This window comes from Pan troglodytes, chromosome 17, assembly GCF_028858775.2.
Source record: "Pan troglodytes isolate AG18354 chromosome 17, NHGRI_mPanTro3-v2.0_pri, whole genome shotgun sequence".
NCBI classification, from domain to species: domain Eukaryota; kingdom Metazoa; phylum Chordata; class Mammalia; order Primates; family Hominidae; genus Pan; species Pan troglodytes.
The window spans coordinates 25,573,682-25,696,157 of NC_072415.2; the positions used below are offsets into that span (position 1 = coordinate 25,573,682).

The 122,476-nt window shown below is 38.9% G+C and overlaps 2 protein-coding genes across 23 annotated transcripts; one reads left to right on the plus strand and one right to left on the minus strand.

Moving 5' to 3' along the window:
• The first annotated feature begins 24,685 nt into the window (after positions 1-24,685).
• On the plus strand, positions 24,686-31,472 carry ZBTB14 (zinc finger and BTB domain containing 14). Of its 6 annotated transcripts, none has more exons than XM_016933371.4 (4): positions 24,686-25,054; positions 26,841-26,870; positions 27,517-27,600; positions 28,642-31,472. In XM_016933371.4, the coding sequence occupies exons 3-4, from the start codon at positions 27,598-27,600 to the stop codon at positions 29,986-29,988; spliced, it is 1,350 nt and encodes a 449-aa protein (XP_016788860.1). In that variant the 5' UTR covers positions 24,686-25,054; positions 26,841-26,870; positions 27,517-27,597; the 3' UTR covers positions 29,989-31,472. The 6 variants fall into 6 exon arrangements, with proteins under 6 accessions (XP_016788860.1, XP_016788858.1, XP_016788862.1 ...); XM_016933370.4 differs by lacking the exon at positions 24,686-25,054 and adding an exon at positions 25,191-25,208; XM_016933369.4 differs by lacking the exon at positions 26,841-26,870.
• Positions 30,512-84,455, minus strand: LOC134808654 (skin secretory protein xP2-like). 17 transcript variants are annotated; one of them, XM_063796006.1, is made up of 4 exons: positions 81,775-84,455; positions 80,121-80,182; positions 79,007-79,120; positions 30,512-30,763 (listed from the first exon to the last, which is right to left on the minus strand). In XM_063796006.1, exon 1 carries the CDS (start codon positions 82,994-82,996, stop codon positions 82,529-82,531), a length of 468 nt encoding a protein of 155 aa, XP_063652076.1. In that variant the 5' UTR covers positions 82,997-84,455; the 3' UTR covers positions 30,512-30,763; positions 79,007-79,120; positions 80,121-80,182; positions 81,775-82,528. The 17 variants fall into 17 exon arrangements, with proteins under 17 accessions (XP_063652076.1, XP_063652071.1, XP_063652084.1 ...); XM_063796001.1 differs by having other exon boundaries at positions 78,930-79,120; XM_063796012.1 differs by lacking the exon at positions 30,512-30,763 and adding an exon at positions 74,345-77,238 and having other exon boundaries at positions 81,931-84,455.
• Positions 84,456-122,476: the final 38,021 nt, after the last annotated feature.

Consider the following 122,476-nt stretch of genomic DNA (forward strand, 5'->3'; position numbering starts at 1 on the left):
TCTCACACTTACTTACACTTAATCTCACACCTGTAGCAATACTAATATAGTACCTCATTGAAAATGCCTTTGTTCAAGGCAGCTAGAAAGTTTATACAATATCTAAAATGTAAGGAATTATAACTGAAAATCTCTGGTAATATAATGCTTGAAGAAGTACCTGGAGGGCCAGATATTTCATAATAAACTATGTCTCACTTCCATCTATTTTTTATTTTTTAGCTGTCTGTTGACTTCATGCGTCCATTGCTTCTCTCTCATATTTTTCTTTGGAACCCTTGTGTTTTATAGGAACTGTTTATGACTGAATTAAAAGATGTTATGTACAGGCTATATTGTAGGTGCAATAAAAACTCAAAGGACAGAAAGTGAAGTACAAATAAAGTTAAACTAGAAAGAAGTTAGTTGTATCAAATTAGGGAAAATTTAATAGTTAAAGGAGAAAATCATATAAGCACATAATTGCATTTTCAAGAACATTTAAAATTTCTGCTATATGCTAGACATTGAATTAGACAGCAAAAATTCAAAGATGAGTATTACATGGATCCATCCTCAAAGACCTCACTGTCTGATGGAGGAAATGGAAAAATAGACTCCTTCATTACAGTATTACAAATGTCATGACATGTAGTGGGTTGAATATTGTGCTGCCATAAAATTCATGTCCAACTGGAACCTCAGAATGTAATACTGTCTGGGCACAGTAGCTCATGCCTATAATCCTAGTGCTGAGGGAGGCCAAGGTGGCAGAATCACTTGAGGCCAAGAGTTTGAGAGCAGCCTGGGCAACACAGTGAGACCTCAAGTCTCCCAAAAATTATCTGGGCATGGTGACACACATCTGCAGTCCTAGCTGCTTGGGAGGCTGATTGAGGAGGATCACATGAGCCCAAGAGTTCAAGGCTGCAGTGAGCTAGGATCATACCACTGCACTCTCACCTGGGCAACAGAGCAATATCCTGTCTCTAAAATTAAAAATTAAAAATTTTAAAAAAATTGTGATCTTATTTGGTAATGGGTCTGTGCAAATGTAATTACTTAAGATCAGGTCACACTTGATAGGCCCTAAATCTAATGACTGGTGTCCTTATAAGGAGAGGAGATGACACAGAGAGGATCAGGTGAAGACAGAGGCAGAGATTAGAGTGATGCATTTGCAAACCAAAGAACATCAAGGGTTGTCTGGGACACCAGGAGCTAGAAGAGGCAAGGAAAGAATGTTCCCTAGAGTCTTCAGAGAGACACTGTGATTCTGGACTTCGAGCATCTAGAACTATGAGAGAATAAATTTCTTCTGTTTTTTGAGACAGAGTCTCACACTGTCACCCAGGCTGGAGTGCGGTGGCATGATCTCAGCTCACTGCAAAGTTGTTCAAATGATTCTCATGCCTCAGGCTTCTGAGTAGCTTCAATTACAGGCATGTGCCACCACGCCTGGCTAATTTTTGTAGTTTTAGTAGACATGGGGTTTCATCATGTTGGCCAGGCTGGTCTCGAACTCCTGGCTTGAACCAGTCTACCTGCCTTGGCCTCCCAAAGTGCTGGAATTACAGGCATGAACCACCGCGCCTGGCCAACTTCTTCTATTTTAACCACCCAGACTTGTAGTAGTTTGTTGTGGCCATTCTGGAAAACTGATGCAAGGTAAAATGAAGCAGTGACCTTGGGGAGCACATAGGAGGAGCACCAACTTGGACTGGGCACCGAGAAAGATTTGTAGGTGGAGAGGACTGAGTCTTGAGACATGAGTACAAGTTGGGCAGCTGAAATGGGAAACCGAGGATTTGTGAGAGAATTCCAGCAGAAAGGATAAGCAGGTGCAAGGTCCCTGTCAGCATGAGAGCATGGCACATTTTTGAGACCTCAAGCATTTGTTTTAGCAAAACTCTAGGATGCAACAGAGGAGAGAGGTTGGAGATGAGATCAATGAGGTATGGAAAGAATGGCTTTAAAAAGGCCTTGAGGTCCATGGCAAAGAGGTAAGCTTTATCTTATAGGTGCTCTAGAACCTGTACAGGTTTTCAGTTGGGTGTCACGGGTTGGTGGCTGACCAGATTAGATCTGCCTGATAATGAAGATGACACTAAAGAGATGGAATTGATATGATTCAGTGACCAATTATAATTGAGGTGCGAGGAATGGTGAATTTAATTGTGGTGCTAAGATTTCTGTTATCAATGATTAGGTACCTGCTGATCCCCCCAGATGAGAAAGAAATAGAGGGTTTAAACAGCATAATGATGAGTTCAGTTTTGGAAAAGTTAAGCATATTGGAAACTTGGTATGTAAATCCAGCCAGGGAATAAGAGCCTGGAACACTACCCTTGGGGATATCAACATGTAAGGAATAGACTGGGTGGTAGGATGGAGGGGAGAGAGCAGAAGGGGAGACAGAGATCATAAAAGCCAAGAGAAAGGTCATTTCAGAGCACACATTTTAGTGCAAAGTGCTATTAGGCCTGTGGGCTAGAAAGTGCCGACTAGATTTAACAATAAGACAGGTGATGACCTTAGGAGGTGCTCGCTGGGGTGTTGGTAGCAGAAAACAGATAGAAGTGAGTGGAAGAGAGAATTAAAGTAAGAAAGTGGAAATGATAAATACAGACTACTCTTTCAGAGAGCTTAAGTCTTAAGAAAGGAAACAGCAGGAAAGGGCAGATAAGAGAGGGTTGTTTTTGTTTTTGTTTTTTTTTCTTAAAAATAGATGATATAAATATATCATGCTGAGGGAATCTTCCGATAAAATAGAAGAGAAGAAAGTTATATCATAGAGCAATGATAATGAAGCATCATCTAGGGTGAGATCCTTTTCTGCTGAGACAGGAAGAGGAAAACAATTAATGCATTGGGAGTGAGCCAGCAGAGCAAACCAGGAGGGACTTGAGGGAGTTCCCTGACTTCTCTAAACTGAGGACAGGGCCTTTGCTGAGTGAGGGTGGGCTGCTGGCTAGGGATCTGGTGAGGCACTGACCTCAGTGGTGCCACTTTCTCCTGTGGTTCTCAGTTGTCCAGGAGTTGGTAGTTCAGAGATTAGAAATAGTTGGCATGATTGAGGGTTGGGCCTTTGCCAGGTAGGCATGGGGGGGAAAGGGAGGCAAGGGAATTGAGGTTTTGGGGAAAAAATAATTGAATTAAGTTTCTTTGGAGTTTAGCCTGACAGAGAACGTACCTCTTTAGTCTTATTCAATGTCTTCATTCTACAGAGGGAGAACCTGAGAAATTTGCCCAGGCCAACATTAGTTGCTGGCAGAGTTGTGTCCAAAATTCTGACCTTTTAATCCTATGGCTTTTCTACTGCACTGACTGAGGCACTCTATTCCATCTGTTTCTTGCTGCATGCTTGGCCAAACTCCTTGGTGGAGTATTTGAACACAGCTGTTAACCATTTGGGATAAGGCAATTGCACGTTGTCTCTCATCTGGCTTTTGAGCATTATTGAGTGGTGCTCCATCTAGATGTGGGTTGCTTGAATTCACCTATTGGTGTTTGGAAACCTTGCTCTTTCTTCTGGTTCCCAGGAGATGTTGAAGAAGCACAGTTAGTATGACAGGAAAGGAAACTGTGTAAGGCATGAAGTTTGTGATTGTAGTGTGCCCTGTGATGGAGTGCTTTCAAAATCTTTTTCCATTTTTTCCCAATCACCATGAAGTCTTTTCTAATGTCAACCCCTTTCATCCCACTTTGAATATTTCTCCTTTGGTGTCACTGTCTTTCTTTGTTGCAAGAAGAAATTGCCATCACTAGGATTAAGGCCATTGTGAAATAGCAAGAGACTGACTCCTTGCCAATATTGCCACAGATATTTCAACACCACCTTCTTGATAGACACACTGAAAATATGTCATCATACCTCTGCACCAATCACTTTCTGAAATAAATGCAGTCTCAGTCTTTCAGTCTCTCTATGATTGAAAGGCTCATTCTGAAAAAGAAAAGAATTTGCTATCAATTAGAATTATTCTTAAATAGGGAAGATACATATTGTAAGTACTTAAAGCTTAATTACAGTGATATAAATTATGTAAATAATCACAGATTATTATTAAAATGATTTACATTCTAACAAGTAAAAGATGTTACTGAAGTTTACAGATCCCAAAATAATATAAGCTGAGAATACTGTGAAATACAGACATTTAAAATAAGAAAATTAACATTAGAACTGGACTGTCAGTAGAATTTATTTAAGTGTTTAAATTGGGTGAACGTTTTATTTTGTTGGATCTCATCACTTTACTCAGGATTTAGGATTAACAAATTTAGCAAGTAAAAATACAGGATGCTTAGCTAAATTTGTATTGCAGATAAACAACCAATAATTTTTAGTGTAAGTATGCATACTTGCATACAAATATATTCATTGTTTATCTGAAATTCAAATTGTACGGGAATGTCCTGGGTTTTATGTGGCAACCTACTCAGGGTTCAGTTAACTTCAGCATGGCAGAAAAACTACCTTTGTCACCAGGTGTGGTCCTGCGTGTTTGCTTCTCAGGAGCCGCCCCTCCCTGTCTCCATGTCTTTGGGCTCACGTGAAATTATCTTTGGGCTGGTGTCTGCTACCTAGGCTGGAAAGTGGATGAAGAATTCAGCCATTTCCACAGAATAAGGACACGTGGATGGTGGCTGGGAAGCAGGAGAGCAGGAGGCTGAGACAGTTCCGAAGGAAAAAGACCCAGGACCCTCAAATTGCTGGTTTGTCCTCCTATAAAACCTTGGATTGTCACGATTTCATCAAAGCATATCCTTTTAATACTCCTCTGCTGGAACTCTCTTTTTTGAAGTCAGCAAACAGGGTTCAACTTGTTTCTGACTTTTTTTCTTTTTTTAGATATGGCATCTCGCTGTGTTTCCCCGGGCTGGTCTTAAACTCCTGGGCTCAAGCAATCCTCCCATCTTGGCCTCCCAAAGCTCTGGGATTACAGCTGTGACTAATATTAATACACTTGTATTAATGAAAGTTTCCCAGCCCTCTCCCACCCCCGCCAGATGTTTATTTTACATTCCCGAAGTCTAAGCCAACTTAAACTATGAAGATTTTTCTTCCCCCACCCAACCATCCCCACTCACAAATGGTGAGGGGTAAGCGTTGGTCAGAGTATTAGAAAGAAAGTTATCTAGTAACAGGGTAGAAGAAGGTGGGGGTTTTCCTCAGACTTGAAAGTCTGTGGGTAGTAGGGTGAGGAAAAAGAGAGGGGAATGGGTGGTGCTATCTGCCTGGGGTCCAACTGTACTCCCTACCCCATCTTAAAGAATACCCCAGGGTCTGAGAAGAATGTATATTCTGTTGATTTGGGGTGGAGAGTTCTGTTGGTGTCTATTAGGTCGGCTTGGTGCAGAGCTGAGTTCCATTCCTGGATATCCTTTTTAACTTTCTGTCTCATTTGGTAACTATACTCTGGGTATGATATGGTTATGATAAATGACACTAAGTCAGATAATGGCTTTTTTAAAACATGAAGATAAGTGTGAGTGTGTAGACATATTCACACACACACACACACACACACGTACATATTATATATACATTTGGAAAAAACTTCCAGACTACAGTGCAGTGGTGCAATCATAGTTCACTGCAGCCTTGAACTCCTGGGTTCAAGTGATCCTCCCGCCTCAACCTCCCGAGTAGCTGGGACTACAGGAATGAACCACTGTGCCTGGCCCAATCTTTTAAAGAATAAATGTAATGTATATTTATTACTCAGCCTCCTGAGTAGCTGGGATTACAGGCACACATCACCACACCTAGCTAATTTTTGTATTTTTAGTAGAGATGGGGTTTCACCATGTTGGTCAGGCTGGTCTCAGAAAATTAGCAAGTGCCAAAAAATGTTAAAAAGGAAACAAATCAGCCACAGTTCAGAGATAACTGCTATTAATATTTTGGAATACTGTTTTTCAGTTTTTCCATGTGTAAGTGTTTTAAATATTTGAAATCACACTATCTCACTTAATGTTGAATCATGATCATTTCCCATTGTCAGGCCTTTTCTTTCTTATAAGGAGACCTGTATGTCATATGCAAGATATTTAGAAACATGATATGGGAATTTATCAGTCTCTACAACTCTCCCTGAACATCTTTCTGAAAGAGAACTTCCCTTAGCAGTGATGACCTTTGACTTCAAACTTGCAGCCTAAAATTCTCACCAATAAAGAATTTGTCATTTTTGGAGGGAAAAAATGTATGTAAACTTCATAATATGCCTTTTTTCTTAGGTTTTACAGCTCATACTCTTAAAATATTGCACAAAAAGCAGCATTCTCATGCAAGCATCTTGACCACTCTCCCATCATTTGCATTAGGTTAATTCACCATGTACACTTCTGAAGGCTTAAAGCCTAGCTTAAGGAGCCAAGCACTGATTTTATCATGACACTTTCTGCTCAAAAGGCAACACTCTCTGTCTGATGTCTCTGCCCCATAGTCAACCCAGTCCCTCTCTGCTTCTGACCAGATGTATGATTTAGATAAGTCTCTGCTGCTCTAGGCCTCAGTTTCCTTACCTATAAAATAGAGGCTTCGACTAGATGATCTAAGGGTTTTTTTACCTTGACATTCGTGATTAAAATTAGAGACCAAATTAAGAGAAACGTTCTTTTGTCATTTTCCAAAGGATGTCCAGGAATCTGGGCCCAGAGGCATGGAATGGATATGTAAAACCATGAAGTCTGTTAGAAATAGCACTGGGGACACTGAGCCCAAAGAGCCATTTCCACCTTCCAAACCTAATACCTGCCATCATGAAATAGCTCCACAGTGGCAAGGATTCCTTAGTTTCCCATCTATTTTGAAATCATGTGGATTCCAAATTTCCTTGAAGCCTATCTTTGGTTGCTCCACATCAACTGGGAATGCATTAGAATTCAATCAATAATGCCCATTGTAACTTTTGGGCGCTTTTCTCTGTGGAAACTAACCTAGGCTCCAGGAAGTCAGATATTAAACAGAAATTCAGTAAATGTTTATTTAATAACAAATGAATGATAGACTACCTAGGTATACTTAGGTTCATGCATTTTTTTATTTTTTTGAGATGGAGTCTCACTCTGTCACCCAGGCTGGAGTGCAGTGGCACTATCTCAGCCCACTGCAACCTCTGCCTCCCAGGTTCAAACAATTCTCCTGCCTCAGCCTCCTGAGTAGCTAGGATTACAGACGCATGTCACCATGCCAAGCTAATTTTTGTATTTTTAGTAGAGACGTGGTTTCACCATGCTGGTCAGGCTGGTCTCAAGCTCCTGACCTCGTGATCTGCCTGCCTTGGCCTCTCAAAGTGCTGGGATTACAGGCATGAGCCACCACGCCTGGCCAGGTTCATGCATCTTTTTGGAATAAGCCTTGTGGCACTGGATTGTGAAAAGAATATATTTTTCACAATTTTCTAAATGTAAGGCTTAAGCTATTTGCATGTATAAATTACTAAGAGATTTTCACTCTAGTAGGCAATTTTATATGCTTCTATCTAAATTCATCATGATAATACAGATGTTGGACCAGATAGCTATTATATTTAGAGGATGTGTATTGAATTCATCTTAGCCTTGTTTTTTTCATGATTAGCCTCTTGGCCATCATTGCAGTGCACTGTAAATACAAAATAAGTAAGTGCCCCAAATGCACACAGAGGATGGAATATGATCATATCAAGGGAATGGAATTTACCTTTTGGATTACCTTCCCTGTGCCAGGCACTGTGCATATAGCAATTTAATTATCATTAAAAAGCTCATAGCAACTGGATGAAGTGAGTTCTAATTTATCTGATTTTCTGCATGGGGGAAATATTGTACTTTCCTGAAGTCACATAGCAGGCAACTGAATTGAGGTTCCATCCTAGGTTGATAAAGTTTCAAAGCTCACACAATTTTCACTGTCTGAGAGAAAAAGCAATATTAGACAAAAGGGCATCTTTATCAAATGGAATTGGTTAAAGGAGTGGAAGAAACCTAAGGGACTAAAGACATCAAATAAAAGGGATCTAAAATAGGGGAAAGGCAGAAGACAAATAGGACACATGTTAAAGGAAATGTAGGGCCAGGAGCAGTGGCTCACGTCTGTGATCCCAGCACTTTGGGAAGCCGAAGCAGGTGGATCACCTGAGGTCAGGAGTTCAAGACCAGCCCGGCCAACATGGCAAAACCCCATCTCTACTAAAAATACAAAAATTAGCCAGACGTGGTGGTGCATGCCTGTAATCGCAGCTACTCAGGAGGCTGAGGCAGAAGAATCGCTTGAACCTGGGAGGTGGAGATTGCAGTGAGCCAAGATCGCAGGCCACTACACTCTAGCCTGGATGACACAGAGAGACTCCATCTCAAAATAAATAAATAAATACAAAATTTTAAAAGGAAATGTAGCTGAAGTCAAAGAGGGGAGAAAGGAGTAAGAGGAAACCAGTAACTGAGTTGCAGCCTGCTAGTGCTTGAAGATTGAGCCACCTCGTGTGGCTTAGTTCTTTACCCAAGATCATGGGGTTTTGGTTTTTGTTTATTTGTTTGTTTGTTTGTTTGTTTTTTTGAGACAAGTTCTCACTCTGTCACTCAGGCTGGAGTGCAGTGGTGCCATCAGGGCTCACTGCAGCCTCGGCCTTCCTGGGCTCAGATGAGCCTCCCATCTCAGCCTCCCAAGTAGCTGGGACTACAAGCATGTGCCACTATGCCCAGCTAATTTTCTGTATTTTTTGTAAAGACAAGGTTTCATCATGTTTCCCAGGCTGGTCTCAAACTCCTGAGCTCGAGCAATACTCCTGCCTTGGCCTCCCAAAGTGCTAGGATTACAGGCCACTGCGCCCAGCCAATCATGGGTTTTTTTTTTTAAGGTAACAGATTAATGGTCAAATATGTTTATGCATCCCAGCAATGAGATCTTTTTGTGAATTGTCCAACACATTACCTCTATTTTTAACCTTAGCTGTCTTTGGCTTGTTGGGGGACCATGGTATGAGAAGGGGCAGTGGTCAGGGAGTCAGGAGATTCTGACACTTGCAAAAGGCTGCTTGCTGCCTGTGTCACCCTGGACAAGCCTTCTAGCTTCTGAGTCTTAGCTTTTCCATTTCTAAAATACCTACTCTTCCAACCTGTTAATGTTTTGTACATGTACATAAAATGTAGAAAACCCGAGTGAAATACATGCATGCATGTTAATTACACAGCACTGTACAAAAATATCATGATGACTGTTTCAACTAAAAGCTCCTGAGAGTAATATTTGTTCTTCTAACACAAGTGTAGAGAGGAAGGATTCAGGTTACATAAAGGATTCTAGAGATAATTTGGATATAGAGTTCAATCTGGCCTCTCTGGTGACTACAATGATTTTGGAGATATTGGATTAATGTGCTTTGTACTCACTGAGGAAATAAATCACTTTATGAGTCAAGATTGTATTTAACACCCTCTACAATAAAAATGAGGAATTTCATATGAAGCAATGATTTACTTGTGACTAGAGCTGGCATCATTCTGACCAAGTTACTGAAGTTGACAGCGGAAGAAATATAAGCATCCAACAGTGAGTTGTTCCAAGTGGAAACGACCATGCTGTTTCCAGAAACATTTGGCAAGCAATCTGTGTGGGGAGAAAATAATAGCAAAGGCAAAAATGAACAAATGACAATCTAGCCATCAATGTGTGCCCCATAGAGTCACGGCAGCTAAGGGAGAGATCTCCTGATTTCAGAGTCATAATTCCTCCTTTTGACTGCATGCAAATAAAGACACGTTGGCTTAATGTGAGCAGATCAGGGAATTTATGAGGCAGCAGAAATGAATAAAAATGCCGGCTAGGTAATAAATAATTGTTTCTATTTACTGCCTAGCTGCTGGCTCTTTAACTTATGTCAGAGGCATAAATAATAAAATCTGAACAGTATAAACGCATGCATATTACCTGGGCTTGAAGTTTAAAGTACAATCAGCATTCCACAATAAAGATTTTTGTAGAATCTATTATTAGATCACCTTTTGTAGACTTTATACTATTAAAGAATATATTATAACCTCCCTCTTGCCAGCAGATAAAAACAAAATTGTTTCTGGCTTAAATCTCGGTTACTAAAATATTTTCAACTTCCAGAGATTACCAGGATATTCCAAGGTACTTTAGAAAATTTTTGTTTTGGGGAAATAGAGGCTTGTTTGGGGGCAGAAGAAAATGTATCTAGTCATTAATTTCAAACTGTGCAATTTGCTTTTCCTCAAATACAGATATGATCAAGTCCTTTCTCTTTGAAAAGTATGAAACAAACTTCGGCACACAGTTTTTAAAAAATGTTAAAAATTGTCCTTCTGTTGAAGATAAATGAACTGTTACAAACCATTGTGTCTTACATTAGCCATTACTGTATTTATTACTTTCAAAGTCATGATCACTGTCTCTCTTCTAAAATATTATTACAACTCTATCTGATATTTAATTGTGTACTTATTAACCTATTGGAGACTACAGCTATGATTTGCTATATCATTTTTTAAAAACAACTGATCCTTTGGCTCTTGTATTGTAAAAAAATTTTACCTCTACCATCCCAAATTCCTCACTTCACACCATGACTAAGTTATAGTCTCCTTGAGAGCAGGGATTATAATCCCTTCTGCATAACAGGTGTTCAATATACCTTTGTGGAGTAAATGGCTGGATTGAAGCAGGAGCCTCTTTTCAACGTGCTATGAAAGGGAACAGTGTAAAGAGAAGTTCAGCAACAGCACCAAGTGCCACAAGAGATAATATTATTTCAGCTTACCTTGGGAAAATCTCCAGGTTCATTGCATCTAGCCATGTGAAACTCCTATGCATGCTTAAGACAGTAACAACTATTTAAAGTTTTCTATTCGTCAGTGAGAAAATGAAACTAAGAAAGGAGGAAATCAGCATCTGAGTTCAGGTGTTTGGCATAGTGGTTAAGAGGCACTGGGGTCTTGCAATCTGAGTTCACATCCTAAGCCTGCCATTTGCTAGGTGTATGATGCTGGGCACACTTGTTTAATTTCTAAGTGCTCCCATTTCATCACCTGTAAATGGGAAGACCCACCTCACAGGGTGTTGTGGGAATAATGAGTTAATATGTGTGAAGTGCTTGAAACAATACTGATCTTGACCCATGACAAGTACTGTGTAGGCATTCACTGCTGGCTTTATTACTCTAAAGAAGCCAGCTAGCAGGCCTGGAGAACTAGAGGACCAGAGATTATGTCCATGCTCTGCTGCTAACTAGCTGTGAGTGCTAGTTTGACATCTCTAGGTTTCTGTCTTTGAATCTGTGAAATAAGGGTGTAGGCTACATGGAAGGGCTTCTGGATTTCAAATCCTATCATAATTTATCTGGCCCTTCATTTCCTCCCTTCTAAAATGGAATTGTACAAGGTTGCTGCAATGAATGTGTATGCAAATGCAAAGCAAGTATAGTGTCAGTTTTTAGTGTCAATATAGGGTATATTTGGTGCTATATTCACTACAAAAGCATTTCAATATTAATTTCCAAATCTACTAAGTCCCAATTGCACTGCAAGTATAAAATTAAGTGGTCATAAAAGAAAATAAAGCAACTACAAAATCATTTTGATAGGATGGTTTGCCCACTGAGCAGTGGCTTCCTCTTCCTTCTCATCTCAAACTTTTCCTCCTGTTTTCACTCAAGGAAGCATGAATTTCTGGAGTGAGAGACATCTTTCTCATTCTTGGTGTCTCTGTAATTTAATACACTCGTATCCTTTTAAAAATTGGATTCTTCATTTCTTTCCTTTTGTTCTAGAAATATGTTTGGCCTACTAATATATTTGCCTCAATTGGGTAAGTTTGGCCCAAGGGTGGGAATATTTAGTAGACTGGTAAAATCTTTCATAGATCTGTAAATGCTGGAGATCCATAGAGAGCACATGATTTTTGGGAAAAGGATAAAGTAAATACACTATAGTTGATGAACTGATGATTATGTGGGTTTCCTTTACCTGCTGATCACTTGAGTGTAACTAGATGTTACACACACAACAGGTGGGTTTGATCACCTGGTGGGTCACACGCTAATGACTGCAACCGAGGAGAATTTAACAAGGGGATTTTATTATTTGCAACAAGTAAGAAGGGCACCAGGGATAGTTCTCAAAGCAGTGCCTCCCAGAAAAATGGTGAAAACAGAGCTTGTATTGGGCTGGTTAGCTGAGTCATTGCATGTAGAGGCAGAGTAAAGGTAGACCAGGCATAGACCTGATCATGCTTCTACATATGTCACATGTATAGAACATGGCTAATAAGCTCCTCCCTGAGCAGGGATTTAGTATGGTAATGAGTGGAGTTCCCGAAAGTTCATCTCCAACTCAGGTACCTCTGGATCCAACCAGTTTCTGTTTTTCCTGAGTTGAGCTTCTCCCTGGAACTTTTTGAAACAATGAGAACTCAAGGCACAGCAGTTTTAAGTGGGTACTTTTTCATAGTGTGCACCCAAAAACCTGGGGACCCTGGGCTACAGACAGGCAAAAATTTACAAAACTGGAATATATATATATACACACACACATATATATGGTGTGTGTATATATATATGCTGTATGTATATATATGGTATATACATGGTGTGTATATATGGTATATATATGGTATATATATGGAATACATATATAAAAATAGCTACATGTTATATATCATATATATTCCATATATATGATATATACATGTTATATATTATATACATGTTGTACATGTATATATGTATGTATACATATATACATGTATATGTATATGTATACATACATATATACATGTATATGTATATGTATGTATACATATATGCATATACATATATGTATATATACATATATGTGTATATGTATGTATATGTATATATACATATATGTGTATATGTATGTATATGTATATATACATATATGTGTATATGTATGTATATGTATATATACATATATGTATATGTACATATATGTACGTATATGTATATATATGCATGTACAGGTATATGTATGTACATGTATATGCATGCACATATATGCATGTATATGTATATGCATGTACATGTGGATGTATGTATGCACACATGTCTGTACATCTGTATGTATGTCTGTACATATACATGTATATATACATGTATACACACATGTGTATATACATGTATACATACATGTATACACACATGTGTGTATATATACATGTATATGTATGTATACGTACATATATGTATGTATGCATACATGCATATATGTGTGTACGCATACATATGTATGCGTACATGCATGTATGTACGTACGCATACATATGTATGTACGCACGCATACATATGTATGTACGCACGCATACATATGTATGTACGCACGCATACATATGTATGTACGCACGCATACATATGTATGTACGCATACGTATGTATGTATGCATATATGTATGTATACATGCATATATGTATGTATGCATGCATGCATGTATGTATGCATGCATATATGTATGTATGCATGCATGCATGTATGTATGTATGCATACATACGTATGTATGCATACATATATATATGCATGCATACATATGTATGCATGTATGCATATATGTATGCATGTATGCATATATGTATGCATATGTATATATGTACATGTATGTATATGTATAAATGTACATATATGTATATGTATATACGTGCATATATGTATGTATATGTATATACGTGCATATATGTATGTATATGTATATACGTGCATATATGTATGTATATGTATATACGTGCATATATGTATGTATATGTATATGTATATACGTGCATATATGTATGTATATGCATATGTATATATGTACGTATATGTACGTATATGTATGTATGTGTATATGTACATATACATATATGTATACATATATACATATATGTATACATATATGTATATATGTTGAGCTTTAATTATATATGTATATATACATATATAAGATGTATATACATATGTAATATGTATATACATATTACATATGTATATATACATATGTAATATGTATATACATATTACATATGTATATATACATATGTAATATGTATATACATATTACATATGTATATATACATATGTAATATGTATATACATATTATATATACATATTATATACATGTTATATAATATATATATTCCATATACATATGGCTAATGTATATCCAGATATATATATATTCCATATATATATGGCTTATATATATATATTTGCTATATAAAATATAATGGGGCTAGGCATGGTGGGTGGCTCACACCTGTTATCCCAACACTTTGGGAGGCTGAGGCGGGTGGATCATGAGGTCAGGAGATCGAGACCATACTGGCCAACACAGTGAAACCCTGTCTCTACTACGAACACACAAAAAATAGCTGGGCATGGTGGCACGCACCTGTAGTCCCAGCTACTTGAGAGGCTGAGGCAGGAGGATTGCTTGAACCTGAGAGGCAGAAGTTATAGTGAGCTGACATCATGCCACTGCACTCCAGCCTGGTGGCAGAGCAAGACTCTGTCTATATCTATATCTATCTATCTATCTATCTATCTATCTATCTATATGTGTATATATATATGTATGTATATATATGTATGTATAATGGGCTGTATACAATATATGATCATAACATTTTAGAACTGGAAAGGATCTTAAAGCTTACCTAATCAAAATATGGTGATTTAAAACTAGTTCAATGATGTGACAAGAAGTTTACTTCACCTTGTGCTATTCTTTCTAAAATCTCATAACCCCAGTCTAATCGTGAGAAGAATATCAGGTGAACCTAGACTGGGGGAATATTCTATAGGATGCCCAGCTGGTACTTCTCAAGACTGCCAAGGTCATGAAAAACAAGAAAAGACTGAAGAACTGTCACAGACCATATGGGACTTGGGAGACATGACAAGTAAATGCAATGTGGGACTTTGGATTGTGTCCTGGACCAGAAAGAGAACATTAATGGAAAAACTGAGGAAATACAAGCATGTCTTAAGTTCAGTTAGTAGTAATGCACCAATATCAGCTTTTTAAATGTGGACAAGCATACCACTGTCTTGTAAAGTGTTAACAATGGGAAGAATGAGCTAGAGGGGCATATGGGAGCACTCTGTACTCTCTGTGTAACTTTCCTATAAATCTAAAATTAGTGCAAAGTAAAAAGTTTATTTAAAAATAGATAGACACTTCTTTTGGGAGGCCAAGGCAGGAGGATCAGTTGAGCCCAGGAGCTCAAGAACAGCCTGGGCAACACAGCAAGACCCTGTCTCAAAAAAAAAAGTAACTAGACACTTCTAATGAAAAATAATTACTTTTTTGGTGAAACATTGCTCTAGTGCTGGCCTAGAGTATATGGACTGTTTCAGAGGTCAAACAAATATATTAGTAAATATGTAACTCCCTTGGATGGGAAATTTAACGTAAGCATACTTAAATGTTCCACTATTATTAAGAATTTGTAGGCCTGGCGCAATGGCTCATGCCTGTAATCCCAGCACTTTGGGAGGCCAAGGCGGGTGGATCACCTGAGGTCAGGAGTTCAAGACCAGCTGGCCAACATGGTGAAACTCCGTCTGTACTAAAAATACAAAAATTAGCCAGATGTGGTGGCAGGTGCCTGTAATCCCAGCTACTCGGGAGGCTGAGGCAGAGAGAATTGCTTAAACCCCAGGATGTGGAGGTTGCAGTGAGCTGAGATTGTTGCACTGCACTCCAGCCTGGACAATAGAGCAAGACTCTGTCTTGAAAAAAAAAATTGTTTGCTTGCATCTTTCCCCATGAGTGTTCATTTTAATTATTCTAAATACAATTTTGCAAATGGTAGAATGAAATTTTGCAAATATCTTTTTCATATTAAATATAGTATAGACTTTTCCAAAAAGATCAGTTTAGAAAGATAAGCTGTTTCGTTCTGAAAGTGAAGGCAAAGAATGAGAAGCCAATGACATATTTTGTCTGATCATTTCCTTTTCCATTTACTTAAGTGGTTTAAATATTAGCTCTGAAAAGATCTATATGTCTTTATAAATTTCTTAGGACTCTCATTGAATTGTTTCTTTTTTTAACTGTGGAGATTAAAGCCATAACTTTTATTAATATCACATAAGAGATGTATGGGAAAATATATTAGCTTGTTCCCCAAGCGTAAAGATAGTCATGTAATATTTAGGGTCATCCATTACTTTTATTATGCTGCAGTTTGAATATAGTAGCAGCTAATAAATTAACTTGCTTAAATTCATGCTTGGCCTGTTCATCACAAAGAAAAACTGGAATTTAGATCCAATGTGAAGGTTAGTTATGCAGATAAATTTGATTGATTCTGAAACAAATTGTGAGAAGAAAACGAACCTTCGACTTATCCAAGTTGACCTCATCTCTGGTCATATTTGCAAGACAGGGAAGGTAAAGGATGCCAGCTAATCTCTAGACAGGACTTTGGACTGACCATGGAAAGTTGGAGGTTTGCATAAAGATACCTTGAATGGAATAAATAATTTAGTGGAGATGTCCTTATCCCTTTCACATCAGTCCATCCTGCAGAACAAAGTATCACCTTCTTAGGTGTTCCAGAATTTAATAATTTGAGTCTGAATTGTTCTCCCTGGAACCCTACTGGTGCTCCTCTTTGGAGTAGAGCAGGACACCCTCCTTCCTTTTCAAGCCTTTCCCCCTCCCTTCTCTGTCAAAGTACCTAGCTATGACTCTCAGATTATCAGACTACACAATTTACCACCCCTTCCCTGCCACTGTCACTCTACCTCATTCTTGGAAGATTTTAGTTCCTTGACCTCTCTCTCTTAAACCATGCTAGAATTTGCCAAGAAATATGTAAAATTATTGTTATATCAGCATGTGTTGTGTATTTTTCTGTTCAATAAACATAAACATAACATCTCAGTAGAAAACAGAAACAAAAACTCTCACACTGTCATCTGTCCTGCATAGATGGGTGCAGGGTGAGGGTGGGCACATGTGTTTCCATGGTACTCTTTTTTTCTAGCTCTGCTTTTGCTGTTTGTTCAAGACAAAAGGCATGCTTTCACCTCAGGACCTTTGCACTTGTTGTTTCTGTCTTCCTGGAAGGCTCTTCATCATTATCTGCACCTGACTGACCTCCTTCACCTCTTTCAGGTTTTTGCTTAACTATTTCCTTCTCAGTGAGGTTTTCCAAACAGCTTTATTTAAAATTGCTCGCCTGCATTTCCAGTCTTCCTATTTCCGTCCACCACATTAGTTTTCTATAGCATTTATCACCAGGTAATGTAATATATATTTCAACTAGGTACTTGTTTGTAGCCTGCCTCTGAGGCAGATACATTTGTGTATTTTGTTCACTGCTATATCCTCAGTGCCTAGAATGGCTGGCACAAAACAGATAGGAAGTGACATACAGCATGCCCTCCAATAAGATCATTCAGTTCAATGGTGTTTCATTATAGCATTGATGGGGAAAAAAAAGAATTGGTTTCTCTATGGGTCATTTTGCTTAAAGTTGCAGTTTCCAAGAATCTTCACAATCTTAAGTGAGGACTTATTGTACTCATAACTATGTATTGAATTAATCAATTAACCTCATGAAGTAGGTACTATCTTTATTATGATTGTACAGATAAGGAAACTAAATTTTGAACCATGAAGTAACCTCTCCAAGAAACATTGGCTTGTAAGTGGTATTGGTTGGACCCAAATCAGTACCCAGACGCTGGGCAATTTGTACTCAGGGGTCTGCACTGCTTTGCTTTTCCTCTGTGAATTAAGTGGAGGACTTGTCTCCTAACTTTGTAAAGGAAGGCTGAAATTTGAGGTAGTAGATAAGAAGCTAAAGAATATTACATTATGGGCTTGAGCTGTTTCAATAGCTATTTGTCCAGCTACTAGGATTTTTAGTTAGACAATGAGAATCTGAAATATATTTTAACATTGTAACCTGAATATTGCAGAGGTACACAAGGTCCTGAGGAGGAAACATGCCCACTCTGCTCAAGGGAGAGCAAAGACTAAGTATGGGTGGCGGGGTGGCAGCAGTGGTACAGAGAAGTAACATGTGCTTTGCACAAACCTATCAGAACAGAGGCCGATTGGAGAAATTTTCATTTTGGTTTTTCACTGACTAATGCTGAGAATGAAGTCTTTATGGTTGAGGAAACAATGTAGCTTTTTGATTGTCCAAAATGGGAAACTGTAATTTTAGCTCACCATAACTATGGCTAAATGCATTGCAGGTTTTTTTTTTTCGAGTTTTAATAATTCTTGGCAGTGTGATGATAATTTTGATGAAATAAAATGTTAAATTCTAAACCACACTGATGAGTTCATTCTATATGCAATAGGTGCATTACAGTAAACAGTTTACTAAACACCAGAAATAATGTAACACAGTTTGCCAATTACAGGCGGAAAATGTTATGATGATAGAAGACCAGTTTTGAAAAAAGTAGCAAAAAAACGATTATAAACAGTTTGGGTCACAGAGAAAATAATTTGATGTAAGTAGAATTTGGTAGATATTTCTATGAAGCATTAAGAACAGATTTAATTTGAATGCCAGCTGCAAGTTAGAAAAGCATCACTCCTATAGAGTGCAATGGTTCAGACATCCTGGAGTGTCATAGGTCTGGATACCTTCCCAGAGTAGAAGAGTAATTGACAGGTATCAGCCCATATGATGGATGAAGAGATGTTCTATACTTTGAAAGTGTTCACATTTTTTAAAAAAATGCCCAGAGGAAACTAATTTCAGCTTCAATAACATGCTGGTTCAAAGAGAATAAAATATCTTGAATATTAATGTAAGAATACATGTTTCACTCTAGCAGATGAAATATTCTTTGCTCAAGGACAAAAGTCAAACCTTAACGTTGGTCCTCCAGAAAAGAAGAAAACTCTCAAGTGTAGCTGAGTGCTCTACTCTGCTGTAAATGAAGTAGCTGAGCTTTGTAACTGAGAGAAGAAAGAAAGGTAATCAAAGTTATCCTGAGTTTTTAGGAATGAGGACTATAATAATATAATGGTATTCTTGGTAATGGAGAAAGCTACAGCAAGGAAGAGAGGAAGTCTTTCCCTTGATGTACTAAACTTAAAATGATGCAAACACTCTGATACAGGTGTTTTACCAGAAGACAAATCACAGAATATGAAAAAAGAGCAGTGTTGGTTTTGAAGAATATGAAACAGGTTTACAAATAAATAACAAAGGGCAGATCCATGATACCTAAATGCAATGAGTAATTTTGCAGCAGGAAAAAATTGATATACATTACAATACACATTATTGAAACAATTGGTAAAATTTAAATATAAACACATTAGATAATAGTATCGTATCGATGTTAAATACTTAATTTTGACTATTGTATTATAGTCATGTAAGAGTGTCCTATTTTAGGAAATACACACTGAGGTATTTAGGTGAAAGAAGGATATTTGTACCTTACTCTTAAACGATGGCTCAGTGTGTGAGAGTGTGTGTGCCTGTGTGTGTGTGTGTCTGGAGACAGTGTGCACGTGTGAGCACAAATGATTAAGCAAATGAAGGCAAAATGTTACAACTGGTAAATCTGGATAAAAGTAAAATGCACACAGGACTTCTTTTTTACTATATTCATGCAAATTTTCTGTAAGTTAGCATTATACCAAAATAAGAAGTTACCAAAAAAAGATAACTCAAAAATATTCCCATGTAATTGGAAACAATATCATAAAATCATACATTACATTGGAATATTTTGGGTTAGTAGCATTATTAAATAACATGAATTTAAAAAGTAATGAAGAAACCAAAGAAATACATAGAACTGAATATAAATAAAATAACATGAAAAAAATACGTTGAAAAGGAGAAAGCAGTCCTTAGAAGGAAATTTACAGCTCTTTAAAATCAACATGTCAGGAAACAAGAAAGCTTATCACCAAGCCAGCAGGGAATTTACCATTTTTTTTCTTCTCGTTCTTCTGCCACTTGGCTGTAGATTAGAGTGTAGCCATGGAAGTGCCCCAACTTTCTGCATGTAGGATCAGAAAAGGGAGTTCCAGGAAGGTAGAAAGTACCAGGGAAATCAGAAGAGGAATGAGCCCAGGAAAGTGAGCCCCTAAAGTTGTTTATGAACCTCTAAGCTCCCCCTTGAGCTGCACATGCTGGGTCTGAGCCTAGTCAGCACATAAAAGACTTTGAGAATTGAACTAACAGATCATCAGATCCTAGACTGGCCAATGCCTGGAGCATATGAAACAGATCCAAGTAGCAGTCCGAAACCATCAAACCACAGCACACAGAAAGTGTGTTAAAACTGGTCACCAGAACGTAACCCGATTGTCTATTAAAATTAAAATATCAACATTTGCCACAGGATTTAAACAAGACCCAGGGTATTATAACATAATATTTAAAATGTTCAAGATGCAATCCAAAATAATTCAGCATACAAAGACCCAGGAAATCTCAACTCACGTATGAAAAAACAATCAACAGATGGCAACATTGAGATGACAATGATGTTGGAATTAAGTAAAAAAGACTTAGAGGCAACTATTATAAATTCTCCAACAAGCAATTATGAACACTCTTAAATCGAAAAATAGGAAGTCTTAGCAAAGAAATAGAAGATATAAAGAAAAATACAATGAAAAAATTTAGAACTGAAAAATACAAGTGAAACAAAAAAACTCACTGGACAGGCTAAATGGCAGGGTGGAAACGACAAAAGAACAAGTCAGTGAATTGTAAAGAATCAATAGAGACTATTTCATCTGAACAACACAGAGAAAATATTTTAAAAAATGAAAAGACTTATGGTCCTATGACATAATTTTTAAAAAACTCAACGTTCCTGTCATTGGAATCTCAACAAAGGAGAAATAGTATGCTGTTGAAAAAAATGTGAAAAAAATAATAGCTGAAAGCTTCCCAAATTTAGAGAAAGATATAAATAAACCTATGTATTTACGAAGCTCGGCAATCCCCAAACAGTATAAGCAATGAAATCCCTACTCAGAAAACACCATAATCAAAATGCTGAAAACTAAAGACAAAGAAAAAAATCTTGAAAGTATCTAGGAAAAAATAATTACATGAACAGGAATAATTTTTGTTTTACAATAATATTGGATTTATGGAAGAGTTGTCAAGATAACACAGAGTGTTTCCAGAAACTCTTCACCCAGTTTCCTCTGATGTTAACCCAAAAGGCAATGAGGAAATCTAAATGACCAGGTTCCAGAGGAAGAAGAAACAAGTGTCTGGTGCCCAGAGACGACCAGATGCCCCACCAGTTCTGATCCATAGGAGAATGATCGTTCCACATGGCCAACTCCATCCTCATGCAGCAATTCCTCCACAAGCACAAGACAAGCTTGTCCTGATGTTCCTTGCCCTGGCAGATGTTCAGGACCTTCCTTTGATTCAACCTCTCCACCTAAATGGCCCAAGCTTTCGGGGCTGTCATTGTGCAGACCCCTTCCTGTAAACCACAAGGCCCTACAGGTGCTGGACACTGTTGTTCTCACAAACACATCTCATGTCCACTTTTGCAGAGACTGAGGTACTTCAAGCTCCTTGCACCCTTTCATTCACTTTGCTCCTGTCTCTGTCTTGAAATGCTATTTCTTCCCCCTCTTTGCGAATCTCTCCCTCATCTTTCAGGTCTTAAATGTATGCCTTTGAAGAAGCTTTCACTGATTTCCCAGGCAAAATTAATTCCTCCTGTTCCTCTTTTTCATCACATTCTGTGCTTTTTAACTTTCTATAAAAGCACTTATTGCAATGTGCAATTGTGTAACGATGTGATTATTTGTTGAATGTGCACATCAGTATCTCCATGATGACACGGATTGGATCGGGTTTTTGTTCATTTGCTGTATCAAGTGTTCTCAGAGTCACAGGGGGAAGGTGGTTATGGCATTGGGTGTGACACTTTTCCTTGCACAGATGTATTAGATTTTGTTCAGTAACAAAGCATAAAACCCAACCTCCCAGTGGCTTATAAAACAAACATTTACTTCTCAGTCATAGGTCTGTGGGTGAGTTGTCTTCTCTCTAGGCTTGGCTGTGCTCAGGTTTTGGGTTGGCTTCATTCTCAGGTCTGTTCGTCATTCAAGGGCCCAAGCTGAAGAGGAGGTTGTGGCCTAACCATGTTCATGTTGTGCTGGACGTCACAGCAGAGGAGGAGGCGCAGAACAAAGGCTGCTCTCAAAACCTCTACTCAGACCCGGCCCACTCTCATCTGCTGGTATCCTGCTGTTTCAAAACCAGCCAGAGGGCCCAAGGTCAACATGAGGGAGAAATCAACCTCCCCCGCCTGTGAGACATAATGTTTCCAAACGGTCCCTTACTGGGCTGCTCTGTAACCACATCAGACCCTGGCACCCGGGACTGCACACTGCGGGCCCCATGGCCTGGGCCTCACAATTCTTAGAAACAGGTTCCACTCAGGAGACCATGGGTGTCCCAAGTGAGGAACAACGTGCTCCAAATGTCACCCATCAGAGTTGTCGGAAAAGGAGGAAAACTTTGTCAAGGACCTTGGGTCAGTGCATTTCAGGAAAGCCCTGCCCCCGCGTTGACGCCACAGTGTACTTTTACAAAGTCCCTTAGTATCAAATTCAAGGTTGTCACTTACTGTCCGCTGATGTTTATTGAAAGCCTCTTGGGTGCTAGGAAGTGCACTTTTGGGTGGCGACACAGGCGAGAAGCCAGGCTTGGGTCAGGCCTTTCCTTTGTGGTTTCCCATCCCTCCACCTTCCCACAGAGTTGTCCCTTTAATTTAGACTCATCCCCACAACCCCTGTGAACCAGCAAGGGACAGCCAGGCAGAGCCCAGGTGACATGAACATAAAACAAATGAGACAAGAGGATTCATTGATACAAAACCAGGATGTCAGGAACCGTCACTTGAGAAATGCATTCTAGTGCTTTAGAACTCTTGTGAATTATGTTATCGGGTTAGTGGAAACGTGGGAAGTCTTTTCCTAGCCATATGCGAAAAGATTGTCTTTACACAGTAGGCAGACAAAAAATACACGCAGAATGAGTGGGAAACCCCATATGTGGTATGGGAGAAGGGGGAGCGCCAGCAGCAGATGCGCCATGACTTGAGTACTGGCCGTGTCCACACATTGTGCTAACTGCAGTGGCAGCTTTACTGCTTGGTGACGCAACCCTATGACAGAGTACTATTATTATCCCCCTATAAACACACAGCATCCACAGGATTGAAATGCAACTTCAAGAGCTACGCAAACAAGAATAAAGCGAGTACACGGTATCATGTCTGATGAGTGTGAACTTTCGTGGCAGAAGACTTGGTTCTGGTTCTGTCCAGGCCACTGGAACCCACTATCTGTGGGTGCAGGTGATTTTCCATCATGGAGCTAATACCTTAGCTGGGCATTATTTCACTTAATCCTTACAAGTGCCTTATTAGGTGCTTTCCATAGCTCTCCTTCAGCTGAGGTTTAGAGAAGTTAAACAATTTACCCAATATTTGAACTGGATATGTCTGACTCTACAACCGGTCTCTTCCATCCTATTTCGTCCATATAAGCCGTAACTTGGGTGCTTTTGTGAACATCAAAAAAGATGCGTATAAAGTCGCCTTGGGGAACGTTAAACCAAAGTCAATTAATATTACAAAATCAACTGAGGCCATATAGAACTTCCTTTAGAAAATTAATACATCCAATCATCATATTATTTCCCAAATGTTTACTTAGGTGCCTGTTGCAAGCATTATCTTATGTCATCTTCAATAAGCCCAAGAGGAAGCTTCTGCTCTAATTTTTAGATATTAAATTACGCGTTTCGGGGAAACGCTGTTCGCGTGTGAGGTAAAGCAACATGAGCGACTCTAAGGCGGCGCGGCATTGCTGTCCGGCCTCCTGCATCTCGGTGAGCAGAAAACGCGGGAGCGGGAGGGACTTCCCAGTCCCGACGCCAGACACAGGCACAGCCGCCGCGTCAGAGGGAAGGCGACGTGGTTCAACAGCAACGGAGCCATTACTACCGCTGAGCAGGGATGTAAGGACAGAGCCAAGTTATCAGAGCTCTCCGAATCGAGTCCAGGGTCTAGACTGCCACAGACGGGTCGCCGCCTCCAGCCCCTGGACTTTTCCTTGGAGTGTCCGGGCGCGGACCTACTAGCTCCAAAGCCCTATGGGTGATCCCTTTCTGCTGGGCAACTGGGGTTGCGCTTTACACTACAAATGGAAGACGTCGCTTTTTCCATTTGTTCTGCAAATGTTTATTGTGCACCGTCCACTCCCCCACAAACTCAATGTGCCGGCGGCAAGAGGCAAGACCGCAGACCCGCGGGCGCGCCTCCCGGTGTCGGCCGGTGTGCACGGAGGGCGAAGGTGGCCGGGGCGCCCGCTCCGAGACGCGGCAGAGCCCCGCAGCCTCAGCGCCCGGCCTGCGCGCGCCCGGGGGAGGCTCTGGCCCACGCACATGCACACGCACGGGAGCGCTGGCTCCCGCGTCCCCGGCGCTGCGCCGGCGCCGGGCGCGGGCGGAAGCCCACGAACCAGGGCGGGAGGGAGCTTGAGGCGGGGCGGGTGTCCGCGAGCAGCGCTCGTGCTTAAGTCCCTTGGCTCCTGAAGCCCCGCCCTTGCCCCGCCCACTCCTTCTCCCGCGCGCGGGCTCCGCGCGCCCCAAGCCGCGCGCGTGCGCGCGCGTGCGCAGGCCAGGGCCCTCCGGGGGCGGCCCCGTAGTCTCCAACGAAAGCGTCGGCAAGGGCCCGGATTAACCCTTTCTTTGCTGGCCCACTTAGAGACCCGGTCGGGTTCCGTGCCTGCGCAAGCCGGCGGCGCGCCTTCCCCCCAGCCCGCACCGCGCATGCACGGGAAGGGGGGGGCGGTGGGGGTGTTCACGGCCGGCTAGACATTCTGTGCTCGTGCAGGAGGAGGGCTGCTACCATCAGGGACGTGCACGATTTCCCCCACCCCGCCCCCTCCCCAAACTCCAAAAAAAAATCCAAAACACACTGCCACCCACCGTGCCCCCGCGCCCCGAGCCCCTCCCGTCCCGGCCTGCGTTTGCTAGCGAGCGCGGGGAACCCACGGCAGTGTCTGTGCCTGTGCCAGGCTGCAGGTAAGCGCGGGCCAGGGTGCGGAAGGGGCTGGGGCCGTCCGCAAGGCGGGCGCGGGGGCGGCCGGCGGGGCGGCCCAGAAGACGCGCGTTCTCGCCGAGCTCTGGGGCACCAGCCAGCTCCAGGATGTGCGGCGGCCGCCAGCGGCGCGGCGCGGTGCGAGCGGGGACGGGCGTGGGCCAGGGTTGGGCGTGGGGCCGGGGCGCCCCGGGGGCCGCGCGGGCTGGCGAGCGGGCTCGGGGAGCGGCCAGGCGGCGGCGGCCCCGCGCGCGCGTTCCAGAGCCTCGGCGGCCGAGTTCATGGCCGCCCCCGCTCGCACCGCCGCAGTGCACCGCGGTGGGGGTGGGGACGGCCCGAACCCAGCGCGGAGCGCGGCCCGCCGGGCGCCGCCCCGCCGCGCCGCCCCCAGCCGCCGGCGGAGGAGGGGGCCGGGACCCAGCGCACGCACTCCCGGGTGCGCCCGCGGAGCTTGGGTTAGCCGGCCGCGCGCCGCCCCCGCCCCCGGCCGCGGGAGGGCGGGGGAGGGCCCGGCGCGAGCTGGCCGGGGAGTGCGCGGGGCGCGAGCTCCGGGCTCGCGGGCGGAGCGGGGCGCGGCGCGGCGCGGGGCTGCGGAGCCGGCCGCACGCCCGCTCCCGCTCGTCGCGCCGCCGGGCCCGCCGCGGGCCGCAGTCCCTCCCTGCGCGCTCCGAGCCGCGGTCCCAAGCCTGCGCTCGACGTCTGATTATGAAAGGGAAAGTGGCCCTTTCACCACCTGGCTCCCAGGCTGGGAGCTTTTGTCTGGGAAGGAGTGCAAACGGCCTCCTCCACTCCCCACCTCCCAGGCCCAAAGAAATTGAGAGGGAGGACTCGATACGCCTTGAGGGCTTCTTGGGTCTGCACTTGGCTCCCTGCTTCCTCCCGACTCCGAAGTTGCAAGCTTGCAACAAGGAAGTCGTGCAGCCGCCATTGTCGGGCTGCCCAGGGCAGGGGAGGCGGCTGCAGCTGCTTATGTAAGTTTTTGGCTTTGCGGGAAGCCCGGCTCCCTGCACTGTAACGCGGCTTAGCGCGCCCGCAGTTTGGAGAGCAATTAGGAAGGGGCAGCCTTATTATGAAGGTGGTGTTGGGGCTACGTCTTTTCCTACACCTGCCTACACAGATGCTGGCAACAGCTGTCTTCCAGTTTTGACTCACCTGAACTTAGCAATTGGACATCTCAATGGCAAGGGGGGCGGGGCGGGGAGGAGGCGGCTTTGGACACACATGGTCTCTCTTCCAGGTCTCATACATCTTGAGAGAGAGAGGGGAGAGGGGCGAGTGGCCAAGTACACACTAGCCAAAACAACAACAACACATTGATATGTTGTCATAGCTAGTCTAAGGCCACTCCTCTCTCTGGTCCCATGCACTTTTATCCCACAAGCCCTAGGACGAGTTAGTGACAACAGTAGTAAGTGTCACAATGTAAGGTTTTTGCTGGGCTGCCTAGTCTCTGGATGATTACAGGCCTGGGTGCTTCTAGGGAATAGAGAGGCAGAAACACGTAGAATGATCAAGTCAGAATCATCTTTTGGAAATGTTACCTAACCTCAAACTTCAGATGAGACATCCCGCTTCTACGCTGGGTAGCTCGGTGTGTTCACTTTTCTTTAGAAGGAGCTTATTATGGGTTTCAAGGTGTTGGTCTCCAGGTTGGAGTCTTGTTCCATGGTTTTTGTGTAAGACTGTTACAACCCAGTCCTTTGCTCCTACCACACCAAACAACTTATCTGTGTGGTCACTGTTCAGTAGAGGAAACTTTTTGTTTTTCAGGATATGGGTCTGCAGGATGGAGTTCTTCCGGTAAGAGTTAAAACTCACAAAAAAGCTAAAATTCTTTCACCCTTCTTGTAGGGATAGAGGTAAAAACACCTGGATTTCTCAAATACAATCTTAAAGACAAACGTGTATGCTATTAATACATCACACAGGTGCAGAAAGAAAAAGCAATCATTGTTCCCTCTCCTCCCATGTTACCTGTTGGGTTTATGTACTTCTATAGCTTTATTTATAAAGGTATATACGTCTATAGGTTTGTATGAGCCGAGAGAAAAATGTAGAGGGGCTAACATACCCAGCGGGAAACGGGATGGGTGTAGGGGGCACGGTGCACTTGTTTTTTTCTGTATCTGTGTAGCCATCAATCTCTGTACAAATATGGACATGGGCTTAGTGTGTGAGGAGAAATCCCTTAATGGTTCTCCAACCCCTCCTTCCAGTTCCTAGGGCACAGCCCCTTTATGCCCGAGTGCTACAGCCCTTATCTGTTCTAGTCCATATCTGTTCAGAACTGCACTTGATGTACCAGCTACCTACCTGCCACTCTCCCCAAGCTGAAAATGCACAAAAGAGGGAACAAGAAAGTTTATTTTTAAAAAATCAATTCTTGGTTTAGGATTTGGGATATAGGAAGATCCTACCTCATTCTTGTTTATCCTTTCCTCTGTAGGTCTGGCGTGCTCCTGATCAGAGTTACTCTGATCTGAAGATTTTGGCGTTCAAGGCATTAAGATAATAGCCTGAGTTGTTCATGGTAACTATAACTTTGGATATTAAATCTTGATGAAAATGACTTGGCATTTGCTTTAAAATATATATACCAATTCTGATTGTGCATGAACACTTCTATTTGTCTGGGGGAAAATATTAGCCGAATAAAAGTAAAACAATGTTTTTAAAAAGGAAACATAGAGAATGCTTTAAGATGACCAGTTTTTTAACATGATGACAGAGATCTTTCATGCCAGTTCCAAATTTTTGCTTATAAAATACTCTCAGCACTTATCAAGTACGTACATCTGGTGTTGATGGCACTTTTATCTGGATGCAGGTAGATTGGCATCTAGAGAGAACAAAGCCACTTCCCAAATGTCATCTGATTCTCTTAAGGTCAGATTAAACCTTGACCTTCATTTAAAAGTGGCCCAAAAGTGCTGTGGAAAAACTAGAACACAACACTCAATGGGATATTTTGGCAGTAATGTTCCTCTCTAGTTCTGCAATAGTAATTTGTTCCTTCTGTCAAGGAGGTATAACATAATTCATTATTTTGCTGAATCCTCCATAGAGTAGATGGAATAAGAGTAGGTGCAACAGAGAGGACTAGAGGATTGTTCCCTTGAACCTGTTTCTTAAAACTTGAGTTTGAGTTATTTGATTATCTCTAGTCAGGAAGCACTGGTTTTGCAGCCAGATTGTCTGCATTTAAGTCCCAGCTCTTCACTAAATAGCTATAGAATATTGGGCAGATTTCTAACTTTGTCTCTAAAATAAGGATAGTGATACGTACTCATGAGGTTACCTGAATATTAAATTAATTAAAACATGTAAAGCACATAGAACAATGCCTGGGATATAACTAGGCAAATACTTAGTAAATTGAAGATGAACAGGAGTAACAATATGGAGATCCTTGAGTTGGGATCAGTCTTTTCTACCCATATTCAAAGACCACTCTTAACATTGACTTTCTGAAATTGTTAGGTTCCATAGATTGACCAGGAAATGAAAATGTGACTGTGTTCTCTATATGGAAAAGTACTATTTATAATTACTAAACCTTTTTTTTTTGTAGGAGTTTTTCATCAGTATGTCTGAAACCATTAAATATAATGACGATGATCATAAAACTCTGTTTCTGAAAACACTAAATGAACAACGCCTGGAAGGAGAATTTTGTGATATTGCTATTGTGGTTGAGGATGTGAAATTCAGAGCACACAGATGTGTTCTTGCTGCCTGCAGCACCTACTTTAAAAAGCTTTTCAAGAAGCTTGAGGTTGATAGTTCTTCAGTCATAGAAATAGATTTTCTTCGTTCTGATATATTTGAAGAGGTCCTGAACTACATGTACACAGCAAAGATTTCCGTGAAAAAAGAAGATGTTAACTTAATGATGTCATCGGGTCAGATTCTTGGTATCCGATTTTTGGATAAACTGTGTTCTCAGAAGCGTGATGTGTCCAGTCCCGATGAAAACAATGGTCAGTCCAAAAGTAAGTATTGCCTTAAAATAAATCGCCCCATTGGAGATGCTGCTGACACCCAGGATGATGATGTAGAGGAAATCGGGGATCAGGATGACAGTCCTTCTGATGACACAGTAGAAGGCACACCCCCGAGTCAGGAGGACGGCAAGTCGCCCACCACAACGCTCAGGGTTCAGGAAGCGATCTTGAAAGAGCTGGGGAGTGAGGAAGTTCGGAAGGTCAATTGCTATGGCCAGGAAGTAGAATCCATGGAGACCCCAGAATCAAAAGACTTGGGGTCCCAGACCCCTCAAGCCTTAACATTTAATGATGGGATGAGTGAAGTGAAAGATGAACAGACACCAGGCTGGACAACAGCCGCCAGTGACATGAAGTTTGAGTATTTGCTTTATGGTCACCATCGGGAGCAGATTGCCTGCCAGGCGTGTGGGAAGACGTTTTCTGATGAAGGCAGATTGAGGAAGCATGAGAAACTCCACACGGCGGACAGGCCATTTGTTTGTGAAATGTGCACAAAAGGTTTCACCACACAGGCCCACCTGAAAGAACACCTAAAAATCCACACGGGATATAAGCCCTATAGCTGTGAGGTGTGTGGAAAATCATTTATCCGTGCCCCAGACTTAAAGAAGCATGAGAGAGTTCACAGTAATGAAAGACCGTTTGCGTGCCACATGTGTGACAAAGCCTTCAAACACAAGTCTCACCTCAAGGATCATGAAAGAAGACACAGAGGGGAAAAGCCTTTTGTGTGTGGCTCCTGCACCAAGGCATTTGCCAAGGCATCTGATCTGAAAAGGCACGAGAACAATATGCACAGTGAAAGGAAGCAGGTTACCCCCAGTGCCATCCAGAGCGAGACAGAACAGTTGCAGGCGGCAGCGATGGCTGCGGAAGCAGAACAGCAGCTGGAGACGATAGCCTGTAGCTAGAGGCGGTGGGACAGAGACACTTTGCCTGGAAAGTGGAGACTGAGATGACGTGGATCATGATGAGTGAATGCCAGTTACAATATTTTTGTGGAAACGTATGGAACATTGTACTCACTGGACTTAAGGCAGTGCTTGGTTAGGTATTTTTAAGACTTTTCAAGGAAATGGTGTTCCTCAGTTCTGAACAAACCGTTTCACTGTCTTGTCTGGTGTCTAGTATTAATGTTGCCAGTAAGCACCTCTCTCCCTTTTTTTTTTTTTTTTTATTATTTTAATTTGAGAACTCCTGTGTCCAGTTTAGAAGTGAGAGACTTCCATTTTTAGTTCCTTTACACTCACCACCCTAGCAGGTGCCCTGCACAGAGTAATAAGTAAATTGATTTCCTAATCACAATTCTATGTGACTTATGGTCAAAAGAGCAGTTTTAATAACTTTAAAAGTACTTCAGATAGACGCAGAAAATTGGTGAGTGGTTGACCAAGAACACTGCACAAATATAAAAAAAGTTCTGGAAATGCAGAATGGCGTTAGATTTATATTTGGATTGTTAATTTTATATCACCGTTTTTCACTGTTTTTGTGGACAAATAGTGGTTGCTTTGCTGAAGTGTTCTTCCTCAATCTTGATTGCCCTGTACCTACCCAAAAGCTGTAGTCACACGTCCTAAAGGCCAAGCAAACCCACCGGGATGGTGGGGGGTCTTGGAGCCAAGCTCTTAGGTTCCTCTTATTTGGGGCGTGCCAGTCCATACCAGCTGCGATTTGTGAGTGGACCTGTGGTAAGAAGAATAGAAAAGGCTCTCAGAGATAAGGTTTTTTACATGTGTAACAATCCCAAGATTTCCTAGATTAAAATCTTAACTGATTTTGAAATTGGATTTTTATTTAGAATCAAAATTAGGACAAGAACAGATAACTTCTTCAGATACATTTGTGTAACTTTACAGAATGTCATCAAGCTTTGGGGCTCTCTGGGGCACATGATTTATCCATAAAGGAGATGCAGTATGCTTACTTAAATTAATAAATTTAAAATCTTTTAAGTGTGTAAATAGTAGTGTTGGTCTTACGTATTTCAAGTAAAAAGTAGACAGCTGCACTTTTTTTGCACATTGGATTAAAATAACTTCCATCAGCAACAAACATCAGACTGTTTTTAACAAATATTAAAGATTGTCAGACCAAATGTTTATGTTTTCGAAATATATTTCATCACTGGTTACAGTTTTAAATAGAAGTTGATTGCCTTTTCATAGCCGTAAATGAGAATTATAAACTCTGTTCCAGTTTTGGTATACTAAATGTTCTTTTAACCATCTTTAGGAATATATTGAAATGCCAACAATAGTTTGAATTGTGTTCTGTAAAAAAGTATTAGTCAATTATTTTTCAAAATGTAGAATTGTAGAAAATGTCAATTTTTCAAACTCATTTTTCATTGCTAGGATTTTTTTTAAAAAAATTAAAGTAATTTCACTTCATAGCTTGTTGCATTAACACCTGTAATTCTATTGTGAAAGAAATTTGATTTTTTAATTGGTGTGTGTTATGCCCAAGATGTTAGGATGAAGATGCTACCTTTTTAAAAATTTTAGTTATTGGTAAAATGTTTAATTTTACTTAAAATTAATTTCTTTTCTTGAAAGTTGTTTATTCTGTTCTAAAAGTAGTCCTGTCACTGTGTTTTTATGCTACTTATAGAAGGGGAACTGATTGCCGTTCCTAGGCTGTCTTAACCAAAGCAAAGGAAAAATAATTTTAACATCTTGTCGATAGCTACTTCAACAAACCGTATTTTGGGCCTTCATTTTTTGTATATAAAAGAAAATATACTTCTATCATTCCTCTTTTCATTTTTTCATAGCAACCTTCCACATACCTAGATTTCTACCAAAATGTATTTTGTATGCTAGCTTCATCCTGGCTTTACAGAGTTGAAGTTAAACATGTGATATTAACCTCCTTTGAAACCACATAGTCATGGAGGTAACCCCCAAAAAGAAAGGTTAATTTTCAGCAGTCTATGTGATGCAAATATTTATCATTTAGCCTATTTTGCATGAGAAATGTATTTGTGTTATTTCTGCCACTGGTACTGGGTTTGCACGTGTGTTAGGGCACCTGTTTCCTTTATATATTTTTGGTGGCAGCAGAATCCTATCACGGCAGCTCTCCTGTCTGCTGGGTCCTGGTCAGTAACACTGCCTCTCTACACCTGGCTGGATTTGGTAGTCCTCTGCATAGTGGAGCCATCGTGTTAGAGTCTTCAAGTTACCTCCAACACCCTAGGGAGTTAATTCTGAAATGTGGTTACTCTGAATCTGTAATGTAAGAGGAAGGTCAAGTCTAAGTGTCAACATTACTACCTTTTCATTACTTACAAATCATTGACTTTTTTCTGTTTTTACAGAGAATGCCACAAACTTGATGTTAGCTTTTGTGCTTAATTTGCATTGTATTGGCACTGATTGAGGAAGAGAAATTTAGGAAGTTTAAATGTAAAGTAATTTGCCGGCCATTAACTTGATCACTAATTTAGAATTGTTAGAAAATACAGAGGTCGCCATCAAGTGAGGTTGACACTAACAAATTCACCCTATTTTGTTAGGAAAAAAAAGACAAGATGAGGGAAAATGATGCAAATTTATGTAGTTTCCAACTTAATGGGTTATTTTGTGTAGTTATCTGTAAGTCATTTGGAAGGTGGGATTCATTGTCACATAGTAATGCTATTAGTGGTGTTTTGTTCTCAGGATTAGCAAGCCTTAGGGTGCAATTGTAGTAGAGCTGGCACATAGTAAGGATTGTGGTGCAGGGTTGAGTCCTAGGCAGAGGCAGAGAACTGTTACAGCAAAGAGAACGGAAAGCTCTCACTCCCTTTGAAGTCTGTCTCCATTTTTGCTTACCCTCTTGTAACTGGAGCTCTTTCCCCCTGGGAACTATTTATAATAGGGTTAATCCTGCATCTACTTAAGGTATGTAAAGATAGCATGTTGCCTACTTGTGTTGAGCATCATATGCGAGGCACTGGGCTGGACCCTGGAGATGCAAAGGCAGAAGCAGTTTGGTCCCTGGCTGTTAGAGTGAGTGTGCCCCTTCCCAGTCTGGTCTTACATGTTCTTTTTGAAAATGTTTTTCCATCACCTGTTATCCATGATTCCTTAAAGGTTGCCATACTGATCTCATCTTAGGGGCCCTGGGTGTAATTTATCTGGATTGTGACAGATTTTAGCAGTTGGGTGTTTTCATGATCTCTTCAAAAGATGTTCCCACTTACCAATACTCATGTAAATCTTTTCAGTATAACGAGGAGGTGAGGTTTAGTGGAAAGACTTTACAAGACAAACTTAGATTTGGATCCTGGTTTTGCCTCTCAGTAACTGTAAATTCAGACAAGTTCTTAACTGCCTTCAGCCTGAGTTTCACCATCTCTAAAATACTGATATTTCTGCCTCACAGCCTGCTGAGGATTAATGTGATGGCCAGGAAAAAACATTAACCCCAGCATCGACACTTTTTAGGTTCACTGTAAATGTTCCCCGCTTCCTAAAGAGCATTCCCAATGGAGTAGACAGAAGCTGAGAAGCATCTCTCAGTTCTACAATCATTGGCCCTGAGCTATAGACCTAGACCTCATTACGTGTTATTAACTGAAAATGTCTACACTGTGTTTGTGTTAGTATTTCTGTAAGCTTCGATCCATTTGTGGCTCTGGTCTTACAAACTTGTATATTTGTCTAGATGTTGTCTTTGGTTTTGTAATTTCCCATCATGTGTACATTTTAAAGTAAATCATTGGAATGTAGTCGGTGTAAACACTGGCCTCTCTGGATGGCTCCCTTCTCTTCTTTGGGAACATCTGTGATGGCAGAACCAGAATGGCAGAACCAGAATTGCAATTTTGAGAGCTGGCTTTTGAATCTCATACATGAAATCATACATTAAGATATTTTTGCAGTATGCTTTTCTAAAATTGGGTGCATTTCAGGCTGCACCCAACTGTTCCCTTTCTAGTTAATTCCAAGATGATCTGTTGCTTTCTCCCCAAAGGGGCCTAGACTACATCCATTAATTCCATTTTTTTTTCCCTTTAGTTCCAGAATAACAGTTTGCTGAGTCACTCTGCTCTTCTTTGGGGAATATTTCTACTAACCTTACACAGAAGTACTTTTTATAGCCTAAGATTAAAGTATGTCAGTCATTGAATGCCTTGTATGTGCCTGGCATTTGACTATGTGCTGGGAATGCAACAGTGAGCAAGACCAGCACCATTCCTGCCCTTCTGGAGTTATCCAGTGTGGGATGCTTATCTTTCCAAGTTTTACAACATTTTACAAGGATTTACAAATAATGTAATGATCACAAATAGGCAAACTGCTATTTAAAAAAAAAAATCTGCCATGTTATGTATTTTAATCCAGTTCATGGAACATACTTTGGAAAGTAGGAATTTTTAATAAGTTGTCATGGGTTAGTGGTTAGTGGTGCCAACATAAACATTCTTAAATGACTTGGGAATGTATACTGAGAAAATAATATCTATTAATTATTGCCATTTCCATAGAATGATTCTCATTTTCCCTGATACTGGATTTCAACAAGAGGAATAGTAATAAGAGGCTAAGATATATTTCTTTAAAATAATAGATGCTTGCATCAAGAAAGATACTGATGCAAATAAAATGAGAGGAGTAAAGAATGATAACCTGGGCTCCAGTGACTTTGGGCAAGGATGGTAATAAGGGTTTAAGGGAGGAAGCACCATGAGCAAATAGAGTATGCCCAGTAGTGTCTGAGACTGCAGATGTTCCCTTAGTGCCCACTGACCAGTTAAGATTGACAGTCTTGATAGGATAACAAGCAAGCTAATGGAAATCTGAAAAGAAAAAATATGTCTTCTGATGGTTTTAGATCAGCTGCTGCTTGTCATGTTGATGGAGTTTTGAGAAAGCGTTCTATGCTATTAAACTCACTTGGAATTGACTCATTTTCTGTGTTCAGCTGAAAGGCAGGAGCTTCGTATGGTCATTTTTTTTTTTTTTCTACTGACTTTGAACTTCAGTCACAGGAGAGATAGTCAAGGGGTTAGGATTTTAATGATAAAACCTAGTATACGTTGAATATTTGCCAGGTTTGGCACTATATACCCAATCACTATGTTTTATGACAAGTCTGAGGTAGGTACTCATTACCACTAGTGAAGACACCAAGATTCAAAGAAGTTAAAAATCCTGCCCAATATCAGTCTTATCAGAGCTGGGACAGGAAAGCAGGTCCATCTGCCTCCAGAGCCTGTGCCCTTAGTGACCGTGTTGTTGGCCTCAAGCCACAAAATGTGCAGCTGTGGCCCCACACACGTCCTTACTGAGTTCAGACCGCTGTTTGGCAGATGGCAAACACTCTTCTCACTGGAGAAGAGAGAGGCATTTATGCAGACAGCTGTCTCTATGTCTCTGTGCTAAATTGGTCCTTACATTTTTATTTCTCCAAAATGTCTCCCATGCAGGGTACTAATACTAAACCAATATTGTTTTACCTTGCTTCAGGTGTACAGGCTGCCCCCACGTGATATGAAAAACAAACTGCCGGTAGAATGTCACAGATAATTGCAATATAACACAAAGCTACCAGTTAGCCTTCTTCACATGTTCCATTATGTGGCGAGCCAAGCAAAACCCACAAGACCGAAGGCCATCTAGTCGGGGGCCTATGTAAAAATGGTCTTCTGTGTTAGGAGATCTCCCTATCTGTACTCTCCTCTCCTCGCCGCCTTTCTCTCTCTGAAAGGTGTTAGAAAACTTGGATTCAGATTCTGCCTCCACTATTTTCAGGCTATGTCACCACCTTAGGCTGGTTGCATAATCGTTCGTAATTTCTGCCAAAATGCAAATGATTCACTGCCCCATGTACACCATTCTTGCTTATTATTCCAAAAGATAAACTCACTTTAAGGGATAGATAAGAAGTTCAGCCTTAAAATCAGATATAATTGATTTAAAATATTACTGACTTCAAATAGGATGATGGAAATGTCTAGAAGTTTGACATTTGGGAAACAGTATTACGTTTCATTCTTAGGCTGTTTACATTTAATTTAATTTAAAGTATGTGTAATGTTTTGGCTATTCTGTTTCTGTAATCTTCCAGCCAATACAAAACAGGAAATATTAACCAGATTGGAAGGCTACTGGATCAATTGGCATTAGTGTAAACAAGATTACATTTAATAGTCTTGATACCCTGTAATAAAATGTGGGGTTGAGAAAAGAGAAATGAAAAACAGTAGGGGTAAATTAATTTTGGGTGGTATATAATCATTATTTTCCCAAACTTCTGGGAGTTACAAAATCATAGGACTTTAAAAAAAAATACATTATATACAGAAAACAATTTTAACTTTGGTGATACAGTAGAACTGAACTGTATACTAATTAAACTCTGACATCTACAGAGTGCTTTACAGTATACATTATTAAGGTAGCTTACAATATTATGAATAGGTATTACTATTCTCATTTTACAAACTGAAAAAAAAAGAGCTCAAACCTAGGTTCTGTGATTCTGGTGTCTGAATTACAAGCAGCCTGAAATAGAATCCTAAATTGTATATAGGATGTATTTATTTCATTTATATAAAGCTTTTGGCTCTTTCTAAAATTATAAAAGATTAAGATTTGAAAGACTGCATTTAAAACTCCTAAGTTCCTAAATTTGCTTTTTTTATTTTTTTACTATATATTACTGTTATTAGTTGTCTTCCAGTATCCATACTACCCTTGTTCTGCTGCATTTTTAATTTGGCATTGTACTTCTGACTCTAAAATCTCAGATTAGGTTTTGTTTTTTTTTTTTTCCTACTGCAAAACTTTGAAAATATTTGTATTGGTAAAAAGCCAGTGTAGTGATTTAGAATATGGGCTCTGGATTCAGACTGCGTAGGTGTGAGTTCTAGTTCTACCACTACCTGGTTGGCCTTGGGCAAGTTATTGAGCCTTTCTAAGTTTCATTTTCTCATCTGTAAAATGTGATAATAATGTTGCGAGAATTATGTGAGACAAGCTATAGAAAGTTCTTATATATGACCTTACAATTGTGTTATTTCTACCAATCAAGTAAAAGGTAATACACTTTGATTTCAGTCACCACTCACAATTTAGCTTGCTTATAAGAACTTTGAGTAACTGATTTCACCTTCATGAATCATTTCCTTGTTTTAAAGGAGGTGATTGCACTTGGTGGTCTTTAAGGTTATTTCAGGATTCAATTCTATTATTCTGTAATTAATTAGTTGGAGTAACACACCAAAAGCACTTTTAATGTAATTACTTGAAGTTTTTCTCCCATCTAACACCAAATGAGCACTAAAGGTGATCACAAGATGCAGGTTCCTCAGTACCTTGAGAGGTCACAGGAGAGGGATGTTCAGAGACTGGTCATCATCTCTCAAGCTTTGCCAGAGTTTAAAGTGGGAGGAATGTGGATGATTCCATGCAAATTGTCACAACTCCTAGCAAAATAATTCAAATCACACTTGATGTAATCCACATAAACCTGGGATTTCCTGCTCCTATTTTAAGGGCCTTCTCAGCTTTTGGAGATGCATCCAAAGGAAGTAGAAATCTTACTCTCAATAGTATTGAAAAATAATGTAGTTATTTACTGAAGTTTTTCTGAGTTAGTGTCAACAAGTACATCACACAGCAGCACTTCTTAACATTTCTTTTTATATTTCTCCATTTCTTTTAGCAGCTTCTTCTCATCTTTTCCTTTCTGTCTCAGCTGAATCTAAAAAAGTCATCTCACTCTGCCATGGTTTGGGAAAAACACTAACCACATTTCCTCTCCTCTCACACCACAACAATCATAAACACAAAAGACTCTCATAACCAATAGTTGGGTGGGAGGGAGCAGAAATCCCCCCACCAAGTGAGTAACCACTTCTGCAGCTCAGTGTCCTCCAATTTAATTCTGACACTACCTGGGGATAGCATCAGATTCCACAGATTGAGGTTTCAGTCCCCAAGACTGCCCTCCACCAGACGCCACTTACAAGTCCAGGCCTCTGGAACTTCTGACCAAGCAACTTCAAGCTGGGCTTCCCACAACCCCCACTTTAGATTTGGAGGTAAGATTAATTTGCTGGAGCAGCTCACAGAACTCAGGGTAACATGTTTACTGGTTTATTATAAAGGATATTTCCAAAGATACAGATGAAGAGATGTGTAGGCTGAGGTATGGAGAAAGGAGCATGGAGCTTCCATGCACTCCCTGGGTGCCATCCTCCAGGAACCCCCTTTTAGCTCTCCAGAGGCTCCCCAACGAAGTCTTCTTGGGTTTTTATGGACTACCATGTGGAAATGTGATTGGCCTCCAGGGTATGAGGTAAGACCCTCTCTGGAATTATGATCTCATGACCTGCAACTGGAAAGGCGGGGGAATATTAGAGTCCTGCCTTGGGACAGGTGAAAGAAGGACAGAAGGTCAGAGAGATTCTATTTCCTGAGGCCCGACATACCCAACATTATAACAAAAAACTATAACAAGGGCTATGGAAGTTGTGAGCTAAGAACTGTGGATAAAAACCTATATCTGTATCTCTCTTTTTTTTTTTATTATACTTTAAGTTTTAGGGTACATGTGCACAATGTGCAGGTTAGTTACATATGTATACATGTGACATGCTGGTGTGCTGCACCCACTAACTCGTCATCTAGCATTAGGTATATCTCCCAATGCTATCCCCAGAGTGTGATGTTCCCCTTCCTGTGTCCATGTGTTCTCATTGTTCAATTCCCACCTATGAGTGAGAATATGTGGTGTTTGGTTTTTTGTTCTTGCGATAGTTTACTGAGAATGATGATTTCCAATTTCATCCATGTCCCTACAAAGGACATGAACTCATCCTTTTTTATGGCTGCATAGTATTCCATGGTGTATATGTGCCACATTTTCTTAATCCAGTCTATCATTGTTGGACATTTGGGTTGGGTCCAAGTCTTTGCTATTGTGAATAGTGCCGCAATAAACATACGTGTGCATGTGTCTTTATAGCAGCGTGATTTATAGTCCTTTGGGTATATATCCAGTAATGGGATGGCTGGGTCAAATGGTGTTTCTAGTTCTAGATCCCTGAGGAATCGCCACACTGACTTCCACAATGGTTGAACTAGTTTACAGTCCCACCAACAGTGTAAAAGTGTTCCTGTCTCTCCACATCCTCTCCAGCACCTGTTGTTTCCTGACTTTTTACAACTATCTGATCTTTGACAAACCTGAGAAAAACAAGCAATGGGGAAAGGATCCCCTATTTAATAAATGGTGCTGGGAAAACTGGCTAGCCATGTGTAGAAAGCTGAAACTGGATCCCTTCCTTACACCTTATACAAAAATCAATTCAAGATGGATTAAAGACTTAAATGTTAGACCTAAAACCATAAAAACCCTAGAAGAAAACCTAGGCAATACCATTCAGGACATAGGCATGGGCAAGGACTTCATGTCTAAAACACCAAAAGCAATGGCAACAAAAGCCAAAATTGACAAATGGGATCTCATTAAACTAAAGAGCTTCTGCACAGCAAAAGAAACTACCATCAGAGTGAACAGGCAACCCACAAAATGGAAGAAAATTTTCACAACCTAGTCATCTGACAAAGGGCTAATATCCAGAATCTACAATGAACTCAAACAAATTTACAAGAAAAAAACAAACAACCCCATCAAAAAGTGGGCGAAGGACACGAACAGACACTTCTCAAAAGAAGACATTTATGCAGCCAAAAAACAGGAAAAAATGCTCACCATCACTGGCCATCAGAGAAATGCAAATCAAAACCACAATGAGATATCATCTGTATCTCTCTATAACACCACACCTACATAAATATTTTCCCAAGTATTTCCACTATTCCTTCAACCTTTTCCTCTACCATCCTTTTGCACATAAAGCAGTTGTATCTGTTGTCGGAATCTGACATTTGCTCTCTATCCCTTCTTGGAATTAATTAAGGCCTAGGTCTGCTTGCAGAGCAAGTAGGAGGGAGAAGGTATTACAGTTACACAGATTTATTTTCATAGCTGTCACATTATTAGTGTTCTGGTTTTACCATTCACCACTCTCCCCCTACCCTCCCCAAAAAAGAAAAGAAAAGTTATTGCATTATGTTTTACATTATTATCACAGGTCAAATCCCATTACGTCAAAATAGGTCACTTCTAAAGTTCAGTTTTATTTTGGCTTTTAAATAGGATAATCTGCCCTCCTATATTGCAGAAATGTAAAAAAACGCTTTGAGAAAAGCACTAAATGGAATAGATTTATAATATTTACCTGGAAGAAAATAATTATAGTTTCTAGGAATTAGAAACTACCTCCTTAAGTGGGAGAGATTAATGCTTGTTCAATTTCAACTATTTTTAGCTGCTAAATTTGGTATTTTTCTCTATTTCTTATGTTGCTTGTTTTATTTCTCAAATTTAGACTTAAATCTATTGACTTCCTATGAAGATCTTTACCTTCCTTACATCTTGTACATATATACATTTGTGTTCCTCCTGTACTGCTAGTACAGTTTCATCATCATTTTGTTAAATCAAAATTCATTGTTTATAGGATTGCGATATGTAAATGCTGTTGCAGCTGAGCCACCTAGCATACTATGATATATTTTCCTTGCTTGCAAGTTGTTTCCCTGCAGCTAAGAACTTTTGTTTCCTTAGGTTTTTATGTGTATACCAGTAATTCCACCCTAAACTCTGTGCTAGTTGTCTAAGTCTCCTGTCCGTATGTCAGTTGCGAGGTATTCTATCATTTGCATCTGTTTGAAGAACTTCATCTCAGAGAGTGCTGGGCACTGATGTTCTGGGCCTCCCTTGACCATTATCCTAGAACTCCATTCTTGAATTGGATTACCAATTCTAGATCTCACCTTGTCTTTTCCTGATTTATTTTCTTGTTTTGGTGAAAGAACAGTGGTATGGTTTGGCTCTGTGTCCCCACCAAAATCTCATGTTCAATTGTGATCCCTAGTATTGGATGTGGGGCCTAATAGGAGGTGATTAGATCATGGGGGCAATTTAGCTCCCATGATTGTTTAGCACCATGCCCATAGTGCTGTCTCGTGACAGCATTCTCCTGTGATCTGCTTGTTTAAAAGTGTGTAGCACTGGCTGAGCATGGTGGCTCATGCCTGTAATCCCAGCACTTTGGGAGGCCAAGGCGGGTGAATCATGAGGTCAGGAGATCGAGACCATCCTGGCTAACACGGTGAAACCCCGTCTCTACTAAAAAAAATACAAAAAAGATTAGCCAGGTGTGGTGGCAGGCACCTGCAGTCCCAGCTACTTGGGAGGCTGAGGCAGGAGAATGGCATGAATCCAGGAGGCAGAGCTTGCAGTGAGCCCAGATTGTGCCACTGCACTCCAGCTTGGGTGACAGAGCGAGATTCCGTCTCAAAAAAAAAAAAAAGTGTGTAGCACCATCTCCCTCCTACTGGCCATGTGAATATGTGCTTGCTCCCCCTTTGCCTTCTGCAATGATTGCAAGTTTCCTGAGGCCTCCACAGAGGGAGAAGCCTGTACAGTCTGCAGAATCGTGAGCCGACTAAAGCTCTTTAAAAATTACACGGTCTCAGGGATGTCTTTAGAGCAGTGCAAGAATGGAATAATTCAAACACATCCTCAATTGGAAGAGTGAATGAGAGGTGAACTTTTTGAGGTCCATTTTGCCTTCATGCTTTATTGATGGTTTGGCTGGGGGTAGAAAATAATTTGTAGGGAAGTGAATAATTTCATGTTTCTCCATAGTTAGGGCTTTCTGAGCACTTTTAATAACACCTAGGTTGAGAAACTAGCCTGGGAAGGGTAAAATTGAATAGCCAGAGACTTGCAGAAAGATTTAGAGCCTTACCTCCAAATGCATTCGAATTTCAAAGGGGGATGACCCCAAGAGCCAGTTATTCATGTTCCAAAGGATGAGTAATGACTAGGGAGCAAAGGTTTCTCTGCTTCTCTCAGATGATGATAGGGCAGCTGTATAAGCCCCCCAGATAATTTCAGGCAGATTCTCATATGTGCATGGTGACGTGGCTTTCATCATGTTTTGTGTAGATACTGGGGATGGGGAACTCTTGCAGTGATTGCTATAATAGCAACTATGAATTCTGCTTCCAAAATCTGACATTTACTTTCAGGATAGAAATTTGAGTACAGATATTAAAACCTTATAATAAACCTTTAAAATTTTGAAAATGTCTTGAAAAGTCTGATGCCATTCTCAGTTTTGATCCCTTATGTGCAACCTATGTATTTTTCTCTCTTCAAAGTTGGAAAAATCTTCCTGTCACCCCCTATATTCTAAAATATGGTGATGTTTCCTAGTGTGGATGTACTGGAAACTGGTAGGTCCTTTCAATCTGGAAAATATGTCCTTCAATTATTCTGGAAAGTTTTCTTGAATTATTTATGGTTTCCTCATTTTTTTTCTTTTTCTTCACTTTTCCTAGACAAGCCCTCTAAATTTATTCTTATTGTTTATTTTTCATCTCTTTGTCCTTGATCGAATTTTTGAGAAATTTTCTTAACTTTATGCTTCTAACATTTATATTTTTTAAAAAAATTCATTTTGAAATAATTTTAGATTTAGGAAATATTGATCAGAAAATAAGTAGAATTTCCCAGTGAACTTCTTCTAGTGTTAGCATCTTACATAACTATAGTACAATGATGAAAACCATGAAATAAAATTGATGCAATTCTGTTAAACTATAGACTTAATTTTGAATTTCACCCTTTTTTCACTAATGTCCTTTGTCTGTTATTAGATCCAGTCCACAATTTCACATTGCAATTATTCCTTACATTTTCTTAATTTTCTCCAATCTGAAAGTTCCTTATTCTCCCCATGTCTTTCATAGTCTTGATACTTTTTGGACAGTACTGTTAAGTTACATTTTAGACTGTCTCAATTTATTTTGTCAGATACCTTCCCCCATTGCATTGAAATTATGCATTTTTTGGCAAGAATACCACAGATGCAATGTGCCTTTCTCTTAATTTATATTAACATTTTTGTGTATGCTCTCCAGATTTCTATGTGTATATATATATATTTAAATATATAACATGATCCCATATTTATTTTTTATCATGCTTCTTTCATTAAATGGCATAAAACAAAACACCTTTCAATAACAATATCCTTGCATAGTATGATTTTTATTTCTGCATAATATACCATTGTTTGGAACTTACCATAATTTATTTAAGCCTTCATTTTAACTGTTTTTATATGCTTAATGCTTTGTGTATATAAAGCATACCACTATTACTAACTCTTTGTTCACATCTCTGTGCACAGTATATATCCTTGAGATAGATCTTAAGAAGTAGACTTAGGTCAATATAGATGAAAAATTATAAGGCTTTGTTATCCACAGTCAAGTTGCCTTTAAAAGGTAATATTATTTATACTTCTTTCAGCTGTGTCATACCTTTTTAAACATTTACATTCATGTGTATTCATATTAACATCTGTGAATACTATGGGAGACCAGAATATGCCTTGTTAAAATATAGAGGTTTCTTGAGCAGAAATCAAAAAGAGGCAGATAAGGAAAGCTCTCTGTCCTTCATTTGTTTAAAAGCAGGGCATAGATTTACGAAGACAAAAGGTATCCTGCTGCCCTTTCCTGCTGTTCTACCAGGGAGAACAAAGTTAAGTACCAACAACTTTGGACTCTTAGCCTGGTCATGGCACCAGAGGAATCTACATTAACAAGCTTTACTAACCAGCCTTTATCTGCCAGTTATTTGCCTTCCCCCACATTGCTACCTCTAAAGACGCAAGTTCCTTCCTTTTGACCTGTTACTTCGCTAAAAATATATGGCTCTTTGTTGAAGATGCTATATAAGTTGGAATTCACAGCCACCTCTTTGAAAACTACTCATTTTCTGGGTGTCTCACACGTGTATATGAAATATGTATGTTAACAAACTTATGTTTGTTTTTCTCTTGTTAATCTGTCTTTTGGTACAGGAGTCTTTTCCAACTAAGAACCTATGGAGGTTGAAGAAAAATTGTTCTTCCCCCACAATACATTTATTTTAAAAAATGTAGTTCTTTTAACATTTTACATTATAGGAGGTATTAAAAACATCAGTTTTTAATGATAAAACTGAAGAGTCTAGTAAGAGTTTAATCCTTTTCTTTAAAGATAGAAATCTTCCTACAAAGGACATGAACTCATCCAAAAGAAAAAAGTTAAATGGCAAAAAAAAGAAAGATTAAAAAAAAAAAGAAATCTTCCATTTTCACCCTATCACTTTATCTGTCCCTAACTGACTCTAAAACTTTGTGAAAGTTATGCAAACATGGTGGAATAGACCTTTCAGTGGTTTCCTGGAGATATATCCAGTATATATCCTAATATACTTTCTCATACAGATACATTCATTGGGGTGTATATGTTTTCTACAAGAAATTTTAAATTTTATTTTTATAACAATAATGAAAAGTAATACCAAATATGTTTGGGAAGACCATCTTATAAACAAGAAATAACTGCCAATCACTTGCAAATCCCACATTTTTTGCTTAGGATTCTATAATGTCTTAGTCCTTTTGTTCTGCTATAACAGAATACAACAGACTGGGTAATTTAAAAGGAGGAGAAAGTTATTTCTCTCTGTTTTGGTGGCTGGGAAGTGCAAGATCAAGTTATAGGCATTTGGTCTTGTGAGGGCCCTCTTGCTGCATCCTCTCATAGCAAAAGGCAGGAGGGCAAGTGAGCTAAATCCTGTGTGAAGCCTCTTTTATGAGGGCCTTAATCCCATTAATGAGGAATGAGCCTTCATGACCGAATCCTCTCTTAAAAGCCCCATGTCCTAATGCCATCACATTGGCAATATCTGAATTTAGGAGATTAAGTTTTAACATGAATTTTGGAGGAGACAGACATATTCAAACCATAACGCATACTACAACAAAGAAAGGTACTATCTGTGTTGTCATGGAATAATAAGAAAACCTGATGAAAGTAGATTCCATAAGTAGAGTTGCATTCTTGCAAATGGCATTGAACAAATGAAAGTTTGGTTGTGTTAATAAAAAACACGACAAAGTAGCATCTATCTTAAGCATTTAAATGTAAGTCATTTAAATGTACCTTTATTTACCTGCATTTTGATACAGGGCCAAGGTCTTTATGTGAGCCCAATGTCTAGATTCCATAATCTATTTTTTAAATAATTCATACTCATAATACTACTGCTTTTCTCAAATGGAGAGGGGACTTAAATCCATTGTGAAACAATTATTACATCTCAGATTTTTTAATTTTGGGAGTCAATATTTTATATTTGTCTCATCTATACATAATATAACAATTTAACCATTCAATTTTTTCCCAAAGAGCCAACAGATTTTTAAAATGGAAGCCACCCTTCTCTTTCTTCTCATAATTATTTATCAGTTTGTGAAATATTTAATTAAATTTCATATTTAAATTAAGTACAACTGGCATAACGTGTCTGGGGTGGAAATAGAGGAAGACAACAAACTCTTGGCAGGCATACAATTCAATTTATAGAGGCAGACATATGTGAATGTTCTAGACAGTAGCCCACTAGCCGTGAGTGTATAGTGGGCTATAGGTGTCAGACAAGGGAATATATAGTGTCATTTATATCAGAATCTTGTCATATTGTGAAGAAGTAATCTATTTTTAGCAAAACACATCATAATTCAGCTTTAATTCATGTTCATTTGAATTTCGTTGGTTTTGAAATTTGGTTTGTTTTTAACTGGAAATTTTAGTACTTGCGTGTTACAAGCATAAGTATTTATAGTTGGTTTAAGTTGAATATGTTTAAGTAATGTTCTTTTTTGGGGGGTTGACAAACAGGTATTTTATCTTTTAAATTTTTATTTTAATTTTTGTGGGTACTCAGGTGAATATATTTATGGGAGACATGAGATGTTTTGATACAGGTGTGCAATGCATAATAAGCACATCATGTAAAATGGGGTATCTATGCCCTCAAGCATTTATCCTTTGTGGTAAAAACAATCTCATTATACTCTTTTAGTTATTTTTAAATGTACAATTAAATTATTATTGACTATAGTCACCCTGTTGTGCTATCAAATGCAAGGTCTTAGTCATTCTTTCTAACTATTTTTGTACCCATTAACCATTACCACCTCTACACACGACCCCCGCTACCCTCTCCAGCCTCTGGTAACCATGCTTCTATTCTTTATATCCATGAGTTCAATTGTTTTGATTTTTAAATCTCACAAATACATGAGAACATATGATGTTTGTCTTTCTGTGCATGGCTAATTTCACTTAGCATGACTTCCAGTTCCAACTATGTTGTTGCAAATGACAGAATCTCATTCTTTTTTATGGCTGAATAGTATTAATACTTCATTGTGTATAGGTAACACATTTTTGTATCCATTCACATGTTGATGGACACTTAGGTTGCTTCCAAATTTTGGTAATTGTGAACAGTGCTACAACAAACATGGCAGTGCAGATATCTCTTTGATATACTAATTTTCTTCTTTTTTGGGTGTATACCCAGCAGTGGGATTGCTGTATTATATGGTAGCTCTATGTTTAGTTTTTTGAGGAATCTCCAAACTGCTCTCCATAGTCGTTGTACTAATTTACATTCTCACCAACAGTGTGCAAGGGTTTCCTTTTCTCTACATCCTTGCCAGCATTTTTTATTGCCTGTCTTTTGGATATAAGCCATTTTAACTGGGGTGAGATGATATCTTATTGTAGTTTTGATTTGCATTTCTCTGATGATCAATGATGTTAAACACCTTTTCATATGCCTGTTTGCCACTTGTATGACTTCTTTTGAGAAATCTTTGTTCAGATCTTTTGCCTATTTTTCAATCTTATGATTAGATTTTTTTTCCTATAGAGTTGTTTGAACTCCTTATATATTCTGTTTTTTAATCCCCTGTCAGGTGGGTAGTTTACAAATATTTTCTTCCATTCTATGAGTTATCTGTTCACTTTTTTTATTGTTTCCTTTGCCATGCAGAAGTTTTTAACTTGATGTGATCCCATTTGTCCATTTTTGCATTGGTTGCTGGTGCTTGCGGGGTATTAAGAAATTTTTGTCCATCTCAATGTCCTGAAGAGTTTCACCAAAGTTTCCTTGTGGTAGTTTCATAGTTTGAAGTCTTAGATTTAAACCTTTAATCCATTTTGATTTGATTTTTGCATATAGCATAAGATAGGGGTTTAGTTTCATTCTTCTGCATATGGATATTCAGTTTTCCCGGTACCATTCATTGAAGAGACTGTCTTTTCCCCAGTGTATGTTCTTGACACCTTTGTTGAAAATGAGTTCATTGTAGGTATGTGGATTTGTTTCTAGGCTTTTTGTTTTGTTCCATTTGTCTGTGTGTCTGTTTCTATGCCAGTACTATGCTGATTTGCTTACTATAACTGTGTAATATAATTTGAAGCCAGGTAATGTGATTCCTCCAGTTTTGTTCTTTTTGCTCGGGATAGCTTTTGTTATTCTGGAACCTCTGTGGTTCTATATAATTGTTAGGATTTTTTTTTCTATTTCTGTGAAGAATGTCATTGGTATTTTGATAGAGATTACATTCAATCTGTGGATTGCTTTGTGTAATATGGACATTTAAAAAATATTGATTCTTCCAATCCATGAATATGGGATATATTTTTATTTTGTGTGTGTCTTCTTCAATTTCTTGCATCAGTGTTTTATAGTTTTCATTATAGAGATCTTTCACTGCTTTGGTTAATTCCCAGGTATTCAATTTTAATTTGTGGCTGTTGTAAATGGGATTACTTTTTAAATTTCTTTTTCAGATTGTTCACTGTTGGCATATAGAAATGCTACTTATTTTTCTGTGTTGATTTTGCATCCTGCAACTTTACTGAATTCGTTTATCAGTTCTAATAATTTTTTGGTGGATCATTCAGGTTTTTACAAAAATAAAATCATATCATCTGCAAACAAGGATAATTTAACTTCTTCCTCCAATTTGGATACTCTTTATATCTTTCTCTTGTCTGATTGCTCTAGTTAGGCCTCCCAGTACTATGTTGAATGACAGCGGTGAAAGTGGGCATTCTTGTTATGTTCTAGATCTCATAGGAAAGCCTTTCAGTTTTTCCCAATTCAGCATGACACTAGCTGTGGATCTGTCATTTGTGGCTCTCATTATGTTGAGGTATGTTCCTTCTATACCCAGTTTTTGAGGGTTTTTATCATGAAGAGATGTTGAATTTTATCAAATGCTTTTTCAGCATCAGTTGAAGTGATAATGTTTTTTGTATTAATTCTGTTTTATCATATTGATTTATTTGTGAATGTTGAACCATCCTTGCATCCCAATATGGTTTGGCTCTGTGTCCCCACCCAAATCTCATTTTGTAGCTCCCATAATTCCCATGTGTTGTGGAAGGGACCTGGTGGAAAATGACTGAATCATGGGGGTGGGTCTTTCTCATGCAGTTCACATGATAGTGAATGGGTCTCATGAGATCTGATGGTTTTAAAAAGGGGAGTTTCCCTGCACAAGTTCTCTTTTTGCTTCCTGCCATCTACATAAGATGTGACTTGCTCCTCCTTGCCTTCTGCCATGATTGTGAGACCTCCCTAGCCATGTGGAACTGTAAGTCCAATAAACCTCTTTCTTTTGTAAATTGCCCAGTCTCAGGTATGTCTTTATCAGCAGTGTGAAGATGGTCTAATACAGTAAATTGGTACCAGTAGAGTGGGACACTGCTGAAGAGATACCCAAAAATGTGAAAGAGAATTTGGAACGGGTAACAGGCAGAGGTTGGAACAGTTTGGACGGCTCAGAAGAAGACAGGAAAATGTGGGAAAGTTTGGAACTTCCTGTAGACTTATGGAGTAGCTTTGCTTAAAATGCTAATCACGATACAAACAATAAGGTCCAGGCTGAGGTGGTCTCAGATGGGGATGAGGAACTTATTGGGAACTGGAGCAAAGGTGACTCTTGTTATGTTTTAGCAAAGAGACTGATGGCATTTTGCCCCTGCCCTAGAGATTTGTGGAATTCAGTTTCATAAGGGAAGCAGAGCATAAAAGTTTAAAGAATTTGCAGCTTGACAATGTGATAGAAAAGAAAATTCCATTTTCTGAGGAGAAATTCAAGCTGGCTGCAGAAATTTGCATAAGTAATGAGAAGCCAAATGTTAATCACCAAGACAATGGGGAAAATGTCTCCAGGGCAAAATGTCAGAGACATTTGCAGCAGCCCCTCCTACCACAGACCCAGAGACCTGGGAAAAATAATGTTTTTTTGGGCTGGGCCCAAGGTTCCTCTGCTGTGTGCAGTCTAGGGACTTGGTGCCCTCTGTCCTAGCTGTTCCAGCCATGACTAAAAGAGGCCAAGATACAGCTTGGGCTGTTGCTTCAGAGGGTGGAAGCCCCAAGCCTTGGCAGCTTCCATGTGGTGTTGAAGCTGCAGGTGCACAGAAGTCAATAATTGAGGTTTGGGAACCTCTGCCTAGATTTCAGAGGTATGGAAACACCTGGATGCCCAGACAGAAGTTTGCTGCAGGGGTGGGGCCTTTATGGTGAACCTCTGCTAGGACAGTGTGGAAGGGAAATGTGGAGTCTGATCCCCCACACAGAGTCTCCACTGGGGCACCACCTAGTAGAGCTATGAGAAGAGGGCCAGTGTCCTCCAGATCCCAGAATGGTAGATCCACTGACAGCTTGCACCGTGTGCCTGGAAAAGCTGCAGACACTCAATGCCAGCCCATGAAAGCAGCCAAGAGGGGAGCTATACCCTGCAAAGCCACAGGGATGGAGCAGCCCAAAACCATGGGAACCCACCTCTTGCATCAGTGTGACTTGGATGTGAGACATGGAGTCAAAGGGGATCGTTTTGGAGCTTTAAGATTTGACTGCCCTGCTGGATTTCAGACTCGCATGGGGTCTGCAGCCCTTTTGTTTTGGCCAATTTCTCCCATTTGGAACAGCTATATTTACCCAATGTCTGTGCCCCCATTGTATCTAAGAAGTAACTAACTTGCTTTTGAATTTGCAGGCTCATAGGCAGAAGGGACTTGCCTTGTCTTGGATGAGACTTTGGACTGTGGAATTTTGAGTTAATGCTGAAATGAGTTGAGACTCTGGGAGACTGTTGGGAAGGCATAACTTGTTTTGAAATGTGAAGATATGAAATTTGAGAGGGGCCAGGGGTGGAATGATATGGTTTGGCTCTGTGTTGCCACCCAAATCTCATCTTGTAGCTCCCATAGTTCCCGTGTTTTGTGGGAGGGACCTGGTGGAAAGTGATTGAATCATGGGGGTGGGTCTTTCCCATGCTGTTCTCGTGATAGTGAGAACACGAGTGAGATCTGATGGTTTTAAAAATGGGAGTTTCCCTGCACAAGCTCTCTTTTTGCTTGCTGCCATCCATGTAAGATGTGACTTGCTCCTCCTTGCCTTCTGCCATGATTGTGAGGCCTCCCCATCTGTGTGTAAGTGTAAGTCCAATAAAACTCTTTCTTTTGTAAATTGCCCTGTCTCTGGTATGTCTTTATCAGCAGCATGAAAACAGACTAATACACATCCCAAAGATAAATTGCACTTGGTCATGATGATTTTTTTCACATATTGTTGAATCTAGTTTGCTGGTATTTTGTTGAGGATTTTTATATCAATAATCGTCAGATATATTGGCCTATAATTTTTTTTTGATATGTTTTGTTTGGTTTTGGTATCATGGTAATACTGGCCTCACTCATACAATGTTTGGAGGTATTTCCTCCTCCTCTATTTGTCAGAGTAATTTCAAGAGTATTGGTATTAGTTCTTTAAATGTTTCATAGAATTCAGCAGTGAAGCCATTGGGTCCTGGGCTTTTTTTCACTGGGAGACTTTTTTTACAGCCTCAATCTTTTTACTTGTAATTGGTCTGTTCAGGTTTTGGATTTCTTCCTGGTTCAATCTTGCTAGGTTGTATATGTCTAGGAATTCTTCCATTTCTTCTAAATTTCCAATTTATTGGCATATGGTTACTCATGTACCCACCAGTGATCCTTTGAATTTCTGTGGTATCAGTTTTAGTCCTTTTCACCTCTGATTTTGTTAATTTGAATCTTCTTTCTTTTATTTTTTACTGTGGCTAAAACTTTATTAATGTTGTTTAACTTTTCAAAAATCAACTTTTTGTTTCATTGATCTTTTTTATTGTTTTCTTCATTTTACTTATTTCTGCTCAATCTTTATTATTTCTTTTCTTCTATTAATTTTGGGTTTAGTTTCCTCTTGTTTTTCTAGTTCTTTAAGATGCATCTTTAGCTTGTTTATTTGAAGTTTTTCTTATTTATTAATGTAGGCATTTATATCCCTCTTAGTACTGTTTTGCTCTATCCCATAGATTTTGGTATGTTTTGTTTCCGTTATCATTTGTTTACAAAAATATTCAATTTTCCTCTTAATTTCTTCATTGACCTACTAATCATTCAGAAACACATTGTTTAATTTTCATGTATTTGTAGTTTCAAAAATTCCCCTTGTTATTAGTGTCTTGCTTTATTCCATTGTGTTCAGAGAGGATCCTTGGTAGTATTTCAATTTAAAAAAATGTTTTCAGTCTTGTTTTGTGACCTAACACATGGTCTGTCCTTGAGAATGATCAATGTGCTGAGGAAAAGAATATGTATTCTGCAGCCTTTGGAAGAAATGTTCTGTAAATCTCTATTAGGTCCATTTTTTTCTACAGTGCAGATTAAGTCCAGTGTTGCTTTGTTGACTTTTCCATCTGGAAGATCTGTCCAGTGCTGAAATTTAAGTGTTGAAGTCTCTAGCTATTATTGTATTGGGGGTCTATCTCTCTGTTTAGCTCTAATAATATTTGCTTTATGTATCTGGGTGCTCCAGTATTGGGTGCATAAATGTTTACTATCATTATATCCTCTTGCTGTATTGACCCCCTTTTCATTATATAGTGACTTTCTTTGTCTCTTCTTATAGTTTGTCTTGAAATTTATTTTATCTAAGTATAGATATTCCTGCTCGTTTTTGGTTTCCATTAGCATGAACTATCTTTTTCCATTAGCATGAACTATCTTTGTTTTCAGCCTATATGTTTCCTCATAGGTGAAATGTCTTTCATGTAGGCAAAAGATCAATGGGTCTTGTTTTTTATTCATTCAGCCACTCTGTATCTTTTGATTGCAGAGTTTAGTCCATTTACATTCAATGTTACTATTGATAAGAAAGAACTTACTCCTGCCATTTTGTTATTTGTTTTCTGGTTGTTTTGTGGGCTTCTCTCCCTTCTTTTTTTCCTTTCTGTCTTGCTTTTAGTGTAGGTGGTTTTCTCTGGTGATATGATTTAGTTTCTTGCTTTTTATATTTTGTGTACCTGTTGTATGTTTTTTGTTTGAGGTTACCATGAGGCTTGCAAATTCGTTCTTATAACTCATTCTTTTAACTTGATAACAACTTAACACTATTTGTATAAACAAACAAGCAAAAAGAAAACTAGTAAAAACTCTACACTGTAACTTTGTCCCACAGCTTTTTAACATCTTTTTGTTTCTATTTATATCTTATTGTACTGACTATGTCTTGAAAAGTTGTTGTAGTTATTATTTTTGATTGGTTCATTGTTTAGTCTTTCTACTTAGGATAAGAGTAGTTTACACATCATAGTTACAGTGCTATAATACTCCATGTTTTCCTGTGTACTTACTAGTACCAGTAAATTTTGTGCCTTCAGGTGATTATTTATTGTTCATTAATTTCTTTCTTTCTGGTTGAAATACTCCTTTTAACACTTCTTGTAGGACAGATGTTGATAAAATCCCTCGACTTTTTCTTTTTCTTGAAAAGGTCTTTTTATTATTATTAAGTTCTGGGGTACATGTGCAGGATGTTCAGGTGTGTTACATAGGAAAACGTGTACCATTGTGGTTTGCTGTACCTATAAACCCATCACCTAGGTATTAAGCTTAGCATGCATCAGCTCTTTTCCTTAATACTCTCCCCCTCCTCACCTGGCAGGCCTTTAAGTTCAGGGATACATGTGCAGGTTTGTTACATAGGTAAACTTAATATATGGGGGCTTGTTGTACTGATTATTTCATCACTCAGGTATTAAGCCTAGTATCTATTAGTTATTTTTCCTGATTATCTCCCTCTTCCCAGCCTTTACCTTTGGATAGACCCCAATGTGTGTTGTTCCCCTCTAGGTGTCCACATGTTCTCATCATTTAGCTCCCAGTTATAAGTGAGAATATGCAGTATTTGGTTTTCTGTTTCTGTGTTAGTTTTCTAAGGATAATGGCCTCTAGTTCCATCCATATCACTGTGAGGAACATGCTCTCATTCTTTTTTATGGCTGCATAGTATTCCATGATGTATATCTTCCATATTTTCTTTATCCAGTCTATCATTGATGGGCATTTAGGTTGATTCCTTGTCTTTGTTATTGTGAATAGCACTGTGATCAACATACACATGCATGTGTCTTTATAATAGAATAATTTACATTTCTCTTGGCATATTCCCAGTAACGGGATTGCTAGGTTGAGTGGTATTTCTGTCTTTATATCTTTACAGACTTGCCATACTGTTTTTCACAATGGTTGAACTAACTTACACTCTCACCAACAGTGTATAACCATTCCCTTTTCTCCACAACCTTGCAAGCATCCTTTTTTTTTTTTTAACTTTTTAATAATAGCCATTCTGGCTGGTGTGAAGTCATATCTCACTGTGGTTTTGATGTGCATTTCTCTAGTGATCAGCGATGCTGAGCTTTTAAAAATACGTTTGTTGGCTGCAAAGTTCTTCTTCATGTCCTTTGCCTACTTTTTAATGGGGTTGTTTCTTTTTTTCTTGTAAATTTAAGTTCCTTGTAGACGTTGGATATTAGACCTTTGTCAGATGCATAGTCAGCAAAAATTTTTTCCATTCTGTAGGTTTTCTGTTTGCTTTGTTGCTGGTTTCTTTTGCTGTGCAGAAACTCTTTAATTATATCCCATTTGTCAATTTTTGCTTCTGTTGCAATTGCTTCATCATGAAATGTTTGCCCATGCCTATGTCCTGAATGGTATTGCCTAGGTAGTCTTCCAGGGTTTTTATAGGTTTGGGTTTTACATTTAAGTCATTGATCTATCTTGACTTAATTTTCGTATATGGTGTAAGCAAGGGGTACAGTTTCAATCTTCTGCATATGGCTAGCCAGTTATCCCAGCACCATTTGTTGAATAAGGAGTCCTTTCCCCATTGCTTGTTTTTGTCAGCTGCATCAAAGATCAGATAGTTGTAGGTGTATGGCCTTATTTCTGGGTTCTCTATTCTGTTCTATTGGTCTATGTGTCTGTTTTTGTACCAGTACCATGCTGTTTTGGTTATCGTAGCCCTGTAGTATAGTTTGAAGTCATGTAGCATGATGCCTCCAGCTTTGCTTTTTTATTATTATTATTATTAGGGCTCTTGGTCATTTGGGCTCTTTTTATGGTTCTATATGAATTTTAAAATAGTTTTTTCCCCTAGTTTTGTGAAGAATCTCAGTGGTAGTTTAATAGGAATAGCATTGAATTTGTAAATTACTTTGGGCAGTATGACCATTTTAGTGAAATTGATTCTTCCTAACCATGAGCATGTAATGTTTTTCCAATTGTTTGTGTCATCTTCGATTTATTTGAGCAGTGTTTTGTAGTTCTCCTTGTAGAGATCTTTCACCTCCCTACTTTGCTGTATTTGTAGGTATTTTTTTCTTTTTGTGGTAATTGTGAATGGGACTATGTTCCTGATTTGGATCTCAGCTTGACTGTTGTTGGTGTATAGGAATGCTAGTGAGTTTTGCACACTGATTTTGTATCCTGAGACTTTGCTGAAGTTCTTTAGTAGCTTAATAAGCTTTTGGGCTGAGATTAGGGGATTTTCTAGATATAGGATCATATCATCTGCAAACATGGTTACTTTGACTTTCTCTCTTCCTATTTTGATGTCCTTTATTTCTTTCTTGTGTCTGATTTCCCTGTCCAGGATTCCAATTATATGTTGAATAGGAGTGGTGAGATACAGCATCCTTGTCTTGTGCCAGTTTTCAAAGGGAATGCTTGAAAACTTTTGCCAGCTGTTGCCCATTCACAATGATGTTGGCTGTGGGTTTGTCATATATGGCTCTTATTAATATGAGGTATGTGCCTTCAATACGCAGTTTATTGAGAGTTTTTAACATGAAAAATGTTGAATTTTATCAAAAGCTTTCCTGCATCTATTGAGATAATCATGTGTTTTTTTGTCTTTAGTTCTGTATATATGATGAAATACCTTTATTGATTTGTGTATGTTGAACCAACCTTGCGTCCCAGGGATGAGGCCTACTTGGTTGTGGTGGATAAGCTTTTTGATGTGCTGCTTGATTTGGTTTGCCAGCATTTTGTTGAGGTTTTTTTTTTCCAAGAATGTTCATCAAGGATATTGCCCTGAAGTTTTCTTTTTTTGTTGTTGTTGTATCCCTGCCTGGTTTTGGTATCAGGATAATGCTGGTCTCATAGAATAAGTTAGAGAGGAGTCCATCCTTCTTAATTTTTTGGGCTAGTTCCAGTAAGAATGATACCAGATCACCTCTGTACATCTGTTAGAATTCAGCTGTAAATTCATCTGGTCCTGGGTTTTGTTCTAGTTTGTAGGCTATTTTATTACTGCCTCAATTTCAGAGCTTGTTATTGATCTGTTCAGGGATTTAATTTCTTCCTGGTTCAGTCTTGGGAAGTGTATGTGTCCAGGAGTTTCTTCATTTTGTCGAGATTTTCTAGTTTATGTGCATAGAGGTATTCGTAATATTCTCTGATGGTTGTTTGTATTTCTATGGGATCAGTGGTCACATCCCCCTATTGTTTCTGATTGTGTTTATTTGAATTTTCTCTTTTCTTCTTTATTAATGTAGCTAGTGTTCTATTTTATTAATTTTTTCAAAAAACCAGCCTCTGGATTCACTGATTTTTTGATTTTTTTGTGTGTCTTTTTCTTTCATGCAGCTCTAATTTTGGTCATTTCTTGTCTTCTGCTGGCTTTGGGTTTATATTCTCTTGGTTCTCTAGTTCTTTTAGTTGTAATGTTAGGTTAATATGACATATTTCTAACTTTTTGATGTGGGCATTTAGTGCTATAAATTTCCCTCTTAACACTGCCTTAGCTGTGTTCCAGAGATTCTGGTATGTTGTATCTTGTTCTCATTAGTTTCAAAGAACTTCTCAATTTCTGCCTTAATATTGTTATTTACCCAAAAGTCATTCAGGAGCAGGTTTTTCAATTTCCATGTAGTTGTGTGATTTTGAGTGAATTTCTTAATATTGAATTCTATTTTGATTGTGCTGTGGTCTGAGAGCTTTTCATGATTTCAGATCCTTTTCATTTGCTCAGGGTGTTCTACCACTGATTACGTGATTGATTTTAGACTATGTGCCATATGATGAGAAGAATGTATATTCTGTTGTTTTTGGGTAGAGAGTTCTGTAGATATCTATCAGGTCCCTTTGATCCAGTTCTGAGTTCAGGTCCTGAATATCTTTGTTAATTTTCTGTCTTGATGATCTGTCTAATAGTGTCAGTGGGGTGTTAAAGTCTCCCACTATTATTGTGTGGAAGTCTAAGTCTCTTTCGAGGTCTCTAAGAACTTGCTTTATGAATCTGGGTGCTCCTGTATTGGGGTGGATATATATTTAGGATAGTTAGATTTTCTTTTTGAATTGAACACTTTACCATTATTTAATACCTTTCTTTGTCTTTTTTGATCATTGTTGGTTTAAAGTCTGTTTTGTCAAGAACTAGGACTGTAACCCTTGCTCTTCTATTTTCCATTTGCTTGGTAAATTTTTTCTTCATCTCTTTATTTTGAGCCTATGTGTCATTGCATGTGAGATGGGTCTCTTGAAGACAGCATACCAATGGGTCTTGGTTCTTTATCCAACTGGCCACTCTGTGTCTTTTAATTGGGGCATTTAACCCATTTACATTTAAGGTTAATACTGATATGTGTGGATTTGATCCCATAATTATGATGTTAGCTGGTTATTTTGAAGGCTTATTTATATGGTTGCTTTATAGTGTCACTGGTCTGTGTACTTTAGTGTTTTTGTAGTGGCTGGTAATGGTCTTTCCTTTCCATATTTAGTGCTTCCTTCAGGAGCTCTTGTAAGGCACATCTGATAGTAACAAATTCCCTCAGCATGTGCTTGTGTGGAAAGGATCTTCTTCCTCCTTCACTTACGAATCTTAGTTTGGCTGTATATAAAATTTTGGTTTGGAATTTCTTTTTTAAAAAAGAATTTTGAATACTGGCTCCCAATCTCTTCTGGCTTAAAGGGTTTCAGCTGAGAGTTCCACTGTTAGTCTAATAGGATTCTATTTGTAGGTGACCTGACCTTTCTCTCTAGAGCTGCCTTTAAGAGTTTTCCTTTCATTTTGACCTTGGAGAATCTGATGATTATGTCTTTGGGATGATCTTCTTGTGAAGTATCTCACTGGGGTTCTCTACATTTCCTGAATTTGCATGTTGGCCTTTCTAGCTAGGTTGGGGAAGTTCTCCTGGATGATATCCTGAAATACGTTTTCCACTTGGTTCCATTCTTCCCATCTCTTTCAGGGAAACCAACTAGTTGTAGATTTGGTCTCTTTATATAATCCCATGTTTCTCAGAGGTTTGTTCATTCATTTTCATTCTTTTCTCTCTATTTTTGCCTGCCTGCCTGTCTTATCTCAGGAAGATGGTCTTTAAGCTCTGAGATTCTTTCCCCAATTTGGTCTATTCTGTTATTAATACTTGTGCTTGCATTATAAAATTCTTGTAGTGTGTTTTCTTAGGTCTATCAGGTCAGTTACATTATTTTCTATACTGGCTATTTTGTCTGTCAGCTCCTGCATTGTTTTATCCTAATTGTTAGCTTCCTTGTACTGGGTTTCAGTGTACTCCTGTAGCTCAATGATGTTCATTCCCATCCATATTCTGCATTCTATTTCTGTCATTTTGGCCATCTCAGCCTAGTTCCGAACTCTTGCTGAAGAGGTGATATGGTCATTTGGAGAAAAGAAGGCACTGTGGTTTTTTGAGTTTTCAGTATTCTTGTGCCAATTCTTTCTCATCTTGTGGGCTTATCTACCTTCAAACTTTGAGGTTGCTGACCTTTGGATGTCTTTTTCTCTTTTACCCTCTTTGATGACCTTGAAGGTTTGATTGTGGTATAAAGTGGATTCAGCTGACTGGTTTCATTTTGGGGAGATTTTAGGGGGTCAACACTCAGCTCCCAACCCTAAGACTGCATGCTCTAACTCTGGGGAACTTGTATTAGGCCTTGACTTGGTACTCTGGCTCCTCAAGGTTTGGAGTCCACTGTGCTGGGAGGGCCAAGGTGTGGCAGCTTCAACAGAGTGCTGGCAGATACAGGGGTTCCATCCTCACTATGGGCATTCACCATAGTGGTGGAGGCAATGCAGCTGGTGGGGGGTCCTGTTGGAGACAGTGTGCATACTTGTACTGGAGGTAGTGTTGGCTTGGGGGTCAAGGGCTGGCCAGTGCAGGTCTGGGTGTCTTCTCTGTGCCCTGCAAGCAGGAATGATCACTTAGGATGTGGGAAGATCTGCTGTTCTTTGTGTTGTGTTAGTGCAAAGGCAGGGTGCTGGTGGTAGTGGGGCTTGCTGGCCCTGTGCCCACGAGGGTCCATCTGCAATGGTGGTTGGCAGGGAGAGGGAGGCAGACTGAATTCCCATATGCTGGTGGGGCAAGTAAAGCAAAACCCACCTGTGTAGACATGCACCAGAAAACTGATGTGGGGAGTTGCTGTGGGTCTAAAGGAAGCTGCAGTATGAGGGGGGAGCATGTGGGCTGTTGCAGGGATGTAGTAGCTGCCTAGCTGGAACTCTCCACTGGTCAGGCATGGTCCTGTGGTGCAGAAGCTATGGTCTGGGCCCCAGGGACCCAAAACTGCCCTGTAAGCAGGTGTGGCCAGGCTGGGGACCCAGGAGAGTCCAGTAGACCACTGAATGCTCAGGTTGGGCCAGCCTCATCTGATGTGCAAGACCACCATGCAGAGATTAGGTCTGACAGTTCACCTAAGGCTAAAGTCTTTTGTGGGGACAAGTCAAACCTAAGAGGATGGCCATCCCTGGCCATGCTCCACTACAGATAATCCCATACCAAACTCTCTGGGCTCCACATCAGCTGACTTGCTGCTCCAACCACTTCTCTAAGCAGCTCTCTCTGATACCTCAAGTGTCCATGGTGGCAGAAGGGGTCCCCTTCTGCCAGGATCCCACAGGCATGTGGCAAGAGCAGGTTGCTCCTTGCCAGTTCCTCTCACCGGTTCCACCTGAGCTGTTGTGTTTCAAAAATGAGTCCCAGTGTGCAGTAGCCCGTGCTGGGTTCCCAGCTTTCTCTCCCCTCACCCCAGCTTCTCTGTCTTTCCTCCTTCCACCCTCAGCGACTTCCCTCTGAAGATCTGTTAAAAGCATTCCAGTTGTCTCAGCCCCTCCATGGAAGCTGTTCCACTTGTCTGTGTCTAGTCAGCCATCTTGTCCTCTGTATTCTGGGAAGGTCTTTATTTCTCCTTCATGTTTAAAGGATATTTTCACTAGATATACTATTTTAGGGTAATTTTTTGTACCCTAGAATAGTATATATTTAAACTATGGCATATTTAAAGTCGTGTCACTCCCACCTGGCCTATAAGGTTTCAACTGAAAATCTTCTACCAGACATATTGGAGCTCCATTGTATGTTATTTATTTCTTTACTCTTGCTACTCTTAACATCCTTTCTTTATCTTTCACCTTCGGGAGTTTGATTATTAAATGCCTTAAGGTAGTCTTCCTTGGGTTAAATTTGCTTGGTGTTCTATAACCTTTTGGTACTTCAATATTGATATCTTCCTCTAGGTTTGGGGAGCTCTTTGTTATTATCCCTTTGAATAAACTTCCTACTCCTATCTCTTTCTCTACTTCCTCTTTAAGGTGAATAACCCTTAGATTTGCCTCTTTGAGGCTATTTCCTAGATCTTGTTGGCATGCTTTATTGTTTTTTATTCTTTATTCTTTTTTCTTTTGTCTCCTCTGACTGTATTTTCAAATTGCCTATCTCCAAACTCACTAATTCTTTCTTCTGCTTGATTAATTCTGCTATTTAAAGACTCTGATGCAATCTTCGGTATGCCAGTTACACTTTTCAGCTTCAGAATTTCTGCTTGATTCTTTTCAGTAATTTCAATCTCTCTGTTTAGTTTGTATGATTGAATTCTGAATTCCTTCTCTATATTATCTGAATTTCTTTGAGTTTCCTCAAAACAGCTATTTTGAATTCTCTGTCTGAAAGACGACATATCTATATTTCTCCAGGACTTGTCCCTGGTGTCTTATTTTACTTCATTTGGGGAGGCCATGTTTTCCTGGATGGTCTTGATACTTGCAGATGTTCATTTGTATCTGGGCAATGAAGAGTTGGGTATTTATTGCAGTATTCTCAGCCTGAACTTTTTTGTACCTGTCCTTCTTGAGAAGGCTTTCCAGGTATTCAAAAGGACTTGGGTGCTGTGATCTAAGTTGTATCTCTTTTAGGAGGCATCCCAAGCCCAGCAATGCTGTGGTTCTTGCAGACTCGTAGAGATCCCACCTTGATGGTCTTGGACAAGATATAGAAGGATTCCCTGGAGTACCAGGTAGAGACTCTTGTTCTCTTCCCTTACCTTCTCCCAAATGGAGTCTCTCTGTTCTGAGCCACTTGGGGCTGGAGGTGGAGTGACACAAGCACTCCTGTGGCCACCGCTAGTAGGACTGTGCTAGGTCAGTCTTGAAGCCGGCACACACTGGATCTCGCCCAAGGCCTGCTGTAACAACTCCCTGGCTATGGCCTATGTTCACTCCAGGCCACTGGGCTCTATAATCAGCAGGTGGCAAAGCCAGCCAGGCCTGTGTTCTTCTCTTCAGAGTAGAAGTCCCCAGGCCCAGAGTGGGTCCAGAGGTGCTGTCCAGAAACCAGAGACTAGAGTCGAAAACCTTAGAAGTCTACCTGGTGTTCTACTCTACTATGGCTGAGCTGGTACTCAAACCACAAGACAAAGTACTTCCCATTGTTCTTTTCCCAAAGGCAGAGGAGCCTTACCCTGTGGCCATTGCTACCACAGGCCCATGGGGAGTATTGCCACACTACTATCAATGTTCCCTTAAGGCCCAAGAGCTCTTCAGCCAGCTTGTAGTGAATGCTGTCTGGCCTGGGACTCACCTTTCAGGGTAGTGGGCTCCCATCTGCCCAGGGCAGGTCTAGAAATGCCATCCAAGAACCAAGTCCTGGAATTTGGAACTTCAAGAGCTCTCTTCAGTTAGCAAGTGATGAATCCTGCCAGGACTGGATCCTTCCCTTCAAAGCAAGGAGTTCCCTTCTGTCCCAGGGTATATCTAGAAATGCCATCCAGAGCTAGAGCCTGGAACTGAACTCTGATCAGTTCCCTTTTCTGCTCTATTGAGCTGGTATCCAAGATGCAAGACAAAGTCCTTCCTTCTCTCCTCAAGTGGAGGGTATGGGTCTCTTTTGGAACTGTGAGCTATGTCGTCTGGGGTTAGAGGAGTGGTGATATCAGCACTCCCTTAGCCACCCAGGCTGGTGTCTCAGTAGTTCGTGTGCCCTCCTAGCACACTGTTTCTGGGCCCAGTTCAACACTAGGATTTGCATAAGTGTTGCAGTTCTTGTGGCCTAGACTGCCTTTCAAGTATATTTAGGGCCCCAGAGAGCCTTAGCCTGTGGTGGGGAGGCTTGCAGGAACTCAAGTTTGGAGACCATTGGGATCAGCAATTCCCCTCTGGCTAGGCCTGGTTTAAATGCTCCCTCTGTGGGTGGGCATCGGCTCAGTTTTGTTCAGTTTTGTTTTCTGATCTAATAGGGCAGCTCTGAGTTCAATGTGTCACAACTGCTGCTCTCTCTCTCTCCCCAGTGCACAGAAATGCTCTCCACACCACACACTGCTGCTGGAGGATGGGGGAAAGATGGCTTCGGTAATTCAAGACTGGCTTTCTTCAGTGCCTCTTTCAGCAAAATGATGTTAAAACCAGGTACTGTGAGTGCTCACCTGATGTTTATTTCTTATGAAGTTGCTTTTTTGGGTCTAGCTAGTTGTTAAAAGGGTGTCATTGCAGTGGGGATGATCAGTGGAGACTTCTATTCTGCTGTCTTGCTTTGCCCCAAGTTCTAAGTAATATTCTAATAAAAAGTATTGAAATTAGCATCAGGAATAGATGAGGACTTATTTTTTTCAGTTGTATAAAGGGGTTCTATAATACTTAGATACTTGAATAAGAAACATTTTCATACGAACTAGGAAGAAACTTGTAAGAACTAAAGTAAAAATAACACATATCCATGCCTAACACACACATGAATTTACATTTACTGCTGCACTTGTATACCCTGCCTCCCCTTCCATTGCTCAGTGGAGCACTCAAGCCATCAAACTAACAATCTGAACTCTAAACTAGGCTGGTAGGGCAGAGGCACAGTGGATACAAAGTTGAGTTGGTTCTTGCTCTCAATAAATAAGTATACAAAGGGAGAAAAAGTATATAACTACTAATTCAGACAAAAATTACTATTTAACAAGGCAAGAAGATAAACTGCCATGAAAGAAGTAGAGGTGATTACTGTGGGAGTCCAGAACATGGTCTGATCCTGCTGCTACTTAGTTTTTGCACAATGAGTTGCCACACTAAAATTTGTGATTTGTAGCCTTAAGAGTGCTTTGTTCTGAATTTGCCTCTCTATGAATTAAAACCATTATAATGGTGATGTAGGGGCCAAGGGATTTCTCCCTCCCTCTCTGAAGGTTTGAGTCTTTAAGTCTGCTGAAATAAACTGGCAATGGACAGATTAGGAGGACTATTTTATTAATCTGCACATATGCACAGAAGCCACACAAAATATGACACTCAAAAAAGAGGCCATACAGAAAAGAAGAGAGGTTTGGAGCTTCTTGGTGGAGATGATGACAGGCTATGAGAGGTGTAAGGGAAGAAAGGTTTGGTGAACAAAGGCTGTCTTGTTATACAGATAAAGGCTCTCATATAGCAGCCCTTGAAAGACTAGATGGTAACCTATGGTACCAGTTTCTCTGTCAATTCTGTAAAAGTGTCAGGACTTTAGTCTCCTTTTCCTGTGAGTCAATCTTTCCTAGATTTGGATAAGGCAGATAAGGAGGCCCTCAAGAAAGCCTGTTTGCATCTGCTGTTTACTTCACTAATATAGATTTCCTCTACAGATGCAAATCTCCTCCACAAAAGGACAGCTTTTCAGAACTACTCCTGTGTCTGCAGCCCCTTTAAATAGCCATACTGAAATATGCCAAAGAAACATATTTTAGGGTGGCATATTTTGGTTTCCCAGTGACAAACTGTTCAATTCTCAGTTGTTATCACTGCTAACATTAGCCTTTATTATACCATATTGCTTGCAATTATATTCTTTTAGGCCCACATAAGTGTGTTAAAAGGAAGTGTGCATGTTTGTGCGTGTGTGTGTGTGTGTATTTAGTCCCTTTAAGTATGAAAGTTATGTTTCTCCTGAGGAACTGAGATTAAATCATAATCTAAATATGAAATTGATAGTTAAACCATTAGTAATGAAGGGTATGATTTTTAAATTTAGGTTTTTATAGTCTTGATAGATGTTCATGTAATAGATGTTCATGAAACAGATTTTCCTAGAGTACTATATGTTTGTATAGTCAAGGAAATAATGCATGTACTGTAGTCCTGACAAAAGTCAACAACACTAACTTCTCTTTACCAACATCAGGAAGGAATCTGGCAATTATCCATGTATTTAACCAGAACTCATTGTCTCAGAACAGAAAGAGGACTTAGTCTGAGAGGTTGATTTGGGAAATAAGCAGGATAATCAGATAAATTGAACCATGAGTCTGGTCTTAAAGACCAACTCAGAGATAAGGAATTAGAAACTTGGTGGCTGAGCTATTAAGAGGCTCTTGATATAAAATCTCCTCTGTTCATGCGTGAGTCAGAGATAGGCAAACCAGGCGAGTAGTGGGGGCTCCTTAGGGTATTCAGTCTTAGGAGTTTAGGAAGACAGAAGTAGAGACAGTTCTGTCTGATAAGCCTTAATATGTCAAAGAAAAGGCAAAGCTGGACAGTAGTAAAAGTGTTAAATATATATTTTATTCAAGACTATTGCAATACAGGAAAAGAGACCTCAGCATAAAACTGGGCTCACAACTACGTAAACCATGAGCAAGTGGGAATTTATAGCCAAGGAGCAGGGAGGGTTGGTGGAAATAAACCATGAGAAAATTACTGAGAGGAAACATCAGAAACAAGGGAGATTCTGGCTATACCAATCTAGCAGGATTCTTGCTGAAGACAGGCCAGGATGATGGAACATCACCTCAGAGATGGTAAAAGATGAATGCTGTGATTTGAATGTGTCTCTCAAAGTTCATGTGTTAGAAATTTAACTCCCAATGCAACAGTGTTGGGAGGTGGGAATTTTAAGACGTGATTTGGTCATGAGAGCTCTGCCTTCATGAGTGGATTAATATCATTATTGTGGGAATAGATTAGTTGTCACCTAAGTGGGTTTGTTATAAAAATGAGTTTGACCCCCCTCTTGCTCTCTTTTGCCCTTCTGCTTTCTGCCATGGGATGACGTGGCAAGAAGACCCTCACCAGATGCCTCTGGGTCTTGGACTTCCCAGGCTCCAGAACAGTAAGAAATAAATCTCTATTATTTAAAAATTAGCCTGTGGTATTCTCTCAAAGCAGCACAAAACAAATTAACACAATGAGAAACTCAGTTATATATTTATTGTCTTAGTCTGTTTTATGCTGCTGTAACAGAGCTATATTTATCAATCAGATAGTGAAGGTGATCAAATAAAGAGGATGGGGGATTCTTGCTAAACTGACTGAGCAATGTTCTTGCTAAAACTGGGTTTTTACGTGGAACTACATAGATGGACCTAGAAGAAGTTTCAGCAACCTGACTGAAGTTTGGTCAAGCAAAGAATATCAAATGAAAGAACAAAGTGTGTCAGAATTTGACAATTAGTTCTTAAGGATGGTCAGATTAGTTTATTGAATTTGCAAGGGGAGGTGAGAGAACCACAACTTTTACCATACTGGCAAGTTCCTCACCACCTAAGAGATGGAGAGGAGTGATAATATTTTTTTCTCTTCATTTTCCTATATTTTATATAGGAAGTATAAAATATAAGAAAAACGTTCATAGTAAGCATGTTTCATTTTATAATAAGAAATTAAATTTTCTGTGAAATATTCAAGTGCTGTGTTATACAATTAAGCCCAAAAACAAAGTAAGCAAAGTATCACATACTATATTTGAATGTCATCTAAATAATGTTATTTTTGGAAAAACCTTTAGAAATAAACCAATCTAAACTCTTACCCAATAAAGAGGAAACCACAAACCTAGAGAGTTTATATTTCTCACGTAGTCACTGACATATCTAGAACTAAGCATTTTTGCTCGTATTCTAGTGCTCTTTCCCACATATTGTCAAAATTATATTTCTCTGAGATAGAGTTTTATATAAATAACTCCATTTGGAATCATTAAATTATGTTCAAAAGTAATCTAATACCATTTTATCCTAAAAGATATTTCGGGAAAAGTGAAATTGATATATATCCTTGAAAGAGAATAAGGCAGTAATTTGCCATTACAGTATTAGGAAGGCGTCTGCTATTGCTATATTCCTAAGCATTTTGGGGAAAAGTGACTAAAATTCAAATAAATTGGTCTAAATATTATTGTCAGTTTGGAAATTAATGATAAAGGATCATCTAACAAAATCTTCTGATTGGTGAATAATAGAAATAGGTTTTAGCACTTTCCTTGGGTTTTTAAAATTTATTTATTTTTGGAACGGAATCTTGCTCTGTCGCCCAGGCTGGAGTGCAGTGGCATGATCTCAGCTCACTGCAACCTTCGCCTCCCAGGTTCAAGCAATTCTCCTGCCTCAGCCTCCCAACTAGCTGGAATTACAGGCACCCACCACCACACCCGGCTAATATTTTGTATTTTTAGTAGAGATGGGGTTTCATCATGTTGGCCAGGCTGGTCTCAAACTCCTGGCCTCAAGTGATCCACCTGCCTCAGCCTCCCAAAGTGCTGGGATGACAGGCATGAGCCACCACACCTGGCCTTTTCCTTGGTTCTTAAAAATCCTTTTGACTATGGGAGAATTTTTAGATTGAATGTTCAAGTTTACAAGGGGATCAAAATCGTTAAGGAGATGCTCAAAGTTAAGTTGTATGCAAAATAACTTTGGAAGTGTTATTATTATTTGTAACTCAAATATCTTTTTAGTTTGGCATTCAGAGGTATTAATTAAAACAAAAAGTATCATTCACAATCTATAATATTTTTGTTAAAGGGTCTGTATTTTCACTTCAAAATTTCCTCTCAAATCTATCATATTTCTTTGTTCTGACCTAGTCTTTCATCTTCTTTCCTTTGGACTATTAAAAGTTTGTTTTTTCAACTGATCTGTCTTTAGTTTATACCCTGCAAAATCCATTCTCTAGACTGTTTCCAGATTTATCTTTCTTTTTAACATATTTGATACAGTAATTTCCCCAAAACATGAATCTGATTATATCCTGTCTTCCTCATACACTGTTAATTTCTCAGTGTCTGTGTCTCATGGTTCCCACTTCAGATGACTTGTGGCATAATCAGGGGAATTCCAATGCAGGCATTGAAGGTGAAAGCACTGCCAGGGACTCAATCTTGGGAGTTAGTCTGGGGTGAAGCTGGGTCCAGGATTGAGCCTTTGCCATTAGTTGGTAGGTAGGTGGGCACAAAAATGGTGTCACCTAAGGTACACTTTTATTTTTTTAGTTTTAAAAACCATCAGGCCAACGTATTACCTAAGACATTGTTGAGGATGATCTTACTTGGAATGTGCTCAGAAGGAGCAGTTTCTTCATTCTCAACACTCCTCCCCACCCCCACCTCAAGCTACCTTTCCTTGAAGGCCATGATGAAAGATCTTTGTCTATATCCTAACAGCAGTGAACACCCAGTAAGGGATTCTGAGAAAGCAATTGACAACAACAGAATATACACATCTATTTCTGATTGGAATCAGATAGATACCTGATCTCAATCATTTCCCTAGAACCTTCCCTAACCTGGGGTAGTTGCTATCACATCTCTGTTAAACTCGATTTCAAAAGAAGATTTGGAATTTTTTTCATCAGAGGCAGTCTGCCATCTTACTTTCTCCCACAGCCCCAGATTGTCACATTTTCCTGATCAGGTGATGTTTTGCCAGTTAATCAACAATGTAACATTTTTTGCAACCTTACTCCACTCGTAATCTGTTAATTTTGATGAACTTTTTCTACTGATCTTAGAGCAAGGCTTCTCTTGCCCTTTGAGAACTGAATGTTATTAAATATTCCTCTATAAATCCCAAGATAATTATACACATTTTCTTCTTTAGCTTTTTGATGTAGTACATTATGTCAGTAGATTTTTCTAATGTTGAACTATCCTCATATTCCTGGAATAAGGAAGTCCACGCAGGTTATGAAGTGGTATTTTAGTTTTTTAACATGTTGCTCAATTTTATTTGTTACTATTTTACTTATGATTTTTGTATTTGCTTTTAGTGAGATTGGTCACTACTTTTATTTTCTTGTATTGTTTGTATACTGTTTTGTTATCACAATTATGTAATTCTAATAAATAAAGTTGGGCAAATATCTCTTTTTCTCGTAGCTTTCAAATTATGTGTAAGGTTGAACATTGCAATAGACTGACTGTTTACGTCCCCTCAAAATTTATGCATTGAAATCCTCACCCCCAAGATAATGGTATTAGGAGGTAGGGCATTTGGAAGGTGATTAACTCATCAAGGCAAAGCCCTTGGGAATGAGATTAATTCCCTGGAGAGATCCCTCAACCCTTCTACCACATGAGGACACAGCATGAAGGCATCATCTATAAGCCAGAAAACGGGTTTTTATCAGACACTAAAACAAGGTGTCAGTAGGGCCATGCTCCCTGTGTGAGGTTCTGGGAAGAATCTGTTCCATGCCTGTCTCCTAGCTTCTGGTGGTTCCTTGGCTTGAAGCTGCATCTCTCAATCTCTACCTCTGACATCACAGGTCTTTCTTCCCTATGTGCCTCTCTGTCCTTTCCTCTGCTTAAAAGGATACCAGTCATATTGGATTAGGACTTACCCTAATCTGTTATAACCTCATTTTAACTACATTTGCAAAGACTCTATTTCTATATAAGTCCCTGCTATGGTTTGAATGTCCCATTCAAAATTTACTTTGAAATTTAATTGCTATTTTAACAGTATTAAATGGTAAGACCTTTAAGAGGTGATTAGGCCATGAGGGATACACCATCATAAATGGATTAATGCTGATTTTTATAAAAGGGCTTGAGGCTCTGAGTTTAATTTCTTGTTCTTTCTCATCCTGCCTTTGCCCTTCTGCCATGGAATGATGCAGTAAAAAGGCCCTGCCAGATGCCAGACCCTTGATCTTAGACTTCCCAGCTTCCAGAACTGTGAGCCAATAGATTTCTGTTCATTATAAATTACCCAGTCTCAGGTATGCTGTTATGGTGGCACAAAATGGACTGAATCACATTATGAGTTTCTTAGCAAGAAACCTAGAAATGTTCATTGTTGTGTACGTGAGTTCTGGGGTGACATTATTCAACTGAGTATAGACCTCTTTCTGTTTACTCCTTCTCTTTTTTTCCCCGTTTACCTCCTTTCTTCTTAGAACTTTAATCAGTTACAAGACAGGCAGTGAACCGGTTGTGTTCCTACTTGCTATTGATGACCTTTTAGAAATCATTCCTTGCTATGTTTTTCTTAGTACTCATGAATTATAAGATCATCAATAACTCATGAAGATACATTATTTATTTTAAACATGCTCACTAGACAAGCTTCATATATTTTCTTGGGCTTTTTACTCGTCATCTTTAATTATCTTGCATTATTTGGGCTTGCTTGAACTTCAAAGGTCAGTCAATACATTTTTCATAACTTTTAATGGATGTTTTTGGTTTCGTTTTTAGTGTCATTCAAAGATGGATAATATCTCCATCAACCATTTCTCATGTTTAAAACAACTGGTGATTCTATGAGGCTTTATTTTTTGATGCAGATATTCATGGTTACCTGATGAAGGGGTAACTTTGAACAAGAAAGTCCAGTGAGAGAAGTGTGAGATATACACAATATATTGTAAAAAGAGTGATGCCATTTTTACATCGAAGTGAAGAAGGAACTTCACTGGAAATGTTTCTTAGCAATATCCTCATTGCTGTAGGCCAAAATTAGACTTTCAAGTCTCTTCGAGTAAATCAAATGAACTATTTGGGGAATTTTTTTTTTTTTTTTAAGTAACCATGACCAGTGTGAACAATGGACTAGAAGGCAGTAAGAACGACATGGTTAGGAGGACACAGCACAGCGCCACACTGCAGAGTGAATAACAAACACCAGAGGGACAGCTGTGCCTGCACCCAGGAAGTGCATCCCCTCACCCCACCCAAAAGGAAAAGAGGGTTCAAAGATTGTTGAGCCCTGACCAATCACTTTATCCCCTCCTCCTCCCTTAGGAAAGACCATGAAAGGCGATGAAGAAAAATGGAAATGTACCCCCAATATTCCCGACTGGAGAGAGAAGAAACACTTCCCACATCCTGTTTATCTGTAAGGCCTGCCATTTCTACCTTCAAAATATACCACAAATCTATCCCCCATCTCTACCTCTGTCATCTGCACCTTAGGCCAAAATCCTTTCCTTTCTCATTTGGATTATTGTAATTCAGGCCTCAGCTGCCTAAAATTCAGAGAAGAGGGTATATGAAGGCTTATGTAGTCTTCAAGTAGATTAGAAGCCCAATATAATAAAGTGTTTGCCTAGGACTTAAGAGATGATGCTTCCTTATTTCCATTTGGCAATTTACCACTTGTGTATGCCCCAACAGTCAGAACCCTGGAAGGAAGAGAGTTGAGTCATACTTTGAATCCCAGTCCAGCAGATGTTTGAATTTGAATTTCAGAGTACATGACTCTGAAAAGTGCTCCCTTTTTTCCTGTTATATGCAATAACTTAGTATTAAGTTGGAGCCCAGATGACATGTCTTGTAACTGACAAACACCTTCTCATCTTATCACATCATTATAACTTTTTCCTCTACCCATAATATATCAGCTTGATAATGTATGTAGAGTTATCCACTATTACATAAAAAATTGCCCCAAATCTTTGCGGATTAAAACAAAAATAAATACATATGATTTCACAGTTTTTATATCAGTAATTCAGGAACAGCTTAGCTAGCTGCGTCTGGCCTGAGGGTCTTTCATAAGGTTTTGGTCAGGATGTTGGCCTGGGACCACTATCATCTGAAGGCTTGACTGGGGCTTGAGGATCTTCTTCCAAAATGATGTCCTCACATGGCAAGTATATGCAGCCTGTTGAAGGTCTCAGTTTCTCACCACATAGACTTCTTCCTAGGGATATTTGAGTGTCCACTCTACATAGCACCTGACTTTGCTTGAAGCTAATAATTCAAGGGAGATCAAAGTGAAAGCCACAGTGTCTTTTATAACCTAATCTTAGAGCCCACATGCCATCACTCAATCTATTTATTAATAGTAAATTACTCAGTCTGGCCCCTACATAAGGTGAGGGGAATTAGACTCCATCTTTTGAAGAGAGGAGAGTTAAAATCTCCACCATGTCTCTTCTCTTTTTGAATTCTGGCCTCTCTTCCCCAATTCAACCTTCTTGCCAATTCCAAATCTCCTGCCTTCCCTCATCTCCAAACGTATGCACATACTAACTTTATTTAACAGATTTTTCAAATTTCTTTCTGGTATCAATTAGAATCAGTTTTGGCTGTAGCAGCAGCAAACTACAAAATAGTGGTAGCTTAAATCACATAAGGTTTATTTCTACCATGCATAGAAAACATTTGTAGGTAGGCAGTCCAAGGCTGGTCTGGTGATATTGTTATAGTTTATGACCTTCATCCTCATGGTTCAAGATATCTGCTAGGGTTCTAGTTGCCAAAGGTGAAACCGAGGAAGCAGAGTAGAGAAATACAAAAAAAGTTAAAAAGTGTGTGCTAGCAGTTGTTTAAGGTTTCCTGGAAACCTTACTGTACAACACATTGCCTCCCTCTCAGCACCAGCACTTAGTTACATGCAAATGTATGACATGTAATATGGAAGCATAAGATGTACAAGCTAATATGCTAAATGTTGTCTTTATTTGCAGGTATGTGATGGTTAATTTTAGGTATCAATTTGACTAGATTAATGGGTACCTAGATAGCTAGTGAAGCATTAATTCTGAGTGAGGGTGTTTCCAGAGAAAATGGGTGCATGAGTTGATAAACTGAGTGGGGAAGATTTGTCTTCAAAGTGGGTAGGCACCATCCAATTGGCTGGGGCCAAGATAGAACAAATAGACAGAGGAAAGGCAAATTAATGCTTTCTCTTCTGGAGCTGAGACACCCTTCTTCTCCTGCCCTTGGACATCAAAACTTCAGGTCCTCAGGCCTTTGGCCTCAAACTGAGAGTTATACCACTGGCTTTCCTAGTTTGGAGGCTTTTGGACTTTTACTGAGCCACACTATTGGCATCCCTTGGTCTCCAGCTTGCAGACAGTCTATTGTGGGACTTCTCTGCTGCCATAATCATATGAGCCAATTCCTCTAATAAATGCCCTGTCATCTATTTATCTATCTATGTATCTATGTATCTATGTATCTATGTATCTATCTATCTATCTATCTTATTATTTCTGTCTCTCTAGAGAACCCTAATGAAAAGTGATTATATGCCCAGCTAAAAATCAGGGAGTTTCTTGCTAAGGAAGAAGGGGAGAATAAATATTGGCCATGGCTACGTATATATTTTTGGCTACCCGGACATCTATGAGCACCTTTTTCCTATGTAGGGTGCTGTGTGTGCTCACTATATGGAAGTTGGCTTTCCTCAGAGCTGATGATCCAAGAAAAGCCAGGAACACATTTGCAGAGAACACATTTACTCCTTCTCCAAGGCAGAAAACTTCAAGATCTTCCTGAATTCCTGCCCCATGTTCAGGATCTCTTAATCATATGCAGTCCCTTCCTTGGGGTCATGTGTACCATCTTGTGGTCTGCCAGCAGATACATTGAAAAACATATATGGATATGGAAACAGGACACCACCGTAAAAACTCCTATTTGAGAAAGGGGAGGAGAAACTGGTAGTGGTCACTGGTCCATATCAATGATCAGATACCTCTGAGCAGAAAGTACAAGCTCCCTCCCCTAGTAAAGGAGGGCATTCTTTGCTTAGCTATTTGGTAGTCCTCAGTTAAGCTCTTGCCCATTGTATTTTGTGGTTCTTATCTCTGCTTTCTAGGACGTGCATTATATTACATGGCTGCATGAGAAGGGGCCATGGGGCAGAAGCCCCTCTGTGGTGGTTGCCATTGCAGAAGCTCTCTTCCTGCTAGGGTGAATATGGGGACCCAGAAATTGTTTTAGGAGCTTGATGGTCACAGGCCAGGATTGAAATTTCTTTTGAAGAACAATTTCCTTAAAATTTAGTAATCTTCTGGTATATTTGCTTTCAGTTAGTTCCACGTATGTTAGTAGCCAGAGATCGTAATGTCTAGACAATTTCTAAGCCTGAGACATTTTAGTGTGATGTACTTCTTGGGAGAAAAGCTGAGTGTTGGGAGAGAAGCGGAGGCAGGGCTTGCATGTCTGACATAATGTAAAGGAGTCTTGGAACATGTCTGGGGTCCAGGGTCTAAAATCCCTTGTGGCCTTTGGAACACCAAGCTCTGTGCTAAAGGGTGGAAGGCTACCCTGACACACCATAATCTAAGCCCAGGGCATACAACCTCTCGTGGCTTGGATAGAATCCAGGGCTCGTGGCTTCTGGAATGTGTCTAGACTTGCTGGCTCCTTGCTCCTTGCTCTCCCAGGATTGACTGTATCTTGAGTTAAAAGAACCTGCTCTCCATTATCCCAAGTAGTAGAGCATATGCTAAACCATTGCAGCTATAAATCATAATGCGATGTAAATCATAACGTAATGTAAATCATAATGTGCTTAATGCAACGCTCCCTTTCAACCCCACATTCTCACCACCTGTTTCTTTGTTTGAGCACCAATAAATAGTCTGGGCTTCCAGAGTTCAGGGCCTTCGCAGCCGCCATACTTAGTGTTGGCTCCCGGGACTCACTTTCTCTCTCAAACTCTTTTCTCATTCCTTTGACTACACCGGACTTCGTCACCCCTATGACTCGGTGTTGGGTCCGATCACTCCAACAGTACTGGCATCTAGGCTCTGCCTATTCTTCCCTATACCAAGCTCAAACACCCTATCCCCCCAAGAAGTGTTGGCTATCTTGAGACATTTAAAAATAATAGGCAAAAATCACAATCTGATCTTTGTCAGTGCACTAGGTTCTACTGACTGACAGTTGCTTAATGGAAAGTATTTGAGAAAGACTAGGTGCCTAGGGTACTTTAATTGGATTAATGACCCAAATTTTTGCCCCTCTAACTATACTCTTTGCCCTAGCATATTGCAGTGTCCTCCTACTCTTGGGGGAGCCTTCTGCCCAGTAGCATACTGGTTAAATGTTTCTTAAAAAATACTTTATGCATTATGTTATAAATTTTACTGAAAATATGTGTAGCACACATTGACAAATAAGAAAATATGCAATAATCTTTTCTGTAAGTTCTATATAGCCAATTCTTACTGAATGCTTTATTTGACTTTCATTAAATTTTCTATCCATAGCCAATCTACAATTGTAGTTCATGAGCAAGTGTAGTTCTGACATGAATGTTAATTGATATTCTCATTGTCAGTAAGAGGAAAGTAAAACAATAAAGAGGTAGTTGAAACTTCAGTTGTTTGTAAATGAGGTGACAACTTTGCAGAATTAGATAATAGTTTTCAAAGAACATTTCCTCAATTTTTTTTGTATTTGCAATGTAACAGCCACAGACACAAGACGCTTTTAAATTTAATCTGCATTAATGTTTTCTCTACCACTTTCTTAAGCCAGACAATTAACAAAACAAATCAACAAGCAACACTTCATTTGTAGCTTCTATCAATTTTTGTGGTATAAACACTCCAACAGTGGCTGATTTCAAGCTACTGGTTTGACACAACTGAAATATGAAGTAGTGTTTCCACCAGATACACTAGAAACAAACACCTTAAGAGGACAGACAATAGTAAAATATAATAAAATAACTAGAAAGTCATGAGTTTTGAGTACCTATTATCTTTGTTTTAATGTAAATTATTTAATTACAAGTACATAAATTAAACAACGGCTGTGTTAACAATCAGCTTGCCAAATTTCTGAAAATTAAACGGTAGACCCATGGGCTGGTATGAGTTGCCTCCTAACACCACAGGTTCTGCCCACCCTTTCACCTTAGGCTTGGAAAAGTGGTTGCATATTATTCTTTCTTGCTTGCTCTTATGCTGTAAACATGGCAACATTTCTGGGCTGGCCAGCTGAAGGATAAGGCAGTGGAGGAGAACTGAGTAGTCCAGCTGTCTCAGCCAAGACAATCCTAGACTAGTAAAGCAGCTGATCCTAGACATGTGCGAGATCCCAGCCAAGATAAGAAGAGCTAGACCCTGCAGCTGACTGGGTACAGGTGAGCCCAGCCAAGACCAATAGAAATGGTCACCTAACCCACAGATTCATGAGCTAAACAAATGTTTAATTTTTTGAAATCACTGGGTTGTAGGGTGTGTGTACATGTGTGTATATACACACATATATTTATATACACATATATACACACACATACATATACACATATATGCTATATATGATGGTTAATACACAGTTATAGTTTCATCCCATAAGATTACCTCCTTGCAGTCACTGCTGGTAACTACTTCAGGGGTATATGAGCACTTGTATTCTTTACTCTTTCAAAGCTCAAATACAGGACCTAGTCAAACTAGACTGCAGGCCACAGACAGAGTACTTCCTTAGCACGGCTGTGTTTCCTTCCAACTGTAACTGTAGACTTGCTTAATCTAGCCTCAGTTTGTCCTTCTTTTAAGATTGGCAAGAAGGGGTTAGAAAACATGAATATTTTGGATTTTCCTTACCATTTTCCCCAATCCTACATTCTCATCATTTGCCTCCCAAGACACAGCACATGAAAATGTGATCCATTGTTTTGCCATCACCTAATAAAGACCAACTGCAGCACCTACTGCTTGACTGTCTTCAACAAACCAATGCCACATTTAAAATGTTTAAACATTTACCTTCCCAGTCCCAGGTACCATGCTTTGTGTTACTTCTGGTATCTCTATCTCTCTCTCTGTCAATCACACACACACACACACAGCCTACAGGTAGGTAGTCCAGGGCTGGTATTGTCATTCCACATCTAGAATCCAGCTTTCAGGTCCACCCTTCCTGGGGAGTGGCTCTCATCTTCATAATCTAAAATGGCTGCTAGGGTGTTAGCCATCACATTTGCATTCCAGGCAAAAAAATGAAGAAAGGAAAAAGAAGGCAAAGGGCAATGTTCTTACTGTCTTTAATAGTTTCCTAACACTGCCACAGAAGATATCTGCTTATATCTCACTGTCTAAAGTTCAGTCACATGGCCACAATCTCAAGGAAGGCTGGGGTACTTTAATCTTTATTGAGGGCAGTCATGTGCCCAACTAAAACCAGGGGTTCTATTACTAAGAAAGGAGAATACAGCTGCCCCCCACCCCAAAACAATTCAATAAAAATACAAATAAACAATAGAGTGTAATATCTATTTTCATAGCATTTACACTACATTCATTATTATAAGTAATGTAAAGATGATTTAAAGTATATGGAAGATGTGCAAAGGTTATATGCAAATACTGTAACATTTTACATAAATGACTTGAGCACCTGCAGATTTTGGTATCCCTGAGAGTTCCTGGAACCAATCCCCCTCAGATACCAAGGAATGACTGTACATATGGTAGAGAACTAGTTGTCTCTACCTAGTCTCCATTCTGGTCACTTCTTTAGTTTCCTAATTTCAGAGTAAGGCCAGTCTCCTTCTGTGATGGTTAATTTTGTGTCAATTTGAGTGAACCAAGGGATGCCCAGATACCTGGTAAAACATTATTTCCACGTGTGTTGGTGAGGGTGTTTCTGGAAGTCATTGACATTTCTATTGGTAGACTGAGTAAAGAAGATCCACCCTCACTAATGTGGATGGGCATCAGTCCATTCAGTGCCCCATATGAAACAAAAAGGCAGAGGAAGGACAAAATCAGCCTCTCTGCTTGTTCTGGGACATCTACTTTCTCCTGCTCTTGGATATCAGTACACTTGCTTCTCTGGCCATTGGACTTGACTGAATTACACCTCCAGCTTTCCTGATTCTCCAGCTTGCAGATGGCAGATCGTGGGTCTTCTCAGCCTCCGTAATCATATGAGCCAATTCCTACAATAAACCTCTCTGTCTCTCTCATTCTGTTTCTCTGGCAAACTCCAATATTCCCTCCTAGGGACAGGAATTTTATCACTCTGATGCCTTATGGCTACTATTCATGGACATTTCTTATAGCTTTGATTTTCTTGCAGTGTATATCCCAGGTAAATACCTTTCTCTGCTATTGGAGTCCCCTTTCCTCCCCTTATTCTTGTTCACTTTTGGCTTGGATTACATTTTATATGAACTAGGCCTTACCAAAAAATTTTTAAAATGTCTGTCAGTGAGGAAAGGATAGGTCCAGTGTATAACTTAAAAGATGCTATGAGGCAGAGTTCTGTTTGTGTTTTTGTTTTTTTCTTGAGACAGAGTCTCGCTCTGTCATCCAGGCTGGAATGCATTGGCACCACCTTGTTTCACTGCAACTTCTGCCTCCCAGGTTCAAGCGATTCTCTTGCTTCAGCCTCCCGAGTAGCTGGGATTGCAGGTGTGTTCCACCATGCCCGGCTAATTTTGGTATTTTTAGTAGAGATGGGGTTTCTGCCATGTTGGCCAGGCTGGTCTTGAACTCCTGGCCTCATGTGATCTGCCCACCTTGGCCTGTCAAAGTGCTGGAATGACAGGTGTGAGCCACTGCACCCAATCAGAATTCTTTTTTATTTTGATAGCTTTGACTGCTTTGATAGTTCTCCATCAAGGAAACTGTTCAAAATGAAAAACAGAACATGTCTTATAGGAGGACTCTCTTAAGTCCAGTATTAGTGAAGACGATAAGGACAATTTCTTCCTAGAAATAATATATTTCTATCTTCAGCACAAGAGGAATTAATTCCACAGCACTAATAGAAACTGTTAATAGTGTAATATAAATTACAAACAATACAACAAAAATGAAAGCAAAACACACTCCACAGAAGTATGTCAGAAATAAAAAAGAAATTCCTTAAACCCTCAAGCCAGCATGCTTGATACAAATTTATACTTTTTTTTTTTTTTTTTGAGATGGAGTTTTGCTCTTGTTGCCTAGGCTAGAGAGCAATGGTGCAATCTCGGCTGACTGCAACCTCCGTCTCCGGGGTTCAAGCAATTCTTCTGCTTCAGCCTCCTGAACAGCTGGGATTATAGGTGTGCGCCATCATGCTCAGCTAATTTTGTATTTTTAGTGGAGATGGGTTTACACATTTTTAAAGAATGGACAATGATGCAGATGATCTGTGAGCATTTTGATGAGAAAGTGGTGATTAGAAGGATACAGCATAAAATTTAATTGTAAACAGGCTTATCTAGCTAACCTAATCTGTTTCTATAGAATTACTGGCATGGGAGATTGGATAGATGCCTAACCTATCTCAATTTTAAGTAATGTGAGCAAGTCTTTAAGGTATACATAATGATAAAATGGAGAAACATGACCAGATGATGATGGTCATGTAGGTAATTAGATGGATTTGTAGGTGGTTGAAATTGTATCTAAGCATAGCAATCTGGCAGAATCAATAATCATTCCACATCCCTTTGCTCCAACCATACTGAATTATTTGCAGTTCTCTAAAAACATCATATTCTTAAACCCCAGGGCTTTTGCACATACTATTCCTTTGCCTGAAGCAATGTTTTCCTGCTCCTTTACCTCATTTTTACTCATTCTTTGGATATCAGCTTAAATTTCGTAAGTTGAAAATGCACTTACTACGCCTACCCTACTGAACATTAGAGCTTAGTCTAACCTACCTTCAACATGTTCAGAACACTTACATTAGCCTACAGTTAGTTGGGCAAAATTATATAACACAAAGCCTATAATAAATAAGATATTGAATATCTTATATTCAATATGTAATTTCCTGAATATTATACTGAAAGTGAAAAGCAATGGTTTTGCACCATCATGAAGTAAAAAATTCATGTCATGCACTTTCTATAGTTCTCAAGAGAACCTGGCAGCACCATTTGTCACACAGAGTTCACCCTAAATTCACCTGGTAATTTTGGTGACCCTCTGCTAGTTAGTTGCTTTTGTCCAAGGGAAAAATAAATTTCTTATATCTTTATGACAGAAGATAGCTTTGTAATGGAGCAAGGTGCCTAATAAAGTTAGGCTCTTATGTTTCCAGGAAGCTGAAAGATAGGGGTACTATTTTTCTCAATGATTAAATTTCAGTGAGATAGCTCCCAGGTCCTTGAGGAATTCACATTCTTAGGTTGTAAAATTGGCAAAAGCCTAATTTAGTTTTTGGAAAGATTTACAGGCATTTCAAAGAGGCACAGAAAAAGCTTACAATTAAGTTTCCTAAAGTAAATGACCAAAGAAAAGGATGTGGAGGGTAAAAGTCTCTCTCTCTCTCCTTTGCACCAGGCAGAATTAAATAGTTTTATTTCTAATTTGTACTCACCCTTACACCAACAGTGTGAGCATCGCCTAGGAATTTTTGTTAGAGATGCAAATCCTCAGATCCCAATGCAGACTTACTCGATAAGAAACTCTGGGGATAGGGCCCAGGAATTTGAGATTTTGCATAAGCTCCCCAGGTGATGCTGAGAATCATTGTAGAAGATTGTTGATAGCAGGCCATGTGCAAAGGATCTGGGGAAGGCAAAGGATTTAATTTTGTTTAAATTAGTGGTTATCTAAGGTTTGCATAAGTAGTTATCTGGTCTGCTAGTATGTTACCTTCAATTAATTGGCAAGAAATTACGATATCAAAAATAAAGATATTAGATGAGCCTTAGTTTAGCCAAGACAGTCAAACCTCAGTAATTTACACAATAGAGAACAAAAACAAAATGATTATTTTTAAACTGTGCTAATTCGGCTCTCAAGTTCATTCTCTAGTTTACGAAGAGTCACCTGATCAAAATCATTTGAAAATCATTTGGTTACTAAATCAAGTAAAGCCATAAAAGCTAAACCCAAGTGAAACTAGATAATTGTGCAATTTTCTTAGATGGACTCCTTCTTAAGTTCACCTGGCTCTCTACCGGGGACCAAATCTTATATTTCTCAATTATGTATGCAACCTGGAATCACCTGAAGATATGTTTAAAGACAAAAATTGCAGGAGAGAAGCTGAGAGTAGCCAGGGAAGGGGTAGAGTGGATTCTTCCAGCACATGAGTTCACATGACTGCTTCCCCTTCTCAACAGGGGCCAGAGCCTGCCAGGACCTCAAAGAGGAGAGCTTCAGAGGCCCAGCTGACATACTAGGCATAGGGGCCAAAGAGTCTACCTTGAGAAAGGTTTTTATATCTCAAATTTGACCCACTCTTGAATGACAGCTCTAACAAATTGGTTTCTCAGGAAACTGAGACAAACAGCATCTGTGATGCTACCATGCCTTCCTTAGGAAGTCGGCCTGAAGCAAAGCTGGTGGAATCTGATTTCTAGCGACTCCGGGTGTTCGTGTTCCTGTGACAGGGCCTCCCTTATGTGTCCATTGGCCCCATTGTGGATATACTGCAGTTTAGCCAGAAAGACCTGGATGTGGAGGTTAAAGCCACACAAATGGATAAACTAGAATTAAAAAGCATGAGGAGCTTTCCATGAAAAATGCCTGGAGATGGGGAAAATCATGGATGGGATTGTACCCCAGGTGATGGAGGTGGCTCAGAAACAGAGGAAGCTTGCCAAAGCTGAAATCCAGAAGGTTCTGAAAGAAAAAAAAAAAAATCAAGACCAACTTACTAGACGTGAACTCCATGAAAAAAAAATCTCATTTTTTCAAGGGATTTGAGAAGCAGGAAGCTAGTGAAGCCTACTACAAAAATGAATAATGGCTAAAATCATTATGCTAAGCATTACATATTAGGAAGACCAGAGATACCAAGCATTAAAAGCCCACACATAAAAGAAACCCAATCTAGTAAATGAGGAAATTATGCAGGTCCAGAGGAAGACCTGAGTGGATGACTTGGCTCTTCCAGGTGAGCCTGATAAACAGGTATGGATCCAGTCCCTTGAGAGCATTCAGCAGAAAATAAAAGACTAAAGAAAATGATAAACTGATCAGAATCTGTAATTACCTGTTTTCAGAAGTATAAAAACCTAAAATCACTGACCAGTGACCTTCTGTCCCTCCATGTAACTCCATCTCTACAAGCAAGCCTTGTGTACCTTCTCAAAAAAAAAGACATCTGTATGAGATACTTTGACTTTCATGTTCTGACATAAAATGGTGACGGTGATCTTTCATTAGAAAGTCCGTGTATTCTGTCAAATGTATGCTCGTGAGGTTTACTGAAAAAAACTTTTTTTTTCCTTTGGTGGTGGTATCTTGTAGGTTTTTTACTATGGGAAAAAAAAACGCTGCTTTGAAACTGTCAGTAAATACGATCAAGACTCAATTTAAAATGGGACTCAAGCGTAGTTCATATGAGGCCAAGTTAATGGGGAGTTCCTTAGGAACTTTTGTAATACTAACTGGCAATAAAATAACTGCTACAACATGTCTTTATTTCGTCTTTCAAAAACAGTGTTTCCCCCTATCATCTTTAGGTAGATAAACTGTCCACGAAGGAGAGAGTGATCAGTTTATCTTTACATAAAGATTCCTAACTAGGAATTCAAAAAGATACTTCAGTGGGACGATATTGATCATCAGAATGACAAACCCAGAACGTTTTAGGAAAGGCAGTTTCAGATTTTTCTCCTTAGAGGGTTTCAAGAAACCCTTTGATTGAGAGGAGGGCACATATCCTCCTCTTACCTTCTTTGTTCCCAAAAGAGACTCAAAGAATTGTGAACCAAACTTTAATAATATAAAGTCTCTAATTACCTGAGAAAACTGCAGCCCAAAAATCTAAAGTGGCTTACCCAAAGTGAGGAAGTTAATACCATTCCTTTTAGTCCGAGAGAATAATGCCAACTGGATACAGCTCAAAGACTGCACCATTCCCATTATTTTTTTGCCATTAGTTACGTTTAATTTTAAATACACCATCTTTGGCAGCAAAAATCAAGCTGGGCTTTCCCTCTCCTTTATAAATTGCATATATTTTTAACATATATTAACACTTTAAAACCATGGGGTGGAAAGTTTAAAATGCCATAAAATAAGAATCATATATGCATTCTTTACACTGTAAAGCATTTTACCAGACATTAGAATCTGCATTCAGAATTCTTTCTCAGAACATAAGTGTTCTTGAAGACATACATTTTGTCTTACTAATCTGTTTCTTCCAAGCACTACTGTACTAGGCATACGGTAAAGATATACATTCAAGTTTTAAAAGTAAATACTTTTTCCTGGTAGTGGCCAGGGCCTGCGTTCCTCAGACCAAAAGGCGCAAACTGACATTGCTGTAATTTCAGAAGAGAAGTGAAATGTATAAAACGAAGTAATTTTGGGGAAGGAAAATGTCACAATTTTTCTTCAGTGTTGTCAGGCACACTAACCCGGGAAGCTGTCTCTGGGCCTGAACTATCCAAATTAGTGTCCGAGGAGGTGTGACAAATGCAGGCCCTTCCAAGTTTGACCCTGATTCTCAAAGGTGGCCAAAAGCCGTCTCTAGAAACGGCGGTGGCAGCGGCGTGATTCTGGGAGGTCCATTCAACTTTTAACAGGTCCTGGGCAGTGACCGGGTTGCTGGGCAGTGCAAAGGCAGAGATTGGCGAGAACAGGCGGCGATCAAGCTTCCCAGCGAGGGTCAAAGTCCAGCAGCTTGGAACTAGTGAGCCGGGCTTGTAGGAGCGAAGTGGCTCGCGCGGGCCCGGGCCGCAGCCGCTCCCCAGACACCGGGGATCCGGCCCGACTGTTTCCTACCCACAACGGCCAAGGCCCGCTACAGCGCGTCCACGAAGCCCTAGTACTGAGCCAGGACGGGGCTCTCCCTCTCGATGTAGGGGACTACGAACTGCTCCGCCACTCGGTGAGGCAGCTAATTAAGAAAGCCACCTTCAGGATGTCTTTCGAGAATCTAGCCTCGAAGAAAGTCATGTAAGAGAACGCCTGCATCAAAAAGTCGGGAGGCCGGGCGGAGTCGCCGTTAAACGTCTAGGGAAAGCCACCAGGTGGGCCAGCGAACGCTCCCGGGCCAGCAGGTAGGCTTTCTCGCACAGCAGCCCCCGCACCCGGTCCATAAGCTCGTTGTTCTCCCTGCGCCGGGCATGGTTCTAGGTCAGGAGATCCTACATCATGACAGCCAACGCGTCCATCCTGCGCCTCACCGCAGGCCTTGCTCCCCGCTCGGTCCCTCCCGGCCGCGGCGCTGCCGGAAGTGCGTGTCGGCGCGGGGGCGGATCCCGGTGGCGGCGAGGGGCGGACTCCGCGGACAAGGCCAGGCCTAGCCTTGAGCTCCGTCGGGCAGGGCAGCCGGGATTGGTGTCCGGCAGAGCGTGAGCCCAGCGGGCTGGAGTCGGCGAGCGGGAGTGAAAGAAGAAAAGCTGGAGAGCGAAGGCAAAGCCCGAGGAGAGAGGGCCGCGGTCGGCGGAGGAATCTGACTTCACGGTTGCGTGCGCTCATTGCCGGAGGGCTCCCTCAGCCGGGCGGCTCAGCTAGTGGTTAAAGGCAAAGCATTCCCGGGCGCGGTGCATAAAGTTGAGCTTCCTCCCTGCTAGCCTCCGCTTTCTCCCCAAAAATACATCCTAGCCTTAATGTTTATGCCTCCATTGCCCCAGTTCTTATCTGTTTTGCTCAATGTCTCATAGCTACAGGAAGGCAATTTCTAGTGAAGCCCTCCGTGCCTTCCAAATGGATTATTTTGGCGGGCTTCCACCCGGACACTATGCCACCCGAATGACTGGACAAGTGCACGGGATCGGCTGTCATTTGTGGAGTGCGCCTTGCGATCTAGGCGCCTCACAGCGCAAATTATCCAGTAATTTCTCTGAAATCGATGCTGGTTTGTTTTCCGAAGGCAAATCAGCAGCTTATACAGACATTGGGGCCACAAAGCCGGTGGAACAAGGGGAGACGGCTTGCTGAGTGTCAGGTCTTCCAAGATGAGCTTAAACTTCGGGTGGTGGGCAGGCTCGGTAGGTGGGAAAGGCCCGTGTCCAGATGAATGCAGTCCATGTTTATATTGATGAAAGACACGCATACCATTTGGTCCAGCTCAGCCATTCTTAACACGTGCTGGCTGTGAGCACTGGTGTGTGTGTGCCTGCGTGCAACCAGCAATGTAAGTGATGACCAGCTGCATGATGCCTTAATTTGAGTGGACAAAGTCGGTCAAGAACCACTTTCAGACTTCTGGGTCTCCAAGTCTTTGTCTCCCTGTATCCAAACGAGGCATTCCAAGGTTGACAGCATGGAACATTGCATGTCCGAAATACCAACCGTGAAACTGGGTAAAAAGCTTCAGGAGGTGATATTGATGTGTATAGTTTAGGAAATAAAACCCAATATTTACTTCAAAGAATGTAATTTGTGGCTTTTTAGAGATAAGGATACATTGACAGTTTTCATTTTTCGTCTACATGTATATGGTATGTTTCATTCTGACTTTAATTTGGTATTTTACTATGAAAACAACTTTGTATTAATAAAATAATGTATTTCCAATGTTATAAGTTGTGTTATAACAGTTTCAAAAGCCAAATAAACAAGATGCATTTTGATATCAATTGTTTAAAACGCGTATTTTGAGGAAGAACAAATTCATACTCAAAAAAGTTATCTTTGGGTGGGGTATTGTGGAAAATTTTTACTTTATACATGTCTAGGTTTTTGAAGTGACCATTTTATAATTATAGAAACAAGACGTTAAATCCAGAAAACAAAACTTAAGCTTAACCAACTAGAAACTGTCAACCAACTTCTCACTAGGGACTTCCCAATTTAACCAAATATTTTATTTGTTTTGTGTCTGCAAACATCTTACAAAAGTTTTCCCTTTTTGCCTCCACAGTGGACCACTGAACTGATTGTGGTCTAGTGCTGATTCATGAATCACTGGATGCTCAAATAAACTCTTTAAATTAAAAAGACATTAAATGAAAGAAAAAGTTAAGAAAATAGAAATGCTTTCCATTTTTTAACAAATGCTTAAACGGAAGAAAGGATGCATGCAGAGGTTAAGTAAGACTGCGTTTCAGATCTGAGGCTCGATCTGAAGAACATGTAGTATATGCCTATTCCTTTATAGCTAGACGTTATTTTCTTTGCTGAGGGAAAAGGAACATGTCATTATATTCAACTCTTCTAAAAAAGGAAAGCCATCTACCGAGTCAGTATAATTTATGGAATTTATCTGGAGCTAAAGGTAGTATCAAAATGCCATTTAAAGTTGCAAAGCCAAAATGAACTCTTACTTTGTCCTTTATAATTTACATGAAATTTATGAACCCAAATAACAAGACTAGGCAGTCATGCTCAAAACACTCAGGATGTGCCTACCATTGACTAATGATAGCTACATATATTCTTTTGTAGGTATATATTGGAAAATAAAATTTTAAAACAACGTGGCCAGATATATGACAGATCTTCAATAGGTATGCAATGTCTGTTTTTAAGTAATGAAACAAAGCAAACACTCCTGAATCTATGGCCCATATGAAGACCTAGATTGTTGAATTTACTGTTATTCCCCTATCCCATCTTTACAGAGTTAACCACTAACCTGAGATTTGGGTTAATCATTATCATACCTGTTTTATTTTTTAAGTGTAGTTTTATATCTATCGATCAAGATCTATATATCTACATACTTTTAAAAGTATGGTTTACATATAAGTATAGCGCACACACATATATGTGTGCTTAATGTTGCTTGTTTCTGAGATTTATACAATTAGTATGACTTTCAGATTTCTGCAACTTGCTTCACTAATTCAAGATTGTTTCTATCATTCCTCCAAGTTGTGCCATGTAGTATTAGTTCATTTCTTCTTGTTGATACATAATATACTACTATGAATATACCATAGTTTATGTGCCGATTTTCCTGATGTTTGGACTGTCTCTAACCTTTTGCTATTACAATTATATGATTATTCTTTATATGTCTTCTGGTGCACGTGTTAAGAATATTTGTAGGGCATATATTTAGGAGTGGAATTGCTGGGTTAGAGGGCATGTGGTGATGCTACAGTGTTTTCTAAAATAGTTGTGGAAGTTTATACTTTTACCAACACTTGGTACTTTCAGAACTCTTAAATTTGCCAATGTAGTAGGAGTAAAGCTATAGCTAATGAGTTGTTTTAATTTGTACTTTCTTGATTATTAGTGTGGCTGAGCATCTTTTCATATGTCTTCATGTACTGCTTGTTCTGTGCCATGCTTGTTCATGCATTTTATCTGTTTCATGGAGGTGTTTTTCCCCCTAGTCAATTTGCAAGAGTTCTTGGACATATCTTGGACATGAAACTTTTGTCAGTTATGTGGATTGAATATCTCCAAGATTGTGGCTTTCCTTTATAATTTGTTTTTATATCTTTTGATGAGTAGAAATTACTTTGATTTAGTTGAATTTATCTATCTTCTCTTGTGTTTAACATTTTTAAAATGCCTTTAAACTCTTCCAACCTCAAAGTAAAAAAAAAAAATTCTGCACTTTTTTTTTAAAGTTTTAAAGTCTTGCCTTTTTATTTTAAGTCTTGGAATTAACATCTTGTGAGATCAGATCCAATTATTTTATCTTTCTTCTTATTTATTTATTTTTGGACACAAGGTCTCACTCTGTTCCCTAGGCTGGAGGGCAATGGTGTGACCATGGCTTACTGCAGCCTTGACCTCTCAGGCTCAAACGATCCTCCCACCTCAGACTCCCAAGTAGCTGGGAATACAAGCATGTGCCACAACATCCAGATAATTTTTTCATTTGTAGAGACAGGGATCTCACTATGTTTCCATGGCTGGTCTTGAATTCCTGGGCTCAAGTATTCCTCCCACCTTTGTCTTCCAAAGTGTTGGGATTACAAGCATAAGCCACTATGCCCCACCCAATTAGTTTTTCCTTGTGACTGAACATTTGTTCCAAGAATACTTATTAAGTAGTCTCTTCTTTACTGACTGGTTTGCTATGCCATCTTTCTCATATATCAAGTTTCTATGTATGTGTGATTCTGAGGTTTCTATCCTGTTCTATTTATTTGCTTGTATTTCCATAAATACCAAGTTGTCTTAATTTATAGAGCTTTATGATAATTTAAGAAGAACAGTCTTCTTCTGTCTTATTTGTCTTCTTCAGGAGTGTCTTGGCTATTCTCAGGTCTTTGTTCTTCTATATACATTTTAGAATCAGATTGTTGAACTATTAGTCTAATTGTTTTATCCCCTTGCCTGTAAAAAAAATATTTTCCTTGCCTTTGGGGCTAAGGTTTCACTACAAACTGTCTAGGAGAGGATATATTTGTATTTAGCTTGTTTAATACATTCGTGTTTCCTGTATCTGTGGGTTTATGACTTTGCTTCTGAAAATATCCCAGCTGTTACGTCTTCAAACATAGCTTCTCTTTCATTCTTTCTATTTTCTCTGGCTGAAGCTTATATTAGCAGTACATTAGATCTTATTATTATTCCAGTCTGTCTTTCTCTTAATCTCCCACAGTTACTAGATCCTTATCTCTCTGCTACTTCTGGGTAAATTATTTGAGCTATCTTTCATTTCAGTTATATTATCTACAGTTGCTTTAAGTTTGCTGCATAACCTATCGATTGCATTCTTAATTTCAATAGTTATGTCTTTTATTTCTAGAAGCTTATGTAGTTATTTTTAAAGTAAGTCTATGTTGTTAATCCTATGTCTCTTGCTCGTTTATTTTTTCATTTTATTAAACTTTTCACAGATATTTTATATTCTGTATGTGATAATTCTGAATCCTTGAGAATCAATATCTGTTGTTTCTGATGGCTCTTATAATGGCATGTTTCTTTATGTGTATCATGAGTTTATATATATGAACAATTGTCTACTAAGTCTTTCACTAATATGGGATACACAAGTTATAATAATAATAACTTATAGTAACAATAAGTTATAATAATCAGCCATCCTCAGTTGCCTGGTCCATGTCGCAGTTATTAAGTGGTAGAGCTCAGAATTAAATTCAGGTCTGTCTGACTTCAAAAACAACTTTTGCTCTCTTGGCTTAGCGCCATCTTCTTGGAAACCTCTGCACCATGAGAGCCAAGCAGAGAAAGAAGTGAATGCGCAGGCTGAAACGCAGAAGAAGAAAGGTGAGGCAGAGGTCCAAGTAAACTGCTAGCTTGTGCACCCGCGGAGGCCACAGCAGCAGAAACATGAAGTGCCAGAGGCTGGGGATGCTGGCACAAGTTGTTGGACTGCATGCTACTGTCTAGAGCTTGTCTCAATGGATCTAGAACTTTCGTTGCCATCTGATCGCTGAGACCACCTCTGAGACCCACCTTGCTATAATCAAAACTGTCCATCTTGGTCCTTTGCCTTGGAACTGTGACATTCTATACTACTTCTGTATTCACTTGTGGACGAGTGTAACAATCATACAATAAATCACTTCTGCTGCTGCCTTAGCTGAAGAATTAAAAAAACAAAAAAATAGAATACTTAACCAGGTGTCCCAAGGGCAAGTTTGCAACCTCCTTATAGGGCCACAGCTGATGTACTCTTGAAAGTGCCACCTCCTGGCTGGAGGCCAACCAACACAAAACCAGTGCACTAAACAAAAACACAACCAAAGACCCTCATGGAGTCCACTTCACGCCCCTCTTACCTCCACCAGAGCAGGTACTGGCATCCACAGCTGCAGGACCTGAAATTGGATCACATCACAGGACTCTTTGCAGACATTCCCCAGTACCAGCCTGGAGCCTGGTAGCTCTGCTGGGTGGCTAGACCCAGAAGAGAAAAAAACAATCACTACAGTTCGGCTCTCAGGAAGTCCATTTGTAGGGGAAGCAAGAGAACACCACATCAAGGGAGCACTTCATGGGACAAAAGAATCTGAACAGCAGCCCTGAATCCCAGATCTTCCCTCTAACGTAGTCTACCCAAATGAGAAGGAACCAGAAAAACAATTCTAGTAATATGACAAAACAAGGTTTTTTTGTTTGTTTTTTGTTTTTTTTTTACCACCCCCAAAACATCATACCAACTCACCAGCAGTGGATCCAAACCAAGACTAAATCTCTTAATTGCCAGAAAAAGAATTCAGAAGGTCGATTATTAAGCTAATTAAGGAGGCACCAGAGGGTGAAGTCCAACTTAAGATAATCAAAAACATGATACAGGATACGAAAGGAAAATTCATCAGTGAAACAGATAGCATAAATAAAAAACAATCACAAGTTCTGGAAATCGAGGACACACTTAGAGAAATGCAAAATGCAATGGAAAGTCTTAGCAATCAAACTGAACAAGCAGAAGAAAACTTCAGAGCTCGAAGACAAGGCTTTTGAATTAACCCAACCCAAGACAAAGAGGAAAGAATTTATCAAAACAAACAAAGCCTCCATGAAGTCTGAGACTATGTTAAACGTCCAAACCTAAGAATAATTGGTGTTCCCAAGGAAGAAGAGAAATCTCAAAGTTTGGAAAACATATTTGAGGGAATAATTGAGGGAAACTTCCCCAGCCTTGTTGAAGATCTAGACATCCAAATACAAAAAGCTGAAAGAACACCTGGGAAATTCATCACAAAAAGATAATTGCCTACGCAAATAGTCATCAGGTTATCTAAAGTCAAGACAAAGGAAAGAATCTTAAGAGCTGTGAGGTAAAAGCATCAGATAACCTATAAAGGAAAACCTATCAAATTAAGATTAAGCAGATTCCTCAACAGAAAACCTACAAGCTAGAGGGGATTGGGTACGTATTTTTAGATTCCTTAAAACAATTAGCCAAGAATTTTGTATCCAGTGAAACTAAGCTTCATAAATGAAGGAAAGATACAGTCTTTTACAGACAAACAAATGCTGACAGAATTCACCACTACCAAGCCAGCACTATAAGAACTGCTAAAAGGAGATCTAAATCTTGAAACAAATCTTTGGAATACACCAAAATATAAGCTCCTTAAAGCATAAATCTCATAGGATCTATATAACAATAACATGATGAAAAAACCCCAAGGTATTCGGGCAACAAGTAGCATGATGAACAGAATAGTACATCACCTCTCAATATTAACATTGAATGTAAATGGACTAAATGCTCCACTTAAAAGACACAGAATAGCAGAACAGATAAGAATTAACCAACCAAGTTTCTGCTGTCTTCAGGAGACTTACCTAACACAAAAGGACTCACATAAACTTAATATAAAGGGATGGAAAAAGATACCCCATGCAAATGGACACCAAAAGCAGCAAGCAAGAGTAATTATTCTTCTATCAGACAAAACAAACTTTAAAGCTACAACAGTTAAAATAGACAAAGAGGGACATTATATAATGATAAGAGGACTAGTCCAACAGAAAAATATCACAGTTCTAAATATATATGCACCTAACACTGGAGCTCCCGAATTTATAAAACAATTACTACTAGACCTAAAAAATGAGATAGACAGCAACACAATAATAGTGGGCAACTTTAATACTCCACTGACAGCACTGGACAGGTGTTCAAGACAGAAAGTCAACAAAGAAACAATGGACCTAAACTATACCCTGCAACAAATGCACTTAACAGATATTTAGAGAATATTCTACCCAACAACTGCAGACTATACATTCTATTCATCAGCACATGGAACATTCTCCAAGGTAGATAATATGATAGGCCACAAAACAAGTCTCAGTAAATTTAAGAAAATTCAAATTATATCAAGTACTCTCTCAGATCACAGTGGAATAAAATTGGAAATCAACTCCAAAAGGAACACTCAAAACCATGCAAATACATGGAAATTAAGTAACCTGCTCCTGAATGATCATTGGGTCAACAATGAAATCAAGATTGAAATTTAAAAATTGTTTGCAGTGAACGGTAATGGTGACATAACCTATCAAAACCTCTGGGATACAGCAAAAGTGGTGCTAGCAGAAAAGCTCATAGCAGTAAATGCCTACATCAAAAAGGCTAGAGAGGACAACTAGACAATCTAAGGTCACACCTCACAAAACTGGAGAAACAAGAACAATCCATACCCAAACCTAGAAGCAGGAGAGAAATAACAAAGATCAGAGCAGAACTAAATGAAATTGAAACAAAAAAAATTACAAAAGATAAATGAAATGAAAAGGTGGTTCTTTGAAAAGATAAATAGAATTGATATGACCGCTAGTGAGATTAACCAAGAAAATAAGAGAGAAGATCCAAATAAGCTCAATTAGAAATGCAACAGAAGATATTATTACTGATACCACAAAAATACAAAAGATTATTCAAGGCTGCTATGAACACCTTTATGCACACATAAACTAGAAAACCTAGAGGAGATGGACAAATTCCTGGAAATACACAACCCTCCTAGATTAAAACAGGAAGATATAGAGCCTCTGAACAGACCAATAACAAGCAGCAAGATTGAAATGGTAATAAAAAAAATTGCCAACAACAAAAAAGTTCAGGATCAGACAGATTCACAACTGAATTCTACCAGACATTCAAAGAAGAATTGGTACCAATCCTACTGACAATATTCCAAAAGATAGAGAAAGAGGAAAACACCCCTAAATCATTCTATGAAACAGTATCACCCTCATACCAAAAACCATTCTATGAAGCCAGTATCACCCTAATACCAAAAGAAAGAAAACTACAGACCACTATCTCTGATGAACATAGGTGCAAAAATCCTCAACAAAATACTAGTGAACCAAATTCAACAGCATATCAAAAAGATAATCCACAATGATCAAGTGAGTTTCATACCGGGGGTGCAGGGATGGCTTAAGATATGTAAGTCAATAAATGTGATACATCACATAAACAGAATTAAAAACAAAAATCACATGATCATCTCAATAGACACAGAAAAAGCACTGGACAAAATCCAGCATCACTTTATGATTAAAACCCTCAGCAAAATCAGCATAGAAGGGATATATCTTAAAGTAATAAAAACCACCTATGACAAACCCACAGACAACATTATACTGAATGGGGAAAAGTTGAAAGCATTCTTCCTGAGAACTGCAACAAGTCAAGGATGCCCACTTTCACCACTTCTATTCAACATAGTATTGGAAGTCCTAGCCAGAGCAATCAGACAGGAGAAAGAAACAAAGGGCAAATTGCTAAAGAGGAAGTCAGACTGTCACTGTTTGCTGATTATATGATCGTATGCCTAGAAAACCTTAAAGACCCATCCAAAAAGCTTGTAGAGCTGGTGAATGAATTCAGCAAAGTTTCATGATAAAAATTTAATGTACACAAATTAGCAGCTTTGCTATCCACCAACAGTGACCAAGCTGAGAATCAAATCAAGAACTCAGTCCCTTTCACAATAGCTGCAAAACAAAACAAAACAAAACTTAGGAATATGCCTAACCAAGACAATGAAAGGCCTCTACAAGGAAAACTACAAAACACTGCTGAAATAAATCATAGACAACACAACCAAATGGAAACACATCCCATGCTCATGGATGGGTATAATCAATATTGTGAAAATGACCATACTCCCAAAAACAATCTACAAATTCAATGTCACTCCTATGAAAATACCAACATCATTCTTCACAGAACTAGAAAAAACAATCCTAACATTCATACAGATCCAAAAAAAAAGCCTGCATAGCCAAAGGAAGACTAAGCAAAAAGAACAAATCTGGAGGCATCACATTACCCAACTTCAAACAATACTGTAAGGCCGTAGTCACCAAAACAGCATAGTACTGGTATAAAAATAGGCACATAGAGCAATGGAACAGAACGGTGAACCCAGAAATGAAGCCAAATACTTACAGCCAACTGATTTCTGACAAAGCAAACAAAAACATAAAGTGGGGAAAGGACACCCTATTCAACAAATGGTGCTGGGATAATTAGCTAGCCACATGTAGAAGAATGAAATTGGATCCTCATCTCTCACCTTATACAAAACTCAACTCAGGATGGATCAAAGACTTAAATCTAAGACCTGAAACCATAAAAATTCTAGAAGATAACAACTGGAAAAACCCTTCTACACATTTGGCTTAGGCAAAGACTTCATGACCAAGAACCCAAAAGCAAATGCAATAAAACCAAAGAAACTAGATGGGACTAAATTAAACTAAAAAGCTTCTGCACAGCAAAAGCATTAATCAGCAGAGTTAACAGACAACCCACAGAGTGGGAGAAAATCTTCACAATCTATGTATCCAACAGAGGACTAATATCCAGAATCTACAAGGAACTCAAATCAGCAAGAAAAAACAAACAAAGAATCCCATCAAAAAGTGGGCTAGGGACATGAATAGACAATTTTCAAAAGAAGATATACAAATGGCCAAGAAGCATATGGAAAAATACTCAACATCACTAATTATCAGGGAAATGCAAATCAAAACCACAATGTGATACCACCTCACTCCTGCAAGAATGGCCATAATAAAAAAATAAAAAAATAATAGATGTTGGCATGGATGCGGTGAAAAGGGAACACTTTTACACTGTTGGTAGGAATGTAAACTAGTACAACCACTAGGGAAAACAGTGTGGCAATTCCTTAAAGAACTAAAGGTAGACCTACCATTTGATCCAGTAATCCCATCACTAGGTATCTTCTCAGAGGAAAAAAAAGTCATTATACAAAAAACATACTTGCACAGGCATGTTTATAGCAGCACAATTCACAATTGCAAAAATATGGAAACAGCTCAAATGCCCATCAATCAATGAAGTGGGTAAAGAAAATGTGGTATAGATATACCATGGAATACTGCTCAGCCATAAAAAAGAATGAAATAATGGCATTCACAGCAACCTGGGTGGAATTGGAGACTATTATTCTAAATGAAGTAACTCAGGAATGCAAAACCAAACATCCTATGTTCTCACTTATATGTGGGAGCTAAGCTATGAGGACACAAAAGCATAAGAATGATACATTAGATTTTGGGGACTTGGGGGGAAAGGGTCGGGGGTGGTCAGGGATAAAGGACTACATATTGAGTACAGTGTACACTGCTCGGGTGATGTGTATGCCAAAATTCTCAGAAATTACCACTAAAGAACTTATCTATGTAACCAAACACTGCCTGTTCCCAGAAACCTATTGAAAAAAAAACCAAAAACAATGGTTTTCATCTTTTTTCCCCAGTGTTTTCCATGTTTTAGTTATATAAGTAGCACCTTCATAATTTTTGACATATAAGTATTGCATTGACAATTGATGAAATAAGTGAGTATATGCAAAATAAGTATATTGATTAAATGAGTATATACATTACTATATAGCAAATAAGTGTTTGATAATGCCAACTATTGTTATCTTTATTATTTTTCTTTAAATAAACTTTATTTAAAAACTTATTTACCTACTTTAGCGTTACGCTAAGTAATACTATCTGACATTACAGTTTTGATGTCTAACATATTTGTTGTAATACAATTTAAGGCACATACTTAACAATTACTAGTGTTTATATCCTCATATGCTTCAAAAAATCTTTTGTCTCATTAGTGTTAACTGTACCACACTGATAAACACAACAGGCACTCAATAAACTCTTTTTGACTAAATGTGTCTTTAATTCTGTTGCTAAACTAAAGCATAGTTAACAGCTAAGCTCATTTGAGGTCCATTTACCTCCTATTTGACTGAGCAATTTAGTCTCTTCATCTTGTCATACCTCAGGTTTTTTGTTTGTTTGTTTTGTTTTGTTTGTTTTGTTTTGAGATGGAGTCTCAAAAGCTGGAGCAGAGAGAAAGAGTGCAGGTCCTCATTGATTTCAGGCTGGGATGCCCTGCTTTTCTGCACCAGCTTAGGAGGGGGTTGGACCCAACAAACATTAAAAAATAGTAAAAGCAATCTATTGAATGTTAGATTTTATAATAGTTATGGATGAGAAAAAGGGATCATTTTCTTTTTAATTATTATGTTTAAGCATTAGCACTCTACAATAGAGATCTTAATTTTTGACAAAACAAAATGAAGATTAGGGTGCATTTTCTATTTCAGCTATAGCCCATGTATAACTCAAACCACATGTCATCACTCAGAAAAACAGAAGACCTGCCCTTGACTAAGAAATGGCCATAATCAAGTGCTATCATCCTCTAATTAGAGAATATGGATGCAATGCTTTTCTTTTCTTTTCTTTTTTCTTTTCTTCTCTTTTCTTTTCTTCTCTTCTCTTCTCTTTTCTTCTTCTCTTCTCTTTTCTTTTCTTTTCTTTTCTTTTCTTTGAGACAAGGTCGTGTTCTGTTACCCAGGATGGAGTGCAGTGCTGCCATCTCAGCTCACTGCAACCTCTGCCTCCCTGGTTCAAGCGATTCTCCTGCCTCAGCCTCCTGAGTAGCTGGGACTACAGGTGCCCACCACCACACCAGGCTGTTTTTTTTGTATATTTAGTAGAGACGGGGTTTTGCCATGTTGGCCAGGCTAGTCTCAAACTCCTGACCTCAAGTGATCCACCTGCCTTGGCCTCCCAAAATCCTGGGATTACAGGTGTGAGCCACCCTGCCTGGCCCATACCTCAGTTTTTGAAGGTAATGATGGATATTATTAAGGAAATAATATATATAAAACTTTTAATATAATTTCAGATATATAAGAAGGGCTCAAGAATGTTAAAAAGCATTATTACCTTAGTTTAAAGTCTTCCAGGGGAGAAATTCTAACACTTTAGAAATGTAGCATTTGAATAATCCTCCTGGAAGCTAACAATCTATATGGGGGTATTATTTTAATGATCTTTTGTTTTGTGTATAATTTTTAATATTTCAGGTGAAATTTACATAAAATAAGATTAACCGTCTTAAAGTGAACAATTAGTGGCATTTAGTACATTCGCAATATTGTGCATTTTCATCACCCCAAAAGGAAACCCTGTACTGATACCATTTGCACCCAATTCTTCTCCCTGTCCCTGGTAACCACTAATTTATGTTGTGTCTGTATGGATTTTCCTTTTCTGGATATTTCTTACAAATGGAATTATATAATAGGTAAACTTTAGTATCTGCCTTCTTTCATTTAGCGTGTTTTTAGGGTTCACATATTGCAGTACGTATCAGTACATCTTTCCTTTTTATGGTTGATATTCCATTGTAGGTATATATCACAATTTGTTATTCCATTCTTCTATTGGTGGAACTTTAGGGTGTTTCCACCTTTTGGTTATTGTCAATAGTGCTGGTAGGAACATGTGTGTACTTATACTTGCTTGAGTACCTGTTTTCAGGTCTTTTGAGTAGATACCTAGTAGGAAAATTGCTAGGTTGTATGGTAAAACTATGTTTAACTTTTTGAAGAACTACCAAACTGTTTTTCCCAGTGGCTGAACCATTTTACACTTCCACCAGCAATGTACAAGGGTTTCAACTTCTCCACATCCTCCCCAACACTTGTTATTTTCCACTTAAAAAAAAATTAGCCATCCTGTTAGGTGTTGAGTAGTACATCATATGGTTTTGATTTGCATTTGCATTTCCCTAATGACTAATGACGTTAAGCATCTTTTTCATGTATGTGCTTGTTGGCAATTTATGTATCTTCTTTGGAAACATATCTACTTAGATCCTTTGACCATTTTTAAAATTGGGTTGTTTGTCTTTTTGTTGTTGAGTTGTAAGTGTTCTTCATATGTTCTGGATTCTACACCCTTGTTAGATAAATGGTTTGCAAATATTTGCTAGCATTCTTCAGGTTGTGTTTTCACTTTCTTGATAATGCCTTTTGCACAGAAGTTTTTAATTTTGATGATGACCAATTTATCTATTTTCTTTTGTTGGTCATGCTTTTAGTGTCATAACTAAGCATCCATTGCCAAATCCAGCATCATGAAAATTTACTCCTGCTTTCTTCTAAGTGTTTTATGGTTTTAGCTCTTGTACCTAGGTTGTTGATTCGAGTTAATTTTTGAATATAGAATGAAGAAAGAGTTCAACTTCATTCTTTTGCATGTGGATTTGCAGTTGCCTCAGCATCACTGGTGAAGAGACTATCCTTTCTCCCATTGGATAGTCTTAGCACACTTGTCAGAAACCAATTGGCCATAGGTTATTTCTGGACTCTCAATTCTATTCCATTTATCTATATGTCTGTTTATATGCCAGTATCACACTATTTTGATTACTGTAACTTTGTAGTAACTTTTCAAGTGAGAAAATGTGAGTCTTCCATTTTTTTTTTAAACAAACAAACAAACAAAAACATTGTTTTGGGCTAGGCATGGTGGCTCATGCCTGTAATCCCAGCACTTTGGGAAGCTGAGACAGATGGATCACCTGAGATTAGGAGTCCAAGACCAGCCTGGCCATAATGGTGAAACCCTGTCTCTATTAAAATACAAAAATTAGCTGAGCATGGTGGCACATGCCTGTAATCCCAGCTACTCAGGAGGCTGAGGCAGGAGAATCACTTGCACCCAAGAGGCGGAGGTTGCAGTGAGCTGAGATCACACCACTGCACTCCAGCCTTGGTGACAGAGCGAGACTCTGTAAATAAATAAATAAATAAATAAATAAATAACATTGTTTTGGCTATTTGGGTTCCTTCATAATTCCACATGAATTTGGGGATTGGCTTTTCCATTTATGCATAAAAGACCATTGGAATTTCGATCAGGATTAGACTAAATGTGTAGATCAATTTGGGACATCATTTGAACAATATTAAGGTTTCCAATTCAGAACATGGTATGGCTTTCCATTTATTTAGATAGTCTTTATTTTTTTCAACAATGTTTTATAGTTTTCAGTGTACCATATCCTTGATTAAATTTATTCCTAGGTTTTTTATTGTTTTGTTTGCCATGGTAAATGTAAATTTCCCCCTTATTTTGTTTGGATTTGCTTTTCAAATTGTGCATTGCTGGTGTATAAGATACAACTGATTTTTGCGTGTTGATCTTGTACCCTGCAACTTTGCTAAATTGATTAACTGTAGTGGCTTTTTTTGGGGGAGGGGGATTTTTGGACCATCTGCAAATACAGATAGTTTTACATCTTTCTTTTCAGTTTGTATTTTTTAATTTATTTTTCTTGCCTCGTTTTTCTGGCTGGAACTTCTAGTACAGTGTTGAGTAGAAGTGGTGAAAGCAGCATCTTTATCTTGTTCTTGATACTTGGGTGGAAACTTTTAGTTGTTCACCACCAAATATGATGATAGCTATGGATTTTTTCATATATGCCTTTTATCAGCTTGAGGAAGTTTCTATTCCTTGTTTATTGTTTGGTTGTTTAAAAATCATAAAAGTGGTTTATCTTGTCAAATGCTTTTCCTGCATCAATTAAGATGATCATGTGATTTTGTTCCTTCATTCCATTAAGATGGTATATTACATTCATTTTCATTTGTTGAACCACCCTTGCATTCTTGGGATAAATCCCACTTTGACATGATGTATAATCTTTTTAATATGCTGCTGGATTCAGTTAGGATTTTGTTGAGAATTTTTATATCTGTATTTAGAAGGGACATTGATCTGTAGTTTTCTTCTTTTGGTGTCTTTGTCAGATTTTAATATTAGGGTAATACTGGCCTCATAGAATGAGTTAGGGAGTGTTCCCTCCTGTTCTATTTTTTGGAAGAATTTGAGAAGGATTGATATTAATTCTTTAAATATTTAGTAGAATTCACCAATGCAGCCATCTGGTCCTGGACTTTTTGGGAGGTTGTATTTTGCTTTATTTTGCTTCTTAAATCGCCAATTCAGTTTCTTTACTTGCTATAGGTCTGCTCCGATTTTATATTCCTTCTTGAGTCAGTTTTGATAATTTGTATGTTTCTAGGAATTTATTCATTTCATCCAGGTTATCTAATTTGTTGACGTATAATTATTCATAATCTTTTCTAATCATTTTTATTTTTGTAAGGTTGGTAGTAATGTCTCCATTTTCATTTCTGACTTTAGTTATTTGCATCTTCTTCTTGATTTCTTTCTCAGTGTAGCTAATGTTTGTCAATCTTGTTGATTTTTTTCTGGGAACAAACATTTGGTTTCATTTATTCTCTGTTGTTTTTATATTATCTCTTTAATTTATCTCTGCTGTAATCTTTATATTTCTCTCTGTTATTTTTGGTTTTAATTTGGTCTCCTTATAAAAAATGTTTGAGTATGTATTCTGAACTAAATTATGCTCCCCCATTCATATGTTGAAGTGCTAATCCCCAATGTGACTGTATTTGAGGATAAATTCATTAGAGAGACAGTCAAGGTTAAATGAGGTAATAAGGGTGGGGCCCTCGTATGATAGGATTGGTGTCCTTATAAGAAGGAGAGACATCAGAGCACTCTCTTGCTCTCTGTTCCGCATGCACAAAGGAAAGGCCATGTGAGAGCACAGTGAGAGGACAGCTGTCTGCAAGCCAGGAAGAAAAGCCTTATCAGAAACCAACTCTGATGGCACCTTGATCTTGGACCTCTGGCCTCCAGAACTGTGAGAAAATTAATTTCTATTTTTTAAGATACCCCGTCTGTGGTATTTTGTTATGGTGGTATTAGCAGATGAATACAAGGTGTGAAGTTAAGTTATTGATTTGAGACCTTTCTTCTTTTGTAACATAGGCATTTACTGCTATAAGTTTTCCTCTGAGCATTGCTTTTGCTATATCCTATAGGTTTTGTAACATACATCTCTTTTAGTAAATTTAACTTGCTTTACTACAACCTCGTTATTGTCCAAGGCAATAGTGTACTAGTATTCAAAAATTTTTTGTCATAAGCCTTTAAAAACATCTTGGAAAGGTAGTAGAACCACACATACATGCACAAAAATTATGGTCCCAGTTCTCATTAGTTATAAGAATTTTTTTTGCAGGGTAGGAACTACTTGAAAGATATCTTCCTATAGATATACATCCATGAAATATACTCTTGATTGAAGAAAATTTAGAAATGAATATGAAAGGAATGTGTTAGGGTTCTCCAGAAAAACCAAACCAATAGCACACACACACACACACACACACACACACACACACACGAGAGAGAGAGAGATGGGGGAGGGGAAGGGGAAGGGATGGGATATTTTTGTGATCATAGGGACTGGGAAGTCCAAAAGCTACTGGGCAAGCTGGGAGGCTGGAGATTCCAGTAACAGTTGAAGTTGCAGACCTGAGTTTGAAGTCTGAAAATTAGGGCAGAATTTGCATGTTGCAGTCTAGGACAAGAATTTTTTCTTTGGAAAGCTTGTCTTACTCATTGTTTTTAACTGATTGGATGAGACCCTCCCATATTATGGAGGGTAATTTGCTTTACTTAAAGTGATTATAAATGTTAATCACATTTAAAGAAAACCTTTATAGCAACACGTTGAATAGCGTTTGATCATACAACTGGTCATCATAGTCTTGCCAAGTTGACACATAAAATTAATCATGTAAAAATAAAATGAATAGTATTTGAAGATATTAGAAAGAGAGAAGGCATAAACAAAAGTGGAAATTTATGAGAACTCATCTGAATGTCGGTTTTTAACTCATTATTATTTTAGAAAATAATTTAGATCAGGAAGATTTTAAAATAGTTACTTTCTTTAGGCGTGTAAATTCATAATATACCCCATCTGTGAGGAGTTAGTTATTCAAAATATATTTGAAACTTGCTAAAAGCGATTGTGACAAAAGATGGTGCAACTGTCAAATAAACAGTTGTTTTTGTTCAGAATGCATCTTTTATCACTTGCTCACTCTGTTTGGGGGATTATTTATAGTGACTTGAATTGTGAGTCAGGATGTAACATGTCCCTTGATGTCACATTAAAAAGACTTGTGAGACTTACAAACTACAGAGACTTGCTGAATGGATGACCTCTGGGATTGAAGTAGCATTTTAAAATGAGTATCTTTTCCTTGAAGATATCTTTGGGAGACAGTTCTCCTGCCTCATGGATTTTGCTTTGTTTTGATGTGGGCCCAATACTAATGTATTAGCCCTTTTTGATAGTTTGTCAGTATATCTCAAGCCCCTATTATGTTCACCAACCATGTGGATTTACTAGGGGCATTAAATGAATAATGCACTTGAAAACAATTTTGGAAGGAATAAAAAAAGTAGGTCGATGATACAAGTAAAACCATGTCTTTACTAAAGAGATCATAAAATGTCAGAGAATTTATCAGGAGCCACTGGTAGGTTTTAAAATTTCATACAACATCTAGATGAATTTTGGCATTTTAGGTGGTAAGGATGATTGTGTTGAATTTTAGAGCTTTCATTGTGGGAAGCATTAATGAGTTTATTGGATTCAAAGTTTTAAAAAGCAGAGAGAGGCAGTAATATGGCTTATGTGACTGTCAGTTTAACAAAGATGAGTGGTCATTAGACAGAATTCCAAGACCAACACTGTGGTTTATTATATAAAATACTAACCATGAAAGTTTTTGAGAAAGTCTTCTTTTACCGTCTGACCTGTCTTTTTTTCCCTGCCTTTCTTTAAGTGTTGCTATTCCCCATTCCAGGGCTTTATCTCTTCTTCCTCTATACCCTCTCCCTATATAATTTTAATCAGGACCAGGGCTTCAGTCATTTATATTTCAATAACTTCCAAATCTTTGCTTGTACTGTGGACTACTATTTGTAAATACATGGGTGTGTTCAAAGAATCTTAAACTAAATATGGCCTAGGTTGAACTCTTTACCTCCACATCAGCTTCTGCTCTGAATCTCAATCTTAGTGAATCTCACCACATGATATTAGTTAAGTTAACCCTAGCTTCTGGGTAAATCCCCAAGACTTAGTGGCTCAACACGGTAGATGTTTGTTTCTTACAAACGTGAAGTCCAGTCAATGAGACCTGGATATGGGCTTTGCTTTCAGGGATCCAGGGTAACAGAAGCTCTTCTTTCACCACTGTGTGCACTGACATCTAGCTGACAGGGGAAGAGAATGGAAGATAGAGTGGGGGAGATTTTTATTGAAGACTGGAAGTGGTGCTCATCATTTTTGCTCACATTCCCTTGACTGTAATTCAGTCACATTGCCACACCTAACTGTAAGGGAGGCTGGGATATGTAATCTATCTGTGTGCACAGAAGTCAGAAGGAATGGGTTGGTTGGGAATACAGCAATATCTTCCGTAACTCATCTTATCTTTCAAATTAAAAACATTCTCATCGAACACATGGACACATAGAGGGGAACAACACACACTGGGGCCTACTGGAGAGTGGAGGGTGGGAGGAGGGAGAGGATCAGGAAAAATAACTAATGGGTACTAGGTTTAATACCCAGGTGATGAAATGATCTGTACACAAATCCCCATGACAGAAGTTTACCCATGTAACAAATCTGCACAAGTATCCCTGAACTGAAAATAAAAGTTTTTTATAAAAACCTCTACTCATCTTTGAGTTTTCCTTTTTTAAGCCATTAAATTTGATAAGTTAACCTATATTTCTTACTTTATAACCTTATTGCTGCTATTCTGTTCTGGACCTTGATCATTTCTTCCTCAGACTTTGGAATAGTTTTCAAAATGACACTCTTGATTGTGTTGCCAACACTGTCTTTCATAATACCTAACTAACGATGTCACTCTAATGCTTAAACATGCTTCAGTAGCCTCAGGATAAAACTCTTTGGTAAGGCATCAAAGGTACTCAAATTGTAGGTCCCAGAGTTCTACATGGGGAGCATCTACTTGTTGCTTGTATCATGTCTTTCTCAATGGTCCCTAACCCCTAGAAGAAGAGTTAATTGCTTCTTTCTTACTGTCATTTCATGCCTTCAGAATAAATGTATAGCACATTTCACCAGGTTAGAAACTCCACAAAGGGTAATTCACTGCTATATTTCCAGGGCCTAGAAATCTAGGCACTTAATAAGCCCTCAGTAAGTGTCCAGCAAGCATTGAATGAACAGATTATAGTTTTTTTGTGAACATGTTTGCCATATTAGATTATATAAAAATTAAATATGAAGATTATACCTATTAATTTCTAAATCCCCTATGTCTGGAACATGGCACATGCTGAATAAATTATTACCAAATTGAGTAAAATAGGTCTCAGAATACAAGAGATACAATTACTGAGAATGGTTGGCTTAAGATGTAGCAAGATGCTTCTGAGGAAAGAAAGCACTGGACATACACATGTAAATGACACCATCACTTGTTTATGAAAAATACTTATGATTTCTAATTATATGCCAAGGTTGTCCTAGGCACTAGAAATGTAGTGATGAATAGAAAAAAGATATAGTTGGTGCTACATGGGAGCTCATGATCCAGATACTGCATACTAAGAGAAAATTAAAATTAAGATAGCATATGATGAGGGATCACACTTCTCTGTAGAGTCAGATAAATGGTCCTGAGAAAAAGACACTTAAGTTGAGATTTGAAGGATGTGAAGGCACTAGCCAGGTGGAAGGGAGAAGATGGGTGATTTCCACAAAGGCAATAGGCAAAGCCTCTTTTGGTCAGAAGAAGCGTGGCCACTTGAAAAACTTTGCCCTTTTTGTTCCCTCTGCTCAGGTGTCCATTCTGATTTCTTCTCCACCATTTTTAGGTCTTTTTTTTTCAAATTTTGCCTTTTCAATGAAGCCTTATCTGAATCTTACTTAAAGTCTCAGACTTCCTTCCAACACACTCTATTCCCTTCCTCCACTTTTTCTCCATACCATTCATCATGGTGAAAAATATATTTTTATGTATTTATGTTTTTGTTGATCTCTCCCCAACTTGACTGTAAACTCTATGTGGGCAGGAGCTTTTTATGTTATGTTTACTTTGTATCATCAGCCCTTAGAACAGTACTTGACCCATAATAAGTATTCAATATTTGCTAAATGAATGAATTAATTAATCCATGTGTGCATAGTGAGTAGGCAATTAGATTTATAAGTTTGTTGCTCAGAGAAGAGTTCTTCAGTGGAAAAATAAATTAGAAACTTATTGGCATGTAGATAGGTTGACAATGTATCCGTGTTGACCCTGAAAAATCTGGGCATAGTTGCCAATGGTACCCCTCCTTTACTCTTAAAAATCCTCTCTGGCTTGGAAGATTCCTTTAAAAATACATGGTAGTTGAGGCCGGGCGCGGTGGCTCATGCCTGTAATCCCAGCACTTTGGGAGGCCGAGACAGGCAGATCACGAGGTCAGAAGATCGAGACCATCCTGGCTAACACGATGAAACCCCGTCTCTACTAAAAATACAAAAAAATTAGCCAGGCATAGTGGTGGGCGCCTGTAGTCCCACCTACTCGGGAGGCTGAGGCAGGAGAATGGCGTGAACCCAGGAGGCAGAGCTTGCAGTGAGCCAAGATCGCACCACTGCCCTCCAGCCTGGGCGACAGAGCGAGACTCCGTCTCAAAAAAAAAAAAATAAATAATACATGGTAGTTGAAACCATAGGAGTGGATGGAATTGCCTAGAGAAAATATAGAGAATGAAAACAGGAAAGGATCTAGGAAGAGCCCTTAGGTTCTCTAACTTACAAACTCATAAAGGAGAAGGACTGAGAAGAAGCTGTCAGAGGAGAAGGAGGAAAACCAGAAGAATGTTAACAAAAGAAAAAAGAAAAAAAAACCACAGAGAAAAGAGCAGTTCAAAAAAAGGGGATGGGCCAGGTGCAGTGGCTCATACCTGTAATCTGAGCACTTTGGGAGGTCAAGGTGAGACGATCATTTGAGCCCAGGAGTTCAAGATCGGCCCGAGCAACATAGTGAGACCTCATCTCTACAGAAAATCAAAAAATTAGCTGGGCATGGTGGCATGTGTCTGTGGTCCCAGCTACTTGGGAGGCTGAGGATTTCCTGAGCCCAGGAGGTTGAGGCTGCAGTGAGCCATGGTGGCACCATGGCATTCTGGCCTGGGGAACAGAGCAAGACACCGTCTCAAAAAAACAAAACAAAGCAAACAAACAAACACACAAAAAAAAACAGGAATAAGGTGGTCAATAGAATCAGTCTATTGAGAGATCAAGTAAGATAAGGACTGAAGTAGCTGTTAGATGTCTTGCAAGTCAGTGATAGCTCTTCTGGTGGAATAATTAGGGTAGAAGTCAGATAGATGAAATAAAAGGCAGAGAAATGAGGAATTGAAGGCAGCAAGTTATAGAAAATTCAAATGAATGGGGAGAGAATATATGACAGCTGGGCATCAAAAAGGGAAAGGGAAGTTCTGGATTTCCCATTTAGCAGATTGAGTACATGCTTAAGGCGTTAGCAAAGCAGGAACACCAAAACAACAACAACAACAACAAAATTTGGAAATAATTTAGTATTTGACAATTTTAAAATGAGGAACTAAAGGAATCTTCATCAAAAACCTCATACTTTTATAGAGCTTTTTCTCAGTTATCTTTATGTTTGAATTACATATGGGAAAGATCATCTCAATACTTAGGTTCTCTGAAGACTCTAATCTGGTCCTGAATATGGTTATAGGTGGGATGAGTGTGGCACTGAGAAAAGTGGTTTTCTGTTTTTGTTTGGAAGATATTTCAGCTTGATAAACATTGATAGGAAGAATCCAGATGTGGGAGGTCAGCTGAATACACAGGGGAGGGAAGAGATAATTGACGGTAGCGTGTTATCTGAGAAGGTGGGAAAGGATTGATCTGAGGAGAGGTGGAGGACCAATCTGAGGACTGGTTTCTGATAAGAGGAAGGACACCTCTTCTGTTGTAACCGAAAGAATGAAGGAGAAGCTGGTGCGTCTATAGCTGAGTGTAGGGTTGGATATGGGAGGGAAAGTGCTTTTTTTTTTTTTTTTTGGAGACAGGGTCTTGTTCTGTCACCCAGGCTGGAGCGCAGTAGCATGATCATGGCTCATTGCAACCTGGACTTCCCAGGTTTGAGTGGTCTTTCCACCTCAGTCTCCTTATAAGCTGGGACAACATGTGTGAGCCACCATGGCTGGCTAATTTTTAAAATTTTTTTGTAGAGATGAGATCTCACTCTGTTGTCCAGGCTGGGAAGGGACATTTCTTTCTGAAGTCTTCAATTTCTCTGAGAAGAAGGTAAGACCACCTGAGAGTGAAGAAGGTTTCTACAGCTCAAAGCAGTTAGAAGAACGTGAAAGTCACAAAGGAAACAATGGTAAGGGTTCTTCTGAGGTTAGCTATTATGAATCATCAGTAGACATTTCTTCAGTTACCCAGGTAATTACAGGAAGTAATAGGCTTTTTCTTTGATCAAGTAAAAATCACTGAGCGAAAGGTACTTCAGTGCTTAAGTGTGGCATTACTCAAGTGGCTAAATATCCAGTTCTCTCCCTCTCTCTTTTTTCTTTTTCTTTATTTTTATTTTATTTTATTTATTTATTTGGCTATATAATGGGTCAACAGATGCATGTGAGGAAAACGGTGGGGATAGCTTGGAGACAAATACTCTGGAAGACAGCTTAATGTTTTGTTTTGTGTCTTTTTCAGGAATGAATGAAACTTAATACCTTCTTCTCTTAGATAAAGTCCTTCTTGGACTGCATGGGAATCAAGAGATCTGAGTCATAGTTCTGGTTCTGCCACTTGTTAGGTTTCTTTCTCTGGGATTTAGTTTCCTCTTCACAAAGCTGTGAACAGATGATCTTATTCTTCCACTTTTAATATCTCTGAGTCAATGGCATTCTGTCTCTTTTTTGGCTTCTGAGTGACAGGCAGGAATGTAAATCATGGACTTCTTTTTAAAGTTGAAAGTATTCTTGCAGACCATAGGTGTCTGAATTCATGCTCTAATATACTGGGTTTTGAGGTGGCCTGATGAACTGTTGACCTTCTTGCTGGCCAGAGTTTTCAGCCAATCAGGAGATAAGGCAAAGGAGTCAGGCAGACAGATTAAAACACTGTCTTTATTACTGGTAAATCTGATATTGGCGAATGTGTCTTAGAGCTGCAGACAAATGGGCTTTATAATACTGAATTCCAGAATGAGGCAGACTTACCCACCAGAGTCACAGGCAGCACAGAAAATCACGTGCTTTGTTGTGCTGTCTCTGGTAATTTTCACATAGGGAAGCAGAGCAGAACACAGGCTTTCTGTAGGCAGCCAGCTCCCTAAAGGCAAGGAGAGAAGAAGGAGTGGGACAATCCATGATCAGGTTTTCCTCCAAACTTATCAGTGAATTAAGTTACTCCTTCAGGCAGAAATAAGAAAGAAGCAGAGAGACAGAGAGAGAGAGAGAGAGAAAAGAGGCAGTGGTATTAAGCTACTTCATTGACTGCTTCTCCTGTCTCCTTTATTGGTTTCTCCTCATCTTCCTAATTTTCAAACACTGGAATATTTCAGATTCAATCCTTAAAACTCTTATTTGTCTTATTCTCTTCCCATTTGCTCTCCTCGAGTCTCATGGCCTTGTCTATGATGATCCCAAAATTATATCTCCAGACTGAAATACTTCTTTGAACTCCAGAACTTCATATTCTCTTAGGTCTTTACTCAAATGTCCTTTTCTCAGCTTTCCCTAACCATCCTATATAAAATATCTGGAACCCTCTACCCAGCACAATCTATCTCTTTACTCTGTTTTCCTCCATAGTACTCTTCACCCCCCGCCCTAATATATTCCTACTACTTGTTTATCCTCCATAGACAATGTCTGTATAATGAAAATTTCATGAAGACAGGGTATAGAAAGTGCCTGGCATATGGTAGTCATTCAATTAATATTGGTTGGTTGACTAAATTAGTAAATGAAAGCTAAGGTGCATCTCCAACTGGGAAGGAAACATTAAGATTAGGGAAGATGCATCATCCCTCACAACATCATACCAACAGAGCCTAGGCTGCAAGGCAGTGACTGGGGTACAGTTTGAATTGGGCATTGGGGTGGGGGAGAGACTTGTCCCAGGGGGAAGACAGCTGAGCACCAAGTGTTCAGGGGCGAGACTGAAGTTGAAAATCAGGTAATGGAAGAGGACTTCCACTCAGGCTGGATCCAGGTACAAGGAAACAAAACACTTAGATGTGCGTCTAGTCACCATGCTCAAAGACCACCAGCTAAGACATTTTGGAGAGTTTTCCTTTTTACTCCTTTTTCCCTTGAAGGGAAAAATAAGAAAAAGAAAGAGTGGAACTATCCATGCTCAGGTCCTCACCTAAATTTATGAATCAACAAGTAAGTCGTCCCTTCTCACTGTGATGCCCCTGCCTTTGGGCATAGTAAATTATTTCACCACTTTATTGTGCTTATTATGCTGACATCATTATTCCTTTAAAGTCGCTCTCTTCCACCAGAGGGTGAACTTCTTGAGTGCAGAGAGTGCCTTATTCACATTAGTATTTCCAGGGTTTAGCACAGAGATATTCACAAATGTCATTTAAATGAAAGAATTTTGGGGATTGTATGCTGGAGGGGGAAAAGAAAGTTAAAGGGCAGGAATAGCTCAATCTTGGGCTCAAAGCCTCTATGCAGAATTCCCAAGAACACAGTAGACCTTTGATTTCCCTAATAGCTTGCAGTTTAAGACTTAGTTAAATTGAAGCATGGGGCTGTTTGCATAGACAGAGGGCCTGCAGAAGAGATAAGATGTGAAGTCTTATTTTAAAGATAGCATCTCACTGGTCTTTGAAAAGAATTATTATTAATATTGTTCGTTATTATTTTACCTCAATACAGATTGATTATCCCTTGTTCAAAATGCTTGGAACCATAACTGCTTCAGAGTTTGGATTTTTTTTCAGATTTTGGAATATTTTCATGTACATAATGAGATATATTTTCATGTACATAATGATATTTTCATGTACATAATGAGATATCTTGAGATATTTTCATGTACATAATGAGATATTTTCATGTACATAACGAGATATCATTGGGGATATAAGACCCCAATGTAAACACAAAATTCATTTATATTTCATATATACCATATATATATATATATATATATATCCCCTTAAGGTAATTTTTATGCAATGTTTTAAATAATTTCATGCATGAAGCAAAGTTTGTGTTAATTCTACTTACGTGGAATTTTCTACTTGTGATGTCATGTGATATGGTTTGGCTGTGTCCCTACCAAATCTCAACTTGAATTGTATCTCCCAGAATTCCCACACGTTGTGGGAGGGACCCAGGGGGAGGTACTTGAATCATGGGGGCTCGTCTTTCCTGTGCTATTTTCATGATAGTGAATACGTCTCATGAGATCATATGGGTTTATCAGGGGTTTCTGCTTTTGCATATTCCTCATTTTCTCTTGCTGCCACCATGTAAGAAGTCCCTTTCACCCCACCGCCATGATTCTGAGGCCTCCCCAGCCATGTGGAACTGTAAGTCCAATTAAACCTCTTTTTCTTCCCAGTCTCAGGTATGTCTTTGTCAGCAGCGTGAAAATGGAGTAACACCTCGTGTCAGGGTTCCAAAAGTTTCCTGTTTTGGAGCATTTTGGATTTTGAATTTTTGGATTAGGGACCATCAACCAGTAGTAGTTTTGGTAAATAGAGAATCTCCTTGACTGGCGGCTAGGATATGTTGTAGCTACAATAAGACATTGCTTATAATGAGAATTTATTATCTCAAGAGTTCTAGCTGGGGGCCGGGGAAGGGATAATCAATGATGTACATAGTCTAACTCCAGGGATCCAGAGAGGCAGAAGACATTTTAAAGTTCCATTACCAAAACACAGTGTCATCACCGCAAGATTACAGGAATGGACACTATCCTTTCCAAGATGGGCTAAAGATGAAGGTTGTGGTGGTGTAAATGTGAACTCCAAGCAATTGCTGTTCTCTGCCTGGCATTGCAGGACAGTCTTGAAAATATAACATATACCCAAACAAGTATGTCTAAACCTGTGAGTTACAATATAGACTCAGTAGACAATAAAATTATGTTGTTCAAAACAAATACCTGAAAATGTTGGTGGTTTTCAGCTTTTCCTCTGTGCTGGGTTGCTGTTCATTCAAAATATCAAATATCAGGACCAGAGTCAAATCAATGCTTTTCCATGGACAAAGGCACATGTATCTATGGATATTTGTCTATTAAAGTAAACCTCTACACATTTTTTTTTGCCTGTGATTCTCTAACTTTAACTTATGTAAAACTCATTTCTATAAAATTGAAAGTAACCTGTCCATTGTTTGAATTCTATGGTTTTTCTTTACATGGTTATATGGCATTTAATTCTATTCTGCCCTTCAATATAGTGATTTATATGTATTTCTGTCTCCTTTATTAGATTTTAGTAACCTTGAGGTCAGGGATCCTGTGATCCTGTGTTATTTTTATATCTCGTACAGCAATTAATCTTCTGCCTTGTATATAATAAATATTCAGTAAAGATGTGTCAATGAGAATTTAATGAATAATCTTAAACATCATTTATCCATATAACTTTACAGTGATTACATATTCATTTAGGTTCAACTCATTTTGGTAAGAAGCAGCTTTATGCAGAAAAAAAATATTGCATAGATTTTTGGACTTAAGCCTGGTCATAAAACTTGATATTAAATAAAAAAAACTACTACTATCTCTGCTATGCTACTAGTACTACTGCCCCTAAGTGCTGTTCATTGAACAAAGATTGTATTTTGTCATTTGTTGCATCACTTAATTTTCTTCCAAACTCTATGTGTTGGCTATTAATTTCCCAATTTTAGCATGTAGAAAATGGGGGCTCAGGAATATGCATTCATTCTCATAGCTAGATATTTAACCCTGTCTTACTCCTAAGTTCTCATTCTTCTATACTACATGGCCCTTTTCTAGTTTGTCATAAAACTAAATTATATTTTCAATGTGTGTCTTCATAATGTGATAAATAATCAACAAATGCTCATTCAAAATGGAAATAAGAATAGTATCCTAAAGAAATGATAAAGTTCAGGCCATAAGTATTGCTTTTCTTAAGCACAAAACCTATACTTATGAATATATAAATATATATTATATTAAAATTTAGTTGAAACATATTTTAGGAAGGTACACAAAAACTTTGGTTTGGCATTTAAATGCTTAGATTAAAACCTGACCTTTGTAATACATTATATTAATTTAAAAGTAAACAAGTATTTCCTCATTGCCTAGAAGGTCTTGGAACCATGGCCTCTGAGGAACATGAAAGAAGGTCCATCAGATACTTTCTAGGAACTTATGATATTGCCAAGGAGATGGCATTCAGATGCAAAAGCATGAGACAAGGAATGGTAGTATGATGGTTAGTTTCATGTGTCAACTTGACTGGATTAAGGGATGCCTGGATAGCTGGTGAAACATTGTTTCTGGGTGTGTCTGTGAGGGTGTTTCTGAAAGAGATGAGCATTTGAATCAGTGGAGTGAGTAAAGCAGATCCACCCTTACCAGTGTGGATGGGCATCATCTGGTCCACTGAGTGCCCAATAAAACAAAAAGTCAGAGGAAGGGAACACTGGTGTTCTGTATTTGAGCTGGGACATTCATCCACTCTTGCTTTTGGACATTGGCATTTCTGGTTCTCAGGCCTTGGAACTTGGACCAAGACTTCACCATTGGCTCCCCTGGTTCTCAGGTCTTCAGGGTTGGACTGAATTATACCACCAGCTCTCCTGGGCCTCCAGCTTGCAGATAATAGATTGCAGGACTTCTCAACCTCCATAAGCGTGTGAGACAATTCCCATAATAAACCTCTTTACATAGATATACATATATATAAATATATGTATATAATTTTTCTTTTTCTCTGGAGAACCCTAATACAGGGGGATTAGTTGATTAGGGGCCCCAATGAGCCAATGTTCCCAGGGCAATTACATTCTGGTCCCTGCTGGCAGGCAGCAATGCGGTCTGGAGTGTGTGAAAATGGAATCTGAAGAACAGGTAGGATTGTAGTCCACTGGTTACCATGACTACTATTCCAATTCCTCTTGTTAAACATTTATTGTGTTTATTATATATATGTTTATGTATTTTAGCACCTCATCATTTGGAGAGTCAGGGATAAAAGAATAAATATTCTAGGTAGTTAATTCTTACTTATATTTCAGATTTCAGACCAAATGTCAATTATTCAGGTAAGACTTTTCAGTCCCATCTCTCTCTACGCTAGAACTAGGCCCGGTGTCTTGTAATAAGCTCTTTTCAAATCCAGTGGCTTTTCTCCTACCACTTAATCATGATTTACATTGGTATATCAAGATGTAAGCTCCCTTGCTAGAATGCAACTTCCACAAAGTCAGAGATCTTTATTTTCACTGATGAATACCAGATCAGTGCATATTACACAATAGGCACTCAAAAATGTTTGTAGAATAGGAAATAAAAGCACTGCTTAACCTCCAGATATCTCTCACCTTTGTATTGTTTTTGTCTCAAATTGGCATGTTTTTATTAATAACTACTAACTCTGGGGTTTTCAGACAAAGAAGAAAAAGAGACAAAGCCTCCTTTGGTACATGGGCCTTAAGCTAAGAAGTCACTCTTGGTTGTGTAAAAAGCCCTAGTAGTGAAGATGCTTTGTCCTGAGGCTTTACTCAGGACCAAGGCACCTTTCCTTCATCCCTTTCTTGCTCTCACTGTGAGCCGAGGCCCCTTAAGCAACACATAGGGGAAAAGCAGATGAAACTAAATGGCTGATAACTAAGGTAGGGCCAAGGAGAAGTGGCAGGTCCTGTTGAGAGAAGAGGATACAATGTTCAGGACAGGAGTAACCCCTAAGTTGAGGATGAAGACTTTCAAAAGCAGGTGGTATAAGGGTAATAGTATGGATAATCCATTCTCTTCACACTATTCAAGGTAGACACTGTATGGTTGCTAATAGGAAACTTGAACCTGAATTAAAGAACTGTTCTTCACATACTTCTGAATCCTATGTGTGTAATCATCAGTCAGCTCACAGAAAACCTTGCCCTCAGTAATGAATATGCCAACCAAACTTCTGAAGTTAAAGGCAAGTTACAGGTGAAATCATACACTATCTTAGCTTTAAGCATAAACTTCAATCCCTTTGTGCACTTCTGTCTTCATTTGTCCTGTGTTACAGCATTGCATTAAGCAGTGAACAGTTTCGTGCTGAATAGTCATAGCAAAGGTGCCAGATGCTTGTGTCAGGGAAATGTGCATAGTCAGGATTTCTTATACAAATTTGAGAAACAAAGACATTCCAAAGGTAAAAGCATCAGAAGGTTTAGGAACTGACAGTCTTGAACCATCCTCTATCTCTGCACATTACATGTGTGAATTGCTGAGCAATCTGACATTTCTGGCTATTTTAGAGATAAAGAAGCAAGCATTAGAGGGTTGCACATGCTGGCTCCCCAATAGTCCCAGAGACAGCTCCTGAGGCCCGACCTTGTCTTCAAAGGGCCAGAATCCTATGACTGGTCTGCCAGCTCCTTGCAGTGTACACATTGTTCCCTGCATCAAGGGCCCAGCCAGAGCTTTGAGCTTTTCTGGAGAGAAAACTCTCTCGAGGATGCAGGGCTCTGACAAAAAGGGAAGAGCATGCACAATTTTCTCTTTGACCACTATATCCCTGGACATACACTTCTGTTTCAAAAGCCTGGGTACTCAAAGTGCTTAATTTAACCAGCTTTATCTAAATTAGGTAAGAAATGAGATCATAGTGATTGCTGAGAAAGCTAAGATTTTATCTGCACACTGGGCTTAGCCTGAGCCCATTCTGAGTGGAGAGAAGAATTCATTCTACCTCTGCTGCTAGAGATGGCACTGATAGGAAACATTCTGTCGAGGTTATCTGCAGGGTTTTTTTCCCAGTGTAATCCATCCCTGTCAAAAACTAAGAAACAGATAAATGCTTAATGTACTAAGAAAAAATAACCACTCAATCTAGAAACCTGCTCAGTGAAACTGTTTTTCAAGAACAGTGGTGGAATAAAGACACTTTAGATAAACACGATCTAAGGGTTTATTATGAAAGATCATACATAAGGGATTTTAAAAGTGCGCTAGCTATTTGTATATAGGTTAATAAGCAAATGTTTATTCTATAAAAACTAGAATAATAACATCTAATTTTTGGGGAGAATGGCTAGAACTAAAATATTTGATACTAATATGTAAATGTTGAGAAGAGTGTGATCAGAGTTAAAGCATTTTAAGGATATATTGTTGTTGAGAAGAATAAAGATACTAATTTTGATTACCTTCAGATACAGTTAAGAATAATTTTTAGAGGCATGATAGTAGTGTGATTATATTTAAATATTTAAATCCTTAATTTTTAGGGATATGTACTGAAATAGTTTCAAGTGAAGTGGTATAGTATCAGAGGTGCACTTCAAAATATCTGGGGGTGGGAAGATTGGGTGTGGGTATAGGTATAGATGGAACAAGATTTGCCATAAAGTACTAAATATCACCACTGTATGAGGAGCAAATGGGGAGGGAGTTCATTATATTTTTTTACTTTTGCATATATTATTTGAAAATTTCCATAAAATTGTTTAAAATACACATGATTTCTAATAATACATTTATATATACATACATGCAGGCACACCTTATATACATATAATAAAATATGTATTTCACAGAGACAATGCTATGTATTCACCAAGCCCTGTTTCATTTATATAAACTATCTTAAAAATAATAGTATTTAAATGAATTCATTAGAACTTTCATGTATTCAATAAACATTTATTTTTAAAACATTTATAATTTTTACTATGTGCTGTGAAAAGTGCTGGGCATTGGATTGAAAAGATAAGACATAACCAACCTTTCCTTGAGGAACTCATAGTTTAGTAAGGAAGGCAGCAGTTCATTATAGTCCAGTGCACTACTCACACAGACATGAACATAGGGATTCTTGCAAGACAGGGGAGGGACACTTAACCCTGCATGGAGCACAGAAAGCTTCCAGAAGGAGGCCTGGGCCTTGCCTGGAGGAATAAGTAGGAATTAGCCAAGTGAAGAGGAAATGTGAGTAGGGAATTCCAGGCAGGAGGAAGAGCATGGTAAAAGATACCAGATCAGGAACATCAGATGATGTGGAAACAGTGTTAGAGGAATATGACATACAAGCAGGGAGTGGTGAGATATAAAGTTAGACATGAGGCAGGGGCCGGATCAAATTTGTAGGACATGTTTATGAGTTTGGATCTCTCATAGACAAGGATGGATATGACAATATAGATTTAGCAGGTGGTTTGGGCTTCCAAAAAAGGAGACTGAGGCTACATCTCAACCTTGGTCAGTTGCAGGAGAGGTGGGACCTCAAGGGGGAAAATAACTGGAGGCCCAGATGAATATGGAGACATCCCAAGACCTTTATTTTACTTCCAAGAATATATACAGCTTGAAAAATGTCAAGCTGATGCTAGAGAGATAAAATATCAATAGCAGAGTAGGTGTCTGGGCAGATGAACTTGAGGCCACCTTCTAGGTCCTTCTTAACTCCAGGGCTCTGAGGGATCAGGGACCAGGGTGAGATGTGGACATCTAGATGATAGATCAGGAACCAAGTTCCACAAGCAAAGAATAGACAAAGTCACAGTCATATGGCATGACTTCCTGAGGAGAACAGTGTCTCCAAATTGGCTGCTTCACCCCCTTGAGTTTAAATACAACCTCTGAGGAAAGGCATAAAATGAAGAAAAAAAAAAAAGAAAAAAAAAAAAAAAAGAAAAAGAAAAAAAGAACTCTTGCCCTGAAGCACAGAATGAGTTTTCCAGCAAAATAAAACAACAAAAAAACATTTCCTTCCTTTAGGGTAGAAAAACTGGCAATACTTTTGTGGCTTTTATCTCGTCACCTCTGTTCCTCTTTGACACTTTATGTTTTGACCCCTTGAGGTTAGGACTTAAAAAACCTACCCGCTCCTCCTCCAGCCACACCACCCCTCACCCTGGCATTTATGAAAAGCTTGCTGTTCAAGACTTTAGTCTCTGCTCCTGATTTGAAGATCATATTTTAAAATTCAGAAGCCAAAAATTTGAGTGTTTATTTTCTAAATTGAGCTCAGTCTGTTCCTGAAACAATGCGTTTCAGCCTAGAAGTCTACTTGTCTACTATTGCTATGAAAACTGGTATAAAAAAAAAAAAAAAGGAACTACTGACTATGAAAACCATCGATTTCAATTTCCAAACTTTATTATGCTACATAAACATTGTTATCTTATTCAAAACTCTTTTGACTCTTTTTATCCTTACATTTATCTGGCAGAAACTTAATATTTATAACTATCCTCCCCCACCCCCATTCATAGAAGAGAATGCTGTGTGTTTCACCGTCTTCTCCTCCACCTCTGTGCCCACCCATTATTCAAGGTGACTCGACAGCCCCAACACTTCACTCTCATGGATCTTTTACTTCCAAGGCCACTCTCAAGACCTTATTGTCATCCAGAAGGGCTATGCATTGGAAACTTTAAACTCAGAAATCCTGCCTGCAGTCCTGCTAGCCTTACTTCTTTGTTTTCATCAGGCTTAACTTTTGACATCACAACCTCTAGTCCAGAATGACTTTTATTTTCTTACTTTGTTAGAGCGTCCCTCTTGGCTAAACTTCCTTCTCTCCCCAAATTGGATCTGTGTTACACTGTTCTTGCATTGTTATAAAGAAATACCTGAGGCTGGGTAATTTGTAAAGAAAAGAGGTTTAATTGGCTCACAGTTCTGCAGACTGTACAAGCATCATGCCAGCATCTGCTGAGCTTCTGGGGAGGCCTCAGAGAGATTTTATTCATGGCAGAAGGTGAAACAGAAGCAGGCACATCACATGGCAAAAGCAGGAGCAAGAGAGTTGGGGAGGTGCTGCACACTTTTAAATAACCAGATCTCCTGAAAACTCACTCACCACCTTGAGGACAATACCAGGCCATGAGGGATCCATCCGCCCCCTTGAACAAAATGCCTCCCTGCAGACCCCACCTCCAACACTGGGGATGACAACTCAACATGAGATTTGGAGGGCACACAGATCCAAACTATATCAGGACCCCACTGGTTTAGTGGCATTCTCATCTGTACCCTGATTTCATATGACCATGCCACCTGACACCTCCGTAGATAAATATTTGCTGGCCTCAGCAGGGTCTCAGTGTTCTTCCCTCCCTGCTCCTCTCTCCCACACTTTTTCTCCTGTCTCTTTTTTCCGCTGGACTCTAAGCTACTTGAAAGTACACTTGTGTCTTACTGCTCCAAATCTTCAGTATCTAATACTGTTTGTAGTATATAATAGGGATCAATAAATGTTTGCTGAATAAATTAATGAAGACAATGGTAATCATTAAGTTGCAACATATTATATCTATTTACTCATTTTTCAGTCATTCATATTGGCTAAATACAATAATCCAAAATGTTGAGGAGAAAATGTGAAATTATTTTAGATTTAAAAAAGATTTTTTTAAATTAGGAAAAACCGAGTTAACATACCTTTAGAATTAAGGTTAGCTCTCAAAATATTCCATGTTTTGGATATTCTCACCCATATTTTTATTTACAAAAATATTATACTGTTATAAACTTATTTTTAGATGAAATTCTATAGTAATGCATTATATAAAGTAAAATGCATCCATTATAAGTGAACAGTTCTATGAATTTTGATATATTTATACACCCATATACCCACTAGTACAGTCAAGATATAGTACATTGCCATTATCCCAAAATGTTCCTTTATGTCTCTTTTTAATCAGTTCCAATATACCTTTCCAAATTTCCAAGCCCCAGATAATCAATGATTTGCTTTCTGTCAACAACAAGTTAGTTTTTCCTTTTGTAGAATTTCACATAAATTGAATTGTAGAGCATACACTGTACTCTGTTGTGTCTGGCTTCTTTTGCTCAGCATGCTTTCAATATTTATCTGTGTTGTTGCATGTATATGCCACAATATGAGTATCCATACACAGGTTGATGGACTTCTAGGTTGTTTTCACTTTTTGGCTCTGATGAATAGAGCTACTGTTAGCCATTCATGTGTAAGTCTTTATGTGGACACAGGTTTTCATTTTTCTTGGGTAACCACCTTGGAGTGGAACTAATGGGTCTTATGGGAAGTGTATATATAATGTTACAAGAAACTATAAAACTGTTTTCCAAAGTGCATGTAAGCGTTTTACATTCCTACCAGCAATGTAATACAGTTCTAGTTGCTCCATATCTCATCAACGCGACATTGTCGGTCTTTTTAACTCTTGCCATTCTACTGGGTAGGTAATTGATACTTCACTGTGGCTTTAATTTATATTTCTCTGATGGTTTATGATGTTGAGAAGTCTTCATGTGCTTATAGGCAATTCATATTGTATTCCTTTTGTGAAGTGTTTGCTCAAATATTTTGGCAAGTTTTAATTTGGGTCGTCATCTTAATGAATTGCAAGAGTTACAAATACGTATGTCAGATATACGTATTGTGAATATTTTCTCCTAGTCTGTAGCTTGCCTTTTCACTTTCTTAGCAGCATTTTTCAAATAGCAGAAATTTTTAATTTTGATGAGGTTCAGTTTATCTATTATTTTATTTTATGACCCATGCTATTTGTGTCTTAACTAGGAAATCTTTGTCTACCCTAAGGTTGCAAAGAATTTCAATGTTATCAGTTGATTTTTAATAGAAGCTTAAAAGTAACCAGTTAGTCACTATTGCAATGATCTTAGCTATCATATTCTCAAGAACAATTCTTCTCCGACACTGAAATCCCTGTGTAGAGCACCATGACTCTCACCAATTCTGAATGGAGCCCTTGAATAAAGATGAAGAGCTTTCAACAATTTCCTTAAAATTAATAAGTGTTTCCAAAGATAGTGATTAAATTTACTCTCAAACATACAGCCTAAGTGAGCAGGATATGAGAAGAGCATTCAGTTTCTCAATTTGGACTGTATTTAGGCTCTCCTGTTCGTGATATTTTAAAAAATTATCTTTTTTCTCTTTCTCCTATTTTTTTAAATCTCTTCTATCTCAATATGCATCTTTTCTGTCTTTTGTATGTTTCTCCCTTATGCATGCTTTTCCTTCTTTTTCTGTTTCCTGCCTCTTTTCATTCTCCTTGCCTTATTCCTTTTCCATCTTTTAACTTCTCTCTTCACTTCTTTTCTTTCCATTTTTCTCTTTCACTTTTTTCCATTGTTTCTTCTTAAATTGACTTAGTGTGGAAGCTATAAACAGATAGATTTATACATTCAGCATTTATTGGATAAAGTTTTATAATGTGTATTCACAATTTTGAATATGAGTTGAAAGCTAAGTTAGTTGAATGCTTTATGCTTCTCCTTATAAACTAACCAAATAGGTTTTATTTTCAATGTTGTCTTCAACTAATCTTCCATCTCCTGTCATCTAATAGGATAAATAATATCATTTGGTGATTTGGGAAAAACTTTTCTACAGAAATGAATATGGATACATAGCTCTTTGGTAGTGAAAAAGGTCTTCAAAGGCATTTTTTTCAAGAAAATATTCATTTTGTATAAACATAACGCAAAATATTAACTATTCTAATGAAATTTTTTTCAATAAGAAAGTTTTGCTGATGTTTTACTTTCAGAAAATATAGCTCTTTTATATTCTCTTTTAAAGCATCCAGCAGGACTCATAAACTGCTTCATAAAATGCAAACCTACAGAGACATTGTTCTATACTCTTCAAACCTGCAATATGCTTTAATATTTTCTATTTTTTAATGTAGTAAGTTATGATTTTTATTCCCCATTCCTCTATATCCTACCTTCTATCTTTGTTTTTATTTTCTGTTCATGCCATTTCCCTCTCTCTATCTATTTTTACCTCACTTTCATTAAGTCTTTATAGATTGAATAGCACAAAGATTAGTTTTTCAATGTCTTCTTCCTTATTCAGTTTTTCTATTTCCATCTCTCTGTATACCACATTCTCTCATTCGTTTTTTTATATTTCTGTTTTACTTCACTTCTGTGTCCCCCTTAGGTGCAATTCAACATCTTCCAGCAGTTTTTAGAAAAAGAAAATAGTTATTTTCAATCATTTTATTTCTGTAATCACTGAAACCTATAAGCCAAAACATTTTGGAAACAATTATAGTTTAATGCTTTATAATGAAAATGCCTCTTTTAAACCTATTTCAACTTCCTTAGGGATGCTAAAATTATTTTTAAATTTAGTGGATTGAATGATCTATTTAAAGTAAGCATACAGTGGAAAGAATCAGGGAATGGCTGGAGTCAAGGTATGTTACAAATAACTGGGGCAATTGGAATGTTTCAGGATGTGTTTTCAACATTTTTTATTTGCTTAAGCTCTAAAGAGAGAGTATAATAAATGAATGTTAGAGTGAATGGATACAGACTTGGAGAAATCTGAGAGTTATAGCTCTAATCTCCCTATGGTGATTTCTTTAGGGTCTCCAATTTAATGTTTGTATATCACATACATTTTTATTCTATTTTATAATGTACCCATGCTCACTTTTTAATTAAAAATTTTCCCAAATTTCCAAGTAAAATCACTGGTTCCACAGGAAACTTTTTCCTCCTGTGCCTTCTCATTCATTCAGCACCCTGTTAAGCATCTGGTGGATGCCCCAAATTTGTTTACTATCTTGCTTCCTATCACTATTCCCATAATTGACCAGATATGACAGTGCTAAAAGTCAGAATGGGGTACATGGTGGTGGTAGCTGACTCTCTGACAAATGGCTGTCTTCAAATGCAGTGGACTGTTTGAGTAGAAAGTGAGTCATTCTGAGTGGAGGTGTTAAAACAGAGAGCAAAATATTATTGAGAACCTCATTGTGGGGTAAGACTGGATAAATGGTCTATCAAAGAGAATCTTGTTCTTATCCTAGTAGAATAAGAGGAGGCTTTCATTTTCCTATCAGGCATTCTATTGTTAAATTGATCATTTATATTAAGATGTAAAGACATAAGAAAAAATCTAAGGCCTGGGTAGTGGCTCACACTTGTAATCCCAGCACTTTGGGAAGCTGAGGCAGGTGGATGGCTTGAGCTCAGAAGTTCAAGACCATCCTGGGAAACATGGCAAAAGCCTGTCTCTAAAAAATGCAAAAATTAGCTGGGCATGGTGGTGTGCACTTGTAGTCTCAGCTACTTGGGAGGCTGAGGTGGGAGGATCTCTTGAGCCTAGGAGGCGGAGGTTGCAGTGAGCCAAGATGGCACTGCTGCGCTCTAGCCTGGGCAACAGAATGAGACCTTGTCTCAAAAAAAAAAAAAATCTAGTAGCATTATTGGGGTGTTTCAATAAAGCTAACAGAATAATAACCCAAGTAGTAGTAAACATTGGAGATAGTATTGTTGACTGTAACATTTACTGGTGAAATAAATGAAACTGTAAAGTAGAAAAATCACTGAAGTGCCTCAGTTTTATTGGAAATAAAACAATGGTTCTGACTAAAATATATGCACACGAAAATTGGATTGGGAATATATTGTCCTCTGGCTAGTGATGTTGGGTAGAAAAAAATGAAGAGATGATTGGAGGATGAAGGGCAGAAAACAGCTGAGGATGGAGGTGAGAAGAGTTGTTTTTTTTTTTCTCTGTTCTTGACCTGTTAAGCTGGATTCTTACTACCTCCTATTGCTAATCAAATAGCCCAAGGAGCCCCAGACCATTTTCAGGCATTCTTTCTTTCTACTACCATCTTGGCTACTGTTTATCTTGGTAGTCTATGGGAATCCATCTGGGTTCCTTCTTTGTTTAAAACTCAAAAAGATAAGCTCTGAGGTTGGGAAAGATACAAGTAATTTCCTTCTGTTTAAAAGCTGATGCCTCTAATACCTTGCTAACCAAGTTTACTCCATAGACCAGCAGCATGGACATTACCACGGAACTTGCTGGAAATTCAGAATCTCAGGACCTAACTGCTTGTATTAGTTTGTTTTCATGCTGCTGATAAAGACATACCCGAAACTGGGAACAAAATAAGGTTTAATTGGACTTACAGTTCCATGTGGCTGGGGAGGCCTCAGAATCATGGCTAGAGGCAAAAGGCTCGTCTTACATGGCAGTGGCAAGGGAAAATGAGAGAGAAGCAAAAGCAGAAACCTCTGATACTGATAAACCATCGTATCTCACGAGACTTATTTACTATCACGAGATTAGCATGGGAAAGACCGGCCCCCATGATTCAATTGATTCGTACTGGGTTCCTCCCACAATATGTGGGAATTCTGGGAGATACAATTCAAGTTGAGATTTCATGGGGACACAGCCAAACCATACATATCACTGCTGAATCATAACCTTTTTTTAAAAACAAGATCTCCATAGGATTCTTATGCACATTAATGTTTGAGAAGCACTGATCTAACATATTTTGTTTGCTTTCCCATAGGGTGTACTCTACTCCCAGGGTGCCAGTGATTTCCTGGAATGAGTTTAATTGAGGCTGTGCTCTCTCTTAATTAATCTGTTAATCCATCTCACAGCTAATCCTTACAACAAACCTTCAAGATACCTTAATCCTTATATTGCAGATGAGACAGGACAGGTTAAGTAACTTATTTAAGGTCATGCATCTAGTAAATGATGAGGATGTGGTACCTGGGTCTCAGTCTGACTGATTCTTAAGTCTTTTGTTGTTGTTTTTCCTATACTATATTGCTTTTCCTTGAACTTAATCATGGGTAACTGTTTATGTATTGGGAGATGAAAGCCCATTTAAACATAAGGGCTGTAAAAGACAGCCCTTTTGAGTGTGTTACAAGAAAAACACCTTTCATTCCAAAATTATTTTAAATACTGTTTTACACTTCCCGTGGGATGAAGAAAAGAAGACAGAGTGAAGCATCATTGGAGAAACTTGGCAAAATGGGAGAACTCTATCCTGTCATGCACACGCTTCATCCTGCCCATCAGCTGACTTTCATCTTGCTGCTGCTGGGGTAGGCCCCATATGTTCAAGCCTGTGTTGAGCCAGGTGCTAACAGCAGTACTGATTGTATTATGTTGAGGCTGCCCATATGCCTCCATGCAAACTGTAGTTCAAAAGCTGTAAAACGATTTGCATTTTCAGTCTATCGGATGGCTTTGAAAAAAAACAGTGCCAATCAGGCTATTTGGATGCTTTATATTTGCCAAAAGACTGTAGAACTTATTGCCATCAACCAATTATCAGGAAATACTTAATTTTCAGAAT

Excerpts from the sequence above, each read along its gene's own strand:
- LOC134808654 (XM_063796014.1), bottom strand. The coding sequence starts at position 82,996 with ATGAGCGCACGCAACCGTGAAGTCAGATTCCTCCGCCGACCGCGGCCC.